This window comes from Lissotriton helveticus, chromosome 1_1 (genome assembly GCF_964261635.1).
Source record: "Lissotriton helveticus chromosome 1_1, aLisHel1.1, whole genome shotgun sequence".
Classification (NCBI taxonomy): domain Eukaryota; kingdom Metazoa; phylum Chordata; class Amphibia; order Caudata; family Salamandridae; genus Lissotriton; species Lissotriton helveticus.
Window position 1 is genome coordinate 107,191,334 of NC_136057.1, and position 144,179 is coordinate 107,335,512.

Consider the following 144,179-nt stretch of genomic DNA (forward strand, 5'->3'; position numbering starts at 1 on the left):
TGCCCACTGCTCCTGAGGGACCCTCTGTACTTTACAGGCCCTCTCTAGTGTAGTTATCCATTTGTGGATGTCATCCCCACTCTGGTATGGAGGGACTATCTTGTTCAGGTTCCTATGATCATGAGTCTACTCTCTAGTTCTAGACACTGTTGCTGACACCATGGGACTCTAGTCGCAGTTTCTTCCTTGCTCTCTGAACTTCCAGGGGCTCTCTGTCACGGGTAAATAGCCTAAGCCTAGCTTTCTCAAGCTCAAGACGTTGTTACTCCCTATCCATAGAGTTCCCCTTCTTATTAGAAATGGAGGTCCCTGTTGAATGTCCTGAGGCATTAAATTCTGCAGAGAAGGATCTAGACCTCCTTGGTGTACTCTGCACCTTCCCAGGAGGATCAAAGGGCCATTCTTTCAAGCCACCTGTATTCTCCTCTGGGAGGTCTGACTTGTCCATGTAGGAGTCATCAGGCTCCACCTGGTTAGGGTTAGATTCTAGGGCAAAGAGGGACTCCCCTCTTGTCCTATCCTCATGCCCTGTCCCACCCACTCTTTCCTGTTCATCTGACCCACTAGTTTTCCTGAGGTCATCCAACAATAACACCTCTAAGAGGCGTTGAGCGTTGGCTCCTTTCCCTTTCTTCAACTTTCTAGAGGCACACAGAGCTTTCATGTTCTTGAAACGAAAGTTCACTGTTTCTAGTAATCAGAGAGCCGCTGGCGTCTCCTTTGGAGGACATACTTTGTGGTGAGGTATTGCACCTACCTAACCTAGTGGGAACTAAACTCTCTGAAGTTGGAGAAAGGGTGTGCTAGACCATTGACTTACCCAACCCTTAGTTGAGTAGAACTTACTTATTCTAAGCTTGTATTATATGTGCCTAGTATTAGTGATGGTTTCTCAATTAATCATTACAAATATTGTATCTGGTAAAACAATGCAGGCTTGAATCCCAACTGCTGCACCCAATGTGAGAAGCTGGCCTGGTATATGATGTACACTTATGTAAGTGGACACCTGCACAAGTCCAGGCAACCCTCATGATGTTTTCAGAGGTCTTAGACAACCTTAGAAAGCTCTCTAAGTGGTAGCTGTGGAGAACAGCCTTTAGGCTTAGTCCAGAAGGACTGTAAAGAAGCTTGTTTTACCAGAATGCAATCATATAGTATAGATTAAATGAAAAGAATCACAACAAGTATTTATCAAAATATGTATTTGTTATATAATACTCTCAAGTATGTTCATATATCTTCCACATGGAGAGAAACACAATGCACACACTACTTCAGCAAAGAAACACAGTAAATAGCACCTAATATACAGTAGACCCAAGGAGGGGGCCCAAACCATATACGAAGAAAGTGGTATAAGTACCGTGACTCGAGTCAGGACGATGTTGAGAGGACGTACAAGTGCTGGGAACGCACATAACCACCCAAGGTAAGTAGATAGGGACCCCATAGAGAGAATGTGCAGTGTGGGAACACAACAGCGAGCCCTGTACAACTCTATGTGTAAGTCTTGGTTGGATTTTTAAAGATAAGGGACCCTTCCTAGTGGACCCTGAAGGAACCTGTGGAAGACAGAAGGTTGGAGAGCCACCCCACCTGTGGATACCCAAGTACCCAAGTTACGCACACCAGGGAAGCCGGGTGCATACATGCGAAGTGGTGTCGGAAACCGCCGTCATTTCCAATGGAGGACTTCAGGAAAATGCCACTGTTGGAAGAGGAGAAAGTGTCCGGTGGAATCCGAAAGTGGAAACTATATGAAAAGTACCTGCAAGCATAGGGGACAAAATCTATGTCACTCAGCAATGACCAGGAGTGACCAGGAGACTTTGAAGACGAGTGCCCTCCGATGTCGGGTGTTGCAGGAGAGTTGACCTTGACTCTGCAGCTGTGAGGACCAGGCGATGCTGAGGAAGTCCAGGAGCAATACAAGAGCCGTCCCATGTAGGATGTCTATTGCACAGGGATCGGTGTCCAGCTGGAGCACCAACAAGCCTTGGGAAGTGCAACCCACTCAGAAGTCGAAGAAAGTGCAATGTTGGGACCAGCAAGGTCCAGGGGACTCACGCAAAGCGGGGGAGTCAGGGCAGGCCTGAGCAATCAGGGAGCCCAAGAAAAGCAAGGGTGACCCTCAATTGTACCCACAGGCCGGAGGCACTGGAGTCACAAGAGGACCTTAAGCAGCTCACCAAATGTTGCAGGCCAGGATGCACATGATGTGGTGTGGCTGAAGATTCTGGTCACAGGAGATGCTCGAGGTTGGGGCTACTTGGAGCATGAAGATCTTCTAGTAAGGAAGCCAACAAGCCTTTGCAACTGCAAGTTGGACACTGTGCACAGGGGTTCATTTATTGCATTCCCATGAGGGATACTGACCTCAAACTTGGTCAGAGGGAAGGCTAGGTCTCGGAAGCTATGGAGCCCACCACCTGTTTTACAAAGCCCATGGTGTCCACAGGCGATCAGGATCTGCAGACAGAACAACTTAGTTGTGGTGCTTGCAAATGCAAGGGAGTAACTCCTTCACTCTAAGGGAGATTTATTCAGGTGTCTTTGATAATTCACAGGCCTTGGAAGGTTCCTGTATGATGCACAGACACACACGATGCAGCAGACTGGAAGGGAGACAAAGTCAGGCACAAACAAAGTCCAGCGAAGTCCAGAGTGCCCATACGTTAGAAGAAGGAGTGGTGTCTGCTCTGAAGCTTATCCTACGACGAATCTAGGGACCTACACTCATGTAAGCCCTTAAGAACCCTAGGGAAAGGGTTGAGAAGATTCAGGTGACCCTCCCAAGGGAGGGTCTGGAAAGAGGGGAGGTTACTACCCTGTCCTTTGTCCATTTTCATGCCAGAGCGGGAGCCAAGGGCTCCCAGGACTGGTTTGAACTGGACTATGCACAGGGACAAAAAACGGGCCACTCATGCAGACTTTGTGGCACTGGGAAGCACAACCATCCGGTCCCAATACACTAAATCTTGTCTGGGAGGTGGTCACGCCTCCCTGTGACCGGATGCCTATTGTTCTGCCTTCTCCTGCCCGAGCTTCGCTCATCAACAGGCGGGCAGAAATACGTCTCTGGTCGGCAGCAACCATTTTTTGGCTGTCAGGGTCTGGGAGACTGGTACCGGGGACATGGAGAGCCTAGCGGAGAGGTCTTATAGTACTTGGAATCATACCCCCACACCGTTTACAGTGTGGGTGTATGATTCCAACATGTTTGATAGGAAAACATGATTAGATTTGTTGCAGCCAATTTCAAGATGGTCATCGCGTAATTACGCGGTGCCCCTCTATATAGTATAAGGCTGCATCTCTGACAACCTGGGAGAATGGACTCCGTGGGCTGTAGGGGTGTCCTGCTCATGCAGGGGCACCGTCTCACTTAGAACCAAGCACCCTGCCTTCAGGATTGCAAAGGCCTGCTAGAGGGTTGACTTATAGGTTTTAATTCAGTGACCTTAGATAAAGAAACCTATATCTTTAGTAAGTGGTGTTAGCACCAACTTACACAGGCTGCAATGGCAGGCCTGTAGTACTATTTTGAATGGTCTCTCATGAGGTACCTATGCCCATGGTACCTTAGCACCATATATTAGATACTGTCAAGGGTACCCCACTTTCCAATCTGGGATGTACCTAAGTATTGAACACAACAATGTAGGGAAAAGGCAGATAGACTGGGGTCCTGATGAGCAGAATCCCTGTCACACTACTCATAATACAGCTTAGCACCAGGCAAAAAGTGGAGGTAACCATAGAAGCAGATCCTACTTTCCTACAATCAATTACTATACCTTGTCCCTATGCTATTGCTAATCCACAGTGAATAAAGGGGCCTCTTAGCCAGAAGCACTACTGCACCAAACACATATTTTCTCTCTGAAAAAAATGAATAACACTGAGAAAGCTTTTGACGGGTGATCCGGGATTTCATATTGCTAATTCGTACACTATTCCCATACAGCTCACCAGGTTGACAGCCTCTCTTTACAAAAAGGCTATAGCACCATTATCAATAATAGGTCAATCGGCCCTGTAATGCCCCAAAGAAGTACCCAGGAAAGATGTCCCATCACCACGTTGCTTTGAACATTGTTCATGGAATGCTTATCCATTTCTATTCACTTCCATCCTTCAGTTCATTCGTAGGTGGTCTGCTCCACCCTCATAAAACCGAATGCCAATTATATTGCTCTGCATTCAGCAGCAAGACCAAGCAATATTCGTTCTGCACTGTCTGCTGTTAGGGAATACACTAAGGGGTCGATTCACAGAACTAAACTGAGATAAAATCCTAAACTTCCTACTTTTGGTATTCACAATAGGCATTTAGTAGTAGATAAGTTAGGACTCCTACCTCTACAACTACTAATTGCCTTCTGTGAATACCAAAAGTAGTACGTTTAGGATTCTGTCCCAGTTTAGTGGTAGTAAAGATAGGAGTCCTAACTTTACTAATACTAAATGCCTTCTGTGAATACCAAAAGTAGTATGTTTAGGATTTCACACCAGTTTAGCAGTTTAGTAGTAGTAAAGTTAGGAGTCCTAACTTTACTACTACTAAATGCCTTCTGTGAATACCAAAAGTAGTAAGTTTAGGATTTTATACCGGTTTAGTAGTAATTCTTTGTGAAGACTTAAACACTCATTTAGATAGTCAAGCTGATCTCTAAGAAAATCAAGTATACCATGGGAAAAAACTGAAGGTTTTCAAGGCATTGCAAGGTCTTGTAGGGGAACATGGTCTGAGAGATATTTGGGCTAAATATAAGGCATGCAATTCATGCTTTACATTTTATTTGGCTCCCCATAATGAATTAGTAAGACTAGATTATTTCTTTGTCTCAACTACATTGGCAGGTCAAGTCGGTTTTGAGAGTTTCCAGAGGGCTGTTTCAGATCATAATCCCTTGGCAATAGAATTCTCGATAACAGGGTTATCAGGGGTAAAACATCCTGGAATTTGAGAGAAAACTTCTAATTAATCAAACATATAGAGATCATATGGCTAAATGGATCTCAGAGTTCTTTGAGAATAATAAGGGATCTGTGCCAGAGAACGTAGTTTGGGATGCTGTTAAAGCTGGGGTCCGAGGGCAAACCCTGAGCTTCTTCTTTCATCATCATCAAGATATTCAGTAGATCCACCAAACAATAGGAATTTAAAATCTAGATTCAACCCCGTACTTTGGAGCCGAGGTGGCAATGAAATTTAAGCAACATAGGGCGAATCTTATGAGCTGTGGGAAAATACAGGGCGACTGCAAGCAAAACATCTGTGACAGCAAGAAGTAACTAACAGAATATTAAGGATTAGTGATCAGTCAGGTAAAGTACAAGAAACACCATCGGGGGTGCTCAGGGTTTTCAAAGAGTTTTACGAGCAACTCTAAAAGGAGGAAATAATGTCATTAAGGATCAAGGCTGGAGAACACTTTTTTAAAGATCTGGATACGCCAAAGGTCTCCTGCAAACCAAATCACAGGCTGGCAGCCTCAATAAGCAGGGAAGAGACTGAAGTGGCTATTCACTCACTAGCTATGGGGTAGACTTCTGGACCTGATATCATTCCTTTGGAATTTTATAGAACATTTTTCTAGGTAGTGCAACAACATATTTTGCAAACTTTTTTGCAGGCCCAAAGAGGATGTGTGCCTCCTTAATGGCAGAGGATACCATAGTTGTGTTAAAAAAGAAAGCAAAACCAGAGCTGAATCCAGGCTCATATAGACTGATATCTCTTTTGAATTGCGATAGTAAAATATACTCTAAGATACTCACAATTCACCTGGGTGAGGTTTTATCCCCTTTAGTTTCAACGTGCCAGCATGGATTTATTCCCGGCAGAGACACAGTGGACCATGTCTGCCGGGTCGTAGCCCTTTTGGGCTCGGCACCGGCCATGAAATCACCATTAGGCGTAATCTTATTAGAGGCTGAGAAAGCGTTCGATTGGGTCTCATGGCAGTTCCTCTGGGAAGTCTTCCAATGGAAAGGCTTTTGCAAAGAGTTTGCTGGGGCAATCAACCCCTTTGCTGTGGGGGTTATTCCCCCGCTGTGCTGGGGGCAGGGGGGCGCGCACAGCGTCCCGGTGCTGATGACGAGCTGAGCTCGTCATCAGCCACAGTGCTCGAGTGCTGATGACGAGCTGAGCTCGTCACGGCCGCGCCCGTTCCTTAGAACGCTCAGCAGAGCAGGGGAATTAGCCCCGCGTGTGAGCGTTCTAAGGGCCATGACGAGCTCAGCTCGTCATCAGCACACACGCACCGTGGCTGATGACGACTTGAGCTCATCATCAGCATGGGAGGGGTTAAAGCACTGTACTCTTCACCTATGACCGTTATTCACATAGCAGGACAAGACTCAGCCCCATTTGACATCACAAAGGGTATGAGGCAAGGGTTCCCATGCTGTCCTCTTCTATTTGCTCTGTATATCGATCTATTTTGAGATCAATAAAAGATAAATACTGTCATCAAACCGTTGACTGTGAATAGGCTTGAATACAGAGCACTGGCATGTGCAGATGACATAGTGGTACTCAATACTGATCTGATTACAACACTCCCAGAGATTAACATCTTAGCTGACCAGTCTATTGCTTGTTCAGGCTATAAACCAAATGCAGATTATGTGCTCGGAAAAACTGCATATAGCCTACCCACTAGTAGTTTCTGAGGTAACATGTTTTGGGATTAAAACTACACCTAGAAGTGAATGAAATGTCGATTTGAATATGATTATAGATAAGGTTAGAAGAGAACTGGAAAGATTGGATCACCTACATCTTTCATTGTTGATCCTACCTCTGTTTTTAGGACTGTCCCTTAGAAATGATCTTATCCTGGATATCGAGTCTGGAAAGGATATGTCATAGGTTTTTAAGAGGATACCGTAAGCCCCGGAGGGCTCTAAGCGGATGGTTCTTCCAAGACACCGAGGTGGATGGGCAATCCCTAGTTTTCTTTTTTCTTTTCGGGCCTGCATGCTGCAGCGCATGGACATTCTGATTTCTGGCGTTCCAACAAAGATTCTCGATGCAGAGAAATCGACTATTTATGAACCAGTCTTGGGGAGCGATCTGAGGGGCTGCTTTCTAAAACTGCTAGAACCTAGCTATTATAAAAAGACAACATTTTAAATTCTAAAAGCAGCTCATACAGTATGGAGGCAGGCAAAGTGTAAATGAAGTATTTGGAAATTAATTATTTACGCACCATTAATGGCAGCAGGCATACTCCCATCAATCGTTCAAGACCAAGTAACGTTTGGGGGATTGATTTCGTGGGCGATCTCTATAGGGAAGGGCAGCTGCTATCTTTCTCAGAACTGCAAGAGTCATTTGGGCTAGCTAGAGGAGTGTTTTTAAGTACCTACACTTACGGTGTTTTCTTACTAAAGCATGAAAGGTGCAGGATCAACTCTTAAAATACCAGTGGTTGAAGAATTGAAGGGCGAGGCTCGTCTTGGTAAAATGTATGAGATATTAGTCCAAGCATTCGCTGATGATATTGAGGTGAAAAATTTAAAGAGGGAAGCTAGGCTTGGAGTAGAAGGAACTTTTATTAAGTATTCACTGTAATTGGCAAGCGAGGTGTTAATCACAGGGAGCCTTAGGAGTCAACATTTTATGTCTATCTTTGACCTCTATTATACACGTGCGAAGGTACCTATATGGGGTACCGGGAGGGGGTAAATGTAATAGATGCGGGCTGCAATCGGCTGACACCCTCCATATATTATACACGTGCGAAGGTACCGGGAGGGGGTAAATGTAATAGATGCGGGCTGCAATCGGCTGACACACTTCATATATTATACACGTGAGGCGGTATCTATATGGGGTATCAGGAGAGGGTAAATGTAATAGATGCGGGCTGCAATCGGCTGACACCCTCCATATATTATACACGTGAGAAGGTACCTATATGGGGTATCGGGAGGGGGTAAATGTAATAGATGCGGGCTGCAATCGGCTGACACCCTTCATATATTAGATACGTGAGAAGGTACCTATATGGGGTACAGGGAGGGGATAAATGTAATAGATGCGGGCTGCAATCGGCTGACACCCTCCATATATTATACACGTGCGAAGGTACCTATATGGGGTACCGGGAGGGGGTAAATGTAATAGATGCAGGCTGCAATCAGCTGACACCCTCCATATATTATACACGTGAGAAGGTACCTATATGGGGTACCGAGAGGGGGTAAATGTAATAGATGCGGGCTGCAATCGGCTGACACCCTCCATATATTATACACGTGCGAAGGTACCGGGAGGGGGTAAATGTAATAGATGCGGGCTGCAATCGGCTGACACCCTCCATATATTATACACGTGAGACGGTACCTATATGCGGTATCGGGAGGGGGTAAATGTAATAGATGCGGGCTGCAATCGGCTGACACCCTCCATATATTATACACGTGAGAAGGTAGCTATATGGGGTATCGGGAGGGGGTAAATGTAATAGATGTGGGCTGCAATCGGCTGACACCCTCCATATATTATACACGTGAGCAGGTACCTATATGGGGTATCGGGAGGGGGTAAATGTAATAGATGCGGGCTGCAATCTGCTGACACCCTTCATATATTATACACGTTGTGGTAAATATTTTAGTAATTTACCTTGATCGGAATTTCTAGACAATATCAATAAGTTCAAAGTATGAAGAGCAGAGTCCGTGGTGGTTCGAATTCAGGGTCTTTATTCAGTAACTCGAGTTAAGGGAGAGCTCCGTCACCTGAGGAGGATCGGAAGAATCTCTAACTTTATTATCTGAACACACAGTATTTATAGCAGAAAAAGAGGAAGGAGCTTCCCTTCAATGCATGCCCGGATCATACGTTAACATAAAACAGAAGTCATGTAGGCCCGGATCATATGTTGTAATAGAACAGAAGTCATGACCATAAAAGGAGGCAGCGTCATGAAAGAGTGAAGACATGGTAGAGGAGATAAAACTGCGTCATGATTTAGAATAAGGAAGCACAAGAGAGGCGAAGGTGTGGAGAAATAACACTAGGCTGGTTCCTTAGATAAGGGAGAGGTGGTCGTGACAGGATGTCTGTTTGTCGTGTTTCAGCATTCGGGGGCTCTTCTTCTCGGAATTGGTTGTCGTGGTTTAACAGAATGGGGCCCATTTCTCGGAATTGGCCTGATTATAGGGAAATGGTTACAGATGGGGGGGTTCTTGTTCTCGGCATCGGCTTAACCACAGTAATGCACGGTTTGAGTGAGGCAGTTGGTTCTCGGAATCGCTTTGACCATAAGGATAAGCGTTTGACTTTTTGGGGAAGGAGAGCGCGTGTGTGACTACATGAGGCGCATGATCAGCGCGTGGTCGGTTCGTGCTCGCGTTCTCGTGTGCTCGTGTTTTTGTGTGCTCGTGTTTTGGAATGATGGGCTCGGGGACGTGACGGGAGAGGGTGTATGATGGGACATAACTGTACGATAAATAATCATTTTCCTCATTCTCTCCTTGTCCCATAATATACCCTTCTAAAATTATTTGCTTTTTCTAGTACACCTCTATACTCATTAGGTCGTTTACTTGTTCCTGTAACATGATTCTTTCTCTTTCTTTCTTTCTGGTCTGGGTTTTGGGAATGCAGGTAGTGATACAGAAACTACAGAGTGCTGGACCGCACTGAATACAGAGGCAGCAAGTGAAGAGAATAGCTAGAGCAAGACCTAGGACTGTAAGCACCTTCCATCCCCATGAGGACAGGAGGCTCCAGAGCCAACCCGTCAGGGACCAGGCACCAGTGTCTGCATCTAGTTTTCTGGAAAGTATATGAAGGCGGGAAATAGCGGCATACACCGAGGGTGCATTATCTGGGATAAATATACAGCAGCTGGACCCGATCAGTTCACATACACCACCACGGTCAGCCAATATGATGTCTAGGACCATACGGTTTTGTAACGTCATGAGTCTGTCGGCAGCCATCTCAGCGGTGATGTTACTTAATGCACCGGCTGTTTCGTTTATGGCTCCCTGGACTACACGAGTCAGTTGTCTTATGTGGCGGCTGTTGATCATAGGCCCCCAGAATGGGATGACTCCTTTAAAGAAATCGCCAGCCTCTTGGCCCGCTGTATCTTCAGCATCTGTGGCCCCCCTTCGCCGTCTATTAATTACGGTCGGGGGTCACTGAGATGATAATCTGCTGGGGCGGTGTAGGTAGGGGGGAGGAGAAATGCAATGTAGCATTTTCCAGACCAGCCTTGAGGTAACCAAGTGCGCGTGTGAGATCCACAGATAAAGTAGGTGTTGGGGCAGTGGCCATCGTTGGGAAATTTGGATCAGGTAGGGTGTAGGTCTTGTTACATTCACTATCTCCCATTTTCTGACCCTTGCCCTTTCCTCTTACTCAGAATAGGCCCTGGTGGGGCACGGCCCACCCTCCCTGATCTGTCTGTCTTTTCTGGACTGAAAATGTCTCCCTAAAGGAGGTGGTGTCATTAAAAAGGGAGTAACTGGTGTTTTCACTAATGTCTGCTCATCCCCATGTTGCTGTGAAAGTTACCATCCTTGCAACGGTTCTTACTGTTTTTGCTTTTATCTCATTCCAGGTACTAGCGTTTTTGATCGGGGTCTCAGGAATGTTCCTAACAGAGGCGGAAAATATCATAGAGAGTGCATAGGTAGATCCAGCATAGCCAAAAGGGAGAGGAATAAAAGGCATTCCTCCGTGCACAGAATGTGGCATTAAACCACAGACCCAACAATTTGTCTTGTTAATCACCAATTGATGTTGGTGGAGTGTGGAGATGAATGTGTTATTGAAGAACTCTTTTCTTCTGTTCATGAGATGTGGAGGAAGATCTACGTGTGAATGCATAGTAGTATTGTTCAAGGGCGCAGGGGAAGACGGTGGGAAAGCTAGATGAAGGAACCAACCTAGACAAGCCATGATGCAGAAAATAAGAATCATGATAGAAAGGAAAAGGGGAACTTTGTCATGTAACAGTTTCGCACAATGAGTCTTTATCTTCATAATTTCGGCTGCTTCATTTTTGAGAGGATAAAATGCACCAGTAACCGGACTCTTCCCAGCAACCGCTTCACCAAGCGTCCGTCTTGGGCTTAAATAGCCACTGGCAGGCCGGATTCAGATGCAAATGTCTCAAGTCTGTTTGGGGTAGGATCGCAGCCGCGATTTGTACTCTTCTTGGGGTAAAAGTTCTGGGAGGGGTGAAATAAAGTCTGTAGTTTCAGTGTCTTTAAAGTCTGTTTTTTCAGTGTCTCTGGTCTCAGGATCAGCAACAGTGACCGGAGTTGGTCCGTAGAAGGGTTTGCAGTGCGACACGTGCAACCACCCTTTCCGTCCCTCGACCTTGATGGCGGTCCTCGTCGTCAGCAGCACCAGCTTGGGGAACGTCCACCTTTTCTCCAGAGGGCTGGTTCGATCAAAATTTCTGACGAGCACCCATTGACCAGGCTGAAGGGGGTGCTCATCGGGCGCGGTCTTGTCTGGGAAGGCTGCAGCCACCTGTGAACGGCAAGAGCGTAGTGCAGACATCAAAGAAGCCAAGTAATCTGTCAGTACATTTGCATCAATGTCAATTAGCTTTTTAGGAGATGGGACACCCCAGATATTCGGAGGCCTCCCAAATGTAATTTCATAGGGGGACAGACCCGTCCGGGAATGTGCCACCATTCTCATATAGAAGAGGGCAACCGGAAGAGCTGTAACCCAATCTATTTGTTTGTCAGCGCATATTTTTGCTAATTTTGTTTTTAATGTCTGGGTATGTCGTTCGACTAGGCCTGCTGCTTGGGGATGCCTAACACAGTGAAACTTCCAGGTGTATCCTAGCAGTAAGGAGACAGCTTCCATCAATTTAGAGGAGAATGGTTGTCCGTTGTCAGAGTAAATGACTCTTGGCAACCCGTAGCGAGGGAAGAATTCCCTCACCAATTGCTTGCCAGTCATCTGGGCACCATAGTCTGGGACGGGGTATGCTTCAGTCCATCGAGTTAAGGTACAGACTACTACGAGGACATACTTATATCCCCGACATCTCACCATCTGTATGTAGTCCATTTGTAGGACTTCGAAGGGGTGATCTGGAGGATGGAACCCTCCTTGTTCAACGGATACACTTTTCGCTGGATTGAACTGACAGCAAATCATACAGGTTCGTACTTTTTGTTTGGCTGCTGCACGCAGATGCTTGTTGTGCCATATCAGATTCAGACAGTCTAACATTCCTTTCTCTCCTAGATGTGCGGGACCATGAGCAGTTTCTATCATTATGGGAACCATTAGGTCAGGGAGAAACCATTTGGACTTGTCCTGTGTTACCCAACCTTGATCCGTGTGTGAACCTCCCTCCTCTTTCTCTTTTCGGTTTCTGTGGCTTGATTTTGGATGTCTACTACATCCTTGGTCGGATCGATAACTGGACAGATAGTACTAATGGTGGTTTCGGTGTTTAGTGTTTCTGTCTGAGCAGTATGTTTAGCTGTGGCGTCAGCCAGAGCATTACCTCTGGTGATAGTCTACAACTTTGGTGTGTGCTTTACATTTTAGTATGGCTATTTCTGCGGGTTTGTGTATTGACTCTAGTAGCTGGAGGACAAGGTCTCCATGTTGGATCTTGGTTCCAGGAGAGCTCAGGAAACCTCTCTCTTTCCAAAGGATGCCGAAATTATGAACTACCCCGAATGCATATTGTGAGTCGGTGTAGATGTTGACTCGTTTTCCTTTGGACCATTCACATGCTTGGGTGAGGGCTATTAGTTCTGCTGCTTGTGCAGAATGTACGGGTATTCTGGCTGCTAGAAGGACGGTGTTCTCTGTAGTGACAGCATAGGCTGCTGAGAGTTCACCTGATTGGAGACGCATACAGGAACCGTCTACAAACAGCGTGTGTTCTGGCGTACTTAGAGGGACATCTGTAAGATCAGACCGGGGTTTTGTGACTAGTTCGACCACCTCTAAGCAGTCATGAACCTGGTTGTCAACTGGAACAGTAGGTAGTAGCGTAGCTGGGTTGAGGATATTGCACCTTTTGATGATAATATGGGGTTGGAACAGAGTGACTTCGTAACCTGTGAGGCGAGCTATGGTTAGGTGTTGTGTCTGTGTCCTATTTAAAAGCAATTCTACTGCATGTGGAACTTGTACTTCAAGGGAGTGTCCTAGTACTATGGAATCACTTTGTCGTATTGCTAGAGCTGTAGCTGCAACAGATTTCAGGCAGGCCGGCAAACCTTGTGCAACAGGGTCAAGAGTGCTAGAAAAATAAGCACAGGGACGGTGTTTGTTAGCTTGTGTTTGTGTGAGTACTGACAAGGCTGTACCTTCCCGTTCTGTGACAAAGAGGACAAAAGGTTTGGCATAATCAGGTGTAGCTAGGACAGGTACAGAGCATAATGCCTGTTTGAGGGTGTCAAAAGCAAAAGTGTGCTCAGGTGTCCATGGCAATGGGGAAGAGGTTGTGCTTGTTAGCTGTATCAGGGGTTTGGCCAAGTATGCAAACTGGGGAATCCACTGTCTACAGTAGGATGTGAGACCAATAAAAGCACGGACTTCTTTCTGTGTCTTGGGGACAGGAATGTTAAAAATGAGTTGAATTCTTTCAGGTGTGAGTGCCCTACCCTCCTTTGACAGCAGGTGTCCTAGGTAGGCCACCTGCTGTAAACATAATTGTAATTTCGAGGGTGACACCTTGTGGCCGTGTTGTGCAAGGAACATTAGGACAATTCGTGAAGCTTGTTCACATTCTGGTTCGGAGCGTGCGGTGACCAGTAAGTCATCGACATATTGTAACAATGTCGTGTTGGCGGGCAGAACAATGTCATCTAGCTGTCTTTTAAGTGCCTGACTGTAGATACTGGGACTTTCTGTATATCCTTGGGGAGCTCTTGTGAAGCAGAAGCTACGACCTCGTAGGGAAAATCCGAATAGGTACTGACTGTCTTGGTGGATGGGTACACTGAAGAAAGCATTCTTCAGGTCTATTACAGTGAAATGTGTAGCCTCAGGATCTATGGCTGTTAACAGAGTACTGGTATCCGAGACCACAGGGTATTGTGGTACTACGCATTTATTGAGTTCACGTAAGTCAACCACGAGTCTGTAGACTGGTGGCACACCATCATCAGTTTTCTTTCTGACTGGCAGGACTGGCGAGTTACATGTGTTGGAAGGTACTTCTCTGACTACTCCTTTTGTTATCAAATCATCGATAATATGAATAAGGGCTTGTTCTGCATCTGGAGGTAATTTGTATTGACGGATACGAGGTAGGACAACTCCTTCTTTCAGTGTCACTAAGTGTGGTGTAATATCCATGAATCCTACATCTGTTGGATCAGTAGCCCATAGTGTAACAGGAATGTCTCTTAGTCTGACATCTAGTTCTCGTGTGGTGAAATGACCTTTAAAATCTCGGCGGAATAGTCGGACTCCTTCTGGGGAACAACATATTATAGCACCTAGTTCTTTTAGTGTCTGGATGCCAAGGAGATTTTCGTGACAGGACTTTGTAAGCACTAAATCGGTGGAAGTTGTAAGAGGACCAACTTTAAGTGAAATTGGTTCAGAAACTTTGTTGATGACAGGTGTACCAGAAAAACCCAAGGAAATACTATTTGAGCTAGAGAGGGGTACCTTGGGAACTTCGTTGTGCTGCACTGTCGTCCTACTAGCCCCGGTGTCGGTCAGAAATTTTGCTTCCTTACATAGGAGTTTAGCATGTACATAGGGACCCTCTTGGTCAACCGGGACCGGTATTAGTGGACGATTATCGTGTTCCTCCCAGCTGTTTCATGAGATCGTGGGGAATTCAGGATAGGATGACACTGGGTACTGATAGAGTTGGGTGGTAAGTTTAGCATCAGTTGGAGGAGCAGAAGGACGAGGGGGATAGTTACGGGGTTGTGTCTTCCCAGTGGCAATATTATGTTTTAATACTGGACAGTCACGCACAAAATGTCCTGGCTTTTTACAGTAATTACAAGTAACTTTTTCTTGTGATACTTGGGGTTGTTTAGGGGTCTGTTGGATCGTATTAGTTTGTGCTACTAATACCTTCATTTTAGTATCTTTTGTTCTTGTTCGTCCCTAATTCTATTTTGGTGATATTGGAGCATCTGAAGTGCTTGTGAGGGGGAGCTTGCTTGCCAAGTACTTTCTACCTTCAGTACTCTATTTTTGATCGTGGGCAAGGCATTTTCTACAAGTTTGGAAACAAATAATCGACTATAGGCATCTCCACCGGAGGAGAGGCCGCTGTTGATGAGGAAGCATTTCTCTAACCTGGAATAATAGTCCCCTATATCCTCATCTGGTTTCTGTTTACATGCAGAGATAGCATCCCAATCTTCTTTCTTAGTGGTCAGCAACTGGGACAGTATTTTAGGGAGACAGCGAGGGAGTTCCTGAACTAGAGGTCCCAAACCTTGTCCGGGATTACGAGTGGCATCTTCTTTCTCTAAGTCTGCCCATGTTACCTTTTTCCCTTCAATCTCCCAATCGTTTCCCTTTAGCTTGTCGTACGTTCCTTGAGGTAACAGGACTTTAAGGAGAATATTAAGGTCTTTATAAGTAAAGGAACCCATTTGAAGAATGTCCTTGAGTTCCCTATGGAAACCCGAAGGGTCTTTTTCGTGGGAAGGGACCATTTTCTTCATCTCGAGTATTTCTAGTTTTGTCAAAGGAGTGTACACAAATGTTTGTTGCAACTTTCCATCGGAATCTGCAACGGGGTGTACTTCTCGGAGGGGGAACTGTCCTTGGTCATAGGGATGGGGATTTGTATCATAACTGCCCGTAAAACATTGGATATATCGCTGTCGTAGTTCAAGGAAGATATTAAGGAATTCTTGTCCCCTAGCCACCCACCTCCCTTCTAAACAGTCTCGTAAGAGAGAATGTAATCTTTTTGGTGGGCAACCAGTATCTTCGTACATTGTAATGAGGTGTTGAACCATATAGATGCTAGCTAGTCTTTGAGAGGCTAGAGGGATCGATAAAAACATTTGAGCAACTATATCAGAGCCATATATGGAGTATTGAGATACCCAATGGGTGCTTGATCTAGCGAGTTCTTTTTCTTGTGTGGTGAGTGGAGGCTCGTCGTCCATCCAATCATCTAGAGCTTCTTGCGTTCGTTGGAACAACCTATCTGTGGGGGCTGACAATTTCTTAGTTCTAAGTTTGAATTGTCAGTTATTCTGAGAACGAGGGATACGGGAACGTACTGCACCCTGAAAAGCAGTTCCTTCGTCTCTATCCTCGCTCGTACTCTCATTCTCAGTTCCCTGGGTAGGGGCATCTTTTCGATGGGAATCGGAAACCTTGCTTATGAAGAGTGGAATAAAAAGATCTATTTCTTTTATTTTATTGTAATTCCCTGCGACTACTGCTTGGTCTAGTTGTAGTAAATCATCAGGAACTCTTTTTCCTGCACTAGCTATCATTCTAATAAAACAAGTGATCATGAATCGTGAGAGGCATTTTCTATGTGCTATGGGTCTATTTTGTATAGCCTCCTGTAGTGTTTCTAAATTTTCTCCTGTTCGAAGCGCTTCATAAATTTTGTTTAGGCAATTTGTGATATTCGGTACCTCTCATATACCTTCTAGAGCTTCTCGTATGCAAAGGGAAATATCTGCTTGTGAACCTTCCCCTGGGTTCGGGTCATAATCACATTCTAACAGAGGTAGAACACCACCCGAAGTGTCAGGGATGGGTTCCGTCTGAGTAACTACTCGTCTGGCGGTTACCTGATTCGTATAAGCAGGAGGAGGCTCCATCAAGTAAGTAGTAATAAAATCGTCGGGTACAGAAGGAACCTTAGGGCGTGGAGGTGCCGTAGGGGTACTAGAATCTGAGTTAATCTCGGACCCTGTTTTTGGTGAGAGGACAGGATATATACCCGTTACTGAGGCTGATACCTCCCTTTTCTTTTGTTCAGAACAAATATCATCATCCTGATCCTGTAACTTTTTCATCTTACTTTCTTCCGACATTCTTTTTGCTTTCTCAACTTTCCCTTGCTCTTTCTGTTCCCTTCGATGTGCTTCTTTTCGCCATATATCAACACTCTCTAACATCGAAGGTCTCGCTTTCTTTTCCCAACATCTTTTCTCAACCGCCATGATACACTTCAAATCCCATGTGCCACTCTTTGGCCATCTAATAGCGATGTCTAAATCTTTAGTATAGCTTTCCCAAAGATCCAAATACAAGATGGCACCAATCCCATACTTTGTGTACATAAAATAACCAGGAGTATCCTTCCGGGTACCCAGTTTACACAGCTTAGAGAACAAAGGCATTGTATCAGATACAGATAAAACTTTACACTTGAAAAAACTCAATATATTCTGAGTATCAGAATACAAACATACCGTTTTCTAGAAACCTAGAACCCGTCTTTACCGTGCTCTGAATAACTCAGAACCCGTCTTTACCGTGCTCTGAAAATTCAGAACCCGTCTTTACCGTGCTCTGAAAATTCAGAACCCGTCTTTACCGTGCTCTGAAAATTCAGAACCCGTCTTGATACACTCCCAGCAGTACTCACCGAGGTGCAGAGAACTCGAAGATCTTGAAGATCTGGATACTTGATTACGCAGCGCTCGTGGACAGGGACTGGTCGGGTTTCAGACGACCTCGGACTCGGCAATCTTCACAGGTTTCGGGCTCTGGGTTGGAACTTCCGCTGTCGTCCTCACCGCCTCGTATGGATGGCTAGGCCGTGGCTCGGCCCCTCTTCGACACAAAGGAGTTCATGCAGGAACACCCTGCAGCGTGCACGTAGAAGTCCGTCGATGTCTTGAAGAGACCGGTCTAGGTCCGCATCACCGGCGTGTGGGGAGAAAGGGAAGTCCCTATTCAGGCGCCAATTTGCTGTGGTAAATATTTTAGTAATTTACCTTGATCGGAATTTCTAGACAATATCAATAAGTTCAAAGTATGAAGAGCAGAGTCCGTGGTGGTTCGAATTCAGGGTCTTTATTCAGTAACTCGAGTTAAGGGAGAGCTCCGTCACCTGAGGAGGATCGGAAGAATCTCTAACTTTATTATCTGAACACACAGTATTTATAGCAGAAAAAGAGGAAGGAGCTTCCCTTCAATGCATGCCCGGATCATACGTTAACATAAAACAGAAGTCATGTAGGCCCGGATCATATGTTGTAATAGAACAGAAGTCATGACCATAAAAGGAGGCAGCGTCATGAAAGAGTGAAGACATGGTAGAGGAGATAAAACTGCGTCATGATTTAGAATAAGGAAGCACAAGAGAGGCGAAGGTGTGGAGAAATAACACTAGGCTGGTTCCTTAGATAAGGGAGAGGTGGTCGTGACAGGATGTCTGTTTGTCGTCTTTCAGCATTCGGGGGCTCTTCTTCTCGGAGTTGGTTGTCGTGGTTTAACAGAATGGGGCCCATTTCTCGGAATTGGCCTGATTATAGGGAAATGGTTACAGATGGGGGGGTCTTGTTCTCGGCATCGGCTTAACCACAGTAATGCACGGTTTGAGTGAGGCAGTTGGTTCTCGGAATCGCTTTGACCATAAGGATAAGCGTTTGACTTTTTGGGGAAGGAGAGCGCGTGTGTGACTACATGAGGCGCATGATCAGCGCATGGTCGGTTCGTGCTCGCGTTCTCGTGTGCTCGTGTTTTCGTGTGCTCGTGTTTTGGCATGATGGGCTCGGGGACGTGACGGGAGAGGGTGTATGATGGGACATAACTGTACGATAAATAATCATTTTCCTCAACGTGAGAAGGTACCTATATGGTGTACCGGGAAGGGGTAAATGTAATAGATGCGGGCTGCAATCAGCTGACATCCTCCTTATATTATACACGTGCGAAGGTACCTATATGGGGTACCGGGAGGGGGTAAATGTAATAGATGCTGGCTGCAATCGGCTCACACCCTCCATATATTATACACGTGAGAAGGTACCTATATGGGGTGTCGGGAGGGGGTAAATGTAATAGATGCGGGCTGCAATCGGCTGACACCCTCCATATATTATACACATGAGAAGGTACCTACATGGGAACCGGGAGGGGGTAATTGTAACAGATGCTGGCTGCAATCGGCTGACACCCTCCATATAATATACACGTGAGAAGGTACCTATATGGGGTACCGGGAGGGGGTAAATGTAATAGATGCGGGCTGCAATCGGCTGACACCCTCCATATATTATACACGTGAGAAGGTACCTATATGGGGTATCGGGAGGGGGTAAATGTAATAGATGCGGGCTGCAATCGGCTGACACCCTCCATATGTTTTACTCTTGTCCTAAGCTCAGTCTTCTTCAGGATATTTAGAAGTTCCTGGAAAGGATCCTATGTGTATCCGTGTCGATCGCTCCTGCCTTCATGATTCGGGAAATACCAGATAGCACTGAAGCAAGCGAGGTGGTAATGGCACAGTCAGGTTTTCTCTGGTTGGTGATGGCTCTTGCCCGACTCTTCATCACTTTCCAATGGCTAAGTGCGGATCCACCAACTGGTAGTAGCTGGAGGGCTAGAATGTTGTCTATCTATAACATAGAATCCCCCCTATTTGATATGAAAGGGCGAAGGAAAAAGGCTATGGTACGAAAGATCTGAACTTTGATCGTTACATGGCTGAATGAGGCTGGCTCCAGTGAGGGATAAAGGGAGAGTTTCCCCCGAGCGATATAGCTATAGTCTGAATTAGTGAGCCCTATTCTTTTTATGGCCCGGGGATTTCTGAAAAACATTTTATGAGTAGGAATATTCCGGAAAGCAAGAACATGTATCATCTTATCTTGAATCCATATTACCTGCTCTTAGTCTTGCTTTGCAGGGTAGGTTAAGGAGGGAAAGGTATAAGTATTTCATGCACTTTATTCTATTTTATGTCTTCCTGTGATTCGGTAGCTTGGTTTCCTCCAGAATATTAACAAAGCACTTATCTGTATGAGGCACTTGCACTTTACTTGAATTGTGATTGTTCTTCAAAACTGATGTACAAGTAAAGAGAATAGTAATATCTGCTTTTGTCGGTATGGCTACATTGATTATTTATTTGCTTATTTATTATCTGTATAAGGAATTATGTTCTCAAGAAAGCTGTATTGGTATGTGGTGTGAGGATTGCTACTAACATGGGTAAATTGGTTTTAGTCTGCAAAGAAAACATTAAAAAATAAATAAAAAAAGAGATGTCGGAACAGGAAGATCACAATCGCAAAGGCAATCTGAATTTCTAAGTTTTACCAGAAAAGGCAGAGGAGAATGCCAATTTGTGTGTAGAGTTCTTGGAGACCTGGCTATCACGCACACTTAGTAGAAAATTAGATAAGATTTCAAAATAGAAAGGGCACATCTAGTCCCTATGGATAAACCACGTTCTGAATCATCAAACATGCATCTCTGAGCTATGATATTCAGACTACTATGATACCGCCACGCGGAGATTATAATCGCCCACATGAGAAAGATGCGACAGATATCTTGGAAAGGAGCAAAAATGAACATCTGACAAGACTACTCGATAGAAACAATGTCAACCAGGAAAGGTTTCCTCAGTCTTTGACCATCACTGAAGGACTACAACAACCCGTGTAGATGCGCGGGCCCACCAAAATTCCAGATTATCTTTTACGAAAAATGCCTGTTATTCACAGAACCAAAGGATCCACAAAAAGTTCTAGCCTCCTCAGCATCATCACGCATACATACGGAATAACCCACCAATTCACTGCTGCTCTCACTCCCAACACCTGGAGCTTTAACTTAGAGACAATCTCCATACTTTTCGTCATCAGGATCCTGGCATCCCTTCATCATCAACCACATCGTCTAGGCAAAGACATCATATCTCAGATCTCGGGACTCAGTCAGTTTTTATGCTTCTGACTACCCAGGTTTGCCATGGCACTCAGACACTCTACATTGGTCACGTAAGATCTTTGAATGGTGATCAAGGTCCCGCCATGCATGCTCAAATTTATTATGCGTAGCACTGCTTGATGTTAAATATCTCTGTGCCACATTACGGAGGTTGACGTTTGCTTGGTCCACTCATATTTGGTATCGCCTACATGTAAAATAATTAGACAGACACAAACGATGCACTCGCTCAATGTCTGAATATATTTGTTATTGGATTTTCTGAATTAACTGGCTGCTTAAACAATGGTTAACCTAAGTATAGGAGACGGTTAAGGTTCTGACCTCCATGAAAGACCGGATCTGCTAAGATCTGATGAGGCCTGTGAACACAGCATACTCAAGCCCACTCCCACTACACTTGGTCTGTCCTTCAAATGTTTGCCCTGCATCCCTAGGAGAACTACCTTTTGGTCTTTCATATCCAGAATTATACCACAACCACAACATCTTGGATTTCCCATAGAATCCTTAACCTGTTGTTATGTTGCCCTTGCTCATCACAATGACAACACCTCCATGTACATCACCTGCTCAACTAGTCGCGGCGAGTGATCAGCCCTCCGTGACACCTGATCTGCCCAACCAGCATAACGCTTTGATCACAATCATACACAACTTGACTCGTAGCTGGGCTCTCACGTGGGAGATCAGACTCTTCCCTAATGTTAGTTTTATCTGTGGGGCAGGATTGCTGCTCAACCGGATTGGGATAGTCCTCTTGGGGATCATTTGCCCCGGTTAGAATATGGTTGAGGGAATTGCATCCTAGACGCATTCCAAGGGTGGGTTGAAGGAAGGGTAAATAAGGGATTTTGTGTTTTTGTTGTGTTTGCTATAATTTTGTTGCTCATTTTAGTTCAGCTGGTCCTCTCTCTATATTCTTTCACTCTGGTTCTATCCCCTCTCCCCCGTCTCTCTGCCTCCTGTGGCTCCTCCGATTGGCCTCCTAGTTCGTACTGACTCTCCTTTCTCATGGCTCCATCTCAGAACAACACCCGGAGCTCTTCCCCTCTTCGCACTCATCGCTTGCTAAGGACACTGATGTGCACCCTCCAACCCGATCCAACAAAATACCCACAGTGCCTTCAGATTCCATCTGCTATTGTTCAGAATATTCACATTCTCATAACATTGCACATTCCCTGAATATACTCTCGCTAAACATGCAAGGGCTCAATCAACCAGGTAAAGTAAAGATATAGCTGATTACTGCAACAAACTGAAAGGCAACATTATTCTCCACCAGGAGCTATACCTCAGATCTATACATGATGTGAAGTTCTACAGCCCATGGATAGAAGCCATTAGTAACTCCCCAACCCCCCAAAAGAAACACGGTGTAGCTACGCTTATCTAAAAAAAGCCAGAAATTCTGTGGTCTCCTATATCCATGACCAAGTGGGAAGGTGGCTTGTCTCTAAATGAAAATAAGAGAGCTAGAATTTTTGATTAAACATATATGCTCTAAATTACAATGCATGTGAATTTTGGAGAGACCTAGATCAACAAATATCAGACCTGCCAAAGAACCTGGGCATTCCCACTCCTGAGGCGGATAGCCGGGAGCTGCATTCCTGAGCATATTTTTAAAAATATTTTAATCTTTGAGTGTGCTAATAATCTGTGTATTTTACTGAAAGAAGCCTAACCTTCAGTCCATGCTGACACTGTTTTAGGAGCCTGCTGATCACGAGCAGCGCCTCCCTCGACTCGCCAAAACGCCCTCTGGCCGCCGCCATTGACGGCGTGTAACGAGGCCACGCCCCCTCTCAGGCCACGCCCCCCCGCCGAGCTTAAAAGCGCTGAATGCGAGCGCATTTGCAAAACTCCCACTCCTGAGGCGGATAGCCGGGAGCTGCATTCCTGAGCATATTTTAAAAATATTTTAATCTTTGAGTGTGCTAATAATCTGTGTATTTTACTGAAAGAAGCCTAACCTTCAGTCCATGCTGACACTGTTTTAGGAGCCTGCTGATCACGAGCAGCGCCTCCCTCGACTCGCCAAAACGCCCTCTGGCCGCCGCCATTGACGGCGTGTAACGAGGCCACGCCCCCCCGCCGAGCTTAAAAGCGCTGAATGCGAGCGCATTTGCAAAACTCCCACTCCTGAGGCGGATAGCCGGGAGCTGCATTCCTGAGCATATTTTAAAAATATTTTAATCTTTGAGTGTGCTAATAATCTGTGTATTTTACTGAAAGAAGCCTAACCTTCAGTCCATGCTGACACTGTTTTAGGAGCCTGCTGATCACGAGCAGTGCCTCCCTCGACTCGCCAAAACGCCCTCTGGCCGCCGCCATTGACGGCGTGTAACGAGGCCACGCCCCCTCTCAGGCCACGCCCCCCCGCCGAGCTTAAAAGCGCTGAATGCGAGCGCATTTGCAAAACTCCCACTCCTGAGGCGGATAGCCGGGAGCTGCATTCCTGAGCATATTTTAAAAATATTTTAATCTTTGAGTGTGCTAATAATCTGTGTATTTTACTGAAAGAAGCCTAACCTTCAGTCCATGCTGACACTGTTTTAGGAGCCTGCTGATCACGAGCAGCACCTCCCTCGACTCGCCAAAACGCCCTCTGGCCGCCGCCATTGACGGCGTGTAACGAGGCCACGCCCCCTCTCAGGCCACGCCCCCCTCGCCTCCCCACACTACAAAAATGTGCCATTGGAGGAAGCGCAGCGGACGAGCGCAGCGGGAGCGCCGTTTGCGCGCCGAAGGCGCGCCTAAGGCAAGCCCGTCTGCGCCCGTCCGCGACCGGCCTGCGACCAGCGCCAGCCATGCTGCCCGCGCCCACAAACAATGGATAGTCTGGTCCAGTGAGGAGCTCCGGGCTCTGAATGCTGCTACTATCTGTCAGACGCCTGAATTTAATCTGGCGACTCAGGCTCTCCCTCCCCACTGCCCACGCTGCCATATGTCTTTAGGCACAGTTCCCTCTTTAACAACTTCACTCCTCAAAAAAGCTAGCAAACCCTCTCGTAACACCCCTTCCACCCAACTTAGGATCGGATTACTTAACTGCAGATCTCTTCCCAAGCATGCTAATGACCTATGCTTGCTCATAACGGACTCGCATTGGGACGCTCTATGCCTCACAGAGACATGGCTCAATGAAGACAACATGGCATCCATTTCGCTAGCAATCCCGCCAGGCTTTAAAATGAGCTTCTCCAATAGAAAGGAGGGCCGAAGAGGAGGTGGAGTGGCTTTCATTTACAACGAGAATTACACTCTGTTGTCTTCCACTCCTACCTTACTCCCAAGCATCGAGGGGCTACGCGTTTGCCTCCAAATTACCCCCCAATTATCTCTTACAGGCCTAGTTATTTATAGACCCCCTGACTGTCCGACATCAGCCCTGTGTGAGCTTACGGACTTTATCATCCTAAACTCTCTAGACCACTCTTACTTTTTTGTAGCCGGCGATTTCAATCTCCACGCCGACAATCCCGACTGCCCACAGGCCTCCCATTTTATCTCTACCCTGCAATCGGCCAATCTGACTCAAGCTATTACAGGCACCACGCATCGGGCAGGGCATATGCTCGATCTTTTCTTTTCCAACATACCAAACACAACAGCCTCCTCTCCGCTACCGCTGCTCTGGACGGACCACTACCTAACTACCATGACCATCTCAATCCCCCCCCAATCTCAGAGCACTGGAAAGCGATCCTATGTGCGGAGAAAATGGGACAATCTAACAGCGGACAAATTATGTCCAGCACTTCGCGCGACCCCCATACCCCTTACCTCGGATGCTAATTCCGATGCTGCTTCTCTGAACTTGTGGATAAGCAAAACAGTGGACTCTATAGCGCCGGCCAGTATTGCCACATCACGGAGAGAATCTCCCTCTGCACCGTGGTTCACCCCTGAACTCAAGGCCGAAAAAAGTAAATGTAAAAGACTGGAACGCCTTTGGCGAGCTAACTATTGCGACGCTGCCAAATCCAGCTATAAAAAAGCCCTTCATGCTCTACACTTATCTATTAAAAAAGCCAAGAAAAACTTCTTTGAGGCCTCCATCATACAGGCGGAACAATCAAGCAAAGAAGTATTCAAGATTGTTCAATCTTTTTTCAAGCCCAGAGCTATCGAGACGGATATCATCCCTTCAGTAAATCTCTGCGAATCCATTTCAGACTTTTTTGATACCAAAATTTTAAAAGTCTATGACACTTTTAGGGACCCTGAGCCGACATTAATGGATGAGCTAAGAGTCTCTGAGTGCCTCATTACCCCTTTAAATCAATTTCAGCCTATCTCCCTCTCTGAAGCAGTAAAAGAAATACAAAAATGTAAATCGGGAGGCCCGGACGATCCCTGCCCACCTAAACTGTGGAAACTAATGTCGGAAGCAATTGCAGTGCCCCTCCTACACATATGGAACACGTCCATTGCTACGGGCACGTTTCCGGACTGTTGGAAACAGGCCACACTTCTCCCGCTGAAAAAAAAACCCCAAGGCGCACCGGATGATCTGAACAATCTCCGACCCATCTCTCTCCTTGCAGCCCCCGGCAAAATGCTTGAAAAAATAATCCAGCGGCAGCTTAACAAATTTATTGAAGACAGCGGCGCCCTACATGAAACTCAGTCGGGCTTTAGGGCCGGTTTCAGCACCGAGACGGCCCTCATTGAGGTTGCCGAGTCTATCAGGTGGTCCTTAGATTCAGGGGCATCAGCTATGCTGGTGCTCCTGGATCTATCAGCTGCTTTCGATACTGTAGATCACAGCAGATTGCTGACCCGACTTAAGGACATAGGTATTGGAGACATAGCTCTCAACTGGCTACTCTCCTACCTCACTAATCGCTCCCAGAAAGTGGCCTTGGGCCCCTTCTCTTCTGGACCAAAAAATCTCTGGTGTGGCGTCCCACAAGGGTCGGCACTCAGCCCCCTGCTGTTTAATGTATACTTGGCCCCACTCTTTACCTTGATTGCCAAATGGGGGGTCAAGGCAATATCCTACGCGGACGACACGCAATTAGTCTTCCCATACACAGACATGTCCGAGGCAGCATTTAGCAAAATCAGGGGCTGTCTGCAAGACGTGGCCAAGTGGATGAACACAAACAAACTTAAAATGAACGCGAGCAAAACGGAGGTGCTATTCTTTGGTAACCCCAAACATCCCCCTCCGGATCTGTGGTGGCCAACGGAAATGGGCCCTGCCCCATCTCCCAGCCCCCATGCAAAAAATCTAGGAGTAAAATGGGATGAGAAGTTGTCTTTTTTGCCGCATATACAACAGCTCACCACGGGCTGCCTGCATAAACTCAAAAATTTGCGGAAATTTCTGCCTTTGCTACCAGTTGAGTGCCGGAAAACGGTTGTTCACGCAACAATCACTTCTCGACTCGATTACTCTAATGGCCTCTATCTTGGTCTACCTAAATATGCGGTGCAACGCTTACAAATCGTGCAGAATGCGGCTGCGAGATTAATAAAACGGGTCCCTTTTAGGCAGCATATCTCTCCGCATCTGCACGAGCTGCACTGGCTACCAGTGGCAAGCAGAATTAAGTTCAAAGTGCTAACCCTGGCTTTCAGAGCGCTAAAAGGCACATGTCCAAACTATCTGAAACTCCGACTTCCCCGCTACCACCAAAAACGTGAGCTACGCTCAAACTCCCTACTCAAGCTAACTGTACCGCACATAAGGAAAGCGAGACTTGGAGGCAGGTCCTTTTCGGCCGGCACGGCGAAACTTTGGAATACCCTGCCTCCTGCCATCCAATCCGCCACGTCAGAAGCAAGCTTTAGGAAACTCCTAAAAACCTGGCTTTTTACGCAATAATCCTGCCCCCCTTCCTGACTACTTACTCTTGTTGTGGGACTCTCTAGCGCCGGGACACCTCCCCAGAGGTAGCTGTTCGCGCTCAATAAATTTCTGTATTATTATTATTATTATTATTGTCTTGGGCAGTGACTTTAACCTTCCCGTGGATGGCAACCTCAACAGAATTTACACGTATAAATATATAAGGATAAAGGCTCACAAACAAATGAGGATTTGTTTCAATAACAATAATTTGATAGATGTTTAGCGGCTTTGTAATCCTATGGGGAATGACTACACATTTTACTCTGCTTCACATCACTCACTCATACGCATAGATTCCATTATGGAGAGCACAACGATGCACCACCTTACTCAGACCCTTAAAATCAAACCCATCTTGATCTCCGATCTTGCCTGTGTATCGATTCAATTAAGACTCAACAGTACTACTCGACCACCCCACCAATGGGGACTCGATGACGACCTTATTGATGACTCCTCTAACAAACAAGAAATAGAAACAGCCATCAAGAACTTACTCAAAGAAAATCGCCCTAACAACACCTCTGGCACAACCCGTTGGGATGCCCTTAAACAACCCTGAGAGGAACTCTGATTCATATGGTTTCTTTGAAAAACTGACATATTGCCAACCAACTAAAAGAACTCAAATTCTGTATCTAAAATCTAAACAGCCAACTCAGACCCTCTGAAGCTCAGCGCTCCTCCCAAAACTCTACTCGACACAATAGGAATATAGTCAAATCAGAAAGCTCAAAAGTGGATTGACGTCATCAAAGTGTACTGGCTCTGTAACAACAACAAACCTGGTAAAGCTTTAGCTAGCTATATGAAATACACAAAAAAGCACTCATATCATCTATCAAAAAAAATTGGTGATATAACCACATTCATCCCTGACATCATAGGCTCGTTTAAACACTTCCATGAGGATCTTTAGAACTCCAGCCCTCCCCTCTAAAATTAACAAATACCTTAACTCTTGTAAAACTTCCATCACTATCTCCACAAGACTCTCTTGGCATCAGCAAACTCATTTCAGAGGAAGAGGTCAAGACAGCTATCTCTTAAAATAAGGAAAGCTCTGGCTACGCAGAAAAATGTTATAAAACAATTACAGACATGCTGACTGAATTTCGATGCGCGCACTGCATCGCATTTGGTGATGCAGTGCACGCAACGAAATTCGTTATACTTAATTTATATGTTTACTTACCTGTAAAGCTCCGTAATCCATGCATTACTACCCCCCACTCTGCCCTCCCTTTCCCCACATCACTGCCCGGCAGGTACTCCCACTACCAGCCGTGGCTGAAAACCAAACACTTATAAGGTCACAACGGCGAGACCTATTGGCTATGCCAAGGCTTTTTGGTACTTGGTCTTCCATGACCAGAGCCATCCCAGGAGAGTCGTGGGTTTCTCCCACTCAAGCGACTCACACCTGAGACCAGAATCTCTCATGATGACAGAGACCGTGTATTTCAGCAAGTCCAGCAGTGAAATATCACTGCTACCCATGACAGCAGGACAGAGAGAATGACCCCCACATTAGGAGTGTCAATAAACTGAGCACAGGCACCGAAAGCTGCAGGACCATGAAAATTAAAAAGGCTGTTCGGAACAGCACCACCACCGTGGGGCACTGTGTCGTCCATGGCGTGCAATGCCACTGCACAGTTCACTGCACCAGGCTCTGTGCATCATGGCCATCACAGACAACACACAATGCAATAACACCAGATTAACGTGGGTGAAATATCAAAAACCAAACAATGCCAAAGAGGGTATACAGGCACATACAGATGCACTGTGCTTGCTATGCTTAACTGCACAAGTAAGTATCCTGGTGTGCAGTCAATAAAACCGACGCTGCGCTTACATAATACCCTTCATAATGTTTCGGGGCTGTAAATTCGGCCACAGCACTCTTGCATCACAACATTTTTGCCCTCAACATTCTGGAGTACATTTTTGGGCATTACCTGGGTCTCTCCTCATGTCAGCATGGCGTGCTGCCTGCTGCATAAAAGAGTGCAAACCTCCCTCACCCCACCCCAATAAAAGGGAAATTTATGGCTCTTGTTTTCACCTTAATAATACAGCATTTTATAAAGCGCGAGCAGCTACCTCACGAGGAGGTGTCCCGGCGCTAGGAAGAACACAGTTGACCAGGAGACTAGGAGAAAGGAAGCTAACGTGGTTGGGTAAAGAGCCAGGTCTTTAGCAGCCGCTTGAAGCAAGGTTCAGTGGGGGCTTGCTGAATTGCTGGGGGTAGGGTGTTCCATAACTTTGCAACATTTGCCGAAAAGGTTCGACCCCCCCAAGCGAGCCCTTTTTGCTCATGGGACTACAAGTTGAACACGGCAATTGGAACGAAGCGCACGGGTCTGTGAGTATCTCGGGAGCCGGATTTTCAAATATTTAGGACAGGTGCCAAACAGAGATCGGTAGGCCAATGTAAGTGCCTTAAATTTGATTCTGCCGGCAACTGGTAGCCAGTGCAGTGCAGGCGAACACTTTATCTTTAAGCAAGCTGCTGCCCTGCCATACTTCTGGCTTACCCCAGCAAATGGTGCCATTAAAATGTGACCATTCTCCAACCACTCTATTACACCTTGAGTAGGTCGTCCGTCTGGGGATACCAGTCAAGATAAAGTATGTACGGAAGCTGCTGTCTGACTACTAGTATTTTCTACAACAGTCTAAAAAGGAAAAGATGGTACAAACAAAATGGAAGACAGGCTTTGACGTCAAACAGGGTCTAAATGCATATGCGCACAACTAATCATTTCTCCGATGCACAATTAAAATAAATGCAATAATACATTGCTTATTATTATTATATATCACTGTGCACTCACAAATTTTGCTGTCACTTAACGCTGTGGATGGCGTACTGGTTTTATCGTCCTTCAAGGCAGAAAGACAGAGCCTACTTGAAAACGGCTGTCTGTAGCTTGCTCGTAAATCTATACAACAGTCGCATTGACCCACCGAGCTATTTTAATCGCGCCTCACAGTACTGCTGTATCGTTGGAGCTGCCGAAGATAAGTGATTCAATGTCATAACGCGCAGCCGCTTTGCACTAACACAATAACTTTGAAACGCTGCATCGGGGTCTGTTTAGTGGACGTTAAGTTCGTACCAGGTATTGCTGTCTGCTTGAATATAAAGTCATTCAGAAAAGGGGGTGGTGATGAACAGAGTGTCTGAATTAAGCAGACCACTCTTACCCAGTCCAAAGATCAGGGCTTGATCCATCACCGTTTTTTAGCTCACTGCACCATCCCAGCTCAGAACTTGGCTATATGCAAATTAGTCTGTTCCTGTCCCAGTGCATGATGGGAACAGGGCAAACCAAACTACCAAGCCAATTCTTATACTGGGAAGGAAACAAGTTTCCGGGGACCGGTTTCTGGCATTTCAGCCGTCGTCGGCCCGGCTTGCTTGAATCCTGATGGTGCAATGAGCAAGGGACTCACATCTGAGTATACCCTTCCACGCTTATGGTGGACACAATGATTCAGAAAAGGGGGTGGTGATGAACAGAGTGTCTGAATTAAGCAGACCACTCTTACCCAGTCCAAAGATCAGGGCTTGATCCAACACCGTTTTTTAGCTCACTGCACCATCCCAGATCAGAGCCTGGCTATATGCAAATTAGTCTGTTCCTGTCCCAGTGCATGATGGGAACAGGGCAAACCAAACTACCAAGCCAATTCTTATACTGGGAAGGAAACAAGCTTCCGGGGACCGGTTTCTGGCATTTCAGCCATCGTCGGCCCGGCTTGCTTGAATCCTGATGGTGCAATGAGCAAGGGACTCACATCTGAGTATACCCTTCCACGCTTATGGTGGACAAAATGATTCAGAAAAGGGGGTGGTGATGAACAGAGTGTCTGAATTAAGCAGACCACTCTTACCCAGTCCAAAGATCAGGGCTTGATCCATCACTGTTTTTTAGCTCACTGCACCATCCCAGGTCAGAACCTGGCTATATGCAAATTAGTCTGTTCCTGTCCCAGTGCATGATGGGAACAGGGCAAACCAAACTACCAAGCCAATTCTTATACTGGGAAGGAAACTAGCTTCCGGGGACCGGTTTCTGGCATTTCAGCCGTCGTCGGCCCGGCTTGCTTGAATCCTGATGGTGCAATGAGCAAGGGACTCACATCTGAGTATACCCTTCCACGCTTATGGTGGACAAAATGATTCAGAAAAGGGGGTGGTGATGAACAGAGTGTCTGAATTAAGCAGACCACTCTTACCCAGTCCAAAGATCAGGGCTTGATCCATCACCGTTTTTTAGCTCACTGCACCATCCCAGCTCAGAACCTGGCTATATGCAAATTAGTCTGTTCCTGTCCCAGTGCATGATGGGAACAGGGCAAACCAAACTACCAAGCCAATTCTTATACTGGGAAGGAAACAAGCTTCCGGGTACCGGTTTCTGGCATTTCAGCCGTCGTCGGCCCGGCTTGCTTGAATCCTGATGGTGCAATGAGCAAGGGACTCACATCTGAGTATACCCTTCCACGCTTATGGTGGCCCATATAGGTGTGGCAGGGTATACTCAGACATGAGTCCCTTGCTCACTGCTCCATTAGGATTCAAGCAAGCCGGGCCGACGACGGCTGAAATGCCAGAAACCGGTCCCCGGAAGCTTGTCTCCTTTCTGGTGAAGAATTGGCTTGGTAGTTTGGTCTGCCCTGTTCCCATGATGCACTGGGCCAGGGACAGACTAATTTGCATATAGCCAGGTTCTGAGCTGGGATGGGGCAGTGAGCTAAATAACGGTGATGGATCAAGCCCTGATCTTTGGACTGGGTAAGAGTGTTCTGCTTAATTCAGACACTCTGTTCATCACCACCCCCTTTTCTGAATTGAATATAAAGTCAGGCATCTGTCTACTTGCAATGCATCCGGCCTAGCGCCTATATAATCTGGGGGCTTTAAAGCGCGCACCCCTCTCTCTCACCAAAATCAGAGTGACCAGCTCTTAGGATCATTTCGGCACACTGTTGGCAATGCTACCTTTTCACAGCCGTCTAAGCACGTGCATGCTACGGAAGTAGAAGGAATTACTTCTCCAACAGTGCAAGTGGGCAGATGTTGGTCCCACTGCAATGTTGCAGAAGCTTGACCAGGCACACGTTGGGTTCTACCCTCGGCTGCTCCACTTGGTCAAAATAGCTTGACCGTGAGCAAATCCCATGGTTAAAGTTTCATGCCGACTTTGCAATGAGTCAACTATCAGAACAGGAGCGAGGTGATCTCAACTTGGGCCCTACACGCCCTCTGCAAAGCGCCTAGAAGCGATTCAGGTCATCGTGTACTGATAAAACAGTCTTGTTTACTTCATGGAAGACAAATAAAACAAGCAATTTAAAAGTACAATGATGGGAAGAGCTTCTATCTAAACTCAGCAGCGCAACAGGCTCATGAAATGACCGGCTTAGCTTCTCCTTGTGCTCGCAAATGGAAAGTTTATTTTTTTAAAAACAAGCGCTGAAACACAAACACGTGGAGCACTAAAAGCCGGCAGCTGTGTGGACAAAGGTTTTCCTGTGGTGCACGGCATTTACCTTGCGGGAGCCAGCAGATAATTGCTAACATATGGCACTGCTGCTCGCTCCCGAAAGGCAATCGCCAAACGTGCACGAGGGCTCGTTGGGAACAGTGCAAAACATGCACGAATTTCCAATAAAGCCTGGAGCGATTCCAAAAGGTCTCTAAAGCAGCGCCTCCGTGCTGCTAGTCGAGACCTAAAAAAATGAAAGATCTCCTCGCCACATTGTCTCCAAAAAATATCACATGGTGGGGACAGGTGAGCACAGAAAAATGATGATACCACCCTTGATCAATTTTATATCCAGCATGCTCCCTGTCTCCTTATCCGTCACCGTCTTCAAATCTGTGGATTTAGCCATTTCTAAATTCATATGGTAAAAGAAAAAAGGGAGAATCTCTATGAAAATCCTGAAGAGGAACAAAAGCTCTGGTGTCATAAATATTGCAGACTATGCCCGATATCAAAGAGTGTTCCTGATTTCCCAGGGATCCTGGTGGTTGAACCAACATGATCTGAACCCTCTCCTCCTTGGCTTTCCATTGAGATAGACCTCACAACTCGCCTACCTCTCAGCTCCATTCTCACAATTCATAACCTAGCGAAACTCCCATTAGATCACTCTAAATCCATTCTGTTGGATAAAGTATCCTCACTCCTCCAACTCGATACACACCTTACACACAAACTACAAGGCTCGGCCCTCGCGTCCCTTTGGTTTACCCACCAGATCACAATCTGCCTCAGCTGGGACCAGAAAGGAATAAACAACATAAAAATCATTAGATCCTTTGGCAACCCTATCTATCCCCTTCTCTAACATAAAATCCAGCAATGACCTACCTAATATTGACTTCTACAAATTCCTAGTCTTCAATGGAGCTTTGACCAAGCTGAAGCTCCCACATGAATCAGACCTACCGAACTTACTAATCACCCTAAAACAACGAGGCTGTACTGCCTCCCAATTATACAAACTCCTTGACACTCACAACGGGCTCTTGTTGAAACCATTTATCATAATATGGGTACTGCATATTTCGGTGGCCAACAACCTACATAGTAATGAAACGTGCTCGCAAAAAAATTGGAAATCTCCCTTTGACTCAAACATTCCTCCCACCATAGCACAAGAGTAGTAAGCCGGGATACCACTCATCAAAAAATCCTGGTCGCAATTTTGACATGTCTGGTCGCAAAAGGCTGGTCGCAATTTTGACAGCTTTTGACATGTCTGGTCTTAAACTTCTGGTCTCATTTTTGACAGTTTAAGACCAGGACTGTTTAAGACTAGGGTTTGATCTGGCCTTAAACAGTCTGGTCTTAAACTTCTGGCCTTAAATTTAACAGCTAGGGCAGCAAAAACATGTGGTAATTGTGTATGTGTTTAAAAGTGCATAGAAAAACTGCCTGGTTGCAGGCTGGAATGTCTGGGCACTTTTAAAACTGGGGGTTTGCAGCCTGCTGCTGTTTGAACAGCTGCTGGGGCAGGCCTGAGTTCCCCAGCCCAGGGCCTGGGAAGAAGAATGTGTCATGTAGGTGTCAAAGCTGTAAAGGGTCCTCACGGTCTTAAACTCCTGGTCTCAATTTTGACAGTTTAAGACCAGGACTGTTTAAGACCAGGGTTTGATCTGGCCTTAAACAGTCCTGGCCTTAAACTTATGGCCTTAAATTTAACAGCTAGGGCAGCAAAAACATGTGGCAATTGTGTATGTGTTTAAAAGTGCATAGAAAAAAACTGCATGGTTGTAGGCTGGAAATGTCTGTGCATTTTTAAAACTGGGGGTTTGCAGCCAGCTGATGTTTGAACAGCTGCTGGGGCAGTCCTGAGTTCCCCAGCCCAGGGCCTGGGAAGAAGAATGTGTCATGTAGGTGTCAAAGCTGTAAAGGGTCCTCACGTCTTAAACTCCTGGTCTCAATTTTGACAGTTTAGTTCCAATTTGACGTGGCTGGCAGGAAATTTGACATATGAGTCCCAAGGTAGATTCTGTTCCCGGGCTCCCTAATTCCCAGGAGAAGGGGTCACGTAGGGGTGAAGAGTTTTACACCGGCCCCCATTGTCTAACCCCACTCTTCCCAGGATAGGCCTTGAGTTTGAGTAACAGGTGTCAAAGTAAACAATGTTGTACTGTTTATACTGTACAAGGATATAAAAAAAAGGTTCCCATCCAAAGGCCACCATGACATTGTTCTAAACACCCCTCAAGTCATAAAGGGGCGTGGGGGGCTTCTAATTAGCATGCTAGGACAGGTATAAAAAGGCCCCTCATGGAACACTGCCAAACACCCATTCAAAAAACCCCCTTTGAGGAGCGACTGGCGTGGATTGTTCTGCTGTACCTGGAGGACTCCTGCATCTACAACCCAGTCAGAAAACCTTTGTGGATTTCTACACCATCAAGCCCTTCAAAACCTTGGGGAGTGACTGGCCTGGATTGTTTTGGAGCCAACCCAAGGAACTTAAGGCAAGAATGGACCGGAGCAACTTTTCCCAGATTGACACCGCCTGTCAACATGTAGAGAAGGTAAATAATGGATGGCGCAATGGTGTATTAGGGTGTACATGTAGTTTGGAAAAAAGTTGCACTTTTAAAAAATAGTACTATGTAGTGTGGATTGTAAACTGTTAATCTTTAAGGCGATGTGCTGTGTTTAATGTGAATAAAGGTTTTGTTGAAGGATGGAGTTTAAAAAGACCTGAATTGTAATGTAAAGGTATTTAAAATGAATAAAGGTTTTGTTGAGTTTAAAAAGCTATGTGTGTAGGTATTTAGTGTTAATGGGGTGGTGACGTAGGGTAGAGTTTGCAGGCTATGTATTTAAGGGGCATAATGTTGTAGGCCTTAGGAGGGTACATGCAGAGTGGAACAGGGTATTTTACAGCTCATAGAAACATTTAACCACACTGTAACGGTACCATAGGGGCTTTAAATAATATACAGGGCATATAATTAAAAAAATTAATAATGCCTGGTTGCACTCACCAAACCGCTGTAGAGAGTTGGAGGGGTCCATGGAGGGCTCCGGGGTCCTTGCTGCTCCTTGGGGGGTCCTGAGGGCCTTGTATTTAAAAAATAAATAAACCCTGGGGCCAGTTGTCCAGGGGGGCTCCTGGTGGGGCGCCATAGTCCCTTGGGGTGTCCTGGGGGTCTCTGGGTCCCTAGTGCAGCGTTATTTTTAAAAATATGCCCCCAGAGCCCGCTTGCCTCGGGCGCTGCTCTGGGGGTGGGGGTCGCGGTGTCTCTGGGCCTCCGCGGCCGTTCCTTATGTAAATAAAATGCCCCCAGAGCCCGCTTGCCTCGGGCGCTGCTCTGGGGGTGGGGGTCGCGGTGTCTCTGGGCCTCCGCGGCCGTTCCTTGTGTAAATAAAAGGCCCCCAGAGCCCGCTTGCCTCGGGCGCTGCTCTGGGGGTGGGGGTCGCGGTGTCTCTGGGCCTCCGCGGCCGTTCCTTGTGTAAATAAAATGCCCCCAGAGCCCGCTTGCCTCGGGCGCTGCTCTGGGGGTGGGGGTCGCGGTGTCTCTGGGCCTCCGCGGCCGTTCCTTGTGTAAATAAAAGGCCCCCAGAGCCCGCTTGCCTCGGGCGCTGCTCTGGGGGTGGGGGTCGCGGTGTCTCTGGGCCTCCGCGGCCGTTCCTTGTGTAAATAAAAGGCCCCCAGAGCCCGCTTGCCTCGGGCGCTGCTCTGGGGGTGGGGGTCGCGGTGTCTCTGGGCCTCCGCGGCCGTTCTTTTTAAAAAATAATCCCCCACGAGCCCGCTTGCTGCTGGCGCTGCTCGAGGGTGAGGGGTGTAGGGCTCCGGTGTCCTTGGGGGCTGTGAGGGGTATATACCAGCCCCGGGCTCCACGTGGATCCAGCAGCAGGCAGCATGGCGGCGTGAGCTTCTCCGGGGCTGCTGTGTAAGGACCGCCCCCAACAGTGATGAGTTGGTGACATCACTGAAGGGGCGGCCCTAACCCTGCAGCCCCGGTGTGGTTTTTTATTGTTATCTAGCGCTGGACTTTACCCGAATGTGTCAGGGCGCTTCACAATAGCGGGACACGCCTGGGGCATAGCGCTTCACATAAGAACTTGCTGCAAAAAACATAAGGACTAAGGATTACATGCACTACATAAAAAGATACAAACAGGAAAACACACCACGGAGCTGCAGGGCAGGGTCCGCCCCTCCACTGATATCACCAGTGATGAGTTGGTGATATCACTGGAGGGGGCGGACCCTGCCCTGCAGCTCCGAGGTGTTTTTTTTTTTTTTGTGTTTTATTAGCTAGTGCGAACTGTACACGAAGGCTGGCAGAGCGCTTTATATATGACCCATTTGTAAGACATTAGCACTAAGAATTGCATGAGTTACATAAAAAAAAAAGATACAAGTAGAAAAAAATGTAGCGCAGACTTTATCCCAAGTTGTCAGAGCGCTTTACACAAGAACCTGTTTGCAAAACATAGGGACTCAGGATTACAGGTGTTACATAAAAGATACAAACAGAAAAAATACTGTTTGTTAGCGCAGACTTTACCCGAAGGTGTCAGAGCGCTTTACATAAGACACAGTTGCAAAACATAAGGGGAGTGACATGTGTGCCGGTTACAAAAGCAAACGTTAAGTTACATGAGTAATAAATAAAGTGACAAGTGTGCAGGTTACAAGAGAAAACAAAGTACAGTTAGAGCTATAATACTCTAATATAATGCAGAGACTCGAGCACAAGAATAAGCATTATGTAGTCAATTGTGGCAATGGCGCAACTATTTAAAGCACTCAAAATGTGAGAGTTATTAAACAATGTGTTACAAGAGAAAAGTGGCATGTACATGTTACAAAAGAGTAACCGGTATATAGGGTAGTGGTTAAATGTCAGAAGGGCCAGGTGTACCTAAAGTGGTTTACCCCATAAGCAAAGGATATGGCGCAGGTTGTTTTTTAACATATGTTTTAGCGCAGCACATGCAAAGCTTTTTTAAAAATGTGTGTTGGTGCACCCCGCTTATCAGGTTTTAAATGTATACAGGAATTGTTTGAAGTTGTGATACTTTTGTTTAAGAAAGGCGTTTACTAAAACCGCTGCTTTTTTTTTTTTTTTTTTTTTTTTTTTAATGTTTAATACAGGTGCAAGACCCTGCAAATGCAACCGTCACCAATGTGTCCCCTGCGCTGGCCCCAGCTGTAATAAATAGCAACGCTGGGCACTTGTCAGCCCCGCAGCCAGGTATATATATATATTTAGAGTTATGTAGTTCTACGTAGTTTTGTACACCCGTCTCTCAGAAGTTCTCTTTTTTCTAATGGGCTCTCATGTATGTATGCTTTTACAGCTTATGACCCTGACCTACAACAAGCTTTTGACGATTTTATGGAGTACATCGAGGCTCAAGACGCTCTGAACACTGTGCAAAACACTTCAGTTCCTACAGGTAAATAAAAAGACAGCTGTTATTTAAACTGTCTAAGACGCTGGGTAGTTGGTGGGGTAGGCCAGAGTCCTGACCCTGAGGATGTATAGAGGTAATCATCAGAAAAGATGTCTAATGTTGGGTATTATTTTTTCTTTACAGATGTCCCTACGTTATGCCAGGACGTCGTCAAGGTCCAAGAGGCGGCGCAAGTTTCAAAAGAAATCCCTTTGAAGAGGAAAGCTTCAACTTCTAAAGTGGGACCATTGTCAAAGAAAGGAGCTGCAAAAAGACCTCTTTCAGGTGTGTTTTTTTTTTACAAAAGGGCGTGAGAAGTACTAGAGGTGTTACAGACTCTCAAGCAGAAGGCTACAGCTGGTTGTAGCAAAGCCTATATCAAAAAAAGGTGGCTGTGTAGGACGTAGCCCGATGGTGCTTGTATGTGTATTTTTTTTTAATGCTTTCTCTAATATATATATTTTCTGTTTATATTTTAGAAGCGGCTCAGAAACATGCTGCTGAAGAGAGGTCGGTGGAGCCCTTAACGGACATAACAACATCCGTCCAGAACAACGGAAGCGGCGCGAAAGGCGTGAGTAGGCGTGTACGCCAGGAAAAACTCTCTACCTACTACACACCAAGCAACACGCTGAACAACCAACTACAGCAATCTATTCTGCACAGGGGTGGGGTCAACACTGGAGGCCTGCCTACCAACCAGGCCTCCCTTAAGAAGAAACAGCGGGACTCAGAGAACCTCCCCAACCCTTTAAAACGTGTGAAGGCCTGTAAGGTATTCACAGATCCCCAAACAGAACAGTTAAACATGAAGAAGAAGACACCGGAGGTGCTCCAAGAGGGTCAGGCAAAGCTCTTAAGTCCTGAGAAGAAAAGCCCTAGCACCCCTGAGCCCCAAGCTAGCCCCTTAGATTTATCTATAAAAAAGGATGCTAAGCCCTTGAATGAGACCTATACAACCTTGAGCCCCAAGGAGGTGTTAGTTGCACCTGTGGGTGTAGAAGAGGCGTCGCCACCACAACCCCCTAAAACATCGCGCCTCTCAAGGAAACATCTGAAGCTGAAACCGGGGGTCCCTAAGCTACAGTTAGCAGAGACCCTCAGCAACCCTAAGGCAACGCCGGATCCACCAAGCGTCCTGAAACCCCAGACAGTGCCAAATAGAATAACTGTACATGTAGAGGTGCACGCCCCTGAACAGCCCCCAAAACCGGTTGTAAGTGTTCAGGCACAGCCTAGGGTCTCAACAGGTGATACTGCGCAACCCCTAGAAGGTCCTTCTACCACGATTAGCAACTCTCTTGAGGCGTTGAGGGGGTTGGTAGACAACATAGGTAGAACCCCAGAAGCGGTGTACCAAGGGTCTTTGAGCACAGAGGGTTTACAGAACACAGGTAACCAGGCACCACACCCTACCACCGACATTTCAACTAGGCCCCAGGATTACAACGACACCTCCTCACAATCCTCATACCCTTTGTCCCCGAGTACCCCTCCAGGAGCATACGACCCTACCAGCCCCACGGCCATTCACATGTACACCCCCGTGTCCAGCCCCTCTGCCAACCCCGTGTACAGTCCTGTGTCCAGCCCAGCTGCCAATCCCGTGTACAGTCCTGTGTCCAGTCCCATGGCCAGCACCTCTGCCAACCCTGTGTACAGTCCCGTGTCCAGCCCCGTGGCCAGCACCTCTGCCAATCCTGTGTACAGTACCGTGTCCAAACCCGAGGCCAGCACCTCTGCCAGCCGCGTGTACAGGTCCGTGTCCATCCCATGGGACATGCCCGTGTACAGACCCGTGTCCAACCCCGCCTTTGAGGGTTGCAGTATAGATGGGACTGGGGGGTTGCCTCCATTTATAAGACCTCGCAAGGTGTGTCCCCCTAAGCAGGAACAAGATGGGTCTGTAAACACAGAAGATGTATTGAAGACACACGTAAGAGAGATACAGATGGCGGTTCGAAAATTAAAACGGCAGGCGAACCGTGCACTCATAAGAATGGATATGGGGTATTCCAATCTCATCAACAAGAGGGAGGCCCAACATCTGGTCGTGGCCAGGGTTGGGGTTTGTAAAAAAGACATCATACAGATGTGTCAGGCGGCTGTGGCCGACATACAAGGTACACATTCATGACTATGTAAGCACCAACCCCTAAAGACCCCCACAACCACTGGTGCTCATAAGAGACCCTCAAAATATAGCCGTACGGTCCAGAGGTTAGTGACAAAGTCTGGACGCTTTTTAAAACTGCTCAAGCAACGCCCAGTTGGTACCCCACAAACCTTCAAACAAGACACCAATGTTTCCATAGAACCCTTCAAACAAGACACCCCTGTTTCCCTAGACCCTTTCAACCACGGTACCACAGCTTCAAGATCAACGCCTGAAGCATATAAGCCAGCACTTCACCACCGACAATACATAGGGGCAGGGTCTAACATACCCAGGGTCGGCCATTTAAAGGGGGTAGGGGGGATGGCAAAACTCCAAACAACGCAACATTCAGAAGGACCCAGGGGTGGAACTGTAGCGGGGGTCTCCATGAACAAGACATCCAACGACAGCGACCTACCTGTTCAGATAGGCTGGGGCTTGGTATCTAGAAAAGCCTGGGCCCGTAAAAAAAAACAAAAGTGGCTTAATAGTACAAAGCAACGCCGGCTTTTAATAAATAAGCTCAAGAAGGCTAGAATATGCGCTACCCGCAGGTTTACAAGGACCTCTGAGACAGGGACCACCCTGACCTCCCAAAGTGACACATCAGAGAACACCTCCACAAATCACACTCCTACTGATGAGGGCCCAGAGCCCTTGTTTTTAGAGAGTGTTAGGAGTTACACTCGCAATGTAGAGAGGTTTAGGGCCGTAGAACACTATGAGGAGTTTAGATTTGTTAACCTACATCAAATAACATCAACCACTCATGGTGTTCTGGCTATACATCAGGCTGTGCAGGAGCTCATAGAAAGGTTGTTACACGATGTGGGGCCTAATGACTTTTTCCAACTCCGCTTCCAGGGGCAGGGTTTTGACACACCGTTGTTCACCAGGCGGAAGACCCGAGATGTTTTTGATGCTGTGCAATTTTTAGAAAACCTCTCAAGGCTTTTACAGAGTAAGGCTGAACTAGTCGCCTATGGCACGTTTAGAGTCATAGCCCTCATTGTACGGGGGCGTGAGGGGGGTGTTTCCAGACCCTTAAAGAGCGTACTATACAGTAAAATAATTGGCAAGAAACAGAGGTGGCTGCTCAACTTTAGCAACGCCACTGCCAATACATGTCTGGCGGCCAGCATCGTGGGTCTGTTGATGACTCGCAAGACCCCTGACGCTGTCATCATGTCTAGAGCTGCTGAAGCCCATGAGGTTCTTGAAATACCTCCTGACCGAATGGTCGGCTTTGGTGATATAGGTCTTTTTGAGAACTATTTTGCCGTGACGGTGAAAGTTCTCTATCACAGCGGTTCCTGGAAGTACTTTACAACCGGGGAACCTGTGAGAAACAAGACCGTATATGTCCTCCACATGGAAAATCATTTTTACGGTATCTTGAACCTTAAAGGTTTTCTGGGGGCCAAATATGTGTGCGCCCACTGCGATCATATATACAACAATAAAACATACCACCAGTGTGAAATGTGTTGTAAGATGTGTCAGAGGGACGGCTGCATAGAAGACGCTACCCTAAAGGTGAGGTGCGGCATCTGTAGGTTGTTTTGTCGCTCGCAAAACTGTTTGAGCATACACGAGCAATCTTACAGCTGCGTCCCTAAAAAGGACTGTAGCGAGTGTGGGCGGTATGTGGCAGTGAATCACAAGTGCAAAGGTATGATATGTCCCCGTTGCCATGTATCTTACAAAGCCGGTACCAACCATCAGTGTTATATGGTTAAAGGTCCATCTCAGACCAAGACCGAAGACTATATAGTGTTTGATATAGAGTGCACACAAGAGACGGGGGTACACCAGCCTAACTACATTTACGCGCACCATCTAACTTCCGACGACAGTTGGGAGTTTGAGGGACGAACGTGCGTTGGTGATTTCCTGAGCACTTTCATTCAGGCCAAATTCCAAGGATATACCATGCTAGCCCACAACTCGAAAGCCTATGACTCCTTCTTTATTCTACGAGACATGATTCGTGAAAAGATACAGGTGGAACTCATAACCCAGGGGTCTAAACTGATGCTGATGACGGTATGTCCTTTAAAAATACGCTTCATAGACACCCTGAATTTCCTACCCATGAAATTGAGCAAGCTGCCAAAGGCCTTTGGGTTCCCAGGTTGTAAAGGGTATTTTCCACACTTTTTCAACACCTGGGCTAACCAGAATTATGTGGGACCCATGCCGCCTCCTGACAGCTACGGGGTTGAATACATGATGCCTGATGAGAAAGTGAGCTTTCTAGAGTGGTACTCTGAAAACCGTGAAAAGGAGTTTCACTTTCAAACAGAGTTGAAAGCTTATTGTCAGGCTGATGTAATGATCCTCCGGCAAGCTTGTAACCTTTTCAGAGATGTTGTGGTGTCTATGACTAAAGAAGTCAAGGCCTTGAAACCTAAGACATTGACTAAGAAAGTCAAGGCCTCGACATCCAAAACCCCTGAAATACAGCATGCGGTCGAATACATAGACCCATTTCAAAACGTCACTCTGGCATCCATGTGTATGTCCATCTACAAACACATGTTTTTGAGGCCAGAAACTATCGCTCTAGTACCGCCAGACCTCTATAACGGTAAACAGAAACGTTATTCAACCCCCTCTATCCAGTGGCTCATGTACGTCTCTGAGAAGGAAGACATCCCGATTCAACATGCATTACAGGCTGGTGAATTCCGCCTGGGCCCCTATTACCTGGACGGGTACTCTGTAATTAAGGGTGTGCCGACAGCCTTTGAATTCAACGGCTGTTTTTACCACGGCTGCCCCAAGTGTTACAAGCCCCACGAATATAACAAAATGCTGGGTGCCAAATTTGAACACTTATACAGACGTACTCTGACAAAGGCCCAGTATGTTGAAAACAGTGGCTTTGCTATGAGAGTTCTTTGGGAGCACGAGTGGTTAGACATGTTAAAAACCGACACAGACCTCTGCTCTTTTCTTAAGACTCATGATTTACCCACACCTTTGGAGCCCCGAGATGCCTTATTTGGGGGGCGTACAAATGCCATACAACTGTACAAGGCCGTTGGTGAGGGTGAGAAAATACACTACTATGATTTCACCAGTCTGTACCCTTTTGTGAACAAGATGAAGTTGTACCCGGTGGGTCATCCCACCATCATCTATAGAGATTTTAAGCCCCTAGACGAATACTTTGGGCTTATCAAATGTGAAATATATCCTCCTAAGCAGCTTTACTTCCCGGTGTTACCATGCAGAGTCGATGGCAAGCTAATGTTCCCCCTCTGCCGAACCTGTGCGATGCTTAAAGAGGTTGACGGCTGCACACACACCGAGGAACAAAGGATGCTCACAGGGACCTGGTGTAGCATCGAGGTACAAGCTGCCTTAGAGAAGGGGTACAGGCTAGGTAGAGTACACGAAGTGTGGCATTTTAAGAGCACTACAACACAACTCTTTGCCCCCTACATTAATTTGTTTCTCAGAGACAAGCAGGAGGCCTCAGGGTATCCTGAATGGTGTACTAGTCAGGATGCAAAACAGAAATACATCGATGACTACTATGCTCACGAGGGTATCCGTTTACGATCACATCTGATAGAGGTCAATCCTGCACGCCGACAGTTAGCCAAACTCTGTCTCAACTCCTTATGGGGAAAATTTGCACAGCGCACAAACCTTTCAAATACTACCTTAATATCAGATCCTGATGAACTGTTCAAGTACCTGTTTGCCCCATGCTACGAGGTGTCCAGCTGCGAGTTTATCGATGACGATACCGCGGCTTTGTGTTGGAAATATGCCCAAGAGTACCCCACATCGAGTAACAACATAAACATTTTCATAGCCTGCTTCACGACAGCCCACGCTCGTCTAGAGCTTTACGGGGTTATGGATAAGCTCCAGGATCGCTGCTTGTATCACGATACAGATTCTGTGATTTTTCTGAGCAAGCCGGGGGATGAAGACCCTCCTCTAGGAGATTATCTGGGTAACCTAACCAGTGAGCTAGATAAGGACGAGTATATAAAAGAATATACTTCCTCAGGGCCTAAAACATACAGCTACCGTACCAACAAGAACAAGGTGTGTATGAAGGTCAAAGGGATAACATTAAATGTCAGCAACACCCTAAAAATCAATTTTGATAGCTTGAAGAATCTGGTGCACGAATACGTTACAGCAGACGATTCTGAGAATGCTAAAACCATAGTCGTGAACCAACCCTGCATAGTCAGATCCAAAAAGAAGTGGGAAATCACAACCGAGCCTCTACATAAAACATTGCGAGTTGTTTTTGATAAAAGGGTCCTGACCACCGACTATAAAACACTGCCTTATGGTTATTAGGCCCATTAGAGAGACAGCCGCCACAGCATGGACACCAGGTTACAGCATCCATTCTCCTGCGTGCTAGCAGGACCCTCAAACTGTGGTAAAAGCTACTTTATAAAAAAGCTCTTAGAAAATGCCAACTCTGCTTTATCACAAACCCCTAACAACATTGTGTGGCTTTATTCATGCTGGCAGCCTCTTTATACAGACTTGGGCAGTCGGTTCCCACATATCAAATTTATAGAGGGTATACCGAATAACCTCAACGATGATGAACTACTACCACCAACCCTTGTAAATATGATAATTGTTGATGATCTGATGCGTGAAGGTGGTGATCATCCAGAGTTAGAGAGAGCTTTTACTCAATATTCACATCATCGCAATCTAAGCATCTGCTACATTGTGCAGAACTTGTTTTACAAAGGCAAGAACAGTAGGTCTATAGCTCTCAACGCTTCATACCTTGTTTTATTTAAAAACCCTCGGGACAAACAACAAATAGCTGTCATAGCTAAACAGATGTACCCCGGAAACACACACTTCTTCATGGAGGCCTTTAACGACGCTACATCAAAACCCCACGGGTACCTGTTGGTAGACTTAAAAAACGAAACTCTAGAAGACTATAGACTAAGGGCCGATATTTTTCCCCCAGAGCTACCTGTAGTTTACACACCAAAGCCCAAGACCAGGCCCTATAAAAAGCAGCGGTGAAGTCTTTTAGAACCATTTACAGGCCAGCCCTTATAACGCTCAGTGGTGACCATGTCTACACACCTACGCCGCAATTTAGCTCTCCTGAAAATGCTTGTTACAGCCAGCCCCCAACACCGAAAGGCCATCCTGGGCACCGCTTCTGACGATTTAGTGGCCGCCATTTCAGAAATAGCCCTAAACACCCTAAAAGGCAACGTCCCTATATCAAAGCGTCAGTTACAGGTTCTGAAGAAGAAGAAGGGGCTCATCAAGAAGCTCAGTAATAAAAGGGGCTCACTCATAACAAAGAAGAAACTGGTGAAACAGTCTGGAGGTTTTATAGGTAACTTGCTGGGCATAGCTATACCTGTAATTACAAGCCTCCTCTCGGGTCAGTGATGGATCATGCCACAAAAATGTATCTGGTTCCTAGGCAGCAAATGGAGCAGCTGGGGTCCACCACGGACAATGCCTGGGATATTCGTAGAAATGAGACTCTACGCCTGGATATTGAAATTAAGGACATTTTGAGCAGGACTGATCTAAACCCCTACGACAAGGCTAACCTTTACAACAGCACTCTAAAAAAATTCTTAAATTACTACACCCAGTGGAATACTGAGAAGAACAAGTTGACTCTATATACCCCAGACTCTGAACAACCAGCTGCTCAGGCCCCCGACCCTCAGCCCCTACAACCGCCTCCCGATGGGGCGACAGCTTCAGATACCTTTGCTGGAGACCTCCTAAAAAATATAGGTCAAAGGCACAGAGGGGCTGCGCAGATGCTGATGAGTAAACTAGCCGCTTCTAAAGACCTAGCCTCTTGGAATGAACGCGGTGAGTTTCTCTACAAGGGCCAACCTGTTGCAGGGTCGCATATGTACGATCTAGTCAAAGGTCTGACCCACCCCAAAATCCTAACGCCTCAAAATGCACCGAGAGGCTGGGAGCAGTTTCTGAGGGCCGCTGCTGAACTCAATATACCCTCCACGCTTGTTGGTAATAATGAACACCGGCGCCTGCTAGACAATTTGAAGAGTCCCCTACTGCCATCGCCTACAGGTTCTGAAGGCCCTAGACTATCTCCTACTTGGTCTACCCCTACCCAGCCGACAACATCTCGAAAAAAAAAAAAGACATTGACCCAGCCACCCATCGCTTGGATTTTTGATTAATTGTGTGTGATTTTTTATTCCTAGGTTTCTGCAGTAAAGTTTTGTCAACTAAATATTTGTAATAAACACCTTGTTATAACTTTACAAACCGTCTCAGTCGTCTTTCAAAAAATCATTTCATGTTGCATGTATATTGAAATAACGAGTCTGAATGCATGTTTTTAAAAAAAATATAATGTCTTTTATTTTAAACGTTCAACTTTAGACATACAACTGTTATAAACCCTTACAGTTTTGACAAGGTACATATTCTGTTTTCACAGGTCTGACCGACACCCAGGTGTTTTCTTTTACATATTTCGCAACTATACGGTCATTGTTAACAAGATCCCCCGGATATAGATTTAAGAAATTTCTAAACGAAAGACCCTGTGACATTTTACTGATAAAATAAATACAATGTTCCCCGCATGTGATGGCCATGGAATCCTGCACCCTTAGTTTGTTATACTCCACCACAGCTGCAGCTTTTTTCACAAACTTGAATATAGGAGTTGTATAGAGTCTGTGCTCAGGGAACTCTGCGGTACTGTCAAACACTATAACCTTATCAACATCTATAAACATGGCCGCCCAATGTGTCCCAGCCTGGTCATGCGGGTCTGTGTTAAAGACTAGGGTGCAGGGCCTTTCTGCCCCTATTTCGCCTGGTAACCCATCGCTAGGGAAAACACCCAAAAAGTATTTCCTAGCGTATTTATGTCTGCTTAAGAAGTCACGTATCTGCACCGTATCCATTTCACCAATGTTTTTAAAGATAGTCAAACAAAATCTGCCTTGCGTGGTTGATCTGAATGATGCTGTCGAATACAGAGAATACGACCATGTTCACATTAGTCTGTAGTGGAGCTGCGAATCGTATTTCAGCTTTTAGATTCCCATTTTTGACCAGGTTGTAGTGATCGCCATCTTCCATGTCCGGTGTCAGGTCGAATGCGAACAGCGTGTATCCACGGCCATAGCCTTCTCTTGACACGGCTACACCGCAGTCCCTTTGATGCTTTCCTGTTATCGAAACCAGTCCTTGATATTCCCTGATGTAATGCCTTGCTTCAAAACTGGGGGTGTAGGGTTTTGCAGGAATCACATTGCCCTCGTGGACCAGCGCTGCGTAGTTGATGTTGTAGTGTTTAAAATTGAAGGGGTTTGAGCCATAGGTGCCACTAAAAGCTGTATTGTCCACAAACCCTATGATGATGAGTTTTGGTAGCTGTCCCAGAAATAAATTCTGCTGTTGTGTTAAGCGGGTACCTGCAGGGATGCTGAATACCTTCAGAGCTACTCTTTCCACAGCGTACTTGGCGTTGGATATTTGCAAAGCTTCGGCGTGCGCTAACCTGACGCTCGGGGACACTTTCACTCTCTTTACAAACAGACTCGCAGACAGTATGTTCAGCTTGTACTGTTCAGCATCCCCGTTGATGAGGCAGAATGAGTCCTTGTTGCGATTGAGCTTGATCTTAAGATCAATTCCGTTGATGAGCAGTTTATCTTGGAAGAAGAGGTCCGAATGTATGCGCCCCAGGAGGTCAAAGGTACGGCTGGCTGCAGCATGCCCCGCTCTTTTTATAAAGCCCTTATTATCACCATCCAGAGCTGTGATTTCAAACTGACCGTGTGTATCCCTGTGAAAGAGACCCGCTGAAAGTTGTGTGTCAAGGGCTTCGCTACTGTAATTTAGAATGCTTTCTATGTAGGCTCTGTAGGCGTACATGTTATCGTTCTGGGTGATGAGTCGGTCGCCCAGGGTGATGTCCACTTGATTAAACATGGTAGCTAGAGGGTAAGCGATCGGTGCCACTTTAGCGTCGTCGGCAATGTCGGACCCATCCGCTTTTACGATTTTACACATAAGATGCAGCAGAGTGTTGTTGAGATCCAAATACATATCCGTGGCCCCTGACACATAAAACTCTATAGGTGCCAGAGGTGTCAATGCTGCTAAAGGTGACACCTCCATGAAGAAGCTGTTTTCGATGCTTGTCTGCGTAGGTTTTAGACTAAACAAGTCTAACTCTGATTTGGCGCACTCTCCAGATCCACAATGTACGAAGGCCATGGCTGTGTTTACAAGTCTTTAAAAAATATTTACTTTAGAGCCGGTTCGTTTCTTCGCAGCTCTCTTCCGTCTTGGAGCTCTTCTTTTCTGAGGACGTTTTGAAGAGGTCCTCCTTTTTTTATAGGGGGCTGGGGGACCCCTGCGTCTGGAAACACGCCGTTTCCTTTTGACACTAGCGCGTGGCTTATACATCAAACCAGCTCCTTCTTGAGGTTGCTTGTTCATGCGCTCTGCAACCGCCGATGTAACAGACCCCACCACCTCCTGGGCAATGTTCGTGGCAGCAGCCTTAACATGAGGCTTTGCAATTTCATAGCCTCTTCTCAGGAAAGGCATAGCTCTTCTAAACAGACTCCTAAAGAATCCCCCTAATCCCGCCCCGTACATAACAGGTGAACCTTGAAAGTACGGTGGTCCTCCATAACCGGCTTGACTTCTGTAATAGTCTCTGTACATAGACGGATCTCCGTAGGTTTTCATAACCACCATGATGGCTGCTTAATACCCTCTGTCGTGTCTAGGCCTTAAATGAAGCTTGACAATAACTTTCCCGTATTTAAAGGCCACCGGCTCAGACTGATCATCGTAGATCATAATTGAAATAGTGTCAAAATGGTTTTTAGAAACTGCGACGTAGTCGGGTTTGTTAAATTGTATGTTGACCATGGTATTATTATCACCCTGTACATGCACCCACCTTAACAACGGCGAGTAACTATCACCTATCCTCTGAGACTCTACAATATCGCTGTACACATAGAGCGTGTAGAACCCCCCATTAATATCGGGGCACGTGTGATCTTGTTCCACGGGGCTTTTCACATGTTGTACTGTCCCTAAAATCCTTCTTAATTTACCTGAACAGTTAAACAGGTTGTTTCGATTTACGGATTTAAGAAACACCTTCCTTCTCACATTATCTAGCACCAGATGAATATTCGGATGTGGTTCTATACTGGCTATGGATTTGTTGATGGCTTCGATAATGCTTGTTACGTGTGGGTAGTAGCCTGGTGGGAAGGATGTGTGTATGCCCATGGGGTCCTGGTCCCTCTTGATGTAAAACTTGGTTTCAGCCGCTGTAAATGTATTCCATGTTCTAGGGTATTGTATTTCTGTTAGGGCGACCTCCCAGTCCCCCTTCAGGTCCACAGCCTTAGCCAATTTGACGGTGTAATTAGAAATCTGATTGTTGGGGAACATGTCCTTAGAAGCGTTGGATGGTAAGGTTATATAAAAGGGTGTAGTCTCCATCGTCGCAGAGGCTTTTAGTTCACACACCCTTCAGGGAGCTGGCCAACACCCAACTGTTAAATTTCTCAGGCCATCCGCGCCATTTGACATATGCCTGGCTCTTAGCACCGGTACCTTTCCTTTTCAGAACCTTTTCAACCCTATACACGCGGTTTGGATCATCGGGCACCTTTTGTAACTCTTCCTTGTAAAAGGATCCTGACACCGTTTCCCCATCGTAGTCCTTTAGCCTGTAAATATACACCCCTTCCTTAAGCTCCACACTTTCCACTATAAATATTTCATCACTAAAGGTCTGTTGGTAACCCTTCGTGAAGACTCCTTTCAGTTTTGAAATCCTGACGTGATCACCATTTTTAAAAACAGACTTCTTCACCTTTGTACCAAAGTTAGACCCATACACGTTTCTCCAGGCAGTTAACGAATTATCAGTTGTTACCTCTTCAGGTGCCATTTTGATGGTCCTATGATAACTGGCATTATATACAGCTATAAAAGCCTGTAGAACATCCACGTATCTGTATGTATTGTTGGCCGTAAAATACCGCCACATCTTAGACTTTAAAGTTCTGTTAAACCTTTCTACAACCGCTGCTTTTACCTCCGTGTGTGTTACAAAATGTTGAACATTATGCTGCTTTAATAATTTCTGAAATGACTTGTTTAAGAATTCTTTTCCTGCGTCTGTTTGTAGTTTTTGAGGAATACGCCCCTTATCGAAGATGGCTTTAAAAGCGTCTGTGACGCTAGCTCCACTTTTATCACGCATCGCCTCTGCATACGCATACTTGGACAACACATCTATGACTGTTAATATATAACACACACCGTCGTTATGTTTTGCTATATCTTGAAGGCTGATTATGTCCGCTTGCCACTGATAATCTATACACGCATTAACGATTGTGGGTCGCCTCTTAAAACGTCTTCTGGCAGGTTTATGTAGTGAATATGCCTCCTCTCCTGATAACCATGTCTTCACAGCTTCTCTGCTTACAGACTCCTTTTCAGCCACAGCCCTTCTATATAGAGCTGCGCCGCTTCCAAAGCTGCCAACCCCTCTTGTATCATAATAAAGTTTTCTTAACAGGCCCTCCGACATGTTAGCGGGCATTACAGTACAGGAAATGAAAGACGCTTGTTTTGTGTAAGAACATTTTATTAAAAAAGAATGAGTACTACCATATCACAGACATTTTACATTATTACATAGCAAGTATGGTTTACATAAAGGTATCTTGAGGGTGTAACATTCTACTACATTACTTTAAATGCACGCTATAAGGTCACAATACATCAGGCCTTATCTATTATAAAACAGCCTTTGTGGTGCCAAGGATACCACTTTTCTGTTTTTTAGATACAGATTACACATGCGCCTTTCTATAAGTCTCTGTGCCATCTTTTTGTCACAGCACACACCTGTGCCTGGCATGCTTCTTAGTTTTGCGTAGGGGTCGTTGGCATAGCGTATCTCCTTGACTGCCGCTATCATGATCTTCAGCATGTTCGGATGGACAAAACTATTTTCAGCGCTCAGGCCGTGCACCACCCTTAGCAGTTTATGCATCTTGTACGGGTCTAGCATACTACATATGTACCGGATTACACGGTCTCTGTATGATCCGGATAGACACTCGTGCGCCCCCTGTTCAGGGTCGTTAATACGATGGCCGAAACACAGGCTGTAATAGTCCCTTTTGACGCATGTGTATACAACCACAGCTGCGAAACCTTTAACACTTGATATGTCATCAGTGGTGAACCCAACTCTGGTGAACCCTGGCGTTGGTTTTTCAGAGTCGTCGTTCTTAGAACACTCTTCACACTCCTTAGACATAGGTGTCCCCAGATTTGTGGAACTCCCCGTCTGGTTTGCACAGCATATACAAGACAGATTCAAGCTGCGACCTTTTGCAGTCTGCCCCTGGGCATCAGTTCTTTTCGGTGTTTCATCCTAGGTTCAAAAGACAAATATTGACAACCCGTTAGCGTTAGAAAGACAACAAACGTTCATGTAAGGGGTCTACTCCTAACATTTTTTTTTTTGACTTACCACCACATTTTCACCATCCTCTGCAGCGCCTCTGAAATCTTGAGAGTCGGTAATATCCATTGGGGACCCTTCATCTTCCACGCTTGTACCAGGCTGTTGCACAACTACTTCCTGAGGACTCGTCATGTGAACATCCGGGGTTTCATAGATGGGTGTGTTAGGAGCTGGTGCTCTCTAGAGGGGCCAAAAGTAAGATTAACGTTTGGTAGTTGAAGAAATAAAATACGTCCTTATGCAAAATAGTTGCTCCTAACATTTTAACTCACCTCCACATTTTCAAACCCCGCGTCGGCTACTCTGACATCTTGAGAGTCGGTAATATCCATTGGTGAGCCCTCATCTTCCACGCTTGTACCAGGCTGTTGCACACCTACTTCCTGAGGACTCGTCATGTGAACATCCATGGTTTCATAGACGGGTGTATTAGGAGGAACTATGGATTCTTCCTCATCCTCCAACTCCAAGAGCATGCTTTGCTCACACGCCAAACCGTCACTCGAACACTCGCTAGAGCTGCTGTAACGCTTAATCGGGTCCACCCGGCTCGGCCATTGCTTAACAAACCCCCAGCCAGAAGGTTCTCCTGGTTGAGCATTATGTTCCATTACCGCAGGTCTGGTTCTGTAAAAGCTACTGACGGGGATCTCTGAGCCACCAAACCAATGTTTTCTCTCAAATGGTTTGTAGCTCTTCCTTTCTGCCATGGTGACCCTTCACGTTGTCCAGCGGCTGCTTGCTACAACAGGCTCCTGACAAAGGCTTATATGTATTCAAAGAAATCACCACCCCTAAAAGAGGCGTATACCTCTACACCACAACAGGGACACATGGCCATAGGGCTGCTTTGCCACGCCTCTACCTCCAAAAAACAACCCGCCCCCCTGTGACTCATACGCCCCTTCCGGGGCACCTGTCGGTCCTTGTCAACACACGGGCCACCTGTCACTTGTTTGAGACCAGCAGTTTAAGGCCAGGACTGTTTAAGACCAGGCCTGAGCACTCCTGGGCATGTCCATTTTTGCAGCCCTAGCTGTTAAATTTAAGGCCAGAAGTTTAAGACCAGACTGTTTAAGGCCAGATCAAACCCTGGTCTTAAACAGTCCTGGTCTTAAACTGTCAAAAATGAGACCAGAAGTTTAAGACCAGACATGTCAAAAGCTGTCAAAATTGCGACCAGCCTTTTGCGACCAGACATGTCACTTTTGCGACCAGGATTTTTTGATGAGTGGTATCCCGGCTTACTACTCACAAGCCAGATTCTGGTCTATTCATAAAATTTACTTGACTCCATATAGATTACACAAATTGGAACTAAGGGATTCCCCACTATGCTTGCGCTGCGGGGAGGAGATAGGGGATCTTCCTCTTAAGTTCTTTACATGCAAACTAGCACGTCTACTCTGCACAAAAATCAAAGAGTTGATACAACAGGTCGCAATGAGATCATTAGTAATTGACTTCCTTACAACTGTGCTAGGACTTCACGCTAACCAGAACGCACTGTTTTTAGACTCAAATAAAGCCTTGTTAGTTGATCTCCTCTTGTCTCTGGGTACAAAAACAAAACTTCCAGATTGGAAATCAACCTCTGCTAGAGCCTATGACAAATTGTGGAACTTCCTCTGTTCAATTAGGAGTGCAGATAACGCAATATTCACAAAAACACATAGCTCCTCAAGTTCAAGACATTTCTGGGTTACACTCAATAACTTTCTACAGGAACACACACCCCTATAGTCCAGCCCCACTGTTGGACTTGGCCCTTTTCACTGAATTTGTTTTGCTTTTTGCGTCCCCTAATTCATGATGTCCCCCCTTTATAATGTAATTGTATAGGCCCTGCGAGGTTGTAATGCTCTGTGTATTGTTAAAATCAATGTTAGGTACAGGTGCTCTACCCTCAACATGGCTGCCACTGACCCCTGTTACTGCAGTGTGGTCTTGTAAAAGCGCATTCTAGTTGCCAGAAGCTGGCAGGGACTCCAAACAATGTTGCCATTCCAGCCTGCCTTGCCTGCCCACAGTTAGAGTAGGGAAGCTCCTGGCACCTTCTAGAATAAGGGCGGAGCTTAGTTTTGCCACCTTAGAGGGTCTAGGCACGGAGGCAGGGAGAGAAAACTTTCTAGTCAGTTGGGGCATCACTGACCTGGGGAACCCACGCAGGAGTTTTAGGCGGTTAGGGCCTAGTCAGGGACTTATGCCACTGAGAGTGACAGGGCTTAGGTGCTGCCTCTTAAGTTGAGTGAGGTGCCCTGGACTACCCACTGATCTGGCCCGGCGAGAGGGGAACCCAGGGACCATCTACAGTGACCTGCAGAGGAAGCCTGCCTGCAGTCCCCAACTCAACCCCCCTTCAAGAAACAAGAAACTGAAATTTACAAGGGCCAAAATCCATCGGGCGCCAAGAAGAAGAAGTCTAACTGCTATAGGACTACTGGAGAATCAACCAGGTACTGGACTGTGCTGCACCTGCGCCCCCTTTGTCCTGACCTGGGTCCCTGCGCTAACCTGCCACTGTCGTGTGGCCTGTCCTGTTTGAACTGTGATCTGCCTCCCACTTAAATAAACTACCCGAGGAGTGCTGTGGACTGCTGTCCTGCATCATCTGAACTGCCATAGATTGCCAGAGCTGTGGGTCCCTCCGAGCGCTGTGACCTACTCCAAGCGCTATCTCTGCTGAGCATCTCACCCACGTGTGCCTTAGCGCTGGCACCGTGAAGTGATTGGGCTGCTTGGGGCCCCAGCGCTTCATTCCTCCTGAGAAGCGCTGTGCCCCTAAGCGCTATCGTGGAGACTGCCCCCAAGCGCTGATTCTGCCAGAAGCGCTGTCTGCGCACTCAGACCAGCGTCACGTGACGGGGGTGTCAACGGAGACTCCGCCCCCGCCGTGCGCTCATTGATCCTTGATCGTCGCGCCCCCGCAGGCCGCACTGCCATTGGCGGCTGCGGGCGCGCCCTCCAGGAGGCCGTTCCTGATTGGCTCCCGGGCCCCGGAGACAGCGCGAGGCCCGGGAACAGCACTTCCATCTCGGGGAGGGCTCCGAGGAAGTCCGAGCCCCCCCATCTGCCCGTGCAAGCCCCGGGTGGGCCGAAGAGTAACAGGGAGCCCCCACCTGCCGGCGACAGCCCCGGGAGGGTCCTGACCAGCCCCCACACCGCCGGAGGGCTCCTAGAAAAGCACGAGCCCTCCCCCAAAATTACCGGAAACCCACGCAAGGGCTCCTGTGTGAGCCGAAGAGAGAAGGTAATCCCCGGGGAGGTGGGCGGGAGGCCGGAGAAGGCCCGAGTTTGCCCCTCCCCGGGGGAAAGTTGAAATTGGGCCCCGTTGGCCCTAACAAGGCTCCCTGAACTGGGGAATAGCCCCATTGAAGACTGATGACTGGGCCTGTTGGCCCCTAGTTAGCCCCAGAGAATCCCCTGACTGGGGCCAGGGCCCCTATATACACTGTCAGGGCCTCACCTGGTAAAAGTTAACCCCTGCCTGGGGTACGGTGGAATGCCAGTTACTTTAGCCTTATGTATGGCTTGTTATGGTGATTAATCAAATGCTCATTTTCAGCCTGATGCAGGGCTTGTTGGGGCCATATGAAATCTGTGGTGCAGAATAATGGAATGGTGGACATTTCTTAATGAAAGGGTTCTACTAATCTAGTAAGAGGTTTATCCTTGCTCAATGAATTGGGTGTTCCCATTTGATCAAATGTTTATTCTGGCCCAAAGGAATGTTGGTTTACCTGAAAAGGGTGGTAGTTCTTGCTAAATGAACTGTTTACTTCTGTTTAATGCAATGTTTTACTCCTACGCACGGAAGTGTTCTCTATCCCTGCCTAATGCAGTGTTTCCCTGAATGCCGACAGGTGGCCGATGAAAGGTTTATCCTTACCCACTGAGAGGTTTTACCTCTGCTAATTCCCTGTTCTACACTTAATGAAAGGTTTACTCCTGTTTAGTGCTCCCTTTCCTAAAAGCCTACAGGTACCTACTTACATGTTTATTGTTGTGACAAGAAAGGTAATTTCTTCCCTGACAGGGTTGTTGCGATATGCGGAATTGATTAAGGAATTACAACCTTTACTCCTGCAGGGAAATGATTATTGAAATGTGCTGCATGGATGATGAAATGGTCATGTTTATCCTATGAGGTGTTCCCTCTGATTGAGGACCTGCTTTACTTTCTAATGACCTATTTAATCCTTTTAGGAAATGTTTGGGTTTTGCCTAATGCAACGTTGTTGAAATGCTGGAAGGAAGATATTAATGCATAGTGCATCTATGCTCCTTTTACCTTCTTCTTGCCCTACTGAAGTTCTCCACAAATGGTTAATGAAATGTTTACTGCTGGGCAACGCAGTGTCTAATTTCCTTGATGAAATGATCTGCAAATGTTTAATGAACTATTCTTTTGCCTCATGAGAGGTTGCCTGATTTTCCCTAAAAGTGTTTAGGCCGCATAGGAAGTTGTTGACTCCAGGTCCACGGTTATCTAAGGAACTGTTGATTCAGGCACCAGGTAATGTGATGGTATTTAATACCTGATGAAATGTTTTACATTTAAAGAAATGTTCTATCCTCATTTAAGGCACTGCTTATTCCTGCTGAAGGATATGTTTTAATCCTGCCAAGGAGTTATAAGTAAGGTTCATCATTGTTGGGTGAGAGGTTAATTACGTTACCTACCGAATAGGTTACCAACCTGAAAACCTGTGGACAATTGCTACAGAAGTGTTCACCCGTGCTAATTGTTTTGCCTACTGAACAGGTCACTGACCTGACAGGCTCATCCTTGCCTGATAAGCTGGTTGTCCATGTTAAGTCTTCTATGAGATGTTTTGCTCCTGTTTAATAAATTGCTAATTCTTCCAAGAAATGTTCATCTTTAACTACTGAAATGCTATTTATCTGCTGAGATGTTATTGTAATGGATTCAAGTGATTATTGAACTGCTCCCTTTTCTCCCCTCCTATGAAATGCTCTAATGACCAAACGAAACTGTGATTTTCCACTCCTGAATCTTAATCTTACGTAAAAGTTATTTGATTTTTAATCAAATACCCTGGAGTGGCGTCAGTCATTGCGTGCCTTTCATTGTCTCAGTGAGTGTGTGCTGTGTAGTCACTTAACACATAAGCTTTCGGGTGCCTACCTGCTCATGCCAGGCTACCCCCAGGTAACTGGCGACCCCAGTTCCTACATATATAAACAACCACGATCAACAAATAATTGAGTTAAAACTAAATGGCCTAAGATTTCAAAACTATAGGTCACTTCTGGGAGAAATAACGACAGTAAATTATAAGAAACTTTATTGGTCAGATAACACCAAAGATTCTATTACAAACACTGCGCAGGCAATTGTGGATTTTCACTTTGAAGGAGATTATTCGAATGCTGTCGAAAAATGGTCTCTCTTCACAAAGCAATTAATTACCACAATCTCAATAGTATGCTAATAAAGGTCAGTGGAGAAAAAACCAGCACGTTCATTGGTGAAAATTTCGTTTGAAAGCCATCAATTAAAATAAAAAAAGGACGTAACAGAATCCTGAGATTGGTAAGAAAGTTCCCAGTTAATTTAATTTACAGAGTAAAACTTAAAACGATAAATACAGGAGTAAGGAAAATGGTCTGGAAGGACAAAATGCAAGAAAAGCAATCGTCGTGGGCAAAAGCTCTATATGCTTGCAAAAGGGGTAAGTCAAGAGGCTTCTGGATTCTAGTAAACAAACTGAGTAGATCTAGTAGGAAATCTACTTCATCAACAGTAACTGAATCTGAATGGGTATCGTTCATAGATATGCATTTGAATCCTACTCCTAACATGGCTGTGAATTCTACTGATTGGGCTATAAATGGAATAGGAGGAGAAAAGAAAGATAACAGAAAACCAAGTATGTAAATTAATAAAGAATCAGAGATCCAATGGTACCCCCGGCCCACATGGGATTCCCGCTGTGTTGTATAAGGAGAAAGCATCATATTGGTCGAGCTATCGAACACCAGTATTTAATCATGCTCTCCAATAAAGAACAGTCCCCGAGGCATGGAACGGATCTATAATTTCTCCTATATAAACAAGCATTTGCAATGCAATAGGTCTCGCATTAACGCAGGTTTGAGCTATTGGTATTGTAAATGACATTGCCTTTTATTTATGTTTTGGTTTTTAACCCCTTGGCCGTGGCGGTAATTCCGCCGCGGCACTAGGGGTAAGGGGGGCCGCGCGCCGCCACCATGCTCGTGACAGAACCACTCCGTCACGAGCCGCTATGCTTGTGACGGAATGGTTCCATCACGTCCCCGCCCGCCAAATAGAACGCTCAGCGTAGGCGCGAAAACAGCACCGCGCAGGCGTGACGGCCGGGCCGTGACAGAACCATTCCGTCACCAGCACAGCACCACCGTGGCTCGTGACGGAATAGTTCCATCACATGCATGGAAAGGGTTAAAACATAAATAAAAGGCATTGTCATTTACAATGACAATAGCTTAAACTCGCGTAAATGCGAGACCTATTGCATTGCAACCCATTTTCCCATATTTGGTCCTGATGAAATGCCAACAGATTGCTCCATGACTACACACGGCATAAAAAAGTTGGCCTGAAGTATAGACCCCAGCTTACCAGCAGGTCCATAGGTGATCGATACTTTCACATAGTGATAGGGGCCCTTAGTTATTCAATTTTTCTGCCACTGTTTTTAATCTCAACATGGACCAGGAAGATCACATTAACTATATTGTGGCAACTGGTCGATAGTTGATCTTATATTCAGACTTCACCAATCTCACACCTTTTGACACAACATCCTCTGTCCTACTATGCTCATCCGGCGTACTTAATACAAAATCTGCAACAAAGAGCCCTCTTGTGGTGCCCGCCAGGCATTGTAGCGCCGGCCTGGTGAGGAGTATAGCCTAATGATGAAGCATGTCACCTTCAGGTGAGTGAACACAACTTGTCTTAAAAGCACCTGTTTCCTAGGGTGTCTGCATTCAGTTACAGATAATGACTCTGGCGCTGAACCTCCGGAACAGTATACTGTGATTTGATTGTGTTTTATTTTAACAAATGTACATAGCAGATATTGGCGCTTGCTTGTTTCACAAAAATGATTGGATACCTGCCTCAGAGCGCACTTCTTACAGACGAGTATGGGGTTATCATGTTGCTGCTACAAGCTCCTTACCTGTGCGAGTTATCGGGAACGATGCAGGGGCAGACCCAAACTAGCCACATGTGGAGATCAATGACAAATAGTGAAGAATTAACAGAGCTTCCAAGCTGGTGACCATTACTTAATTGACCCTGAAAATAAAAGACGTTTTTAGTATTCTGGTGACTCATGACCATAAAAACAAAGGTTATAAATTCGATATTATGTCAAATACTTAAAACATGGAACTGGATGTGCTGAATTGATGTTGCCCCAGGTCATGAGGTGACACCTTTCACCACTATTGCTTATGGGACTTGTAGTTTTTTTTTTCTCATTAAAAGGATGGGTTCTAGAGTCCCAGTGTTCTAAGAGATGTTAGTTAAAATCAGAGGCCTGAGTGAGGGTGAAGCATGACACTGCTCTGCTTAGCAGTGAGATGAATGACAGTTCCTCAGGCCTTCCATTCTTTGACAGACAGAGGCTCGTCAGCCGTTCATATTTTCTTGCAACGAGAAAGAAACTTTTATTGCAGCTTGTGTCAACTGAAGAGATAAAACGCCTGGGCATGTTTCATTAACTACTGACAAACATGAACAATCGAGAACATGAGTTTCTGGAAAACTATCAAGCACCCAATCAGAATCAGCCGCCCTTCACACCCAGGAATTCTTGAGGCTTTGGAGAGAAGTAATTGCACGTGGTATAAGAGGAACACTACATCAAATCAAGGCTCACTTCTCAGGGATGTACGGAAATGCTAGCCTCATGGCACACTTAGCCAGCTCTTCACCTCCTCCTCCTCAAACTGTTGACCAGCTATCAGGGCAAATGAGCCTGCAGCAAAGCATTGCTGGCTTGGTTCCACACCGGACCGGGCAATGTGGTCAATTCCATACTCCTCCAAGTCAGCATGCTCTCTGGTCGAGCCAGTCCTAACCCCACATGAATGTTCCCCATCACAACTATTTTAATGGTACTAAGCTATGTTTCTGCTAAATGTAGGAGTCAAAAAGTGAAAGATTTTACTAGGAGGTACTGAAAGAGAAATCATGAAGTTTTTCAATATTTCTGAGTCTGCCACAGTACACAGGAGCATTATTTCTCTACATTATTTCTCTACAGCAGCAAATCATGTATGTGCCCTGTAGAAAGCTTGTTTGAATGAAACATGGAATTTATTGCAGCCTACCTTTCATGCAACAACTTGTGTTATTATTCCAGCAGAACGAAATGCCATTCCTAATGTGTACGTCATTTTAAAGACAAACCCAGAAAAATGTACGGTCAGTGTTGTTCTTCTGCCTGTTAAAAGACAATCTCCATTAATGTGTCACTAAATACTTCGGAGGAGGCTAAACAAGCCTTTAAGACCCTTACAGTGGCCATCACTACAAGCCCAATTTTGATACCTCCCAACTTCAGTAAACCTTTCTCTTTAGCCACGGATGCTTCGGACATGGGCTTAGGAGCTGTATTGTCCCAAATAGGAGAGGACGGATTAGAACATCCGATCCTCTACATTAGCCGGAAACTACATCCTAGGGAGTGCAAATATCCCACGATCGAAAGAGAATGCCTGGCGATAAGGTGGGCAGTGGAGAAATTAAAGTACTACCTAGAAGGCAAGCCTTTTGTACTTTGTACAGATCACGCCCGCTACAATGGATGAATAGGACCAAAGCCCATAACCTTAGAGTACTCAGGTGGTTCCTTTTTCTACAACCTTTTTCTTTTTCAATACAACATCGAAAGGGCACTGAGAATGGAAACGCTGATTTCCTATCCAGACAATTCATTCTTCCCAATCGGCAGAAACCAGGGGAGGAGGAATGTAACACTGGGCAGGGGACGGGAGGAAAAGAACCGGATAATGTTGAGTGGTGGCGTAGTGAACTGACGTCCTCCCCCTCTCTGCCTCATTATCAGCATGACTGGAACAGGGGAGAAGCCTGTTCCTGGGAACTAGCCGACGAATTGGATGACGGCCCCTTTAACTGGAAGACACACGAGTACGCAGCTCCAGCCCCTGATGATGGCGCGGGATTCCTAGTGAGTAAAAACACGGAAGAAGATGTCCTGGCGTGTGACGTCACCAACCGAGGATCGAGAGTGGGAGAGCGGCCGGAGGAGCAGAGAACGGAGCTTTTGGAGGCGAACCCGAGGACGACAGGAGTAAACCAGGAGGCCACCAGATCCGTGGAAGACGGGGTTCTTGTAAACCGTAGCCGCGTGTGTGCCACAATATATGCCCAACATTTCTTTGTCCTCACCGTGTAAATATACCCCTTCTCACCAGTAATCACGCCTCTGCACCCTCGCACGTTTAATAAAGTGTTTAGAACCTTAGCACGGGTGTCCCCTGCACGTGCCCGGTTCCCTGTGGGAGAGTCCAAATAGAGTACATATCCTGACGACCTGTACCTTTTTCTTTTCCCTGGCGGAGTCCAACGAGGAGTTAGGAAGAACGGAAAATCCCCTGAAGTCTGCTTCTTAACCATCTGGAAACAAGACCATAACCAGACGCCATCACGGACCCTAGAGCTTTTCAGAGAGACACCTTGACAACCTGACATAAAAAGACATTTTCCAAAATAAAACCTTACCTACCCCGAACTGGTCTTAGGTCTCTTCTTGATCCCACGCCACAGTCACACACTACAACATCTTTCCCTTTAAACCGAAGATAACAGCCTACAATAAAAAAACTAACCAAAAAGCAACAAAACTAGAAAATGCATTTCCAAAAGCTGCAAAAGAGAAACTGTTAATACAAATGAACAATATTAAACTTTGTTGGTACCTTAGTAATGTGCTTACTTCTGGGCTTCACTCCATATGCAGCAATAACGCTCTGAAAGGAGAAATTACTGCTGTGCGTCTCAGAGTCTTAAGTATTACTGGTCTCAGTCATGAAGACTGTGGTGTCGGAAGATAACTTTCTCTTATTTGGCTTCATAGATCCACCAGTCACGCCATCGCTATTAGCAGACAGGCCACTGTCAGCAGCATCATAACTTCAGGCAGACCAGCAAAGCGGATATCACCACTCACATTGGGTGAAGAGCTGCAATATATTCGCCACACTTTCCTGACTACCTTGTTTTAAAAAGTTGTGACATTCACGCGTGATTCTTGGTTCATCACCAAGCTGAATTTTTTTAGAGGTTCTATTGCCACACAATACTATTCCCATATTCCAGTTTGTCCACAGGGTGCTTCAAGCATGGTAGGTTATCCCCTGCCTGTTTTGCAAATAATTTCAGATCGTTTCTGTAAGAAACTGAATTATTATTTACGGTAGATGAGGAACAATCACAACCATTGTCAGAATGAACTTTCAAAGCCATTCAATTAACCTAGGATCAACCCCCTGGTACGTAAGCACGGAACAGGCAGGCTTAACTTAAGGTAATATGTCAAATATTTATGCAGAAACCAAAAAAGTAAAAGTCAAAATGCAAAAAAAAAAAAAAAAAAAATAGAAAAAAAAAGTTACATGTATTGAACAAAATGACACTAAAATGACAAAATCCAATAAGGGGAATGAGATTTGAACTGTAACGCTGTAAGAATCACAAGGTGCCAATGGATGAGGGGCCCGGGCATGGATTAGTCTCTCTGGAGCTGACTGCCAAGTCTGAGTGAACTTGTTCTCCCAGTTCAGCAGGAAGTCACTATACCGGAGAAAGGGCTTTAAGTGGAATGAAAAACCTTGTGATGGCTCCCAGAGGGACGTGGTCGATGTAATGAAGGGCGTGGCTTAAAAACCCAAACTTAAAATACATGATCGGCATAGTGTGTCGCCCCACTGGTATTTTGCTGATTCGCCATTCCATCCATATACAACAAGTAACATTACATCTACTACAAGCCAGGACTATTGGCTTTGTCAATGGTTATTAGTTGCATAAGATAAATATGCAATAGCGATGGCTTCAAAGTTTGAGGGGGGCTGCTACGGGTGAGAGGGGGCTGCGAGAGGTGAGAGAACTGTAGCTGGTGTGAGAGCGGCGCTGCAAGGGTGTAATGGGTGCTGCGAGGGTGTGATGGGTGCTGCGAGGGTGTAATGGGTGCTGCGAGGGTGTGATGGGCGCTGTGAGGGTGTGATGGGCGCTCGGAGGGTGTGATGGGTGCTGCGAGGATGTGAGAGGCGCTGTGGGGTGGTGGGAGGACGCTGTGAGGGGTGCTGCTGGGGATGAGAGTGGTGCTACTAAGGGTGAGAGGGGCTCTGCTAGAGGTGAGAAAGAACTCCAGGTGGTGTGAAAGCTGCACTGCTTGAGCCTGGTGGGGGTAACAGATGTGCTGAAGAGGGAGCGAAAGGGCACTGTAGTAGACAAGCAGTCGGGGGTTAGAAGGGTAACACAGGGTTCGGGGACGGGCGGTGCAGGGGGCAAGGGATGCCCTGCGAGGGGGGAAAGGGGACATTGCTGGTGGGAGAAGGACACTGACGTGTACCTGGGAGCTGTGCACGAGAGTGGATCGCTGCAGACTTCATCGAGGGCATTGAAGAGGGGAGGCTGGGGGCACTACCACAGTGAGGAGTGCCATGCCAGTGGCTAACGACAACAAAAGGATAGAGCAGATAGTGTGATAAGTGTGTAAACGGGCGCTCCTCTGGTGTGAGATTGGATGCCCCACGGAGGGAGGCCGATCAGCGCGTCACTGGTTGAAGGTGTAACTCGGGGAGTGATCAGAGGTGCGCGTCTGGTAGTGAGCCATCACAGTGAGATCTTGAAAGGAGTGAGTTTGTATGGGAGGGGAAGTCCCTGCCTACCGGGACTGTGTGTGCACGCGTGTGGTTGAGGTGTGAATAGGGCGCACACTGCAAGAAGTCACTGTGGGGAGAGTGGATGTGTGCACGGGTGATAGTGAGTGTATGGAATCACCGTGTGAAGGTTGCATCCGTGCATGTGGTGAGAAAGCAAGGAGAGGGTGAACCAGTGTGTGTAATGACTGTCTGCTGGAGGGCTGTGTGTGCAGCAATGAAGGGCTGCTCGTTGAAGGTGTGTGCAGCGTGATTGTGAGGGGACTGTAAGTGCAGGTAGTGTCTGAGAACAACCGTCTGCCAGCAGTGCGTGATACATCACCGATCCCCTGAAAACGCGCTAGCGGTATATATATCGCTGTGACACCCCTCATGGAAAGTGCGTGCAAGGCGCCTGTCTTCAGAGAAATGTGTGCACCGGGAACCATTGTGCAGACGTTATATCAGAGGGAGTGTGTCAGTGAGATTGTGCATAGAGAGGCTTCTTGCAGAAAGTCACTACAACAAAGTGTGTGCAGGGGGAGTGCGTGTATGGGGGTCACCAGCAAGGAAGTCACCACAGCCGATTAGGAAGTCACTGCAAGAAAAGTGTGTGCAAAGTGGGTCACCAGCTAGGTAGCCTCTAGTCACTGCAGGGAGAGTGCGTGCAGGGTGAGTGCGTGCATGGTGAATACCAGCTAGGAAGTCACCGCAAAGAAAGGTATTTAATTGCTGAAATAGCGCTGTTGCAGGCGCCTCACGATTTTTAACTCTCCTGGTCTAATATTTTTGTTTGTTTAATTTAATTTTTTCCTTGTTTTTAGCAGACCTTGGCTGGGCTGGTTTCTCCCCTCCCACTCACCGCACATAATTGAGGCTACACCACCGCTTTGGTGGGTCCGGGTCCCTTGGGTGGTCCGTGGTTCATAATCAAGCGCCATTTTGCTCTGGGCTCAGATCAGACCGGCGGGCGCCATCTTGGAGCGTCCTCACGCTCGTTTTGGTCCGGGGAGCGCCTACTTAAGGCGGACCCTCTGATGCCTGCGCTTTGAACAGGTATTTAATTGCTGAAATAGCGCTGTTGCAGGCGCCTCACGATTTTTAACTCTCCTGGTCTAATATTTTTGTTTGTTTAATTTAATTTTTTCCTTGTTTTTAGCGGACCTTGGCTGGGCTGGTTTCTCCCCTCCCACTCACCGCACATAATTGAGGCTACACCACCGCTTTGGTGGGTCCGGGTCCCTTGGGTGGTCCGTGGTTCATAATCAAGCGCCATTTTGCTCTGGGCTCAGATCAGACCGGCGGGCGCCATCTTGGAGCGTCCTCACGCTCGTTTTGGTCCGGGGAGCGCCTACTTAAGGCGGACCCTCTGATGCCTGCGCTTTGAACAGGTATTTAATTGCTGAAATAGCGCTGTTGCAGGCGCCTCACGATTTTTAACTCTCCTGGTCTAATATTTCTGTTTGTTTAATTTAATTTTTTCCTTGTTTTTAGCGGACCTTGGCTGGGCTGGTTTCTCCCCTCCCACTCACCGCACATAATTGAGGCTACACCACCGCTTTGGTGGGTCCGGGTCCCTTGGGTGGTCCGTGGTTCATAATCAAGCGCCATTTTGCTCTGGGCTCAGATCAGACCGGCGGGCGCCATCTTGGAGCGTCCTCACGCTCGTTTTGGTCCGGGGAGCGCCTACTTAAGGCGGACCCTCTGATGCCTGCGCTTTGAACAGGTATTTAATTGCTGAAATAGCGCTGTTGCAGGCGCCTCATGATTTTTAACTCTCCTGGTCTAATATTTCTGTTTGTTTAATTTAATTTTTTCCTTGTTTTTAGCGGACCTTGGCTGGGCTGGTTTCTCCCCTCCCACTCACCGCAGATAATTGAGGCTACACCACCGCTTTGGTGGGTCCGGGTCCCTTGGGTGGTCCGTGGTTCATAATCAAGCGCCATTTTGCTCTGGGCTCAGATCAGACCGGCGGGCGCCATCTTGGAGCGTCCTCACGCTCGTTTTGGTCCGGGGAGCGCCTACTTAAAGTCGCCCCCTCCCGCGCAGCGGGACGCGCAGTTAGCACGCCTTCGCTGTGCCTGAGTCGTGCCAGAGTCCTGCCCGTCTGCGCCCGTCAGCGACGAGGAAGCGCGGGCGTGGCAGGACTCTGGATTATTAGCTCGACCACTATCAGCTATGTCGGCACGTCAGACATTGAGATATACCCGGGACGAGCTTCTGTCCATAGACAGAAAATTCAGCACCTGTTGTCACGACCGGGTACACCCTTTATCCGGCCCATTTGCTTGTGCCTGTAACATCTGGACTCTGGAAAAACCGGCTATGATACGGTCACTGGAATGAAAATCATACATAGGAACATCGCGGGACGTGTACTACGTATCTGGATTCTGAACGTAAGGTCGTTGGTTAAACACCATCAACACGTACACGACCTTTTAATTAAGGATTCGCCAGATATACTCTTCCTTACCGAAACCTGGCTACAAGATTCTGATGCCGCCATCCTTAACCTCACATTTCCACCTGAGTATACGGTTTTCACTTTGAAGCGGCCAACGAGGGTGGGCGGCATCGCCATGGCTGTAAAATCTTGCTTTCCGTCGGTTTGGAAACCTCCGGCTCTGTCAGCCTGCGAGAGTGCCCTTTTCAAAGTGACCTTTAGCCATCATTTCACCTTTAGCGGTATTCTCATCTACCGCCCACCAGGCAGTGACTCAGTCTTTAAGGCTGCTCTGGCAGATATGGTAAGCTCTCTTGTACCCAGTTGTGCTAATTTTAACATCACAGGGGACCTTAACATCCACTTTGACTGCAAGATGTCCACGGGCATAGATTCTCTGCTCGCGGACCTTGAAGCCTTACAACTCGTTCAACTTGTTGCCCTGCCCACTCACTCTGGGGGCCATATTTTGGACCCTTTCTTTACTACTCTTAACGGGGTGAAGATGACCAATCCTATTCCGGTGGGTTGGACTGACCACTTGTTGGTGGAAGTCCTCTGTCCCATTGATGATCCACCATTTAAAGCGGCAGAAAGAGTGGTCTTCAAGAGACAGTGGCACAAGCTGAAATTGGAGGAGTTTTTTGGGATACTGGAGAAGGATCCCCTGGGTCTTATTCAGAATGTGGAACAAGGGTATGAGTCGTTCTGTAAATGGATCTCGGATGCCCTGGATTCCCTCATACCTAGGCGCTGGTCTAAATGCCACTCTAAAGTACTTACCCCGTGGTATAATGACTCACTTGCCGAGCTTAAAAGAACTTGCCGGAAAGCTGAGAGGGAATGGAGGAAGACCTACGACCCGATCCTGAAGGCCATCTATCTTTCAAAACTTAAGAACTATCACAGAGCGATTTGCAGAACCCGTGCCACATTCTATGCCCAGGAATTCCAAACCAGTACTAATCCCTCTAAACTAATCTTCAAGGTCATCAAGGATCTTCTGAATAAGAGAACCACCTCCACTGCTATCTGCACTGACGCTCATTGCGAAGGCCTGGCATCCTTCTTTTTAGATAAAGTGCAGTCTATCTATCGAGGATTCAACTGCTCAGTGCATGACTTAGAGTCAGGGAGTCTTAAGTCATCTGAGATGGAAACTCTGTCCTGTTTATCGGCATTGTCTATGGAGGCCTTTGACACTTTGGGCCTGAGGATTAAATCTGGATCTCCGCTTGATCCGTTGAAGCCTGATCATATCAGGATTCTTCCCCATTCATGTCGGGCCTCGATGTTGTCCCTGATTAATCTGTCGTTAACATCAGGAACGGTTCCTTCCTTATGGAAGCAGTCGGTAGTTACTCCGGTGTTAAAGAAGGCCACTCTGGATCCAGCTCTACCTGAGAACTACCGCCCCATATCCCTTCTTCCCTGGATAGCCAAAATTACTGAGGCACATGTAAATTCCATACTGACTGATCACCTTGCCCGGAATGATATCCTGGACTCGAGTCAGAATGGTTTTCGGTCGGGACACAGTACCGAAACCGCGTTGCTCTACATGATCGAGCACCTACGTGGAGTACTTGATGCGGGACGAACGGCGGCACTCCTTTTACTTGATCTGAGCGCCGCATTCGATACTGTGTCTCACCGCATTCTGGCTCTACGTCTGGAAGAGGCGGGTATTTCAGGGATTGCCCTTCGGTGGTTCCGCTCTTTCCTTTCCAGCCGGTCCTTCAAAGTGGCTATACCACCTGGCCAGTCCACCTTTCACTCGTTGGAACTGGGGGTCCCTCAGGGTTCCTCGTTGAGCCCCACATTGTTCAATCTATATGTGCAGCCGCTAGCTGTGATCGTCAAACAATGGGGTCTGACTATGACCTCATATGCTGACGATACGCAGCTGGCGGTGACTCTGAGCAGTGACCCTGAGACAGATGCCCCCAGATTCCGAGCAGGACTTTTGGCAGTGGCAGATTGGTTAAGATCTAACTGCCTACAATTGAATGCCAAAAAAACGGAAGTTATGGTGGTGGGGAAACATGCAGAGCTTTGGGGTGATCAGTGGTGGCCGCCGGAATTGGGCGTTACTCCTGTCCCTGTCACCGAGGTGAAGAACCTGGGAGTCTGGGTGGACTCAGCCCTATCCTTCTCGAGTCATACGAAGAAGGTTGCAGCCACCTGCTTTGGCATCTTGCGGGGCCTCAGACCTATCCTCAAGTTTTTTGACCCCTCTACTCGACAAATCGTGGTCCAAGCCACTGTTCTATCTCGGCTGGACTACGGCAGTGTGCTGTTGCTGGGGGTCAATCAAGCCGAAGCTTCTAGGCTCCAGAGGGTGCAGAATGCCGCAGCAAGGGCGATCGTTGGCCTTCCTAAATTTTGCTCGGTTTCAAGTACGATCTCCGCCCTTCACTGGCTGCCGGTTAGGCAAAGAATTCAGTTTAAATCACTATGCCTGGCTTTTAAAATCATTAAGTCTTCCTCGCCGCCGGCGCTAGTGAATTTGTTAACTCCATATGTCCCACTGAGGTATCTAAGATTGGAGGCGCTTTATTTGGCGTCGTGCCCCCGTTTTAAACTCAGTCGGATGGGTGGCCGCTCTTATCGAGTACTGGCCGCTGGTCTGTGGAATGCTCTCCCGGTGCATATCCGTGCGCTGAATAATCTTACTGTTTTTAGACGCATGATTAAAACTTTCCTGTTCCCTGCTTCTGACTAGGATTTCTTTCTTTTATTTTCTGTTATGTTTTGTACCTGTTCACGCGCCAGGACGCCCCTTTGCTGGGGCAGCTGCGCGCGTTTTATAAATTAAATAACATAACATAACATAACAAAGTGTGTGCAAGGTAAGGGCATGCATGGGGGGTCACTGGCTAGGAAGTTATTGCAACAAAAGTGTGTGCAGAGTGAAGGCATGCATGGGGGTCACCAGCTAGGAAGTCGCTTTAAGGAAAGTGTTTGCAGGATGAGTGCATGCATGCGGGTCACCAGCTAGGAAGTCGCTTTAAGGAAAGTGTGTGCAGGATAAGTGCATGCATGTGGGGGTTCCTGGCTTGAAAGTTATGTGGCCTACACGGTCATCCATTCGAAAGGGTGCTCTGTTCTGTATTATTACATGTGTGGTATACGAGGCTCCGAGTAGGATTGAATGCCATGAGTCAGCAGGGGGCAGTTATTCCGCAGCTGTTTACTCCTGCCGCTCATGAGTATTCTAAGGTATGGGTAATCCACACGCACAGGCGTGTAATCACTCAGAAAAGCACAGCAGGCCGCACACGATGAATACCACTTTAATTTGACAAGTCCCACAGACAGCTCTGTGATGAAGAACAGAGAATTGTGCGTGTGTACGTGCTTACGTGCGTGTGTTGGGATTGCCCTGGAGTAAAATGTCAATGTCTGTGTTCCCTCACAGATTTTCTGTAATTTTCGCCAATACTGCGCTTAAGGACCCTAGTCTGCGCTGTGGGTTATTATGTTAACATTTTAAATGCTGCACCTTTTAATTTGTTCCGATATGAAAAGATCATTAACCCGCACCGGCTTTGATAATGGGAAGGAATGCATTTTTAAATGGAACTTGCGAGAAAGTAGCTCTTTTTCGAGGAAATATTGTTTGTTTGTGGCGGATTGCTGTGTTCAAGTTGTACATTTGGTAAAAACCTGATCGCTGAACGGCCTGTCCCACACAAAATACTGGCTGCGCACATGGTTTGCACCACGTGGGACGGGATCGTCCACGCGTAAAATCGATATAAAGCAAGGATTTTGACTTCAGCATGTATTTATAGCTCCCGGGAATTCTGTGCTACATGTCCACCACCACCATGTCCACCACGTCCACCACCACATCCTCCACAATCACTTCCACCACCACCATGTCCACCACCATCACCCACCACCACCACGCCCATCACCATCACCACGTCCACCACCACCACCACGTCCACCACCACCACCAACCCGTCCACCACCACCATGTCCACCACCACGTCCACCACCACCACCACGTCCACAACCACCACCACCACGTCCAAAACCACCACGTCCACCACATTCACCACCACCATGTCCACCACCACAACACCCACCTCTACACCACCACCACGTACACCACCCCCACCCCCACCACGCCCAACACCACTACCACCACCACAACATCCACCACCACGTCCACCATCACCACATCCACTACCACCAACACATCCACCACATCCACCACGTCCACTACTACCACGTCAACCACCAACCACGTCCACCACTATCATGTCCACCACCACCACGTCCACTACCACCACGTCCACCACCACTGCGTCCACCACCACCGTGTCAACCACCACCACATCTACCACCACCACGTCCACCACCACCAGGTCCACCACATCCACCACCACGTCCATCACCACCATGTCCAGTACCACCACGTCCACCACCACCGCATCCACAATGTCCACCACCACCACCACGTCCACCACAACCACTAACATCACCTCCACCACAATGTCCACCACCACATCCACCACCACCACATCCAACACCACCTCCACCACCACCACCACATCCACAACCACCACCACCACCTCCACCACCACCTCCACTACCACCTCCACCTCCACCACCAACAGGTCCACCACATCCACCACCACCATGTCCATCACCATCATGTCCACCACCACCACCACATCCACTAACAACATCACCTCCACCACCACGTCCACCACCACATCCACCACTACATCCACCACCACATCCACCACCACCACGTCCACCACCACCACCACCACCTCCACCACCACCTCCACAACCACCACCACTACCACATCCACCACCACTACGCCCATCACCACCATGTCCACCACATCCACCACCCCGTCCACCACCACCATGTCCATCACACCACCACCATGTCCACCACCACGGCCACCACGAGTCCACCACATCTACCACCACCACGTCCACCACCAACACATCCACGTCCACCACCACGTCCACCCCCACATCCACTACCACCGCGTCCACCCCCATCGCGTCCATCACCACCACGTCGACCAGCACCACATCCACCACCGCCACATCCACCACCACCATGTCCAAAATCACCACCTCCACCTCCTCCACCACCACCATGTCCACCACCACCACATCCACCACCACTACGTTCACCACCACCAGGTCCACCACATCCACCACCACGGCCACCACCACGTCCACCATGAGACCCCCATCACATCCACGTCCACCACGTCCACCACCACCACATCCACCACCACTACATCCACCACCACAATGTCCACGACATCCTCCACCACTACGTCCACCACCACCAGGTCCACCACATCCACCACCACCAACACGGCCACCACCACGTCCACCATGAGACCACCATCACATCCACGTCCACCACCACCACATCCACCACCACTACATCCACCACCACAATGTCCACCACATCCACCAATCCCACCATGTCCATCACCACCACCACGGCCACCACGAGGCCACCACCACATCTACCACCACCACATCCACCACCACCACATCCACCACCACGTCCTCCCCCACAACCACCGCGTTCAACACCACTGCGTCCATCACCACCACGTCCACCACCACCACCTCCACCATCACCATGTCCACCACCACCACACCCACCAACACCACCACGTCCACCACCACCATGTCCACCACGTCCACCACCACCATGTCCACCACCATCACCACGTCCACCACTACCACGTCCACCACCACCATGTCCACCACATCTACCACAACAACCACGTCCACCACCACCTTGTCCACCACGTCCACCACCACCATGTCCACCACCATCACCATGTCCACCACCACCACGTTCACCACCATGTCCACCACCACCAATATTGTTTGTTTGTGACGGATTGCTGTGTTCAAGTTGTACATTTGGGAAAAACCTGATCTATGAAAATGCCAATATTCGTGATGTCCATAAAACTAATATCTGGTAGTAAACATCTGGCACACTCCGAGATGCAAGTAACGCTGAACGGCCTGTCCCACACAAAATACTGTCTGCTCACAGGGTTTGCACCGCGTGGGACGGGATCGTCCACGCTTAAAATCGATATAAAGCAAGGATTTTGACTTCAGCATGTATTTATAGCTCCCGGGAATTCTGTGCTACATGTCCACCACCACCATGTCGACCACGTCCACCACCACCACCAGCAGGTCCACCACCACATCCACCAACACAATCACGTCTACCACCACCATGTCCACCACTACAACACCCACCTACACCACCACCACTACCACCACCCCCACCCCGACCACCACCACGTCCAACACCACTACCACCACCACAACATCCACCACCACGTCCACCATCACCACATCCACTACAACCAAGACGTCCACCACGTCCACTACTACCACGTCAACCACCAACCACGTCCACCACTATCATGTCCACCACCACCACGTCCACTACCACCACACCTACCACCAGCACCACGTGACCACCAGATCCACAACCACCACATCCACCACTAGTATGTCCACCACCACCATGTCCACCACCACCAGGTACATCCACCACCACCACCACCACACCCACCTCCACCACATCTACCACCAGCACCACCACCACCACGTCCACCACCACCATGTCCACCACATCCACCACCATGTCCACTACCATCCCCACGTCCACCACCATCACCACGTCCACCAATACGTCCACCACCACCACCACATCCACCACCACCACATCCTCCATCACCACCAACCCGTCCACCACCACCATGTCCACCACCACCATGTCCACCACCACCACGTCCACCACCACCACCACGTCCACAACCACCACCACCACGTCCACCACCACCACATCCACCACATTCACCACCATGTCCACCACCACCACCACATACACCACCCCTACACCCACCACCACCATGTCCAACACCACTACCACCACCACAACATCCACTACCACGTCCACCATCACCACATCCACTACCACCAACACGTCCACCACCACATCCACCATGTCCACTACTACCACGTCAACCACCAACCACGTCCACCAATATCATGTCCACCACCACCATGTCCACCTCCACTACCACGTCCACCACCACCATGTCCACTACCACCACATCCACCACCACCGCGTCCACCACACCGTGTCAACCACCACCACCACGTCCACCACCACCAGGTACACCACATCCACCACCACGTCCACCACCACCATGTCCACTACCACCACGTCCACCACCACCGTGTCAACCACCACCACGTCCACCACAACCACATCCACTAACAACATCACCTCCATCACCACGTCCACCACCACATCCACCACTACATCCACCAGCACAACCACCACATCCAACACCACCTCCACCACCACCACGTCCACAACCACCACCTCCACCCCCACATCCACTACCACCGCGTCCACCACCACCGCGTCCATCACCACCACGTCGACCAGCACCACATCCACCACCGCCACATCCACCACCGCCACATCCACCACCACCAGGTCCACAAACACCACCGCCATCACCAACATGTCCACCACCACCACATCCACCACCACTACGTCCACCACCACCAGGTCCACCACATCCACCACCACCACCAACACGGCCACCACCACGTCCACCATGAGACCACCACCACATCCACGTCCACCACCACCATGTCCACCACCACCACATCCACCACCACTACATCTACCACCACAATGTCCACCACATCCACCAATACCACCATGTCCACCACCACCATGTCCATCACCACCACCACGGCGCCACCACCACATCTACCACCACCACCACATCCACGTCCACCATCACGTCCACCCCCACATCCACCACCGCATCCACCACACACCGCGTTCAACACCACTGCGTCCATCACCACCATGTCCACCACCACCACATCCACCACCACCACAACCACCACCATGTCCATCACCACCACATCCATCACCACCACATCCACATCGTCCACCCCCACCATGTCCACCACCACCACCACCACCTCCACCATGTCCACCACCACCACACCCACCACCACGTCCACCACCATGTCCACCACGTCCACCATCACCATGTCCACCACCACGCCACCACCACCACGTCCACCGCCACATCCACCACGCCACCACCACCACGTCCACACCGCGTCCACCACCACTGTGTCCAACACCACCGCGTCCATCACCACCTCGTCAATCACCACCACGTCCACCACCACCATGTCCATCACACCACCACCATGTCCACCACCACGGCCACCACGAGTGCACCACATCTACCACCACCACATCCACCACCACCACATCCACGTCCACCACGACATCCACCCCCACATCCACTACCACCGCGTCCACCACCACCGCGTCCATCACCACCACGTCGACCAGCACCACATCCACCACCGCCACATCCACCACCGCCACATCCACCACCACCAGGTCCACAAACACCACCTCCATCACCAACATGTCCACCACCACCACATCCACCACCACTACGTCCACCACCACCAGGTCCACCACATCCACCACCACCACCAACACGGCCACCACCACGTCCACCATGAGACCACCACCACATCCACGTCCACCACCACCATGTCCACCACCACCACATCCACCACCACTACATCTACCACCACAATGTCCACCACATCCACCAATACCGCCATGTCCACCACCACCATGTCCATCACCACCACCACGGCGCCACCACCACATCTACCACCACCACCACCACCCCCACATCCACCACCGCATCCACCACACACCGCGTTCAACACCACTGCGTCCATCACCACCACGTCCACCACCACCACAACCACCACATCCACCACCACCACAACCACCACCATGTCCATCACCACCACATCCATCACCACCACATCCACATTGTCCACCCCCACCATGTCCACCACCACCACCTTAATTTCCTATGCAATGAATAACGTTAACAGATTTTTCAGTGGCGCATCTGCAGAAAAGTCCTCTTCGTGTTGGAAATTAAGAGAAACTTAACCCCTCACCCAAACAATACATTTACGAGAAGAAAAAAAATGTACTGAATGAGAGCCGTGGCCTGCGGCCTTGGTGCTACAGTAATATTACACCTGGCGACCAAGAAACCAAGCTCGTAGAAGCCCTGAGAGCACTGCCGCCTCGCCGCAGATGCACGCACCGCGACGGCCATCTGTGGGTTCTGCCCCGGTAGCTGGCGTGGTTTAATGTAACAGGCCATTGGCTTTGAATAGATCCCACGGGATCCCCAGGGGCGGGATACACTTACAGGGGCAGATTTAATCTTCCATGAAGAATCAGTGGGATGCCAGTGGAGCATGGGACAAAGAGGCGCGAGTGGTTTATAGCCGCTGCCAAAAGGAACACTGGACATAACTTCTTCAAACAGTATATGTCCATCTTCACCATTGACCCAGTAATGCACACCAGAACCGGAGTCCTCAAGGACAACTGTGGCAATCAAACCACACACACAGGTATCTAGGTAATCCATAGGATTGCTTCTGTTGTGGGGTGGGAAGGGGGAATTCCATAAATCTAATGCCATTTTAATATAATTAAATTGGGGACTTTACTGTAAGGAAAATAGTACTGCAAGGAAGTAAGCGGCCACTAAGGCATTTATGCCACACACGTTTATTTGTTGACAGGAAAATACACTATGCATAATGTTTCAGTAACTGACAGCTTTTCGTTAAACCTGGGCAGAATCATTAAAATTCAAACTTTGTTGACAACGAATTAGAAATGTATGGTTGTGTGTACAGCGCCCTAGGCCAAAAGAGCCCACATAAAAGCTTAAAATTTAAGTTTTCTAATGTTACTAAAAAGACCATGAGACTGCAGATAACAAGCATTTGCAAAGCAACAGGTAGCGCATTTACGCGAGTTTGAGCTATTGGCATTGTAAATGACAATGCCTTTTATTTATGTTTTGAAACCCAAAACATAAATAAAAGGCATTGTCATTTACAATGCCAATAGCTCAAACTTGCGTAGATGTGAGACCAATTGCATTGCAAAGGCTTGTTCCAATTTGTTGTGTGTCCAAACACCCATTTGGTAGCAAGTAGCAGGTATACATACCCCAACTGCCTGGTATTTAGTAAACATCAAATGAATCGCTAGTGGGCTGCCAACTATCAGGGTCGCACTGAGATAGAGAATATTTACGGGCACCAAAATAAAAATGCTCACCATTACTGAATAGCTGAAGAAGTGGCATCTATAAGCTAACTGTAATGCACAGCTATCATGCAAAAGGAAAATAATATTAGACTACTGCATAATATCTGTGCAATGCAGTAAAAAAAGTACATAGATATGCAAGTCAGATTCAGAGAGCACTATATTCATTCTATATCATGCATTACAATATTTTAGCTTTATCCCACTGGAAACTTGCTCTGCCCAACAAAAGTCAATGTTAACATGTTCCCCCACGTTTCATTAAAACTCTCCCACATTGTTGTACCAAAATACATTTAAGACTTCTTTATTCATGTACATGAGGGTATACGCTGCTCATGTGCGTGCTTATATTACGTGAATCGCGGTTCATTACCATTAAAGAGAGGCATAATAGATTTGCAATGTCCCTCTCTGTGACATTACTGCACACTGCCTATGCTAATTTGCAAACCCTGCCCCTTTAAAACCTATTTTTTGTTTTGTTTAGGGCTCGTGCCCCCTGTACTTTTCATTTTTGTACTTGCGGTTTGCTGTTTTCAGTATCTATATGGACTTAAATATACAAAAGTGATGTTATTACAATCCTTAAAATAGCAAATGTGTCACAAAGTGTGGCTTATGTGAGAAGGGAGGGACAGGAGACTGATTAGTTAGGTGGTGAATAAATACACCAGCCTCGTCACACTCACACTTCCTTGAAGACTTAACAAGCCTGTCTGCTCAACTGCGACCCCTTTTTGAAGAACATGGAAATACACATGTAGCTGGGGTGGTCTCCGGGAGGATATAGATTAGTGATACTCAAAGTACGGCCCGGGGCCGCATAAGGACTTTCAGGTCTTGACTTGCGGACCCCTGGGCAGCAGCAGCACTGGGCTGCTGTTTACTCGAGTCAGAACTAACATGAACAAGAAACGTACATATACAGCAAACACTTATTTAAAGGTTAATTGCAGTTAGGAAAATGAAGTAACTAGGCCTTTAACTTTAGGAACACCTTCATTCTTAAAGGCAGCCACTAGATATACATGCTTTGTTTCCCTACCCCGACTTTACACCCCACTGGCATCAGTGCGGCCCTCGGTCACACCATAGACCAAACTTTGCGGCCCCCGAGAAAATGTTTGTGAGTACCCGTGACCTAGATCAACAAAATGCGGGAGTAGTTAGACACGAAGACGAAACAGAAGCTTGCATCTCTAAAAGGCACGAACAGGAACCAATGAAAACAAGCATTGGCATAGCTAATAGGTCGCGCCTTTGTGACCTTATACGTGTTTAGCCATGCAACAGTTGATGTTGTTGCCCCAAGGATATTGTGCTGGATAACTAAACACGTATAAGGTCCCAGAGGCGAGACCTACTGGCTATGCCAATGCTTGTTTACCTGATGGGCATTGGCTGACCGCTGCCTGGTTACTGAGGCCCTAGTGAGGTTGAGACATATTTGGGGGAGTTTTAGCCTCATCAGATGATGCTGTGCAGGCCCAGCCTAGGTGCAATGAGGCGCAGTCGGTGCTGCCTGGGAGTGTGTTGCCAATGCTTGTTTACCTGAAGGGCATTGGCTGACCGCTACCTGGTTACTGAGGCCCCAGTGAGGTTCAGACATATTTGGGGGATTTTTAGCCTCATCAGATGATGCTGTGCAGGCCCAGGCCCAGGTACAATGAGGCGCAGTCAGTGCTGGCTGGGAGTGCGTTGCCAATGCTTGTTTACCTGGTGGGCATTGGCTGACCGCTGCCTGGTTACTGAGGCCCTAGTGAGGTTGAGTCATATTTGGGGAGTTTTAGCCTCATCAGATGATGCTGTGCAGGCCCAGGTACAATGTGGCGCAGTCGGTGCTGCCTGGGAGTGCGTTGCCAATGCTTGTTTACCTGGTGGGCATTGGCTGACCGCTGCCTGGTCACTGAGGCCCTAGTGAGGTTGAGACATATTTGGGGGAGTTTTATGCTCATCAGTGATGCTGTGCAGGCCCAGGTGCAATGAGGCGCAGTCGGTGCTGGCTGGGAGTGCGTTGCCAATGCTTGGCTGCCGCTGCCTGGTTTCTGAGGCCCTGGTGAGGTTGAGTCATATTTGGGGGAGTTTTAGCCTCATCAGATGATGCTGTGCAGGCCCAGATGCAATGAGGCGCAGTCGGTGCTGCCTGGGAGTGCGTTGCCAATGCTTGTTTACCCGATGGGCATTGGCTGACCGCTGCCTGGTCACTGAGGCCCTAGTGAGGTTGAGACATATTTGGGGGAGTTTTAGCCTCATCAGATGATGCTGTGCAGGCCCAGGTACAATGAGGCGCAGTCGGTGCTGCCTGGGAGTGCGTTCTTTCACTTTCGATTGACGGGGCTGCCCCCCCTTCACTCTGGTGAGAGCCACAAACGGGATTCAAGTCGATCTTCTCATCACACAGACTTTTAAGGTGAAACAAATGTCACCGTTTGCTGAGGCCTTGAAAAGAGCGACCCAACTCCAGCAGTGAGGGCCAATGAGCATTGATGATACAAAATAATCATCGATCGATTCAACAACAACAAACAACAGATGAGTCCTGGAGAGCAGGCTCGAGACCCTCCAGCTCCAGACAGTCTTTGTATCTCTTGACCTCACCTGGTCGGGCCTCACCTGGGGTTTATCTCTGGGCCTGGGCTCTCTGCTGAGCCCGAGTGCAGGACTGAACCATGAGCGCGGGGTGAAGAGGCCTTGGATTAACTGCGCATGCGCGCAGGACAGACGCCTCTCCCACCAAGGACCACGAGGCGCCTCGCGACACAGCAAACGCTGAGATTTCAGGGCAAAGCGTCTCGGGTTGGCTCCTCTATATTGGGCGAAATGTCTTTCCTCTGCGCAGGCGCAGTGAGACTGAGTGTCTTCTGTCCAGGGCAGTTCACAGGCTGCACTCCGTGCTAGGTCCTAACTCGGCGATAGAAAGTAGTGTCTTCGCTCCGCACAGGCGCAGCAGTGACGAGCGGTCCTGCGCGTGCGCAGCCGTGAGACGCAATATTTTGTTCGCGCGCTTGTGGCTCGGCGTGAGCGCGCGCGTCACTCCGGGGGCAATAACACACCGGGACACACTCTTCACAGGCAGCTGGCCCCCCCGCGTGCCCCCACCTCTCCCCCAGGCCCTGCTGCCTCCACTGAGCGGTTCACAAGGAGAGGTGAGGCACTCTAATCCCAGTTTCCAAGCTCCGTTGGTACTGTCATCTTTGGGCTTGCTGGAGACAGTGTCTGTTTTCCGCGCATGCGCAGTTGCACGGCGCGTGAGCCTGTCTATTCTAAGCCTGGCTGCAGCAATCCACGTTTCTAAGGTGCGTTGGTCGCTTTGTATCTGGGACATTTAAACAGCCACTGGGGCTGGGAGGAGTTTGGAGCTGCCAGCGCCCCCAGTGTGGTAATGGGACGGGCGGGGGGGGAAGCATTGAAGTGTTGAAGAAGCCATCAGTCATCGGTCACTACTTGTGCAGACCCTCCGAGTGATCATAAGAGGGTCAGTAATTTGATGGTTTTGCAGATTATCTTTTCTGAGAAAACCAAAGCCCCCTGCAAGATGCCGCATTTGTCATACACCAGCACAGCTGCCAGGGTTTCAGATGTGTGACATTTTCTTAATTTCCGTGTAATTGTGGGTGACATTTCAACAACTATGAGTGACACTTTCTCATGAGCAAAATCAAGCAATGAAGACGAGGGAAACATACTATTATAAGAAATGACACCCATTTGAGCAACGAGAAGAAACTCCTAAAAAGATCTTAAAATATATCTGCAAAGCACCAGAAATTGAAGGGCACAACCTAGTAATAATCGTAATAATCGCAATCATACACTCTTGTATAGCGCCTTATCACCGTAAGGTCTCAAGGCGCTTGCTTTGGGAACCCGTCCTGGCCTTTCCCTGCGAGATTACCCCTACTGGGCATCCCCAAGGTGAAGACCAGGCATCCCATCGCGGTGGGGCTATAGTGGAGATTAAGCAAGCTATTGCCCAGAGTTGCAGAGTGTGAACCCATGATTCGAGTAGGCACCGAGGCGAGAATTATCGAGTCCGTGGAGATTATGAGCTCAAGACCCTGCCGCGTCGGGAATTGAACCCTGGTCCCGGGTCTGAACTCTGCATCAGGGTCTGCCTCCTCTAACCGGTGAGCCACACTTCTCCTAGCGCCCTTGTAACCTGTTCGGTCAGCGGTCAAAGACTCTCCGCATCAGGCAAGCCTCAGGAGAGTGAGACTGAGGCACACATAAGTTACAGTCAGCCAGGCTCATTGCTGCTCTCAAGCCTGTTAATACTGGACGAACGCTTAGTCAACAGTGGAGTCACTAAGATAGGTGGTAATTCAATTCAGTTGTATGACTTTGGCCATTGCAGAAGAGCAATCGCCTTGTTGTCAGCTGTACGTATATTATTATATCCAGGGCCGGCTTGTTTGTTTGCTGGACCCCCAATAACCACCTTTGCTGCGGATTCCCTTACTACCACCCCTTTAACAGTCCCCTCAATTCTCCATACCCACTGTAGCTCGGATGCATTTAACTAGGTTTATAGCGCCACTCATACCAGTGTAGGGTGTTAGAGCACTTTACATCACACACATACACTCATTCAAAATGTGTAAATCAGTGTTTAGGAATGTTACTTAAGACAGAGAACTACAAACATCCATACTGATAGACAGTATAGTTTAGGAGGACTTGGTCTGGAGAAGCAAAAAACTCATAATTCAACATCTTACTCCGTGGTTGGGGGTTCTCTTTAATAATAACTTTATTTTTTTATCGAAATTACCCCTTTCTGCAACATTATAATAATGAAAGACTGAGGGGGGGGATCATAGCGCTCTAATCTGTACCTTCCAGTTTATTTCCAGCTCTTTTATGACAGTTATTAGTTCCCTTCAAGTAAAAAATGACCTCTCTAACTAAAGCACTGACCTATTTTCCATATATGCACTCCCTGATCCGCATGGATCGCGTATTTTGCAGTAGGAATATTAACATGCTGTGCTACTTTGTAATCAGTCAAAACTTCCACTGGAGAAAATGATCGTACTCCAAGAAGAACATTAATCAGAGTTATCGTGCCATTTTTATTGTTGTATGAACATTTCAGGAGGAAATAAAAGCGACAGCAGGTGCTTCTTAAACTTAAATACTTACAAACATGGTGAACACTACTTGTAGTTATCATTAAGATATTTGCTCCGAATAGACTGTAATCATGCTCCATTGACCAAGTGTTGCCATCCACAGTTACCGTCTTAGAGCTCGAGTCTTGTAAACACTTGAGTAAAAGTCTCATACATTAATGGATATTTAGATATGGCTCTGAGGGCGCCCGAGGGTATCTCCCAGAGGCCAAGAGACCGGAAAAGAGGAACAGAGTGCCCTGAGGAAAAAGCCGAGACTAGACAATTCAAAGCTTTATCAGACACACAAGCTGTTCTATTGAAGCTGGTACTGTCAGATATGTGCGTTTCTAAACAAAAGTGTTCGCTCCGATGATACCAGGCATGTTTAGTAAAGTAGCAATGGTTACCCCAACACTATCCAGGACATTTGGTAAACAATTCTTATCACTAAATAAGACACTGCTGGCAGGCAGAGGCTCTAAATTATGGGAGCCACAACATTTGTAACTTTCAATTAACGTTCTTCAATGAATTTATGTTGTGCGTCCAGGAATTGCCTTCCGCATATACTTACTTAATTATGCAGTGATGGCGGAGAGAGTACAGCTGCATTTTCCATGTCGGCCTCACTTGTCTGATGCCTGACTGCCCGAGCTCGCTTGGGCCGGCTCAGTGTCAGCTGAGAGCTACAGACAGGGGTGCCGGGCCGGTTTGCTCGGGCGGCATCAAGATCACGGTGCCCCCCGTGGTGTCGTCCATGGGGGTCGGACTCATGCTTAATTGCAGAACCACAGCAGTCCTCATTTCACAGCGAGCGGGCTCAGTGGAGAATTAACTGTTGCTCGCCCGGTGTCTACCAATGATTGGCGGAAGTATCTGTGACGTCAGGAAAGTGCGGAATGCGCGCGGCTACGCAGTGATTATTTCAGCAATCGAATGTAGATTATCTGCTGATGGAAGCATACACCTTGGGAAGTTGTAGATATTACCTGTGACCTTTGATAGCTTCGCTGGGGACCAATAAACTCTATGGGTGGAAAACAGATGATTACGTTTAAGCGAGGCCGGTTTTACCAGAGTCCAGCGACATTTGCTTCAAATGTCCATCCCCAAGCTCCTTAGCACATAAATTTGAGATTTCAATCTCGATCTTTTCATCCGCCTCCATCAAGGTCCAATACCAGAATGAGACTTCCTTTTCCCATCGGTCGACTCTCATCACCTGATCGAACTTAGAGTGGTAGAGTGAGGGCAGTAGAGTGAGGGCGGTATGGTGGTAGAGTGAGGGCGGTAGAGGGGTAGAGTGAGGGCGGTAGTGGTAGAGTGAGGGCGGTAGAGTGAGGGCGGTAGAGTGGTAGAGTGAGGGCAGTAGAGTGGTAGAGTGAGGGCGGTAGAGTGGTAGAGAGGGCGGTAGAGTGAGGGCGGTAGAGTGGTAGAGTGAGGGCGGTAGAGTGAGGGTGGTAGAGTGGTAGAGTGAGGGCAGTAGAGTGGTAGAGTGAGGGCGGTAGAGTGGTAGAGAGGGCGGTAGAGTGAGGGCAGTAGAGTGGTAGAGTGAGGGCGGTAGAGTGAGGGCAGTAGAGTGGTAGAGTGAGGGCGGTAGAGTGGTAGAGAGGGCGGTAGAGTGAGGGCGGTAGAGTGGTAGAGTGAGGGCGGTAGAGTGGTAGAGTGAGGGCGGTAGAGTGAGGGCGGTAGAGTGGTAGAGTGAGGGCAGTAGAGTGGTAGAGTGAGGGCGGTAGAGTGGTAGAGAGGGCGGTAGAGTGAGGGCAGTAGAGTGGTAGAGAGGGCGGTAGAGTGAGGAAAATGACCCCGATGTAATGTTTTTAACAGAGACATGGCTGAAAGATGCCTCTGACATGGATATTACCTCTATTTTACAAATGGGATACACGCTACAAAGGCAAGATAGACCAGAAGGCAGAGGAGGTGGCTTAGCCATTCTGTTAAAAAACCACTACCTCTGTAGGACTTCATCGGCCGCTATATCTAACTGCGAAAGTATGCTCTTTACTTTGGACTTCTCACCCACAATCTCATTCTCTGGTGTCCTTATTTACCGCCCCCCCAACCAAATGGGTGAATTTATTGAATCACTCCAATCTAAGACAGCCGACCTAGTGGTTAGTAGACCCTATTTCTCGATATTAGGAGACATAAATATTCATTTAGATGACCCAAACAACTCCACGGCTGGGGCATTTCTGGACAATCTGGCAGCTCTTCAGATCGTGCAGAAGGGCTTCGAACCCACTCATGAAAAGGGCCATCTCCTTGATGGGGTGCTTAGTAATGATCACAGACTGGTAGTCGGGAGTCCGCTGCCTCTCACATGGACAGACCACTATTTAATACCCATACAGTGGACTCCAGCTATGTCATTACAGCCCTCACCCCGCACAATCCTACAAGGGAGGGACTGGTCCAAAATTTCCTCTGATCAATGGGCCAACCTGCTCTCCTTGTCCCCTCCTCCTAATGAGACAGATCCCGCATTGCAATACGAGAACTACTACAACTGGCTGTGCACAGCCCTGGACTCTATTGCACCTATTAAGGCCCTGAGAGAAAAAACTAAATCCAAGGATTCGCCTTGGTATACTCCTCAACTCAAAGAACAAAAAAGAGTGTGCAGGAAACTTGAAAGAAATTGGAGGATTTCCCATAGCAATATAGATAAAACTGCACATCTTGAAGCTATCAAACAATACAAAGCAGAAATTAGATGCACTAAAACATCATATTTTGAGGAAAAAATTAAAATCGCCTCCAACTCGTCTAGAGAAATCTTTCGGATAGCCAAGTTTCTGATTGATACTCCCCTGACCCTGCCTGACCCGAGTAAAGCTCAGGCTCGCTGTGATAGTCAAGCTGAATACTTCCACAGCAAAATACAGAAAATTGCTTCTGGTTTCAAACCACCTAACTTAGGTCAGGACATAGGGATCAATTCATCTAATTCCAGCACTCCAAAATTAGAAGAATTCCCACTGTTGGAGACCAACTCACTTGGGGCCATCATGTCAAAAATAAAATCCGGATCTCCTGTGGACCCTGCTCCCCCCTGCCAGTTAATAACAATTGGAAATACCATCAAACCAGTTATTCTTAACATTTTAAATGCCTCCATTACCACAGGCCGAGTGCCCACAGCGTGGAAATGCGCCCAAGTTAAGGCTCTATTGAAAAAGCCCACTCTAGATCCTGAGGACATGGCCAATTACCGGCCTATTTCTCTCCTTCCATGGGTCAGTAAACTCTTGGAAAGACATATCAATACGTCTATTACCCAATTTTTAGAAGACTATCATCTTCTCCATGACTCCCAAGCCGGCTTTCGTCCCAAATTGGGAACTGAGGCGGCTCTTTTGGCGGTAACTGAGTTGGCCAGGAAACAAATGGATCAAGGCGGCACTACAGCAATCTTGCTGCTCGACCTTAGTGCCGCTTTCGACACTGTCAACACCAGCATTCTTCTTCACCGCCTCTATAAACTGGGAATCTCAGGGAAGGCTATGGACTGGCTCCAGTCTTTTCTGGAGAATCGCTCATTTAAGGTTGTAGAGGGCACTACCCATTCAAAATGTTGGCCCTTGGATCAAGGTGTGCCCCAGGGCTCGGCCTTGAGTCCAACACTTTTTAATATTTATATGCAGCCTTTGGCTGATATAGTGCACTCATTCGGCCTTGACATAGTCACATACGCCGATGATACGCAATTAGTCGTATCTATGAATCAGGCGGACCCATCCTCTTCAAATTTAAGCAACTGTCTAGTAGCGATTGCTCAGTGGATGGCTATCTCGCATTTAAAATTAAATGGCGAGAAAACGGAGCTCCTGATGTTAGGCAACTCAGCTATTCCCTGCCCTCTCACGGACTGGCCCCTGTGTATGGGGCCCCCGCCACAACCCAAGCCCCATATAAAGAGCCTAGGCATTTGGTTGGACACTAACCTTAACTTTCTGCAGCAAGCGACTACTCTGTCCGCCATGTGCTTTGGGCTCATGCGTATGCTGAGAAAGGTGTTACCACTTCTCCCTTTTGAAGCCCGCAGAATAATGGTGCAAGCCATTATTCTGTCCCGCCTGGACTACGGGAACTCCCTATACTTAGGGGCTCCTACCTCCACAATAAGGAAGCTGCAGGTGACTCAAAATGCTGCAGCCCGCCTTTTATTGGGCCTTAACAAACGGCAATCAGGTACCATGGCCCTGAGGAAGCTGCACTGGCTTCCTATAAAAGCCAGAGTGTTGTTCAAATCCCTGTGTTTCATGCACAAAGCCATGCGAAAGACCGCCCCCACTATGATCTGCTCTTTAGCAGAACCTTACCTCCCTCATAGATCCTTGCGTTCAAGCACTGCCTTTCTAGCTACTGTCAATAAGATCAGACGTACTAGATGGGGTGGACGCTCCTTTTCCTGGAATGCTGCTAAGGAATGGAACTCTTTGCCCACCCTCCTCCGCAGTGAACCGAACCTTTTAAAATTTCGAAAGAACTTGAAAACCTATTTGTTCATCTAAATTCTCCTCCTCTTTCTGTAGTATGAAGGTACTTAGCGCTACGAGGCCTCCGGGTTGTTTGCGCTTTATAAAACTCGGTTAATAATAATAATAATAAGGGCGGTAGAGTGGTAGAGTGAGGGCGGTAGAGTGGTAGAGAGGGCGGTAGAGTGAGGGCGGTCGAGTGAGGGCGGTAGAGTGGTAGAGTGAGGGCGGTAGAGTGAGGGTGGTAGCGTGAGGGCGGTAGAGTGGTAGAGAGGCCGGTAGAGTGAGGGCGGTAGAGTGGTAGAGGGAGGGCGGTAGAGTGAGGGCGGTAGAGTGGTAGAGGGAGGGCGGTAGAGTGAGGGCGGTAGAGTGAGTGTGGTAGAGTGGTAGAGTGAGGGCGGTAGAGTGAGGGCGGTAGAGTGAGGGTAGTAGAGTGGTAGAGTGAGGGCGGTAGAGTGAGTGTGGTAGAGTGAGGGCGGTAGAGTGAGTGTGGTAGAGTGAGGGCGGTAGAGTGAGGGCGGTAGAGTGAGTGTGGTAGAGTGGTAGAGTGAGGGCGGTAGAGTGAGGGCGGTAGAGTGAGGGTAGTAGAGTGGTAGAGTGAGGGGGTAGAGTGAGGGTGGTAGAGTAGTAGGGGGAGGGCGGTAGAGTGAGGGCAGTAGAGTGGTAGAGTGAGGGCGGTAGAGTGAGTGTGGTAGAGTGAGGGCGGTAGAGTGAGTGTGGTAGAGTGAGGGCGGTAGAGTGAGGGCGGTAGAGTGGTAGAGAGGGCGGTAGAGTGGTAGAGTGAGGGTGGTAGAGTGAGGGTGTTAGAGTGGTAGAGTGAAGGCAGTAGAGTGAGTGTGTGAGGGCGGTAGAGTGAGTGTGGTAGAGTGGTAGAGAGGGAGGTAGAGTGAGGGTGGTAGAGTGGTAGAGTGAGGGTGGTAGAGTGAAGGCAGTAGAGTGAGTGTGTGAGGGCGGTAGAGTGAGGGCGGTAGAGTGATGGCGGTAGAGTGGTAGAGTGAGGACGGTAGAGTGGTAGAGTGAGGGAGTAGCATGAGGGCGGTAGAGATGTAGAGTGAGGGCAGTAGAGTGAGGGCGAGATGGTGGTAGAGTAAGGGCGGTAGCGTGGTAGAGTGGTGAGGGTGTGTGTGTGAGGGTGTGTCTGAGGGTGTGTGAGGGTGAGGGAGTGTGTGAGGGTGAGGGAGTGTGTGAGGGTGAGGGTGTGTGTGAGGGTGAGGGGGTGTGTGAGGGTGAGTGGGTGTGGTGGTGTGAGGGAGTGGGGGTGAGGGGGTGTGAGGGTGTGGGTGAACGGGCACTATCAGCAGAGCAGAAGGCAAGAAAAACGAGTGCAATCAGGGGAGCAGAAGGCAAGAGAACAGGCACAATCAGGGGAGCAGAAGGCAAGAAAAACTAGTGCAATCAGTGGAGCAGAAGGCAAGAGAACGGGCACAATCAGAGGAGCAGAAGGCAAGAAAAACAAGTGCAATCAGGGGAGCAGAAGGCAAGAGAACGGGCACAATCAGGGGAGCAGAAGGCAAGAAGAACAGGCACAATCAGGGGAGCAGAAGGCAAGCAAACAAGTGCAATCAGGGGAGCAGAAGGCAAGAGAACGGGTAAAATCAGGGGAGCAGAAGGCAAGAAAAACTAGTGCAATCAGGGGAGCAGAAGGCAAGAGAACGGGCACAATCAGGGGAGCAGAAGGCAAGAAGAACAGGCACAATCAGGGGAGCAGAAGGCAAGCAAACAAGTGCAATCAGGGGAGCAGAAGGCAAGAGAACGGGTAAAATCAGGGGAGCAGAAGGCAAGAAAAACTAGTGCAATCAGGGGAGCAGAAGGCAAGAAGAAAGAGTGCAATCAGGGGAGCAGAGGCAAGAAGAACGAGTTCAATCAGGGAGCAGAAGGCAAGAGAACGGGCACAATCAGGGGAGCAGAAGGCTAGAAAAACGAGTGCAATCAGGGGAGCTGAAGGCAAGAGAACGAGTACAATCTGGGGAGCAGAGGCAAAAAGAACGAATGTAATCAGGGGAGCAGAAGGCAAGAGAACGGGCACAATCAGGGGAGCAGGAGGCAAGAGAACGAGTACAATTAGGGGAGCAGAAGGCAAGAGAACGGGCACAATCAGGAGAGCAGAAGGCAAGAAAAACGAGTACAATCAGGGGAGCAGGAGGTCAAGAAAAAGAAACTGTCTCACACCACTGCGGTTTTGTGTTTTAAACACAACTAGTACATAGATTGCATGACCAGAGTTTTCCTAATGCAGACTGCATAAATGAAACCAGCGGCACCGTTCGCTTTTGTAAAACAAGCTCTTGGCATTGCTGTGGAAGGGCGGGGCTGGAGCGCATTGCTTTGAAGTCTGATGGCGGGGGAGCATCTTGGGAGGCAGCATTCCATTGCGGTGCAAGGCTAATGGGTTTGACGTGCGTCTCACACGACTGGTCCACATGAACTGGACGTAATACGCGCTTGGTCAAGAGTTTGTTTCGCCTACTATATACTCTCGCTATTAATCCCTGCGGGATATAATAGCGAGACCTAACAATGTACATATGCAAGCATATAAAAACTGTATATAGCGTTTTCCTACTATGCTTTCCCGTATGTGTGTGTCTGTTGGTCTCTCTGGTTTCTGTCTCCCATTCCCTGTAGGGAAAGTATGTAGCTCCCCGTTGTGGAAGAGTCGGTCAAGAAGGAGCACACTGCATTGAATAATTTCTTGGTATGCACTTTTTATTAGTATTACAGGAAATCACAATGATTGATTGTCTCTGTTATATTCTTCAGTCCCTTAGGTGTGCCTTGGCCGCCGCCGTCCCTCGGACATAAGGAAAAGACTCAGGTAAGTGTTTTTGCTTAATGGTTGAGTCAAGGGAGGATGTGAGGGATAAATAATAACTATGCATAAATGTGAAGGGAGGGTGTAGAGCACAGCTTTCCAAACTTTTCTTGTTGGTGACTCACCCTTTTGTGAAAAAAAATTCAGGGACACGGTAACACGAGAAAGCGCAGCGAGCGAGCCCGAACCACCTATGGTGGGTTCGGGCCCCACACACACACACCCCACCCCACACACACACCTCCCACACACCACCCCACAGACACACCACCCCACACACACACCCTCACACACACAACCCCACACAGCCAACACTAACCCCACCCCCACCCCCCCACACACACACCCCACACACACACCCCACACACACACCTCCCACACACACACACACCCCACACAGAGAGACTTGAGGGGCACTGTTAAAGGGTACTAGTGAGGGAATCAGTGGCGGAGGTGGCATTTCCCTTCATCTGTCTCCCTCCATCGGTCTCCCTTCCTCCCACTCTGTCTCAATCCCTCTCTGTCTCACTCCCTCTCAGTCTCATTCCCTCTCTGTCTTCCTCCCTCTGTCTCACTCCCTCTCCCTCAGACTGTCTCCCTCCCTCTGTCTCCCTCCCTCCCTCCCTGTCTCCCTCCCTCCCTGTCTCACTCCCTCTCTGTCTCATTCCCTCTCTGTCTCACTCACTCTCTGTCTCACTCCCTCCCTGACTCACTCCCTCGCTCTCACTCCCTCTCTGTCTCACTCCCTCCCTCTCTCTCACTCCCTCTCTGTCTCACTCCCTCTCCCTCCGACTGTCTCCCTCCCTCTCTGTCTCCCTCCCTCTCTGTCTCACTCCCTCTCTGTCTCACTCCCTCTCTGTCTCACTCCCTCTCTGTCTCCCTCCCTCTCCCACCGACCGTCTCCCTCCCTCTGTCTCACTCCCTCTCTGTCTCCCTCCCTCTCTATCTCCCTCCCTCTCTGTCTCCCTCCCTCTCTGTCTCCCTCCCTCTCTGTCTCCCTTACTCTCTGTCTCCCTTCCTCTCTGTCTCCCTCCCTCTCTCTCTATCTCTCCCTCCCTCTCCCTCTGTCTCTGCCTCCGTCTCACTCTGTCTCTCCCTTCCGTCTCCCTCTGTCTCTCCCTCCGTCTCCCTTTGTCTCACTCTCTCTGTTTCACTCTCTGTCTCCCTCCCTGTCTATCTCACTCCCTCCCTCTCTGTCTCACTCTCCTCTCTCTCTGTCTCACTATATCCCTCTCCCCCGACCAACATATTCTGTGGGTTCCATAAGGGTCTGTGACAAAGAGGAAAAAATGTTGCTTTCATTCTTAAATCTTTTTTATATTTTCCTGTATTGGTGGTGCCCAGGTGCGCAGCTCCCCTACTCACTCCCTCCCCCGCACTCCTCCATGCCCAAGGCTCACACGGGCATTCTCCATTGAACTGAATTGTTTATGTTTTTGTTTTCGTAAGGTTACAAGCCGCAGCGTGCAGTATGATGTAAATGTGAAAGCTTCTATAGGGCTTCTTGGCAGCTTTTCTTCCCAATGCACCGCGATCCCGGGGCTGCCCCAAACCCCAGGCCAACCCCCTGGACCCAATAACCCACTGTATTCACTCATTGAAGGGCCCTTTGCCAAATGGACTATCCACAAATGAAGACCATTTAACGTGCTAATAAGGCTTTGTTGTTATTCATATAAGAGCCCCTGCAGCGCCACTCTGCCTGTTGCTGGAAGGCCCGCGGGGGTGATCTAAACAGCATACTAAAACCGGGACATTTGGATGTTTTACCCAGACGCTGTTGTAAAACCCGGACATTTCTCTACTTTGGAGAAAAGTGTCGGGACACTGGGACACTCCGCCAAAAACGGTGGTCGCCCTACTTCAGCACCCCCTCCCCCCGCCCCGTCGTGTGTGGCAGCCCGGGACCGCTCACACCCGTACCCGAGCACTTCACAGGTCTTTGATACCTTGTGCATGTTAATAGGGCTTTGTTGTTGCTTCGCCCCTTCTAAGAGCCCCTGCAGCTCGACTCTGCCGATGCAACACACCTGCATATGGGGCGCTCCACATAGTTTGGAAAGCTGTGGTCTTGAGGTTGGAGCAACCAAAAGAAAAAGAGTAGCCGATGATTTCTGCTCTTGTCTCTGTTTCCGTCTCACTTATTTCGTTTTCCCTTGGTCCCTTTCACCCCTCAGCCTCCCCTCCCGTCCCTCTCTTACTCGGCCCCTTTCCAAAAGCCCTGTAGATGCCCACGCACCTGGAAGAGCCATGTCACTCCGGGGCCGTGGCGTGGTGACTCTGCGTCCTTCAGTGAGGTCTGGTCTTCTGCTTCGGCTTTCCCTCCTCCGCCAGGTTCGGGTGTTCTGCCCGCCGACAATCTGTTACATATACAAGGGGGTCCCAGTACAGATAACAGACAAACAATTGAATACTAAATGAAAATACAACTAAACTGAAGTCTTATCACACTTGTTTTTACTCACAGTGTGATAACATAGCAAAGGATTACACAAATTACAAAACCAATAAAGGTGTTTCATAATCATCATAGAAAAATGTGTGCCCCAAGGGAAGAGGGGAGAAGGGGAGGCAGTGCAGGGTGAAGGTAAACTATAGCAGATCTCAACTCCTATCTAAAGAGTAAACATTTCTTCATAGTTTATAAAACAGTCCGTAATAACCCTGGCTTCAAATGTTAGCCAGTTATGAAGAACGACATCAACTGTTCATGACCATTTAGTTAGACAATATGCTCAAAAAGCTCCTGCATGTATCAGGTTAACTGTTAGCGTAAGGCGTTGTTGAGGTGAAAACAAAAGTCGACGTTTCGACTTCCAATATGAAGGTAGGCGGCAGTTACAGCCTTAAAGCGCAGACAAGCTGTGACCTCCCCTGGGCTCCGGTTCGCTCTCTCGTAAGGCTGTTAGTCCTTCTCTGTCTTTCCGGTCTTCCCCCGCTTGTTTCTCCGCCTCGCGTTCCCATGCCGCGTGTAGCTGGACCAACTACTGACCAACCTGACGCGCTCTCCTCCCCCGCCTTCTTCAAGTGTGTATCCTCTGATGTCCGTCCTCAGCTCCGGCTTAAAAGGGCCGCCTGACGATTCCCCTCTCTCCACTTCTTGATGACAGCAAAGCGGACAACTGGTAAAAGGGGACTGTGAATATAGGATGGGAGAAATATATGAAGGGATGGCATGGCACTCCTTATCCTCTATCCAATCGTCTACTACAGGGGCTACCTGACACACCCCACCCCCAGACGGGGAAATGAGGGATGCGTGAAAAAAAATCAGCAACTTGGTATGCAGAGTATAAAAGATGACAATGTTAAAACTAGTGCCCATCCTGGAATAAAATAAGTCGCACCTAAAAATAGCTTATCCTAAAAACCCACCTTCCAAAAACAAGATACCAAACAAAAGGAGAATCTTAGGAGCTTCAGGTGATGTCCCTAGTGTCTGATTACCGGTGTTTGTTTAGGTTTACAGGAGTCCATAGGTTACATAGCAAACCTCGTCTATGCATGCAGTGTATTTTTCATTCATTATTGTAGTATTTATGAAATCCACTCATCGTGTAAAAAGCCTGTACCAGCAGCCTATTTAGATCTTGCCTTCTCGCCATTCATCAAGCGCAAATATCTCAAGTTAAGGTTGGGCAACCTTCCAACAAGTGCAGATCAACCGAAATGGAGGCCTCAAGAAAGTAAAGAATGCGAACTTTGTGGTGCAGGTAAACAAGACTTCATCCATTTGATTTGCATTTGTTCAGCCATTAACAAAATTTGTCGATGCTGGCTGAAAGCTAAGTTTAATGAATATGGAGTACGCACCTGTCGGTCTGCGATTGTTCAAATCCTATGCTCAGTGGATCCACAATTGATTTGTAGAACAGTCAAATTCATTAACAATTTTGAGAAAAAGCGAGGCCTTCTGGCAAAGACCCGATCTCGATACCAGAATTCCCTTTATCGTAGCAGAATTAGGGCCCTTATCAAGCTTATCTTCAAGAATGTTTGACAACTGATTTTATAGATTTTATCTTTTATATTGTAGTGTCAATGTCTTGCTTTTTAAACATAGTGGCATTTTTTTCTATATTGTAATGGTTTTAATTAACTAAACAATAAAGAATTTACTTACTTACTCCACTCATCGCGTGCCAGAAGGTAGAAGTATTTGGCTACAGTTGTTTCAATTTTCAATTTATAAATCTTTATTCGGCACTTAGAAAGACACCATAAAAGCAGCTACAGTTGTTTATATAGTTCCAGACTAGATCTGGTCTGTGTCTCCTGCTCCACAGCTTGTACTCGTAAAAGTGCATCAATGTCTCCTTCACTTGGAAGCAAATCCACTTGTATTCCAGTTTAAGCATATTTATTCTCATAGAATCACTTTCAACATCCACTGTTCCGCAAGTAAATTCAAATTCAGTCTGCCCCAATTCATTTTGGGTGTTCTCCCTTCATCAGGGTATGCATGTGAGGAACCTATGTTGTATGTTGTGTGCGGAAAATAGTGACATAAGAATTAACTTGCATTGCAATCTAATCCTACAGATACATGAATTAATAGTTTACTGCATGTCCTGGTAGAGCCTAACCGCATGTCTGCGTTTGTGTTATACCAGGGTCTTCACCTTTTCGATAGTGAGATCTACTTCTGATCGAGGAGAATTATCCTGATCTACTGCCTTTATCACGTGGCTTAGCTGAGGGTAGATAAATGCCAAGCAACCTAATTGCGCCCCTGGAGCGCCCAGTTTTGCTGTAGTGAGCACATAGCATTTGTAGCACTGGGTTAGGAAAGGTTTACCTGCGGGACCCCAAGCATTTATGGTACTGGTAGGAACAGTGTATCTGTGGGGTCCCCAGGGACCCGTTTTGTTCATTTTATTCTTATTAACGAATCACACCTGAGAGGTGAGTGTTTCACTGAGGGTTGTGGCCTCTTTCTCATGCAATACATGGGATGGCATTGCTCTCTCTGAGTGAGTGTGAAGACAGAAGACTTCTATTATCTGGTGAGTTGCCATCCTGTTCATTGGCTCCTGTCCAGATCCTGGCCCTGGTTTAACAATTCAAGATTAATGTTCAGTAGTGGCAGTCACAGTATAAGGACTGTGAGCAAGACCTGCTGTATAGCTTTCGCTGTCCTAGGAAATATACCTGCGCTGATTGCAGTGTCTGATTTATTAAAAATTGCACACAGGGTGCCCCTTAGAGGGGTCCCGTAAAATTTACCAATCCTTAGTGTGGTCACCGACTGGCCTGAGCCAGCCTGCTACCACCAGACAGTGTTCTGTCCTCATGGGTAGAGTGCCTGTGCACTTTGAGGTCAATAACAATGCCTTTCCTGGGTGGAGGTGCTCACACCTCCCCCTAGTCAGGAAGAGCCATCTGTGGCAGGGATTTTCAAAGGCCTTGCCGCCTTTTGTAATGCGACCCCAGCCTCTCCTGTTAGAGGGAGCAAGCGATCTTCCTGTCCTCACCCCCTTTTTGGAACGAGGACAGGTGGGAAACCTTAGATAGAATAGGAGGTGTGCCCCCCCCCCGTCCCCTCTGCCAACTCCACCCCTCAGGTGCTGGAGGCGAGGTGAAGTACACTTTGTAGTGCCCACCATCTTGAAGATGGTGGGACTTATCCAATCAGGGCTAGGACTACGTCCTGTTCCCACAGGAGGTGGGAATGATAGAGGGTGTAGACACCCATGGAAAGTGGCCCATTGGCCACTACCTTTCACTCCCTTGTAACACTCTTAAATCAAGATTTTAGGTGGCATCCTCAGACCCTGAATTTCAGTTCCTGGCGACCTAAGAAGAGACTGGTACTGCAGCCTTCTCTGCTGGTGAGGCTCTGTAGAGAACTATGGACATGGTCCCAGCCCTACTGGCCTGTCTGCATCCCTGGATGATCCAGAACCAAAAGTCAACTCGTCTTGCAGCCCAGCGACCTCCCGAACCTTGGGAGGACTGCCTGCCTTCGATAAAGACCAAGGTCTTCAGAGAAAAGCAGACCTATTCACAAAGCAACCCTCTTCAAAGAAAAGACTCTGTGACCTGAAGAACTGCGCAGCCTGCCCCCTGGTTTTACCTCTGCACCCAATGCCACCAGCCCGAGTCCAAGTTCAGCAAGGTTCCCCTGCTCTCAAGAGCCCAACTCCACCATGAGCTGACCTCTCCTGGACTCCTAGGAGTTGCCTGCAGCTTCTGCAAGAAGACCCCTCAACCGAGACCTGCACTGGTTAGCCATTTCTGACACCAAAAGACACCCCTTCACCGTCCATCCTGGGCCTTGCTGAAGAGGACAAAAGGTGTTCCTACGTTCCTGAGCTTCATAACTTACCTCAATGGCTGTTGGTTTCCTTCGATCGGCATCCTTGTTGGAGCCTGCAGCCCTTTTCAGATTTGCGGTACAAAAGGGGGAGTGGTGATGGACGGAGCATCTGAATCAATCAAACACTCACACCCAGTCAAAAGATCTGGGTTTAATCCATCACCGTTCTTTAGCCCACTCTGCCACCCCAGTTCAGACATGGCTATATGCAAATCAGTCTGACCCTGTGCCTCATGGGAACAGTCCAGCCCGAACTGCCAAGCCATGTCTTCCCTGGACCGGAAACAAGCTTCCGAGGACCGGTTTCTGGCATTCCAGCCGTCTTCAGCCCGGCTTGCTTGAATCCAGTGGCAAAGTGAGCAAGGGACTCGCGTCTGAGCATACCCTGCCACACTTATGGCGGCCAAAAGCGGTACAAAAGGGGGTGGTGATGGACGGAGCATCTGAATCAATCAAACACTCACACCCAGTCAAAAGATCTGGGTTTTAATCCATCACCGTTCTTTAGCCCACTCTGCCACCCCAGTTCAGACATGGCCGGGCAGTCAAAAGATCTGGCCACATCTCATACCAAACATCTCAGCAGTTCGGTTGTAGATGACACTCCAAGTTTCATCCTCACGACAGATGCCTCCCTCGAATGGTGGGTAGCGCATCTTCAAGCCCTCACAGTCAAGGGGAAATGGGACACCCACCAATTAACTTGGCACATAAACCTTTTTGAGTTACTGGTGATATTCCTGGCTTTGAAGTCCTCTTGCACCCTCATACAAGGAGCTTCAGTGTTGGTCCGAAACGGACAACACAACAAGCATGCATTATGTGACCAAACAAGGTGGCATGAGATCCACTTTGCTATCCCTATAAGCTCCGCAAATTTGGATTGGGCGAATTAACATCAGATCACTTTAACAGCAGTCCATGTTCTGGGGGTATCCAACCTTCTAGTGGACTCCCTGAGCAGGTCGGTCTAGTCAAACCACTAGTGGGAACTTCATCAGCCGACACTGGACCGCCTCTTTCAGCTTTGCGGACACCCCAATCTGGATTTATTCGCAGACAACCTGAACCGCAAATGCCCATTCTATGCAAGTTGGCTGCCCCACTCAGAATCGTGCGGGAATGCGTTTTTGATGAACTTGTCAAAAATAAATGCTTACGCTTTTCCACAAATTCCTCTAGTTGCAAGGGTACTTTGGAAAATGCAGAAAGAACCCTGCTGCATTCTTCTCATAGCCCCCAGATGGCCTCGCCAGTTCTGGTTTTCGGAGCTCCTCCTTCTGTCGGAGTGCAATCCAATTTGGCTGCACCCAATTTCGAATCTTCTTACTATGAACCACGGCCTGATCTGCCATCCGAATCCAACTGGCACCTGAGCACTATGAGTTTGCTAATTTGATTATTCCTCCGGACTGCAGGGAGGTCCTCACTAACGCTAGAGCACCCTCCACTATCAAAACCTACAAACTCAAGTGGAAACGGTTCTATCTTTGGTGTGAAGCTTCAAATTCAAATTCTTCAGTTTAACTCTGAGAAGACAGAGATTCTACACTGTGCAGTAGGTATAATCCCTCCTACACTTCCGCTTGAGTTTTGGCCAACATCCCCTGCTACTCCATTGGCTCCCAGTAGCGTGGTACATAATCTGGGAGTCATGGTTGACAACAAATTGACATTAACAAACTGTCAACAAAACAGCTGGAAGTTGTTTTACTCTGATCAGAGCATTTCGGAAAATCCTTTCGATGTTCTCTTAACAGAACAGAGCGCTGATAGTCCGGAGCACCATTCTCAGTAAGCTGCACTATTGTAATGCCCCGTTACTAGAATCCCCGCAATATCTGATTGAGAGATTGCAGAGAGTACAGACCATGGCGGCCAAACTGGTACTAGTGCAACCACGCCGCTCCTCCGCCTCCCGGGCACTCTCAGATTTACACTAGCTGCCAGTCTCGCAGAGGATACGATTTAAGGCACTATGTATAGTATTTAGGGCTCCACATGGTCACGGGCCCAATTCTCTGCAGGAGAAACTGACATGGTATGTCCCTCTTCGAGCACTGCGCTCCTCATCGGCTAATCTGGTGAGGGTGCCTAGAGTTAGGAAAGTCAAATCAGGAGGTAGGGCCTTCAGTGCGGCAGCGTCCCGCCATTGGAATACTCTTCCATTTGATTTGAGACAAATAGACAACATCCTGCAGTTTAGAAAAAGGTTACAAACCTGGCTCTACCCTCGGGTATGCTCCTTGGCATCCTGCTAACTCCTTCCAGGCAGGGGACACTGTCTCTCGGCCCTAAGCTAGTCACCTGTATCACAGCGCCAGGTTACCCATAGGGTGTCAGTTGCCAACTTAAATAAATAAATAAATGTTCACCCTCTTCACTCTACGCCAGAGCAGCTTCTGCCTTTTTTCTTACAATTAGCAAAATCCGGCCACTCTCACTCTACTCCAGATTCCAGCACGATGGCTCCAATTCTCAAGAATTATTCAACAGTTTTTCAAAGGCTTATTTCAGATGTTCGCTCCAATCGACGCCTGCCTCCTCCTTAGCATCTGAACATTGTGTTGGCACAACTCATGAAGTCCCCATTTGAGCCCATTCGTTGGGCTGATCTTAAATTCATCTCCTGGAAGACATCACTGCTTTTAGCTCTTACTTCAAGTCAGCGAGATACAAGCTTTTACTATCAAACCACCTTTTCTTCAATTCACCAAAGACGCTGTGGTGCTCCGCACTAATCCGGCCTTAATTCCTAAAGTTCCATCTGATTTCCACCTGAATGAGCATGTCATCTTAACCCCTTCCATGCTCATGACAAGGTCAGCTCGTCATGAGGCACACTGGAGCTGTGCTAATGACGAGCTGACCTTGTCATGAACAATGGGAATCCAGACTAGTCAGCACCCAGCGGGAATTGCCTTAGCACCAATGTGGTTAAAGACTTTTTCCCTAATACACAGTTGCCAGCAGGAAAGACTTTACATTCTCTAGATGTTAAGAGATGTTTGACATTTTATTTGCAAAGAACAACCAGTATCCGTTAAACTGATCAGCTCTTCATAGCCTACGGCAGGATGCTTAAAGAACCTCCAGTTGCTAAACAGACTATTGCACGTTGGATATCTAGAGCAATTTCCTTTTTGCAATCGGCAAGCAGGCAAGACACTTCAAGCAACGATTAAAGCGCACTCTACTAGAGCAGTCTCCTCTTCTACTTCTCTCTTTGCTGGTGTGCCTCTTCATCAGATTTGCAGAGCTGCGACCAAGCACTACTGTCTGGAAGCTGCCAACAATGCTGACACAGCTGTTGGGCAAGCGGTGCTACGTAATCTTTTTAAGTAAGGTGAGCCTCTGTTTCTTACCTCCTCCTGCACACATTGTATACATGTATATATTTCTGCTTTTTGCAGATGTGCCCTTGTTTACTGCTATACTGTAATATACGTATATGTATTCTCTCGTACTCTGTTTACAATGTACTTATGGCTTACTATGCATAGTTCTCGAATTACTCCTATCTACTCTGATTCAAGCATGTGAATCTATGAAAGATACCCCAATACTGGAGAAGAACCTAAGTTACTTACCTGAAAACTGTGCTTCTCCAGTATTGATATCTTTCATAGATTCACATGTGACTCACCCACCTCCCCTCAGAGGCTCTCCTCTTCTCCTTGGCTCTTATGTCACACTTGTGCTAAAAAATTGGGAGCCTGAGCCTCTGAGGTGAAGGTTCCAGAGGGTGCTGTCGCCTGATTGGCTGGAGTTTGGACCATATCTAATGACTTTGACATGACTGTCGCCCTCACTCTGTCTGTCTGTCGCATCACCACAGCATCACTCAGGGGCACCACAACATCACTATGCGCTACCACAGCATCACTGAACGCGACAGCATCACTCAGCGCCACCAAAACATCCTTCAGCGCCACCACAGCAGCAATCTGTGCAACAATTCAACAACTAGTTCAAATATGTTCTCTCAATGTTTCAAGCTTTATTACAAATGTCACAAAAAGATGTTAATATTTCACTTCTGTTCTTGGATTTTCGTCACAATAAAATACACTGAACATAATCTTCACAAAAGTTATTTACAAAAGTTTAAGCAATTGCCATTATAAATTACAATAACTTTTACTCAAGTTTTTGCTTTTTCGGTCAGGGGATTAGTTAGCAGCTGGTCCTCCAGTGGGGATGCATCAGGCAACTCCCCCCCCCCCCCTTCCCAGATGTTACCTTGCAGAGCGTGACCCACCTGCAAATGTCAGAACCGTTTTTAGTCGCCTAATTCATACCAACCGGACCATCGAGTTGCACCTCCACCAGCGAATGGTCTGAGATTCTTCTGCCTGTCAAACCACATGCCATTCACTATTTCATAGTGTTTTTCTGCTTTTATTGACCACTTGTTTTATGCATGTGGTTGGTTTGGGGGGGGAGATGGGCGAAGCAGGGGAGGGAAGGGGAAAGATATTTCTAACAGAGGGAAGAATTGTGTGTCTCCCCCAGTTAGTAAAAAAAACAGCATAAGTCTTGGCTGCTTCTGCTGCACCCAGAGTCTTGTGGGTCTTTTCAGTCTAATTTTTCTGTCTGGAAAAAAATTGTGTCCTGTTTTTCTGCACAAAAGCCTAACGACTGATAATCAGGTGGAATAAAATGAACACATGAAAGTACTCCTTAATTTCATTGCCCTTGATTCATACTCTGGACCATAGTTGACGGATAGGTCTAGGCATAGTCCTCGCAACACACAATAGATTTGCGTGCGGCAGAGGCCAGAGCTGAAAAGTCAGGTTACCAGATACAAGTAGGTGGTAACTCAGGGCAGGGCGAAATGCCTGTTGTCCGTGGAGGGGAAATTCCCATCCTAGAAATATACATTAAAATCAATTAATAGTATTCTATTTTAAATATCTTTTTGGTGCCAGTCCATATGACTTTAATGTCTGCTTTTGGGATTCCATCTTACAAGTCCATAGGGTACATGTATCCTTTCTGAGCTTATTAAAATGTTGGCAATTCTACAAATCCTCACTCCTAGATCCAAGTACTCTCAGGCTACCATTCTACACTCTGCTCTGTCTGAAGAACAGCTCAACACTTTCAAAATTCTGCAATTCTGCATTGATAAGGCTTGTAAATTATTTTTGGGGATATTTACATGTTATAACTATTTAATTTTAATACTATAGGTGATTGAAATTACGGACGAAGAAAGCAAGATTTAGCACCAGCCAACTGAATGTTAGTGCCATAAGAAGGATTATTTTGAAAAACCGAAGGACATCCAGCATTCTAAGTTTAAACAATTTCCAAAATCTAGGTGTGGCGAGGAAGTGGGAGCTGAGGAAAGTACTATACCTGTAAGTGAAGTCTCTAATTTTGCATTTCGTTAACCCAGAGCAAAGTCATATCTGTCCACACAGCATCAGAAATTGTACCAGAAAGACCAATCACAACATCCTCATCTGAAATATTATCAGAAAGACAAATTGCCTCAGCATGACTGAATAACATTCATCTAAAGGACGCATGATCTAAAGCATCATGTAATTCCAGAGTGGAAGCACACACTGCGTAAAAGAAAGATATAACAAAAGGTTTCTTCTGCAAACCTTCAAAGAAAAGACACTGATATAAGACTCCGAAGCTGACACGCTAACAACCAAAAGATTGGAAAATCGCCTTTGTTCAACAACCGTTTTTACCAGTTACGCAAGTTTGAGACTATCTGCCTCGGGATAGAACACCTCGACCCACTCTGCTCACTCTGGCGAAAACCCTAAAAATTCACCACTTTATTGTGTTGTTCATGACCATCTCAGATTGTTTCCTTTTTATTGTGTACTGTTCTGTAATTCTATGTAAATCGCCTCAACCTTATCTGTTGTGCAGGAATGATATGTAAAACTGTTAAATATCAAAATGGATTAAATGAGCACCGTTGCGCTATAGCTAATTTAAATAAATCCTCGTCTTCAGAACTACAATTCTTAACCTTACACCAAACACAGAACGGGTAAAAGGAACTGATGTTCTGTGACTGATGAGCCACAATATTACTGTGGATGTTCTAATGTTCTCAGTTACTGCCATTGCGCCAGTGCAAAAAGGTACTTCTCAGTTTAATCATTAAATATCAGACTTACTCCTTATCACTGCATTGCTAAGAACCTATACAAATAGATTTGAGAAAAACTTCAGTCACAAAATAAGTTGCTGCCGGAGAGGCTATAAGCAAAAGACTATTATCTGCTACAAACATTTCGACAGGTGTTACAGGGCTGCATCCAGACATATTTTGCTAAATGCAAGTGTTAAGAAGATTACACACAATATCTTTTAGAGATAAATGCTGAACATTATCTAAACAAGCCCGACTCTAAATAAAATCGGGTTCACTCTTACCGTGGCATATAAGCAAGAGAAAACTAAATGTAGAGCTATTAACTCTAGGAATACACCTTTTAAAAACACGGGCTGTTAGAACAATTTCAGTGTTCAAACCTGCCTCAATCAAAGCAAAATAACCCAAGTTGGGGAAAAAGTTACCTGTGCCAAAAAAGATTCAGCCATAAATCTCATCTCACTGAATTTGAGAGAATGCACACTGGGAAAATCCTCTCTCAGTGCTCTGAATGCCAAAAAAGTTTCAGCAGTAAATCTTATCTCACTGAGCATATGAGAATCCACACTGGGGAAAAACCTTATCAGTGCTCTGAATGCCAGAAAAGGTTTTGTAACAAACAAAGTCTTTCCCGACATGTATTAACCCACTCTGTAGAAAAACCTTACCAGTGCTCTGAATGCCAGAAATGTTTCAGTTTAAAAAGTAGGCTCACACATCACATACGAATCCACACTGGGGAAAACCCTTATCAGTGCTCTGAATGCCAGAAAAGGTTTAGTTTCAAACCGCAACTTTATCGACATGCATTAACCCACTCTGTGGAAAACCCTTATCAGTGCTCTGAATGCCAAAAAAGTTTCAGCAGTAATTCTTATCTCACTGAACATATAAGAATCCACACTGGGGACAAACCTTATCAGTGCTCTGAATGCCAGGAAAGGTTTTATAACAAACAAAGTCTTTCTCGACATGTAATAACCCACTCTGGCGAAAAACCTTACCAGTGCTCTGAATGCCAGAAAAGGTTTAGTTTCAAAGGGAGTCTAAATCGACATCTATTAACCCACTCTGTGGAAAAAGCTTACCAGTGCTCTGAATGCCAGAAATATTTCAGTGAAAAAAGAGACCTTACTGTACATACAAGGACACACACTGGGGAAAAACCTTATCAGTGCTCTGAATGCCAGAAAAGGTTTTGTAAAAAACAAAGTCTTTCTCAACATGTAATAACCCACACTGGGGAAAAACTTTACCAGTGCTCTGAATGCCACAAATGTTTCCGTACAAAAAACAATCTCATTCATCATATAAGAACCCACACTGGGGAAAAACCTTATCATTGCACGGATTGCCAGAAATGTTTCATTAGCCAAACCCAGCTCACTCTGCATAGAAGAACCCACACTGGAGAGAAACCTTATCAGTGCCCGGAATGCCAGAAATGTTTCATTGACAAAAACAGTCTCACTCATCATATAAGAACCCACACTGGGGAGAAACCTTTTCAGTGCTCTGAATGCCAGAAATGTTTCCGTGTAAAATTCAGACTCACTGAACATACAAGAATCCACACTGGGGAAAAACCATATCAGTGCTCTGAATGCCAGAAAAGGTTTTGTAAAAAACAAAGTCTTTCTCAACATGTAATGAACCACACTGGGGAAAAACCTTATACGTGCTCTGAATGCCAGAAAGGTTTCAATTTAAAAAGTAGTCTCAAAAAGCACATAAGAATCCACACTGGGGAAAAACCTTATCAGTGCTCTGAATGTCAGAAATGTTTCAAAAGCAAACTCGGTCTCACCCAGCATATACAGACCCACACTGGGGAAAAACCTTATCAGTGCTCTGAAAGCCAGGAAAGGTTTTGTAACCAACAAAGTCTTTCTCAACATGCAATGACCCATTCTGTGGAACATCCTTATCAGTGCTCTGAATGCCAGAAATGTTTCAGTATAAAAAGTAGTCTCACACAGCACATAAGAATCCACACTGGGGAAAAACCTTATCAATGCATTGAATGCCAGAAATGTTTCAGTGAAAAAAGAATACTCACTCGGCATATAAGAACCCACACTGGGGAAAAACCTTATCAGTGCATTGAATGCCGCAAATGTTTCAGTGAAAAAATCAATCTCACTCACCATATAAGAACCCACACTGGTGAAAAACCTTATCAGTGCTCTGAATGCCAAAAATGTTTCAGCCGTAAATCTGATCTCACTGCACATGTGAGAATCCACACTGGGGGAAAACTCTAAACTGGAGAAAATCCTTATGCCATAAAAGCTTGAATCTGAAAGACAGAGTTATGCTTCATGGGAGATCCCACTCTGGGGAAAAACCTTATGAGTGCTCGAAATGCAAGCAAAGTTTTGGTCACAAATTACTTCTCACTTGACATGAGCAAACTCACAAGGGAGAAAAAAGCCTTATGTGTGTTCGGAATGTCAGATAAGGTTTATTCACGAGTACAATGTCATTTCACATGAGAGAATTCACACTGGACTAAAGCCTTATACAGGAGGGGAAAGCCAGAAACGTTATACTCAGAAAGGAGATCTCACTTAACATGAGAAATGCACCCACACCAGGTAAAAAGTAAGGCGTATCTTGAGTTGCAGAAAAGCTTCTAATAACCTGACTTTACATGGGAGAGCACATATTGTAGTTGCAATAGGATTCATCAAGAAATTCTTGCAGGATAACTTAGGCTGCCCGCATGCAAACTCCAAAGAAATTTCAGGCCTTGAAAATGTTTTAATTGCAACAAAATGCACAATTTGAGTATCTGAAAGTTACAAAACTCTCAAGGTATTTACTTGATTCAGAGAAGTGTTCGTACTTGCAAACATCAACTAATTAACAAAAAATTCACCATATTAATGTCTTTAATTTTCTCCACCCAAAAGGTTTCTACTCACACTGGTTTCTTAACATATGACTGAAATCTAAATTTTCATGATAAGATTAGGCCTAGGCGGTGTTCCGCAATGAAGAACTCCGCAAAGTGTCAAAAAAACTCAACCGCTCAACGCAGAGTTCTGCGAGCAGCGGAGTGCGTTAGGGTCAATTTGAAGCCCTTTTTCGGTGAGTAGCACGCTACTCCAGAATCCAAAAATGATTAGTGGTGAATTAGTATAGGGAAATATAAAATGTTTTTGAGAGCTGGACATGTTGGTCTGTTAGTTGGGTTGAAGAAGAGAGTGGCGGGAGAGAAGAGGGAAGGTTTTACATTTATATAGCGCTTGCTAACCCTGATTAAGTGTTGAAGTGCTTTTCAGCGAGTAGCATGCTACTCCAGAACCCAAAAAGATAAATAGATAGATCAATTATTGTGGGTAGGTTGTTTTATTATATGAATACAACTGTACGAAAATTCATAAAATTCTGTTGTAAAGTTGTATCCAAGAGGCAAGAATAGTCTCTGATAGTAATGTATACAAAGTTGGCTTGCCATCAAGACTGATGCCCCGTAATGTTGATGCAAAGTCATCTGTGCTGGAGTATCCTAGACTCTTGTTGAATTGTCCCATCCAACTTGTAGGTACTGCTATTTGTATCAGGTCCATGTTGTAGGCAGACACAAACGCCGAAATTGTGCACTATTTATATTAAGCATAATGTAGGTGAACAGATGACCGTAACCACTGTACAAGCTGTATTAGGCAGACCCTCCAGGATATCGCGATTTCGCGGTTTGCCGCGAAATCGGCACTTTTGTTAAAGTGCCGAGATTTTTTTTAAAAGTGCAGCGAAATCGGGACCCGTGCAGCAGAGGGGTGTGCGCGAGCCGCAGAAGAGATGTTTATCCCGTCAGGGCCGGCACTATGCTAACTGCTTTTACTCTGCCTCCCTCCACCCATAAGTGGATGTGACATCTCTGAGCCCCTCTCCCTGACGGCCTGGCCTTGGAGTCGGCAGGCCCAGCACCCCGGGCCAGCCTGAGCCGTTGGCATATGTGGGAGATTCTGAGACATGTGTGTGTGTGTGTGTGTGTGGGGAGGGGCATTTTACACACACTCCTTACCTGTTCAGGCCCCTCGTCCACCTCAATGCACAAAGTGCCCTGTAAGGACACACATCCCACATGCCCAGATATGCCTAGCACTTGCTGCCACCGGTTGTCTTGCACACATACGCAACAGACAGGCAACAGGCATGCCTGCCATTCTAGAAGATTCGTTAGTGATTCCGTGCCGCCCCACAGATGAATACGAGTCGAGCACTCACACTCGCGTGCACCCATGGCTCATTGAAGATGGGCTTCATCTGACACAGGGACACATCCACTCATACGACTAATGGTGCAGGTGCACTAGACTCCACTCGGTGATGGAAAGCTGGTAACCTCATGGGAGAGACCCCTCAACCAAAACTACACTGATGCCACACCAGCGACAGATTGTGTGCCAGACACGTGCCAACATGACAACAGTGCCAGGGTCCCCGCACCGGCTCGCAGCCAGGGGGCCTCTCGCTTTCAAAAGCTACAGAGTTTGGAGGCCCAGGGGGCCCAGGAGGCCCAGGGGATTTTGATCAATATCTGCCGGCTGGTCCGTCTCTCTGGGCCTAATCGCTGCATCTGCATGAGGATAGCAGCGATTAGACAGATAATTAGGGAGCCCTTACCTGTGAATTTCGCCCTGCCCCTCTTTGAATGAAAAGCAGGATAACCCGCAGGGCGCAGAACAAAGGTGGAATGACGGCGCCTTAGACTGAAAACCCCTCAGCTCACCCAGGATGAGGGAAAGGGAGCACAGAGTGAATGAAAGGGGTACGAAAAGTCTAATAAAGTGAGAGGGGAGAGCAGATCAGGGGCGTAACAAAGTCCCCCCGCAGCCCACGCGGTATGGGGAGGGGGCCCTAGGCTTACCCGTCCTTGAGGGGGCCCCCCTCAGCCCCTACTGATGTGCGGCCCCCTTCCGCACATCTTGCATTTTCCTCCAGTGTTTTTTAGAGATTGTAATGACACCCTAGTAGGAAAATGTTCACCCTCATTGCAGACGTGCCCATTGCTTTGTATGTGCAGGCAGTGATTGAGAATAAAAAGTGCCAGTCTCAAGAAGGCTTTTATCTGAGCAGCGTTCGGGCCAGCAGCCGTCTCAAAGGCTGCGCTGCCTGAGGAAATCCCAGGCTATGCTAAAGCAAATGGAGAATTGCATTTCCAAGGGATAACAGCCTTCACCTGTGGGCTGCTTCCTCTATTCCATATTCCAGGTTGCCTATTCAAAGTGGAATACTCTACTAAAACGGTTTCCATTGATTTAAGGCTGAAAATGAATGATTATGAGTTAAATAAAGTGCCGCAAAATGCCGCTAAATTTCAATATTTGTGCCGCTAAATTTCCATATTTGTGCCGCTAAATTTGCGAATCCATGCCGCTATATCCTGGGGAGTCTGATTAGGTGCTTAGAAGTAGAGTGACATAGAGGGCAAAAACACTCCACTAACTCTGTCACTCGCTTAGTACAGACGAACGCCAAAGGTCCTTGTACATAATGAAGCATGGGGGTGCACCCTCTTTCTGTGTCCCATGGGCATTTTGGCTTTTGTTATACAGAAGAGGCTGCAGACACTTCCATAGCCCTTTATGTAGTGTGGTTCACGTAGGAGAGATTCTCAGCGGGCATGCTTTCCTTTGTATTGGGCATGGCCACATTCAAATGTGGGAAAACCTTTTGTCTTGCGACTGCACTGTATTATTGACACGGGCGAAAGGGCAAACGAGCAGTTAGGAGGCGCACTGATTGTATACCCCCACCTGACAGGATGGTGACAGACCCCAACCACCTGCAGGGGAAACGTGCCACCTCGTTTAATAGCTGCCAGACGCTTTACTTTGCAAGCAGACTGGTGGTTTACAACTGCCCCTACGTTGGGGCACCACATGCTTTTTCCAGCATAATCTGGTCGACTCCCCCTGTGTGGGATGACAGCACCCACTAGAGACTGCACCGTTGTGTAGTCTGGGACAGTGCACCTTCCCTGTAATTCTGAACTGGGCCTTTAAATACGGTACTATTTTGTGTGCCTATTTAATTCATGTATACAAAGTATGTGGTACTACTTGTATACTAAGGTAGGACAAGGAAGATTGAATTTCTACGGTGGTAGCAATGTTTTTGTCAAAGTCTTTACGCCCTAAACACCTTCCCGTACCCTGAACATAATGAGATTACGTAGATTACACCTCTGCGTGCTTAATGCTGCCATTTGTATTTCAAGACCAGTGATTAATGTGGCTTTATGAAGTTCAACGCCATAGGATGTTCCCGACCTGTCTGATACTTGCATATGGAAAAGATGGGCCATTTGGAACCTAAAGATAGATAAAACATATTCATAGGTCACGATTTAAGTCTGCATCTAAAATAAAACTGTAAATTAGGAGAGTTGATAAGTGAGATGTTAAAAGGCAGCCGCTTATCGAGCTGCATTTGTAAGTAGGCCTCCCTATATTATGAGATCTATTCCTGCTTCAGTCCTTAATTGCAATGAATACTTTAATACCAGGCATGAAGTCATTGTCGAGCTGTTTAAATATCCACCTGTCTCCCCACCTCTTCCCCAATGCATCCTTAACCAGTGGCCTAGCCAGTGTGCCCTGGGCCCTAAAGCAAGAAAGGAAATGTGACCACTGCCCTCTGTTTGGACTGTGGAAAACAGCAATAATCATTGTTCTGTGGGCCCCTCAGGCCTTTGTTTGAACTGTGACAAACAGCATTTATCAGGGTTCAGTGGGCCTTTAAGGCGTCTGGGACCTGGTGCCACTGCACCTGCTGCACCAATAGAAAGCTAAGCCCCTGCCCTTAACAGCTTCTATTCTAGCCCCACTGGTGAACTGAACCAGCCAAGTAATGATCTGGCCATATCTGCAGGCATGCAGCCGCCTCTTCGACTGAAGGGATTTAAGTCGCATGAAAGCAGCATGCTGGAAACAAATATTTTCTGAGGCAGTCAACCAACACCTTGTCTGTTCCAACCTGAATCCATTTAAAACCAGGGACGAAAAAACGGTTCATCGTCATCTCTTGCTTATCAAAAGGGTAAAACAGATTCATCTTACATTACAGTGTACCACATAAAAAAATGGTGATTCTGTTTACAAATTAAAACTAGCATGCATAAAGAAAGGGGAGCTTTTGGCCAAAATAGCCATTTTCCCTACCCATACTTCTAACACATCTTTTACAAAAAAATGTTAACTACATTGTCATCTGGAAATAGTCATTAGCGCCTACTCATAAGCAAATGACATTTAGAATTCTCTTTCACTTCAAGCTTTCAAAAGTAAATTGATATAAAAGCAGTATTGAATTTTTTGACATTGTGTACTCTTACCAAAAATTAGAGCATCAATTTTATATGACACGCTATAGAAAAAAGGAGTTCTTTATATATACTAAACCTCCAGAAATGTTTGATTAACCAGTTATAAAGTCACGTCTAGCTTAGTTAGTTTATAGTCTTCTTTTTAAGAGAAATGATTTCACATTGTTACTGGATCTGCATGGCTAAACTCTTATAAGGTCCCAAAGGCGAGACCTGTTGGCTATGCCAATGCTTGTTATTGATTGAGTACAATGAGCAACAGCACTTTTGATTAGGTCCTGAAGAAAGCCGCAAACACCTCTTTGGAGGGTTAATAGGCTGAAACATGTTGACCTCTTATTACCTTTCACTCTGCTGCCCCCACTACCCTGAGCTCATTTTTGTGGTATTTCGTATACCATTCTCTATAACAAAACATGCCTGAACTCCTCCGTCTCAGTGAGGGGGCTGTACCCTGTACTTTAACTAGGTATAACGGTGGGAGGAGGTTCTGAATGAGGAAGCATGCCAACTATGGTGGGTGAGGGAAATCTTCCCTTTAAAGGGATATTTCATCTTAGCTAGGTTTTAATTTGCAACAGTAATCCTCATAGACCCAAGGGTTTCTTGATTGTGGTGGAAATACATTTTTACCCCTTCATTATACGTTTAAGCACAGACCATTGCTTGAAATGTTGTGATCAATGTAGGAAAAATACTCTGTGCACTGAGAAAATGTGTTAAAATAACGGAAAGTTGATAATTGCATTTAATACCTTCTCATACCTGGATTTATCTAGAAGAGAAGTCTGTTAATTCAAGCAGATTTTTAATACCACAAGGTATAAGAAATTAGGGGATCTTTATCTGATATCTTTATCAGTAAATTATCTGAAATTATTGCACATATACTTTTGCAAGTATTATTTCTAAAGATAAAGGAAATTCTATATTTGTCTTTTCTAAACTAACTCCAGTGCGTTTAACTACAATAACCACCTCTCTCAAAGCAATATTGTGCTTGGTTTAGTGAGAAAGCTAAATGATCTAGGAGAAACCAGGACTGCGCGTCAGTATTTTTCTTAGGAAGCTTTAAGTTAGAGAGTGAAAACACTTTTTAGAATGCCCCAAAAATTGTGACAAAGATATTTCAATATGTTTGACAAAAAGAATAGGTACATTTCATGACAATATGGAAATGGGAAATAAAATAATAGAAACAAATATTTACACCACATGACAAAAACATTAGAGACTACATTTCAACAATATATAGGAAATACTGAGGTTCATGTATTAATAATCCATTTGGTAAAACTGGTTGCTTGTGGAGTCAGCACACTACTGTGTCTGTGATGGCTTTTAAATAAAGGCATTTTTAATGCACCCCATTTCACTTTCAGATTCACAAATGTCCCCTTGGGTTACTACCTCCTGTTACTGTTTTTCAGCCCACATATGGTTTCAAAGCTTAATGCATACCTTAAGGATGTATTACGTATTTAGAAGGGACACTAATAATATTCCCCTTCCAAATTCTTAATTGTAAAATGGGCTTAGTACATTTCAAAAAGCGGTTTAGCATTTGCAAACTCTGTGAATTACCGAACCAGTGGATTTTTGAACAATAAAACCCTTGGTACATGAGTCAATTGTTCTCAATTCCCTCCAAATTAAGTTTGCTAATAATGTTAGTTGAATGATAACCGGTGCACATACCTATTTAGTGTTAGTGTTGCTTCAGATCAAATAAAAACAATCATACATAACTCTTACACAATACTTAAAGACAGAATTTCTGACATCCAGCTTTAATGTTTTCTTAAATATATTTGCAAATGTTGTCACTTAAACAGGAAAGCATCTAAACCGGTCTCTGGACATAAAATAGGTTGTAATCATAATCTTTCGATACATTTTCTGAGTTCCAGGAACAATGTGTGTTATCTGTGTTTACTCTAAACCACTATAATAAACATTTTCAATGCTTTTAGATTTGATCTGTTTGTACGGGTTTCTATTGCAGACAATAATCTAGAATTAAACCAAGGATCAATTCCACCCATGGCTTTTAAAACCTAATTATCATTGATCTCTTTTAGTGTTATCGCAATTAAAACTGTAATAGAACTGATCTGAGAGATGGACCTTCAAAGTCAATTTATTGAACAAACTATGGAGTTAAAATCTGAATAGATTAGATCCACAAGCATTGCCTGACCACTGTATTTTACATCAATAGATTACTAATCAGCACATGTTGTCTAAGTACAATTCACTCATCTTCAATTTTTCACAGAGCTCGTGCTGTGTCTTTGTGAATTCTTTTAAAATATGACATTTAAATGTCCAAAAGTTCAGGAATTCTAGTTTGAAGCCTGGTCAAACCTTAATGAATGCTGTACCTAAAGATGCCCTTCTGTTCCTACATTTTATTGTGCACCATGATTCAGAAATGGCATGTTTTTGCTTTCAGAGGTAAAATTCTAAACATATTCATTGTTGTTGCCATCTGAAACATGATCACTAATTGGGAAGATAACAACAAGTGGTCCTGTGATGCTTGCTGGAATGGGTAGTGTTTATTCAAAAAGTGGATTGAATTCAAGTTTAGGTGACAATTTTACAAAAGTGTATGGATTTTGTATATATTTAAAATTGTTGATCTCTAAAAAGGCCTAAATCAGTAAATTGAATTTAAATTCAAGTTTATCATTGTAATCCTATTGTTGGAAAAGATGTGATTTTGAACTCCATGAGGCGGTTCTTTTCCAGAAAGCATTCAGGTTGTAATCATGAGTCAAATAATGCTGAGAAGGTTAAAATATTCAAATTGAATTCTAATTACACATGAAATGTTCATTGTTCAATATATCTCTCTTATTATTTTAATGTGAGGACTTTATTGCTTAAGGAAAATAATTTGTATTTGTTTTTCTATATGTAGCAAGCATTACATTAATGAAACCACTGTATCCCACCTTCTTTGTTTCCTTTCCTGTTCTTTATGAACGTTTCTATTGTTGAACTTTAAAGACTGCCCGAAATTAAGAATTGTGCTGTTCCTAACTTTACTAAGTTACAGTTTGTTGATTTTTATGTACAACTTTCGTGTCATATGTGTATCGCAACTGATGTTCTGTTTTGCTTTAATAATCAGCTTATGTTTATTAGGTTTTATTATTCAATAAAATGTTTCAAACACAACAAATGGTAGTTGATATTTATTTACAACTGCAGCATTTTTATTTTCTAGGAACTTTCAAAGGGGACAAAAATATTGTCTGCGGGTTGACGGAGTACCACATTGGCATCAGCAGGCAGAGGTTTGGGCAGGTGATTAGGGGTATATGTAAGGTTGGAGTAGGGGGGACAACGCATGTACATTGTGTGGACTGTGACTCCTGGAGTTATTGTGAGGGATACCATGCTACCCTGTAAATTAATCCCCTAGTGATTATTATCAACAAACTTTACTCGGTTTTATGAAAGAAAACCATAAAAGTCATACATAAAATGATAAAACATTTTCCAAGTTACAGATTTACAAATATAATATGTACAAGTTAATCAAAACACAAGATAAAAATTGATGAAGTACAGTACAGAAGTTAATCACAGCTTGACCTGAGTCTAACAGCGAACCGTAAAAAGTAAAGCGTATGCAAAACAGTGTCATTAGAGAGCAGTTGTAAAAAGATAAGAGCTGGTCTCACCCTCCTAAAACCCGCTTTTTTGAGAATGGGAATAATAAATAACTTTCTAGGGACAGCATAAAAACTGCAAAACATTATAAAGTGCATCATGTCCTGACGAGACTCACTGTTGCAGCTACAGGGCATGAGGCACTGGCCTCTGTGGAGGACGCGAGGGTGTGCCATGTGGTAATGGAAGAGGTTGAGCCAAAACCGGGTCATTGAAAATGATTATGGATGCTTTTAAGCCCTAGAAGATAAGGTTCGCTGGTTGGTACGGTTTTTAACACGATGTACTTACGCACACTAGGCTTACACAGCTCATTTCCCTCTCTATCACAGTGGCTTATTCCAAAAAAACACTCTTTGACCAGAGAAAAGTCACTCTTACATCTGCGCTCATGGTTAGCGAATAGTTCCTACCTACCCTGGAGAGGCCAACTCTTATATACTGGAGCCATCGGATGCGTGAGACACGGTCAAGTGAAAGGCATTCCCGTAGGATGTCTTTGCTAAGTGTGTTTTCTTGCTTAGCCCAAATATTAATCCACAAAGCCAGGGGACGGAAAGCCAGTACATTGTAGAGGAAAGGCATTCTCAACTCTTTGTGCACGACATAAAACAAAGTGCTTTGTGGGACAGAAAGGGCCATTTGGAGGAAAGAGTTTCCAGTACTTTGCACTGCTCCTACCCCAATGAGGCCCAAAATCTCACTCCCATAACTAACCTTTGAGATATATTTGTCTTCATATGTCTTCAAAAAAGCCCAATTGGCTTCCCTCCCCCTCTGCTGGTAAAGTTAAAAACAGCTGCAAAAGCTTTCACTAGATCCCCTTTCTTCCAAGTAAGCAAAGGGCACCAACTCAAGGAGTCGTCAAACAATCCCAAATAGGAGAAAACATTGGTCTTCGGTATCGATGAAAGTCAGAGTTTAATAGTGAACTGCTTAGCTTTATGAGGTCCCACCTGCATAATGAATGACTTGGCATGATGAAACAACAGATCCAAGTCCTCCATAAAAAGGGCAAAAGAAGTCAGAAGAAGTTGTAGGCCCCTAGCTGTCCTCGCCAAGAGGATTGCGTCGTCCGCGTATAGGAGGACTGGCAGGCTATGCTTGCCTACCTGAGGACAATCCGCATTTGTGGCCAAAAGAGCTTTCTCTAAGCAATTAATAGATAGGTTAAAAAGAAAGGGTGCTAAAATGCACCCCTTTCTTGATGTCAAGCTGACTGGTCACTTTCAGGTCCTTTGAATAGCGGACAACCGCAGTTTAATTACGGTGAATAAAATGAAATAAAAGGCGGATATGGCGAGTGGACCTCTTACGGTGCGAAAATCATAAGCATCGTTCATTCGGACATAATTGTCGATCTGGGATGGCATTTACTGATGCTTCCTGCTCTTAACCTATTGTCAACAAGCAGCGACATACACAGATAAGGAGGCTTCCGTTTGATATTCAGTACTGACGAATACACTACATCTTATACCCAGCCAACATAAGGCTGGGATGGAATTATAACCAGTCAGAAGGCTTATTGACAATCTTCGATATTTGCAAGCCCTGAAGAAGTCGTGGGTATTCCCAGTACGACGAAACAAGTGTTGGCGTGAAGTATTCCAAGATACCACACATTAAAGACCTTTGGCACCATCTATTTTGTTATTATTACGATATAACTGTACCTGCAAACTGTATATCAATATTTTATATTGGTGTGATAGAGATTTGTAGAAATTGCTAATGATCCATGATCATATCTGGGGTAATTTGGATGATTAACCCTACTCTAGGCACCCAATACCAATATATTACTGCAGAACTACCACCTGAATAACGTGAAATGCCACAGCTATCCAGGACATAATCATCCTACTTTGTACATAGTGAATAAAATGATGTTACTGTCAATGCCAATGGAGGACATCAACTGCCACAGCTTGGACCTATTAACACAGTGGAATGCTGAGGTCAGGTCCATGAAGGCCAGGTATATGGGGCTGGAACGAGCCACAGTGTATTTGTTCAGAACCATGTACAGGTTTAAACACTGTTCCACAGTGGAACGACCTGGGCGAAAGCCGTTTTGGATATCGGATATAAAGTTGTTTTCATCAACCCATGATGCAAGTGTGTCAAGTACCATGTGGCCCACAACCTTCACCACAGAGTCCAGCAGAGAAATGGGCCTATAACAGTAGGTACTGTCCCGTTATCCCTTTTTAAATGCTGGGACTATAATCGATAAAGCCCAAGAATCTGTGCGGCCAACCTGGACTGCAGCATTGATAACAGATGTGAGGACAGGCACCCAGGTTTTTAAGTGGGTGATGTAGAGATCTGGTGGGATCCCATCTGGCACGGGGGCCTTGTTTTTAGATAGACCCAGACTACCGGCACTCACCTCTTGCGTGATGAAAATAAGTTCCGACTTGCCTTCCACCCTTTCCTGCCCCTCAATTGGAGGGGTATCCGACTGGTAGATACCCTCGAAATGATGTACTCAATCGCCCTCTGTGATTTGGGCATCCAGTAAGTTAGCATTATTTCCAGATAGAAATGGGCTGTTAATAATGCCCTAGAACTTTGAGCTATTACGCAGTGTAGTGGCCTCCACTAAATCGATCCAGGCCTCCTCCTTCAGGACAGACTCGCAAGTTGCTAGAGCAGTCTTATATCCTCTTCGTAGGCCTTTGACCGCCACCCGGTCTCGGGGTTTAACACCCAAGGCCTGTCTCAGGTTCCTGGAAGCCTGGGAGCACGCCGAGTCAAACCATCGTGGACCTGGTTGCTAACGGGCCCCGTAGAAACTTCCTTATGACAGTAGACATGGATCCAAATGCACCCATGATGTCCATAGCACTTGCCTCATTGTCGAGACAGGTGGCAAACTCGCTGCGACATCGAGTTAAAAGGGACTCGTGGAGTAGCTCTGGGACAATACACCCCCACTTTACGCTCCTTCCCGCTTCCACCTCTTTAAGGGGGCACCAGCCCCCCGCCCACCTTGGTGTGTCTGAGTGTTTGGGTCCCGCCTGTTGAGACACAAATGGGGTTGTGGTCACTGCATTCACTCGCCTGCACAGAAAATTCGGTAACCAGAGAGTAAAAGGGGGTAGATACAAAGGTGAATTCAATAAAGGTTTCACACCCTCTCCCAATAAAGGTGGGAGTAATATCTGTTTTCCCCGGTGGCAGCTTATTTATTACAGATGTTAGATCAAATTCAAGCAAGATGGAGTTAAGCTCAATACCCTTGGGAGTATGTTCCATGTGTAAGCCTGCTTGTCGTGCACAGCCCATAGCTTCCACTCCTCCTTGCATGATGTCCCTACACATGAGTGTTAAAATCCCCTGTTAAAAAAATGTAGTGATAACTTTGACCTTTCAAGATGCAATGCTGAAGTACAGACCCCAGCAGAGTTATATTTCCCTCTTCCGGGTGTGTAACTCCAGCTTTGAAAAAGTTACCAGAGCAGCTTGCTCCTTCCACTGGGCAACAACATCACAGGTAAATTGGGAGAGACATACAGTGAGGTATTGTAAGAAACTGGCTCTGTATACTGCACCAAAGTGAGGTGTAATGTGTATAGAGTCCAAGGGTCTCCAGAGGTCGGCAGAGGTTAAAGTTAAATAGAACCTTACTCTCTAAAGTGTTAGCTTGGTCGAGCAGTGAGGCAGTATCAGAGGACAGTGTTAAGCATTTGATGTACACACTCAGTCAGCAAATGAATTCACACACTCAAGAACTGAACTCTAGGCCAATTGTTTTTGTATAACAAAATATACAGTTGCTTTATTTCTAGAACCAAGCAAGCCTGGCACAGGTAAGCATAAAAATACTTAGCGGTAATCATTTACTTGTATGAACATAGTTCAAGTATGCAGTAGAAATTGTACGTTGTTTGATGTACAGGGGAGCAATAGTATGCAACACTTAACAAATACAGTACATTGATATGAATAGGCTTTTTCACTAAATTGCAGGTAAGTTACTTTTTGCTTTACTTTTCTAACTCAGTGCTGGATACCTAGATTCAGCACTGGTACATTTCCTAGAAACAGCTAAGTAATTACGTTTTGGTTATTCGCATGATTTTTAAAGAATATTTTCAGTTTTCAAAACTCCACACTTTGAACCTTTTTGGAGCAGTACATTGAAATGAATGGGCTTCTACAATAAATTGCAGGTAAGTTACTTTTCAGGTTACTTTTCTAACTCAGTGCTGGATACCTAGATTCCGCCCATCATCCCCTTTTGTATCGCTTTGTTCGCCCTAAGTTGGCAGGGTATGCTCAGACGTGAGTCCCTTGCTCACTTTGCCACTTGATTCAAGATAGCCTGGCTTATGAGGGTTATGAACCCGAAACCGGTCCCAGGATACTTGTTTCCGGTCCAGGGAAGACATGGCTTGGCAGTTCGGGCTGGACTGTTCCCATGAGGCACAGGGTCAGACTGATTTGCATATGGCCATGTCTGAACTGGGGTGGCGGATTGAGCTAAAGAATGGTGATGATTAAACCCAGATCAGTTGACTGGGGGTGAGTGTTTGATTTGCTCAAACGCTCCGTCCATCATCCCCTTTTGTATCGCTTTTGGATACCTAGATTCAGCACTGGGACATTCCCTAGAAACAGGTAAGTAAACACATTTTGGTTATTTGTGCGATTTAAAAAATATTTTTAGATTTCAAAACTCCACACTTAGAAACATTTTGGAGAAAAAGTGTCCATGTTATCCTATGGAGGGAAAACAGGTTAACGGTTCTCAGGTAAGTAATTGACTGTGGGAGTTAAGGTTCTGGGGTTAGACTCAGGGGGTCTCCAAGGGTCAGTGATGCACTGTTGTTGCACCGTCAGCGGCACTAGGACGGCCGGGTGCAGAGTGTTGAGGCCCAATGTTATCCTGTGGAGGATAGGGGGGCTTTGTTTGGTGAAGGCTGGCAAGCAGGCCACAGGATTGTGGGAGCAAAGCTCCTAGGGTTTAGCTCAGGGCAAGTTGGGGACCAAAGGTGCACCCTCAGCGGCACTAGGGCGGCCGGGCGCAGGGTCTGTTTTGAGGTCAGGTGCCCTGTTGATTTCAATGGAGATTCTCCGGGACAAAGACACACTGCAGGCTCGTGGACGAGGATCTTCCAGGAGCGACCACCACTTCGAGTGGTAAGTTGGGATCTTGAAGGTTGGTTAGGCACCGCTGGGTTGGGCACACAAGGCCGTGGGGCGTCGGATGTAGGGGTGCCTTTGGACGTCGGGTCCTCTGGATTGAGGCTACAGACATCTTCTGGAGGCTTGAGGCAAGTCATGGGTCACCGGATCTCGGGTCAGGATCGCCGGGGGACCTCCTTGTGGTGTTTTTCCACCTGAGCTCGGGTCGGGTTCGGCGGGTGTGGAGTGGGCTGGATTCTCGATTTCTGGCTGGCACCAGAAGCTGCAGTTTAAACATGTCCGGTGTTCACAGGAGAAACAGTCTTGAAAGTGAAGGCAGGCAGGTCCTCTGGGGTTTGTGAGGTTACTGGCTGCTGGAAAGGCCGGGGTTTTCGCAGGAGCAGGTTCGAGGGGAGACAGGCCTGTAGGGCTGAGGCCAAGTCAGTGGGCGTCGTCCTCTTATTAGCTCTGCACTGCTTCTCATACTCTTCTTTTCTTGTTGTTGCTGGATCTGAGGAAGGAAGGTTCAGGTTGCCACTAAATACTAAATTTAAGGGCGTTACAGGTAGGTAAAGGGCAGGGACCAATGGGTCCCTTCCCTGGGGTGGGTACACCCCCTATTCTGTCACAATTCAGTGGGAGGGGGGCAGGAGTCTGTCCCTGGTTGGCTGGGTCCCCCCATCCTCAAGATGGTAGGGATTCGAGGTTGTGCTTCACCTCGCCTCCCCCACCTTAGGGGTGGAGTTGGCAGAGGTGGGCACACCTCTATCCGCACTTGTTTTTCCCGCCGGTTCTCCCACCCAAAGTGGGGGGTAGAACCAGTGGGGACCCATTGCTGAAAGCGGCAAATGGTCTGGAGAGTCTCACAAAGGCGGCATGCCTTTGAAGCTTCCCCTTCGTGAACCCTGCCTATCCTGGGGGAGGAGGCTTGGCACCTCTTCCTAGGATGTGCATTGTTTCAGGCCCACGAGACCAGCAAGCTCTCGACCTGTAAAAAAAGTTCAATCGGGTCGGGGACAATCGATATTTGCCCGGCGGTATTGCCTCTGTGACCCTCTAGTTATTTAAATCAATGAAGAGGCAGGCGCTGGAGACTGGAAAGCAGGAAACAAGGTTTTTTTTATTCTCTCCGGAGGAGAACACAACGAAACGGACAGAAGGTATCGTTCTGAGGTGCTCTAACTGTATTTCTGAGGCCTGGCCTCTTATACCCACATTTATGACTTTATTGCAGATTACACATACATGTTTAAAGCTTTGATGTATGGAAAAGACATTCTCGGAACTCCCCTTTGGGCCCGTTCCCACACACATTTACAGTTTGAAGTCCCCACCCTAGTCACAACAGGTGATGAGCATCGCGCAGCTGGATAATCCGCCGATTCACGGAATGTGGGGAGTTTGATCGGATCTCATGGGGTGGGGGCTTTGATCAACCCGGGGATTCTTTGATGGGGGAAGCTTTCTATTGTACGGGGAGGGGCAAGGATGGTATCGGCAGAGCTGGGTGTCGGCTTGGGAACGGGGAGGACAAAACGGGCACACGGGGAAAAAGGGGTTTGCATCTAAGGGCCGGAGATCATGAAAGGAAAGCAGGGAGGCGTCGCGCTGGGAACAGGATGAGGGCCTGGGGCAGAGCAGCGCCGGAGAGGGGTTTATGACTCAAGGCAGGTGCAAGCAGGGGGTGGTCAGCGTGCGGGCTTAGCGAAGGCAAAGGGCTATGTCAGGGGCCAGCGGCATGCAAAAGGGTTTGTTCTGATCGGGGCATCTTAAAATGGCGGGCGCGCACGACAAAAGTGTGGCATCAGGGAAGAGGCAAGATGGCGCAGATAATGTTCACCAAAACGCACTAATTTTCCACAGTCCTCCCTTTAACATATTCAAGACATCTTGCTGGTTCATTTTCTATTCGGTTCTACTGTGGTGAGCATGAGAAAGAAAACGGTAGGAACCCTAGATGGAAAAGAGTTGTAAACAATACATTTTGAGGTTTCTAGTTTTTTTTTTTTTTTTAGGAGGTGCACCTATTTGATAAAGCAGGAAAGTCATAGGAATGAAATACAAAAACGGCGAGCAGCAAGTACATATCATAACGTGAACTGGCAGGTTAATACATGTTTCAGATTCGGATTGGAGCAGGATCAATACAATGGCGGCTGGGAGAGAAATGAGGCGTAGCAAAACGGTGGTTGAGGATGTCGAATGTTCGAAGTTTTATGAGTTCTCATTGTTCTTTGTGGTCTTTCGTTGGCGCTGTTGAGCACCGGCGGTGGAGCTACAAGTCCAGCTCTGTTCTAAGTTCTGCGTTGCAGGGCACGACCCTTTCCTCGCGTTTCTGGTCGGAAAGGTCCTTTTCGCCCTGTGTCCTTTGAGGTGATTGTCAGAAAGTTCCGATGGAAGAAGAGCGTTCAAAACAGTCCATAGGGTAGGTCAGAGGAAAAAGGGGGATGGAGCAAGGCCAAATTGGGAACAAACTAGGGGAACGAGAGACTTCAAATGGGCGGGCGTGCGACGGAATTCAGAGAGCGGGGACTTGTCGAAAGGCACTGGACGTCGAGCAGGGGCATCAGGTCGACCCTTTCTTTTCATGCTGTCGAAAACAGTGCCTCGTCCTGCAGCTCCTTTCAGTCGTGGTCTCGCCTTGGCTAATGTCGCAGGTGTCCCTTAGTCTGCAGTCGGGCCTCGTGCTCCCACATCCGGTCCTTCTCTCCTCCAACAGCAGTACCCTTAAACAAGTTTGAAAAGACAGTCTTTAGAAAATTTGCAGATGAAGATAATCAAAAAGTCTATTTCTCTCCCAGCTCCAGGCAAAGAATGAAAATGTCCGTTATATTTAACGTTCACAACTGGCATATGAATGACCGGTGGCGGACCTGTTGGATTTACTATGACTTTCCTTCATAATCATTTATTACAGGCATGACAGTTCATCTGATGGTAACCCACCTTCGGGAGACAAATCTGGCAAAGATATGCCGTTCTCTAGAGTTTCACATTTACAAAAGGGTACAGTGAGTCGTCAACATGGTACTACACAGGTATTTTGCTGAGAGACGAACATGGCTAAACATTTCCTTTCTATCGGTGCATCCTGTTTTTCAACTACTGCGGGGTTCATTTTGATGATTTCTTTACCTTGGTCTAGTCTGTTAACCTTGTAAAACATCATTCTGGGTCCTACGTAACCTTTTACAGCCCGGTTACTTAACTAGGAAGGACAGGGGTTTTATGGGAAACAACCAGGGACATAGACAGGGGAGGTAACGGGGGTGATCGTTTTTCTGGTTTGGGTATTGCGACGATTCGGGGAGGGGAGGGTCGCGTATTCTGAGGTCCTTGTTTTATACTATAGGAGCCGTTGACATGTAGTTCCCTTATTTCGGGCCAGATTAGGGAACCTCTGTCGTCTTACCTGTCCTTTCCCTTACGGCCCAACCTGGGTTCATTGACTTCTAGCAGAAAAAGGAGAGGTAATGACGCGGCCTCAGGGTGATTGTATTAAAGACAAGCGTTTGTGCAAATACTGACGGTATTTGAAGCCAATTAGGTGGTGTGCTAGGGGTGGCAATCTGCCAATTTCGGGGCTAACCACTCGGAAGAGTGGTAGTGCAAAAATAGAGAGAGAGAGAGAGAGAGAGAGTGAGAGAGAGAGAGAGAGAGAGAGAGAGAGGAGAGAGAGAGAGAGAGAGAGAGAGAGAGAGAGAGAGAGAGAGAGAGAGAGTGCAACGGCAGGCTAAATAGTACACGTGCAACAGAGAGGGCGGCAGTGCATTCAAGAAAGGCTATTTAGTGCATTACACAGTAAAGGGTATTCACGAGTCCGCGTTAGAATCTTGTAATCATGCAGTTTGAGCATTAGACAGGGTAGAGGGGACGTGCTTTGAGAAAAGGAAAGAAGAAAAAAGGAGGTACCATTTTGTCGCACTTTCTCGCATTCTCGGTCCTTTGACCAGTTGGGTCAACGCCTCAGTCACACACACACACATTCCCTCACAGTTTCGCATCATACGTGACATGGGTTCATTCGTCCGGTCTGGTTTAAGGGTGATCACTTTTTATCAGGTTGTGCTAATTTTTCGGGTTTGTTCGATACGTGAGTAGTTTGCAGGCGTGCTTAGACACCACCCTGCGGCGCTAGTCCGTTTCGTGTATTCAGACATGGCAAGGTCTCAGATCTTCGCCACACCTTGGCTGTAATCTCTGATGTAACCTGCAGAGGGAGGAAAAAAGGGGGGGGGTGGGGGAGACAGCATTCGCGCGCCTTCAAATACATGGATTCATAAGTCCTTTACTTACCTCTTACTCGTCTTTCCTCCTTGGGGCAGGGTCCCCGGGGATATAGTTTTCGGAGTCGAGGGGGGGGTAGTGTGTTCATGTAGGGCGTGTGCGGGGAAACATAAAAAGGAAACCAGAGGTGCCTAGTGCGAGGTATCTAGTCAAAGGATATATCTCACTATCGGGATCCTTAAACCTCTTTCAACGCCGTGGCGTTCTAAAGTTCTTCGGTTCTTGGGTCCCTGCTACTTTGGAACGTTGTACTTTACAATATTTACATTATTTCATTTCACCCTCCTTTTACATTCCCTCATTTACACCATTCGTTTTACCCATCCTTGGAAGTCACGGTCTTCCTCTACGCGAGAGTTCATGAGTCAGTCGCGTACTTTTAAGACGGAGTGTCGTGTTGTCGATCCGATCCGTCCTCCAGGGCTGGGCAACCATCTTCCTTTAACCTTAAAGAGAGAGCAGAGTAGGGTGCACAGAAAAAGAACTTTCCTACCCATCCCATATTGTTTTAAAATAAAGCATGCAATACCCGTCCATAGTTTCAAAGACTTTATTTTGCAAATTCATTTCAGCATATGGATTAGGAGGGTGTGGTCGTATTTGGTCGGTCGTGGCAATGGCTAAAGTGCGTACAGTGGGGGGTGTCGTTTGCAACAATAAAAACATCGGAAAGTTTTACTCATTCATTTGTAAGAGACTAAAACGTCTATTAATTGGCTGGGGGTTCGGGGGCATATATTTTCATAATTTAGAAGCATAATCATAACAGTTGTAATCAGATTTCCTATATGCATACCGTACGTGTGCGTCGTAAATGAGGTTTACATCAGTTATAAAAATATAATACATTGTACATTCGTAATCACCATTTGTAACGGGGATCTTTTCACACTATTCGTCGAGTGAGTTCTCTTCGTCTTTTCTAGCCAAGTGTACAAAGGATCATATAAAATCTCAGAACATCAAGTTTATATTAGTGCGAAGGAACACCACGAGGTGTTCGTAAGTTCCGATTGATACCAGCGCCATTTTGGGCGGGGCCGGCACAGTCCGGAAGCAGCATCAGGGGGAAATGTTTCCATTACTGGCAGTTTGGACCAGAGTCCTTTTCGGCAGTTCTAGAATTCACGCTAACAGAAGGTGTGGCAATGTCATGTTTGTTTCGTTGGCGATCAAGGCAGCCGTCCCTTACCGGAAACCTGCAAAGGCCGAAGGTTCCGCCGGGGACCTTTGTATGATCTTCAAGGCTGCGGAGATGCTGTCGGAGATGGGGGCTCGTGCTCCATGGGACAAATGTTCGAGTTGTATGGCTGGCCAAAGTTACTCTAGTGGCCGGGGCCCGCCTTCCAGCGGATCCAGACGCCATTTTGAGGCCCTACAGGGGCCACTCTCGTCGAGTTTGCAAGAATGGAAGAGACCCTTCGGAGTGAAAGGAAGAGGTCCCTGTTTTGTGAGAGCGGGACGTTCAGCTGGGGTGCAGCTGTGATGCCCCCACCTGGGGGGCGAGGGAGACTCGTTCACATCGTCTCCTTCTCCCGGTGCACTCCATGCCGCTCCTTTTCATCGCCCCGCATGAAGGCCTCTCCACATCCGGTGTTCCCCAAGCGCCACCATTGTACGTTCGGTGCTGCGCAAATACTGGGGTGCCACCATTGTACGTTCGGTGCTGCGCAAGTACTGGGGTACCACCATGGTGTGTTCGGTGCTGTGGAAGTATGGGCACCATCGCCTGACTGGGGATGTTCGGCGTCGGGCTGGGGGCTGGGAAACCTCCTACCGGTGGAGGTGGGAGAGGCTCGTCCGCGTCGCCTCTCCCTCCCAGCCCAACTTGGACAAATTGTTGTGGAGGTACGTGCAGGACATCCCGCCGTCCAGGACTGCTGCGGCTGTGACGGAAGAGAAAAGGAAGAGGTGCCTTGTTCTCCTCTTGGACATGCGGCGGGACTACCTTAGTCTTTCCAGGCCCGTTGCGGCCGGCCAAGGAGACATGTGGCGGGACTACCTGCAAATGCCCAGGCTGCGGGCTCCTGCCTCTCCTCCGGCTCCCCCATACGTTAAGATTTCCTGACCAAGAGTTGGCGGCGGGGCTCGCCTTATATGGGTTGCCGTTGGTTGGGCGTAGCCGTAACCCTGCCCTACTTTGGAAGGTTCCAGAATGGGGGGGGGGCGAATGTTCTGTTTGACTTTCATTTTCTACAGTTTATCGTTATTATTCCTTGTTTGTTGTGTTAAATTAAAAGTTCAAGTTTATTAATGGTCTACGGATTTTGGTTTACCATTTCTTTCTTTCCAGGTTGCTTTGATGCTAGGTTTCTGCTAACAGAGGTCGAGTAACACGGAAACACGTGTAGAGGGATGACGCAGATTTGTACATTACATACACACAAACTCAGACGGGGGACAGTACAAGTACGACATACAAAGACCCAAGACAAATATAAAAACAGTTATTGGTCATAATTATCTCTTTCCGTCTGTGAATTTTAAACGAGGCTGGGTTCCCGTCTTGACATTGCCCGACCTAGGAGAACTTGATCATGCCGCTGAGATTTTCCTGGCGAAATCTGTGCCATCGGGCATAATCAAACGCGGTGGTTCTGTCTGGTCTGTCTATGTAAGTCGGGTTCTTCTCTGTCTCGCGCCTTTTCTCGTACTGTCGGTCTGTCGTTCTTGTCGGCCCTTTGCCTTTACTCACGCTCAGTAGAGTCGGGCATTGGGCTTTCCAGTGTCCGACATACCTACAAAAAGCGCATTGGTCTGACCCTAAGTCTGGTCGTCCTTTGCATAGTGTCGGGGGATAAGTTGTGGGTAGCGGTGTCCTGGGGTTGTCCTGTCGGTATATTTCCCTACTTGGTTTATCCTCGTCTTTTCTCTGTCGTTTCGTAGCCTCTCTGCGCCACATACCGAGACTGTCGAGCATAATTGGCGTCGTCTTATTATTTCGAAAGGCTATTTCTAACGTTTCTATTTTATCAAGGTCAAAGGATCCTGCCAGTGGCCACTGTTTGTCTTGGCTATCTTCGGTATACCTGTGCCATAATTTATTATAAGCTATGGTGACTAACCCATAGTTTATGAACATGTCCTTATTAGGGGTGCCTTCTAGTGGAGCTATATGGTCCACCTCTAACACCCGGTCCGGGCTAAACAGGCTATTTATCAGTGGGGAGAAGACAGACATGACGGCTCGTAACGAGGGACTAAAAAGTCAGCACTGCCTATCTTATCACTAGGTGCAAAGACTAGACAGAATATTTCTATTCTACGTTGTTTGCAGGTAGTGAATACCTCATGGATCAAAAAAAATATATAAAACCAAACGACCAATAAATAACAATGGGGAGAATGAGTAGGTCCGCAAAGATCTGCGTTACCTACCCTTTTCACTATCTGCAAAAAGGGTGGTCTCTTCCCTGCTTGCAGACAGGGAATCTCCAGGAAACAATAGTTTTGTGAACAACAGTTCAGTTTCAAGCAATTATTGAGTGGGGGAGAAAAAGAACAAGCACGGCTGCTACCCTACCTATCCTCCACTGCTTGCAAAGGGAGAGAGAGCCTGTTGTTTCTCCGTTTGCAGACAGTGAATCTCCAAATAAAAATAATCAGAGCAATACTAGTATTTTGAACAATCAAGCAATCAAAACAAATTTTTTTTCGCAACTTGTCGTGGCAACACGACCTTACCCGGACCATGTGGACAGTTTCCTGTCTTCCGAATCCAGCGCCCGATCGTCCTCTTTTTCTCTTATTTCTCACGGCACTCCTGATGGTTCCCAGTCAGGACCGTAGATCACTCGAGAGAGGTCTGTTCGGAACTAGTGAAGTTCGGATGATCGGCTGCCAGACGAGGGTCTATTGGGCAAGAGCTCTCCCGATCGTTGCAGTCGTTCACTCTGTCGTCGGGACCTCTCCCACTGGATCCACGAGTCGCTGATGGGCCCCACGCTTGGGACGCCAATTGTAAAAAAAGTTCAATCGGGTCGGGGACAATCGATATTTGCCCGGCGGTATTGCCTCTGTGACCCTCTAGTTATTTAAATCAATGAAGAGGCAGGCGCTGGAGACTGGAAAGCAGGAAACAAGGTTTTTTTTATTCTCTCCGGAGGAGAACACAACGAAACGGACAGAAGGTATCGTTCTGAGGTGCTCTAACTGTATTTCTGAGGCCTGGCCTCTTATACCCACATTTATGACTTTATTGCAGATTACACATACATGTTTAAAGCTTTGATGTATGGAAAAGACATTCTCGGAACTCCCCTTTGGGCCCGTTCCCACACACATTTACAGTTTGAAGTCCCCACCCTAGTCACAACAGGTGATGAGCATCGCGCAGCTGGATAATCCGCCGATTCACGGAATGTGGGGAGTTTGATCGGATCTCATGGGGTGGGGGCTTTGATCAACCCGGGGATTCTTTGATGGGGGAAGCTTTCTATTGTACGGGGAGGGGCAAGGATGGTATCGGCAGAGCTGGGTGTCGGCTTGGGAACGGGGAGGACAAAACGGGCACACGGGGAAAAAGGGGTTTGCATCTAAGGGCCGGAGATCATGAAAGGAAAGCAGGGAGGCGTCGCGCTGGGAACAGGATGAGGGCCTGGGGCAGAGCAGCGCCGGAGAGGGGTTTATGACTCAAGGCAGGTGCAAGCAGGGGGTGGTCAGCGTGCGGGCTTAGCGAAGGCAAAGGGCTATGTCAGGGGCCAGCGGCATGCAAAAGGGTTTGTTCTGATCGGGGCATCTTAAAATGGCGGGCGCGCACGACAAAAGTGTGGCATCAGGGAAGAGGCAAGATGGCGCAGATAATGTTCACCAAAACGCACTAATTTTCCACAGACCCAGGGGTCCAGAAACATGTCTGGTGGTGGTAGCCTAAGCAGCCACTCAGTCAGGTCACTAGGAGTTGGTCGAGTTTTAGGGGGCATCTCTAAGATGCCTTCTGTTGTGCCTTTTTCATTAAATCCCACACTGGCATCAGTGTGGGTTTAATGTGCTGAGAAGTTTGATACCAAACTTCCAAGTCTTCAGTGTAGCCATTATGGTGCGGTGGAGTTCGTAATGACAAGCTCCCAGCACCATTTATTCTTAATGGCAGCACTGCACTTACAGTGCCCAGGAATAGACTTGGGCACTGTAGGGATACAGGGCTCATGCACCTGTACACTCACCACTGGCATAGGGCGCCCAGCTAGCGGGGTGACTGATGTATGCCAGGGCAGTGGTTTGTGGGCGTGGCACACAGGGATGTATGCCATGTCGAGTCTTCACTTTGTTCTGTACCAAGACATGCAGCCTGCCAAGGCAGTGTGTGAATGTCAGGGTCTAGGGCCTCAAAGGGTGGCACAATAAGTGCTGCAGCCCTTAGAGGCCTTCTCTGGTCACAGTGCCATGGGTACCTGTGGTATCATTTACCATAGGCTGACATGTGGACAGAGATGTCAATTGGGTTAGTTTTGGGGAAAGAACACAGGCCCTGGAAAGCTGAGTGGCAGGGACCCAGGACACACCAAAAAAAGGTGCAATAGTAGTCTGGCAAAAAGGGGGGGGGGTACTGCAACAGAAACCCACTGTTCGAGGCATATGAGCAGCAGAATTCACACTCTGTGCATAGATCGCCATCTGGTGTGGGGTTTCGATGCTTGCACCTTGTTGTCTTTGAAGAAGTCTTTTGTAGTCACAAGATAGGTGACTCCTCCCTTGGACGATAGTGTGCATGGGCATCGACTCCATCCTCAAATATCCCATTCCTGTGGTCGACACGGGCCGCTGGGGCTATTGACGCCATTTGGGCCTACGGCTCATGGAAAGGACTCTGTTTAAAAAATGCCCCCAGTGTGGAGCTAAATTCCCACACAGTGACAACCACAAGGTCTGTAATCTGGGTCTCTCGACAGAGCACAATGAGAATAATTGCCGGGCCTGCGCCTCCTTTCGATCCAAAAAGACCATCCGTGATCGCCGGGCCCGACGACACATCATGGCGCAGCAAGCAGCTCCGGTACCGGTGGACATCTTTGATGCAGGTCCCGATGTCCCGGAGTAAGATTCTGAGGAACTGGAAATCGTGTCCGAAGCAGACCACTCCAACTCAGACCACCCATCCCTCCAGATCAACGAGTGAGTACCACTGCCGCATCCCCAACCCCACCTGCAAAAAAGAAGGCCCTGGTCAAGACTTCGTCTGTTGGCCCCAGCCGTGACCGAAAACAATGTTCAGAAGCCCGCCCACGGGCTCGGCTCCAAAGACAAAGGACAAGCCTTCAGGCAGCTCGTGACCGAGCAAGCCGCATGTTAGTGTCCCACAGGTGCCATCGGCACCGAAGTCGGGAGCGCAGCCTACTCCCAGAAAGAAATCAGCATCGACCACCCCGGCGCCGAAAGAAAAGGCATCGGATCCTAAACCAACACATTCGGAACCAAAAAAGATTTCTGCCTCCACATCGAAGCCGAAGGATCCAAAAACACCTTCCAAGGCTCCGGAGCAGAAATCCAAACCTCGCTTGGACCCGAAAAGATCTGCACCGAAAGAGTCTACCGAGGAGGAAGAACTTTTTTGACCAGATCCTATCGCTCTGAATAAAAAAACACTCCACATAGACCCTAAAAACGGACAAGTGTCTACTGTTCCACACAAGAAGAGGAAACTGAATACACTGGGCATTCCTGCAGTGCCTGTTAAGAAAAGAAACGGTGCTACTAAACCTATACAACCTTCTTCTCCTGTTCTTCCTACCAATCCTATCTCTCCTCCACACTCTCCTATACTTCCACCAAACTCACCATTACCACAGGTCGATGATAATTTAGGCAATGGGGGAGGCAACAATGACCCTTTTACAGACTCTGACACCGACACAGACTTACAACAGGACGGCTGGGAAAATTATGATGACCCAGTCGACCCTCCAGACCTCCCTGATCCCCAGGCTTACCCAACAAAGCCATCTCCCCCAGATGACAATATTGGTTTTAGTCAGTTGGTTAATAAGGCAGCTACATACCATGGTGTTTCAATGCATTCAGACACTTTTGAGCAGTCACTAAAGACTGCACAAACCCTGCCAATGTTAAAAGGTGTCATTAAACATGCCCCTGACATATTTAAAGACCCTGTTAGGGCTAGAATTCTCAATCTGAGAATTGACAACAAATATAAACCTCCTCAATGATCCCGCCTACATCAAAATTCAACTCCCTTAAGATTCCCTGGTGGCAACTAACGCTAGAAAACGGGCTAATTCTCAGACCTCTGGTGAGACACCACCTCCGGACAAGAAGTATAAATTATTAGATGCTTCCAGCAAACGAGTTGCTGCTCAAGCAGCTAATCCCTGGTGGATAGCCAACACACACGCATTACTTGCTAGGTATGATAGGGCTCACTATGACCAACTAGAAACCCTATTGCAACATTTACCAGATCAATACAAGACCAAGGCCAATGATCTCATCCAAGAGGGTAAATTAATAACCAATGCATCAATCAAGTGTGCCCTTGATGCAGCAGAGACCGCCTCTAGGGCCTTTAACACTAGCGTGTTACTCAGACAACATGCTTGGTTGCGCATTTCTGGCTTCAAACAGGAGGTACAAACAACTATCCTCAACCAGCTGTTCAATCAGCAACAACTTTTTGGCTGCTGTCTTTGGTGTGGGCTGGGAGTCAGGCGAGAGTATCCTGGGATCTCCTGATGCTTCCACTCAAGCAAGGTGGTCTCGGAGCTCCTGACATGCCACTTTATGTACTGTGTGCACAAGCACAATTCCTTCACTTCTGGGTATACCCTACCCCTTATCAGCCGCATGTCGCGGTTGAGATGGACGCTGTTGCGCCCACTCCTTTGAAAGTTGCACTCTACAAAAAGGCGCACGGCCCCGGCAGGACATCGACACTGCTGACATGTTGCGATGGGTCTGGAGTGAACTCCAGCGGCGAGCTAATGTCCCACTGTTGTACGCGCCCTCCATGCCCTTGCTCGATAACCCCACTATACCGGGTCTGGAGCAAGGAGGTTGGGTGGTAGAGATAGGAGGTACGCAGCTGCTAACCCTTGCCGACCTATATCCAGGGGCAGTTTTAGGCCCCTACCCGCAGACACAGAAGATCAGGCATTGACATTTGCTGAGCGGTTCACCTACCATAAATTGAAGGCTGCATGCCGCGCCATGTGGAAGGGTTTCCCGGAGGCCCCTCCGACACTAAACGCATTAGATAACATCTTGGCCAGGGCCTCCCCTCGGAAAATAGTCTCTAGGCTATACACCACCATGTAGGACCAGACCCCAATTATTCAACCCAAATCCTTGCAGCTCTGGAACGCCGAATTGGATCCCCCCTTGACAGAAGAGCAATGGGACTACTGTTGCAAACAATTATCGGACTTATCCCCCAATTACAAACTCCGACTTATACATTTTAAATTCTTACATCGGTATTATAGAACTCCTATTATACTCCACAAAATGAAGTTGCGCGAGGATGAGCGATGTTGGAGATGCGGGTATGAATCTGCTTCCTTCTTACATATAGCACCACGCCTGGGTCTACTAGGGCTGGTACAGCACACATTACCCCGTAGGCGCAAGTTACATGCTCTCCTATTGCTATATGCGCGCAGGCAGATTGCACTTAAGTGGGGCAGGAAAAGGATACCCACTTTTGATGAATGGTTATCGGATGTCACATACGACCACACCCAACTGGGCGTGTGCTCGGAACTTATGCCACCAACATCTCTGCCCAAAGACATATAGGAGCCGTTTATACAATGGTCCAACAGCGGGGCTCATTCTCCGGCTAGTGCGGCTGCTCCGACTTCAGCTGGTGAGTCGGATTAACTACAGTACGATGGGGTTAGTCCGCAGTCCACCTCCTATGTGTGCTAGGGGCTGGGAATTTGAAGACATGTATTTAATGAGATGTAATTATGTCACTTCCTATGTCGATGCAATGTATCTGGGACCTGTTATTCCAAGTCATTAATTATATACGAAGAGTATTGATGTTATGTTCCTGGATCACTACTGATTATTTTCAAATGGATCTGCTTTATTGCTATTATGCCGCCCTTCTGGAGATTGATATAATGCAGAGAAGTTAGAGGAGGTACCGGAAGTTTGGTTTGTTGTTCTCTCGTAATTCAACTGGCCATTGATTTCTACTGTATACTTATATTGTGGTATAAGCTGTTCATTGACAATTGTGCATTAAATAAAACCAATAAACAAATTTTAAAAAAAAGTGTGCCCTTGATGCAGCAGACACCGCCTCTAGGGCCTTTAACACTAGCATGTTACTCAGACAACATGCTTGGTTGCACATTTCTTGCTTCAAACTGGAGGTAAAAACAACAAATCCTCAACCAGGTGTTCAATCAGCAACATCTTTTTGGACCGGCTGTAGACACCAAAAAATTAAAAAGGACACGGAGACTGCTAAATCCATGGGAGCATTACAGTCTCACCATCCATACGTGGTTCCTTTCGCCGCTTCTTCTACAGAGGATAATCCAAGAACATTGGTACAGACACTACTTCCTCTTAATACAAAAACACCACACAGACATCTCCCAGTAGGGGATATTTTAGAGGTGGATACAGGGAAAGTAACAACAAAGGGAGAGGTCGAGGTAACAACAACACCCGCACCTCCCCCGCTAGGAAGCAGTGACTTCCCCCCAGCCCATTCCACTCCGGTTGGAGGGAGACTATCACAGTTCCTACCTGTCTGGAATTCCATCACTATGGACAAGTGGGTAAGACATATTATCCAGTATGGTTACTGCCTGGAACTTTCTGCTACTCCCCTCAACTTACCACCCAAACAGCCTCCAATGGCCGGGGAACATCTAACACTCCTCAAACAAGAAGTTCTTTCACTGCTTCAAAATCACGCAATAGAACCAGTTCCCATACAACATCAAGGAACAGCGGTTTACTCCCTGTATTTCCTAATCCCCCAAAAAAGACGTGACTCTAAGACCAATACTGGACCTCAGACCTCTCAATTTCTACGTTCAATCAGATCATTTTCACATGATCACTCTTCAGCAGATCCTTCCACTGCTTCAAAGAGGCGACTTCCTTGCCACACTAGATCTCAAGGACTCCTACTTCCAAATTCCCATTCACCCTGCTCACAGGAAATACGTAAGATTCACAGTAGACGGCCAGCATTATCAGTTCAATGTCCTTCCATTTGTGGTGACCACAGCACTCAGGGTGTTCACAAAGTGCCTTGCAGTAGAAGCAGCGCACTTAAGAAGGCAGCAAATCCACGCATTTCCATACCTGGATGACTGTCTCTTAAAAGCCAAGTCATACGTCAGTGTGTTCATCACACTTATCAAATGATCCAGCTATTACACGACTTAGGGATCACACTAAACTACACCAAGTCACCCCTTCAACCCTCCTACGTACATCAGTATCTAGGAGCTACAATAGACACTTGCAAAGCTCTAGCATACCCCAATCTAGCCAGGATAGCCAGCATGCAAACCTTCATCGCCCAGTTTCAGCCTCAATACTCTCTCCCAGCACAAGTGTTTATGCAGCTAATAGGGATGATGGCCTCTTGTATTTTCATCGTACCTCAAGCAAGACTTCAGATGCGCCACAGGCGTAGCTAGAGTTTGTGGCGCCCGGGGCTATCCCTCAGTTTGCCGCCAATTGCATCCGCAGTCCTGAGATTGTGTGAGGAATTTTGAATCTCACCTCACTGTCAAATTTCAGGCACAAATATTTCTAACATGTATCATTGGAATGCTAGTTTTAGATTGGTCTATTAACTAGTGCAAGTAAGTGTTAACTACCTGAACTCGCAGTTGTAGAGGGCTGCGCACAGCCACTCGCTTAATTATACTGGTGTGATTTAAAAAAAATACTTTAAAACATATTGTTTGTTCTATATTTGACTCTGCTGCCTGACACGAAGCTTTTCCTTGCAGCACAGCGGCCGGGCTTGGCTCCGCCAGCTGCCTGCTTCATCCGACCGGCCGGGCTTTGCTCCGCCGGTCGTACTACATCCCCCAGCATCCCTAGGGGGCAACGAGCACGCCTGAAACAGCGCGCCAGGAGGCGTTTAAATCACGGGCAGGGGCCGAGTTCCCCGTTTGTTCTATATTTGACTCTGCTGCCTGACACGAAGCTTTTCCTTGCAGCACAGCGGCCGGGCTTGGCTCCGCCAGCTGCCTGCTTCATCCGACCAGCCGGGCTTTGCTCCACCGGCCGGACTACATCCCCCAGCATCCCTAGGGGGCAACGAGCACGCCTGAAACAGCGCGCCAGGAGGCGTTTAAATCACGGGCAGGGGCCGAGTTCCCCGTTTGTTCTATATTTGACTCTGCTGCCTGACACGAAGCTTTTCCTTGCAGCGCAGCGGCTGGGCTTGGCTCTGCCAGCTGCCTGCTTCATCCGACCGGCCGGGCTTTGCTCCGCCGGCCGGACTACATCCCCCAGCATCCCTAGGGGGCAACGAGCACGCCTGAAACAGCGCGCCAGGAGGCGTTTAAATCACGGGCAGGGGCCGAGTTCCCCGTTTGTTCTATATTTGACTCTGCTGCCTGACACAAAGCTTTTCCTTGCAGCACATCGGCCGGGCTTGGCTCCGCCAGCTGCCTGCTTCATCCGACCGGCCGGGCTTTGCTCCGCCGGCCGGACTACATCCCCCAGCATCCCTAGGGGGCAACGAGCACGCCTGAAACAGCGCGCCAGGAGGCGTTTAAATCACGGGCAGGGGCCGAGTTCCCCGTTTGTTCTATATTTGACTCTGCTGCCTGACACGAAGCTTTTCCTTGCAGCACAGCGGCCGGGCTTGGCTCCGCCAGCTGCCTGCTTCATCCGACCGGCCGGGCTTTGCTCCGCCGGCCGGACTACATCCCCCAGCATCCCTAGGGGGCAACGAGCACGCCTGAAACAGCGCGCCAGGAGGCGTTTAAATCACGGGCAGGTCCCTCGTCCCGCGAGGACGCGCGCGGGACGTGCCAGACCAAGCCCGGACAAAGGCCCTCGGCCCTCGGTGACTGAGGTAGGCTGGGCTGGGCCCGGTTATTTTTCATTCGGTTCAAAAATATACGTGTTGTATCTAAAACGAAGTGTCACCACGTGAAGTTAAAGAATAGTTGTTCTTTGCTCCATTGACATTTACTCAAGGGCAATCGCTTACTTTCCTCCATATTTAAACCTTTTTTATGGTCCATTTATATTTTTAATCACACTTCCTGTGGATATATACCTTTCCATCTACGACATCCTTTGGAAAATCACTTTAGAGGATGACAAAGAAACTTCGCTCTGGGAGATTAGTGGGGGGAAGGACTTGTGCCAAAACAAAATCCAACCCCCTACGAAATAAATCAGTGAACAATCCATTACTAAAGGGACAATGTCAGCTTTTCGATCTGTGGGAAAAAGCAGTGGATAAGAAAGTATCTGTGGTTGAAAACGATAGCTCACTTTCTGTCGCACAGGTGGGCCCAACTCAAGTGGTTGATGATTTGGTCCCCCTCTCATTAATGACAGACCCATTCCAAATAGAATCCACGGTGAGGACCAGCCTTGCACATCCCGAGGCTGATGGTGTTATTGAGCTTCAAGTTCATCCTATGGAAGGAAAACAAGCTAACAATTCTCCAGTGCCACAAGCCTCTACAACGTACGTTAGGTCGGGTGGAGATCCCTCATTGTCATCCATTGACCTCGAACTTTGTGGCCGTTATGTGAATGCAGGAAGTTTGAAATCTTTAGATGCCACTAAGCCATCAGTGGGTGCCATCACATCTGGGTTATTGTTATATAGTAGCACTCCATCCATAAATGTGCAGGACATGTCCGCGTTGTTAAATGTGTCTATGAGCCCGGAGCTCAATTTATCTGGAATTTGCCCTTCTGCTGCTGTTGGCGAAAAACCTATATCGGAATCTCTGATTGCCCTGGAACATCTGTTATCCTCCATATTATGTCTTTTGGGCAAATTTGTGGGCAGCTCTGATTGTATCTTGGATTCTGTCACTAAAATACTGAATGCAATGCTGCAAAAGGCTCCTGAAATGAGGAGTGTTCCCTCCACCGCGGCCGATATTAGCTTGCCAACGGGGAATGCAAATGCGCCTGCAGAGAATTCTGGTATAAAGCCTTCAGTAATAGTTCAAGAAAATAATGCTACGGCTCAGCCAGTTTCTGCAGCGACTAATTGTGTAAAGAACTCTGATCTGGAAATATAGGAAGAAAATCTGTCTGCTGCAGTCTGTAAAGTAGCACAGGAACTATTTCCAATTTTTATCCCAGAAAAAAAAGGGCAACAAGATGATGATCAAGAAATAAAAAAAAAAACTTGCAAACATAGAAATGATGAAGGGAAAAAAAGGAAACCTCTGCGCAAATACAGGAAGAAAAGACAAAGGCGGATAATCTTCCAAAACGCTATTACTTTAACTGACAATGAAGATAATGCCATTGACTCTAACCTGGTGACCACAAAATTGGCAAATGAGTCCTGCCATACAGAGATCATTTGTAACACTCTGCCTACGACTTTGGAAGTCTTATCTCAGAATGGTGGACATGGGCTGACGGCCCCTTCTGTGGTAGAGACAGGGAGCACTATTCCGGTTGAACTGGGGGTTCTCAACCCTTTGGCTCCCTCTTTCGCTCCTACAGATGGGGTCGGTGTATGCCCACTCCTCTCTTCCCAGGCAAAAATATCAATGTCTTATGTGGACACTTTGGTTTTGGACTTTCTCCCTTTATTTGATGTAAATTTGCCCTTAAATAGATCATGGCTGCTTAAATGTTTTAGTGACTTGGAAAGTCTTCACCTTATTCAATCAAGTGATATTGAGTTAGTTACTTTGTTAGGTGGAGATAGTGTATCAAGTATAAGGGTCAAATTCTACTCCAAAATCATTGTAAATCTGATATTACAGCAAGCGGAGAATTTCCAATGTAGAGGTATTGATGTTTTGCCTATTTTTAGATCTGATAATCCCTCGCCACCACATAGGATGACCCAAAAGGGTGATAAGCAAGATGGGGTTTCTTTTCCTTTTGAGATCTAAAGATTTGGGTCTCTAAAGGGAAACGTTCGGTCTCTCAGGCATCGCCTCCTCCACTAATCCAGAACTCTTTGCCATCAGAGGATAATCATCGGTGGAACTGGCTGCATAGTGCCCTATCAACTAAGAGTACAGATAACTCCAAATTATTCCATCATCTTTAATAATCAATTGAAAATTATCTCCTGGAATGCAGCTGGGATACATAGTAATCCAGAGAAACTTGAATTTTTATTCTCGCTGGGAGCAAATGTGATTTGCATCCAAGAAACATGGTGTACTGATAATATCTATGTAGGGAAGGATTACTATGTATTGGAAGCGCCGGCTGCCCCATCCAAGAAAGGTCATGCCAAAGGGGGAATCGCTTGTTTGTTATCTAACAAACTGCATTGGAGATTCTCGCATTATATTGACCCAAGTAATCTTTTTCAAGCTATAACAATAGCTAATCTCCCCAGTTCTCTAAATAAGTCTGCTGTCGTAATCATTAATGTGTATATTCCTCCAGAAGAGCGTTTTAATATTTTATTGAAGCACGTATTTCAGTATATTTAAAAATGTTTCTACTCCACCCGAAGTTATCCTAGTTGGAGATTTGAACTGTAAAATTTCTAATGCTAGTTTAAATCTATTTAGAAATAAACCCAAAGAAGAGGCATATTTTATCCCACAATCCCTCTTTCCAGACAAAATGATAACTAACAAAAGAGGAAAGATTCTGCTGGAAGAATTATCGGCAGTTGAGGGGATTATTTTAAATGGGAGATTTCCCTCTGATGTGCCCGCGAAATTCACTCATAGGTCACCTTTTAGTACCTCAATTCTTGACTATGTGATCTCAGACTATGACATTTTCCCATGTATCCAGGATCTTATGATAGCCCCTACATCCTTGAGTGACCACAGCATAATCATTATAACTCTTTCTTTAAAACCTCCGCCCACTGAGTCTTGGTCCCTTAATAACAATGATGTTACTTTCCATGGATCTTCGGGTAGATGTTTTTGGAACCCAACTGCCATTATAGGTGTGCATGGTATCTTATGCAAAACTATATTAGAACTAAACGACTGGTATGGGTCTGAAATTGTTAACTTTGAAAAATTTATGAGGAAGATCATTTTAGATGTAAAAAAGGTTAGTTGTTCTAGGAAAAAGGTACTTTTGCCTAGTGCTTTGCGCATCCTGAATAAGAAAATAAATAAATTAGTGCGTGAGCAATTTTTAGGTAGATCAGATGAATTAGCTAAAGAAATATCTAGGTTAAAAAGAAGGAGAACTAGATTAAAAGCGAGACTAAAAAAGGAGAAGGAAGACTCAGTATGGATAAATTTGCGGGAAGCAGTTGCGCATGGCAAAGCCAGAGAATTTTGGTCCATAGTTGGGAAGGGATGTGGTACTAGAACGAGCCCTCTCCCCATCCCTATTTCCAAAGAAGTATGGTCCTCTTACATCCGGAAGCTGTATGCAGGGAATGTAACATCGGCGGCAGATAGTGACCCTGATTTAACATCTGAGGGTCCGATTAATTATCCTACAGAGAAAATAATAGAAATGGCCATTAAGAACATGCGCTCCTCCGGCGCAATGGGACCCGATGAACTCCCTATGACGGTTCTGAAGCAGGAACCATTACTATGGAGCAAGATCCTTTTCCCATTGTTTAAATCTTGTTTTGATACTAAAATGGTCCCTGCCTCGTGGAGGGGAAGTATATTGGTCCCTATTTTTAAGAAGGGAGCTACCGTCTGATTGCTCTCCTCGACTCAGTCGGAAAGGTCTTCGCTAAATGTATTTTAATTTTACTTGATAATTGGATCAAGGAGAATAATATTTTACCATTTGAACAAACTGGATTCCGTGGGGGGCACAGTACATTAGACAATCTCACCACCCTACATGTGATTTCCGATAAATATACACGTGTGAGAGGGGGGGTGGTGTTCGCTGCGTTCATCGATTTCTCCACGGCGTTCGATAAAGTTGATCGTCGAACGCTGTGGAGAAAGTTAGCAGCCCTTGGTCTACCACGTTATCTATTGGATCTTTTACGTGCTCTCCATACGGAAACGTGGTGCAGTGTTCTCCAAGGGGGCGAAAGGGGACTTTCGCACAGAATTCCATCTTTGAACGGCCTTAAACAAGGCTGTCTTTTGGCCCCACTATTGTTTTCCTTATACACTGTAGACCTTCCTGCTTCCTTGATAGCTTGTGCGGGTATAGCTCCGGTGGTAGGGGGGTCACCTATTTCTTGTCTGATGTATGCCGATGATATTCTTGTTTTAGATTTAACCCCCAAAGGTCTCGCTAATCGGCTGCAAGCTTTACATGTTTTTGCTGACTCCCATTATATGAAGATTAACATATCTAAAAGTAAAATTATGTGTATTGCCGGGAAAAAGAAGTGCCGTTCCGAAAACTTTGGATGGTTTATCGGCGGCCAGAAATTAGAGGTTGTTAAATCTTATACCTTTTTGGGTAAAATAATTGCGGCCAATTTGAGTGAGAGGCCCCACATCGAGCATAGTTCACGTAAAGCCCTCGCACACGGCAAAGGTTTAAATTCCCTCTATCTTGCCACCGGAAAAAGACACTTCGCCTGTTTAATGGATGTGTATAGGGCAAAGATCCCTCCTACGATATTATATGGCATAGAACTCATAGAGCTGAAGCACTGGGATTTTTGTCACAAAATTGAAGGGAAACTCTTAAGATCCCTATCTACCCTAAACACCGCATGTTCTTTGGCCGCATGTAGGCTCGATCTCGGCCTTAGGAGCAGTTGGGTTCAGGGACTATGTGCCCTGGTAAGATGGGTGGTTTGCTTGGCTAGAGCAGAATCAGGGTCAATGAGAGCCCTCCTTAAAAATGAATTGCTGGGCAACTTTAAAGAGTTCTCACGATTAGTAAGGAACTTTAGAAGAGCTGTGTCACTTTTAAAATTAGATGAAAGTGTCTTGTTCCTTCACTCATCGACACAGCTAAAACTCTTGCTAAAACAGGCATCGTGGGAACTATGTTTTCAAACAGATAAGAATACAATACAAGAAAAAAGGGGTTGTGACCTCCTCCTTAATTCTTATTCTATGAAGTTGGCCCAACCCTATGCTACATGGAATATGCCACATGGTGTTCGCAGATTATGGTTTCTTTTACGATATGATCTACTGCCCCTAAATTTACTTTTGTCCAAGTGGTATGGAACCTCCCCTTTGTGCAATTTTTGTAACGTGAGTACTCAGGATCGTATGCATGTCCTGTTGATCTGCCCCGCACTCCGCCCATTGCGGCTTAAATGGTTAAAACCAATATGTCTCCAACTGGGTATTTCTAACGTGAATATTTTTTTACAATTTCTATTCTGTCCTTCAAATGAAATGTTTTGCTTTCACATTTTCAACTTTTTTAAAGGTTTTTTAGCTATTTATTAAGGTGTTTTGGAGAGGTCTGACATTGCTTTCTCTTGTGTATTTGTCAATGGATGCAATTAGTTTTATGTGTGTTGATTGTATTTTTCTTTTGGTATGTAATTTGTATTGTGAATTTTATGTGGCCCTCGTCGAGAGCCAAAACATAATAAATAAATTGAATTGAATTAAAACATATTGTCAGCCTGCCTGACTGTGACCGCTATGTGTGTCACACAGGCTCTCCCGAGCCTTGCCCAGCAATCATGCTAACACGCACATGCTCACTGTGGCGGCTGGAGTCCGTAAGTCAGCTGACTCTAATGAATTTATTGTATTGGCCTGAGGCAATCGAGATTTGTGTTAGGGCCTCTCATATCTGTTAATAATCTGGGCCCAGGTCCCATGTGGGACAGAGAGAGCAGCATGGAGTTTAGTGATTCTTATCTCCTGGTTTATTATTTGAGCTCTCTCCAAACAGCCGCAATGCCACATGTTCACAGACAGGTACTCTCGTCAGCGTGCGTCGTGACTGTCACTCGAGACAGACTACTTTTGCACTTACTTGCGTGTATCTGGATCTGAAGGTGGGGTGTTGGATTTAGGGTCTTTCAACACTTGTTGTGCTGCAGGCTTTAAACAGAAATGCAGGGTGGACTACACACGCATTTCTGTTTTACAAGGAACATTCAAACTCGCAGTCAGGATCCTTGGGCACTTGGGAAGAAGATGCAGGAATGGGCCCATTGCAAGAATAGCTGGACATCTACACAGGGGAGGCTGGGTACAGACATGATGTGTGCCCATAACCACTGCCACAAGCCAGCAACTTTCAGCAAAATGGTTATGGAGAAATGCCATGCACAGACTACAGAGCAACAGAAGGGTCACAATTCTGGAGTCCGAGGAGTGCTAGATTTGGAATATGAGTGGTCCTGTTGATTGAGGACACCAACCAAGGGAAGAGGTGTGGCGCCGCGGCCAGGGCGACTGACGCTGGAATCTGGGGATCACGGTTCGATCCCCGACGCCGGTGGCAGGTTAGCTCAGCACCATGTGACTCTGGGCAATAGCTTGCTTAATCTTCCCGACGGCCCCCAGCGCCTAGAGACCCTTGCAGGTGATTGTGCGCTTTACAAATGTGGATTTATTTATTTATTTAACCTCCCTAGCAGCCACTTCATTTGGCAACTATACCCCAATACATAATGTGCTGACTGACAGGGGGACGTGGAGGATGTGGCTTTGGGTAATGATAAGTGCGTATATCACATTCACGTATACACACCTAATATGTCTAACACAGAAAAAAATCATTCTACTTTGAGTTAACAAGCAGCATAAATATTTTTAAAAAGTGAACCTACAGGATTAAATCCGTGCATTCAGATAAAACAATCTACGCACAGACGTGCCTGGTGGGACTTTAGAATGGGCCTTGGTATATATGATTTTTCTAGGTTGAGTCCCCACAATCAAGGTTAAAGGGGGCCGCTCTGTGGTGGCGAAGTTTGTCAGGCTAAGGTCTTGTTTCATGCAGAATGTTACACCGAGCTGTTGAACCCCGAGTAGGCGCACCGTGCTCCATGGATACCGATTACCAGTACTCTCATAGCTGCCAAGGTTTCAGATTAGGGTGACATTTTCATCATTTCTGTGTAATTATGAGTGACATATGAACGACTACGAGTGACACTTCCTTGCAAACAAAATCAAGCAATGAAGACGAGTGAAACATAAATATCAAAAATTACACCCATTTGATGAGAAACTCTAAGAAGATCCTTAACCGCATCGATGCGGTGCATTTTCCCGCTGTGCGTTGGAAAATTCCAAAAAACGCATGAGCGTACGAGCGTCGTCACTCATGACAAGCTGAGCTCGTCATGAACGCGGAAGGGGTTAAAGAAACGCTACAAAGCACTAGAGACGGAGCACAATTCACTCACTTAGTGCCCTTGTAACCTTATTGTACTGTTTAACAAGGTGAGTAACATTGACTGCTGGGCCCCGGGCTCCTCCTTGGCAATCATGCGCAGGAACATCGCTTAGGCCGCTCTATCCCACATGGGACACTCGGGCCGAGGAGTCAAACAGGATGTGAGTGGCCCCAACTCGGACCTCACAGCTGCCAGTCAGCCTTTACTGCGCAGCAGCAGATAAAGTTAGCAAAAATGTGTGTTTGCTTTAATACAACTGATTAGCGATTTATTGTGTTTGCCTCATAAACCATATTCTGCACAGATTCTGTGTATTTCAGAAAAATAGCGCGTTGCTCGAATGCATCAAGGTATTTTTTAAAAGGTGCATATGAGCTCCAATACAGAAACTTCTTAGAAGGCTCCTGTCCACCGTTCAGCTGTTCAATGCTGTATTCAATTAAGAGCGGGGCTAATCACCACTTGGGGTTTCGTGGCGCGCCTGGGGGAGGGTGCGGAGTTTCTGCAGTTCAGTCGAAGAGCCGAACCTGTGTCCAGATTCTGAAGGTTTGAATCCTTCTAAAGATAAAATGACTACCTTTCAAGAAGCATTAAGTAAAATGTGAGTCAAGGGCAGGGCCACTGGAAATATATGATTCTGTGGCTTTGTGCTTTCCTGTACAACTATGGATTTGCCCCACTTGCCCCAACACACATCATTTTTTGTATCACTTCTGAATTAGCAGATTTTAACAAAACAAATTGTACAACAGAAGTGCACTGCTTTAAGACAAAAACTGCCGCTCACTCAGGCCTCTCACTTACGTGACAATACTGAGCAGTATTATAATTAAAAGCAGTCAGCTGAGCACTCCGACCCCGGTGTCATCCAGCATGCGATACCGCTTGCTATTAACAATGCTGAGTAAGTGTGTGCATGGCTCTCCAAGTAAAAATAATATAGTTTACCATCATGCCAGAAGTGCGTCAGTAAAAATTACCGCCGTTCACTTACTTGATAGAGTTGGTACTTGATGTAGGAGACCTCGCGGCCCAGTGGGCTGGGGAGATGGCTGGAGCTGCGGGCGGGTTGCTGCTGTCTCGGCTTCTCTTTCCCTTTTCTTTATTACCGCTTCCGCTAGTGACACATGTACCGCGGGCAGCAGGGGCAGCATGGCGCAGCACCTGTGCCGCCGTGCCCCACGTGCCTGCATCTGTTCCTGGGCTGCAGCTTCTTTGCAGATTTACCACGCTGCAGTCAACACAAGGCAGACGTGCCACTTTACTTATCCCATTAATTTGCAGGCAGTACCAGGATTACAGCGATGTCCTTCCCTTGGCACTGCAATTTCAGCGCGAGGGCTGGCCAAACATTGTGTCCAGGGCCGTCATTGGTAGCACTTTTGCGTGCTACAAGATTGACGGTCCTGGGACGGTCACGGGATCCACAAACGCAGTACGTTGCACACCGTACGAGCACTGCAGACATAATTTACAAGTAGGTGTGCTTCTTGCACTTCACACGGGGGCCATGCCGCACTGGTGGCCCATTGCAGCGGCTGTTATTATTTATTTGGGGACACTGACATTATTGTAATGACACTTTAGTATCCCCAAATAAATTATAAAGGCCGCAGCAACGGGCCACAAGTGCCACGGGGCCGCCGCCCCAAAATAGTGCCGCCTGGGGCAGACTGACCCCCCCCCCGCCCTGCCCCCCCTAGCTACGCGTAAGTCATCAAATGTTATTTACAGATATAAAGGTGGGTCCCTGAAAGAAGTGTTTGTATTAAACCATGAGTTGCACACGACATGTGCACAGTAACTCATCACACACACAGCTGGATCAATAATACGTTTAGAGGGAAGAGTGTTTGTTTTAAACCATGAGGTGCACACGACATGTTCACAGTAACTCATCACACACACATCTGGATTCAATAATAGTTATAGAGGGAAGAGTGTTTGTTTTTGCAGAATGCATGTGGATAGCATTATAAGGTATAAGAATACTGACTCTCATACCTCTATTGGGCTTCGCAGATACCTGTACTAAGGATTCAAAAGGAGACATTACATCGGATTGAATCGGGTTGGCGCATCGCAAGAATTGGAACCCCAATGTGGGTTGGAATTATCACCTCATTTCAAGATGGTGTTGGGATCTGGAACATGGAGGGTTTGTTTGATCACATTAGATTACTCATAGTGACTGTCAATATTTTAACTAAGGTATGGTGTGCTTTTTTCAGTTTTCACTACAGAAATTACGGATTTGAACCATTCGGTATTGATCAGATTGGGTTTGTCACAGTGTGTAACAGCATACTGAACCTGCCACGTTCTGTCACGCTCACGGTTTTAGATTGATATTAAAATCATTTATCATGACATCACCTGCAGCTTACACTGTGCACAAGATGTAATTAAGAAGACAAACACATGATGTATCGGCATCACAACTCACACAAAACAGTGCACTTTTGGTATTAAGGTTGCACTTTTAGTATCACCGAACCGTACATACATATCTCTCCATCATATTTGGGTTACAGTGGTCTTCCTTTTAAGAGGTATATCATTGTACGGAACAATTAGTCTCTTCATTTAAACCTTCAAAGCTAATGCCTTTAACGGAACTAATATCTGTCATATAGATGAATATGCAACATGTACTACGTGCAAATTATCATAGCACATTAAATACATAGACACTTTGTATGTTTTACATTAATACAGCCTTGAGGAAGTCGCGGGACAGACCCCACAATAACGACGAAACGTGTGTTGGCTTTGGATGTTTTTACTACTAAATGACAAGAACGATGAAATAAAACAACGAATAACCGGATGGAATTGTTGAAATTTTTACCTGTTTGACTATGACTATTTGAACTGTTTTCGACCATAATAGGGAAGCCTTTATGTAAATTTGACGTGTGCTGGGGAGTGTAATAATTTGTATATTGAGTTGAGGCTCAAGGTTTGTAGAGTTTGGTGGTTCTCTATACCTTTCAGCAATGTTCCATATAATTGCTTTAACCGAATCCATGTGTGTAAATTCCACCCGTAAGCGCCAATAGCCTAGAATTAATACCACGTTTCGAGGTTTGTTTATGTTTTAGATATTGTTGACGGGAATCCACGCAGTGCACGCAGAACAGTGCACACGTGCATCACGAGTGTGCAAGGGTGATTCTTCATCAGGTACAAGCAAAATCTAAGAGTATGCAAACTTTAGTGATGGGAGCATACAACCACTCACATAACCACATAACCACATCAACTGTTATATGGCTAAACACTCCTGCACACTCCTACACCCTCTTCTGAGCCCCTTTTCTGGTAAAATAAAAAAATGCGTTAATAAAAAAAGGAGGGGATTAAAATAGCCATTGGCAAGAGTGACCTCAACCATCCAGTAGCCAGCAACATCAGTACCACAAGTGCTATACATGTATGATA

The 144,179-nt window shown here is 46.8% G+C and overlaps 1 protein-coding gene and 2 long non-coding RNA genes across 4 annotated transcripts; 2 read left to right on the top strand and 1 right to left on the bottom strand.

Annotated features, from left to right (window-relative positions):
* Positions 1–8,704: 8,704 nt before the first annotated feature.
* Positions 8,705–78,899, bottom strand: LOC144760619 (uncharacterized). The gene is made up of 3 exons (XR_013595602.1): positions 78,639–78,899; positions 58,620–58,738; positions 8,705–11,515 (listed from the first exon to the last, which is right to left on the bottom strand). It is a non-coding gene; the product is annotated as an uncharacterized LOC144760619 (long non-coding RNA).
* LOC144767994 (uncharacterized) lies at positions 36,769–37,976 on the top strand. The gene is made up of 3 exons (XR_013598410.1): positions 36,769–37,509; positions 37,616–37,714; positions 37,856–37,976. It is a non-coding gene; the product is annotated as an uncharacterized LOC144767994 (long non-coding RNA).
* A 145-nt stretch (positions 78,900–79,044) lies between the features above and the next one.
* On the top strand, positions 79,045–111,416 carry LOC144760727 (uncharacterized). Of its 2 annotated transcripts, none has more exons than XM_078646557.1 (3): positions 79,045–79,171; positions 88,384–88,438; positions 99,953–111,416. In XM_078646557.1, the coding sequence occupies exon 3, from the start codon at positions 101,364–101,366 to the stop codon at positions 103,149–103,151; it is 1,788 nt and encodes a 595-aa protein (XP_078502683.1). In that variant the 5' UTR covers positions 79,045–79,171; positions 88,384–88,438; positions 99,953–101,363; the 3' UTR covers positions 103,152–111,416. The 2 variants fall into 2 exon arrangements, with proteins under 2 accessions (XP_078502683.1, XP_078502677.1); XM_078646551.1 differs by lacking the exon at positions 79,045–79,171 and adding an exon at positions 79,252–79,321.
* The last annotated feature ends 32,763 nt before the right edge of the window (positions 111,417–144,179 follow it).

Coding starts and splice junctions, on each gene's coding strand:
- LOC144760727 (XM_078646557.1), top strand. CDS start 101,364: ATGCACACTGGGAAAATCCTCTCTCAGTGCTCTGAATGCCAAAAAAGT.